This window comes from Phallusia mammillata, chromosome 1, assembly GCF_965637545.1.
Source record: "Phallusia mammillata chromosome 1, kaPhaMamm4.hap1.1, whole genome shotgun sequence".
Classification (NCBI taxonomy): Eukaryota; Metazoa; Chordata; class Ascidiacea; order Phlebobranchia; family Ascidiidae; genus Phallusia; species Phallusia mammillata.
The window spans coordinates 15,716,088-15,837,983 of NC_137252.1; the positions used below are offsets into that span (position 1 = coordinate 15,716,088).

General features: G+C 36.6%; 7 protein-coding genes and 5 long non-coding RNA genes across 18 annotated transcripts; 7 read left to right on the forward strand and 5 right to left on the reverse strand.

Annotated features, from left to right (window-relative positions):
• Nucleotides 1-1,032: 1,032 nt before the first annotated feature.
• Nucleotides 1,033-4,430, forward strand: LOC145213008 (uncharacterized). Its single transcript, XR_013856804.1, has 2 exons — nucleotides 1,033-3,235; nucleotides 3,404-4,430. It is a non-coding gene; the product is annotated as an uncharacterized LOC145213008 (long non-coding RNA).
• Nucleotides 4,431-4,974: 544 nt separating this feature from the next.
• On the reverse strand, nucleotides 4,975-13,987 carry LOC145209250 (uncharacterized). 2 transcript variants are annotated; one of them, XR_013855041.1, is made up of 7 exons: nucleotides 13,754-13,987; nucleotides 13,466-13,581; nucleotides 12,285-12,411; nucleotides 11,582-11,781; nucleotides 11,064-11,160; nucleotides 10,106-10,158; nucleotides 4,977-6,386 (listed from the first exon to the last, which is right to left on the reverse strand). It is a non-coding gene; the product is annotated as an uncharacterized LOC145209250 (long non-coding RNA). The 2 variants fall into 2 exon arrangements; XR_013855042.1 differs by lacking the exon at nucleotides 10,106-10,158 and having other exon boundaries at nucleotides 4,975-6,386.
• Nucleotides 13,988-18,823: 4,836 nt separating this feature from the next.
• Nucleotides 18,824-24,562, reverse strand: LOC145227930 (uncharacterized). Its single transcript, XM_080092893.1, has 10 exons — nucleotides 24,152-24,562; nucleotides 24,030-24,064; nucleotides 23,520-23,560; nucleotides 23,229-23,449; nucleotides 22,000-22,089; nucleotides 21,813-21,927; nucleotides 21,507-21,560; nucleotides 21,362-21,423; nucleotides 20,108-20,266; nucleotides 18,824-19,604 (listed from the first exon to the last, which is right to left on the reverse strand). Exons 1-10 carry the CDS (start codon nucleotides 24,242-24,244, stop codon nucleotides 19,374-19,376), a joined length of 1,101 nt encoding a protein of 366 aa, XP_079949019.1. The 5' UTR covers nucleotides 24,245-24,562; the 3' UTR covers nucleotides 18,824-19,373.
• Nucleotides 24,563-24,795: 233 nt separating this feature from the next.
• On the forward strand, nucleotides 24,796-27,235 carry LOC145227957 (glucose-induced degradation protein 4 homolog). Its single transcript, XM_080092921.1, has 3 exons — nucleotides 24,796-25,038; nucleotides 26,140-26,421; nucleotides 26,568-27,235. Exons 1-3 carry the CDS (start codon nucleotides 24,907-24,909, stop codon nucleotides 26,760-26,762), a joined length of 609 nt encoding a protein of 202 aa, XP_079949047.1. The 5' UTR covers nucleotides 24,796-24,906; the 3' UTR covers nucleotides 26,763-27,235.
• Nucleotides 27,236-31,424: 4,189 nt separating this feature from the next.
• LOC145227901 (alpha-actinin-1-like) lies at nucleotides 31,425-46,417 on the forward strand. 4 transcript variants are annotated; one of them, XM_080092859.1, is made up of 22 exons: nucleotides 31,425-31,629; nucleotides 34,234-34,338; nucleotides 34,653-34,782; nucleotides 35,275-35,361; nucleotides 35,795-35,882; nucleotides 36,032-36,110; nucleotides 36,224-36,305; nucleotides 36,475-36,560; nucleotides 38,082-38,174; nucleotides 38,512-38,637; nucleotides 39,084-39,265; nucleotides 39,444-39,573; nucleotides 39,750-39,841; nucleotides 40,286-40,394; nucleotides 40,693-40,833; nucleotides 41,295-41,456; nucleotides 41,998-42,156; nucleotides 42,230-42,355; nucleotides 42,667-42,867; nucleotides 43,359-43,442; nucleotides 45,002-45,160; nucleotides 45,276-46,417. In XM_080092859.1, exons 1-22 carry the CDS (start codon nucleotides 31,537-31,539, stop codon nucleotides 45,432-45,434), a joined length of 2,673 nt encoding a protein of 890 aa, XP_079948985.1. In that variant the 5' UTR covers nucleotides 31,425-31,536; the 3' UTR covers nucleotides 45,435-46,417. The 4 variants fall into 4 exon arrangements, with proteins under 4 accessions (XP_079948985.1, XP_079948979.1, XP_079948991.1 ...); XM_080092853.1 differs by lacking the exon at nucleotides 43,359-43,442 and adding an exon at nucleotides 43,991-44,074; XM_080092865.1 differs by lacking the exon at nucleotides 43,359-43,442 and adding an exon at nucleotides 44,473-44,538.
• A 40-nt stretch (nucleotides 46,418-46,457) lies between these two features.
• Nucleotides 46,458-52,551, reverse strand: LOC145227920 (splicing factor 3A subunit 1-like). The gene is made up of 18 exons (XM_080092884.1): nucleotides 52,414-52,551; nucleotides 52,074-52,272; nucleotides 51,648-51,748; nucleotides 51,410-51,514; nucleotides 51,151-51,303; nucleotides 51,014-51,088; nucleotides 50,789-50,939; nucleotides 50,256-50,443; nucleotides 49,777-49,938; nucleotides 49,524-49,686; nucleotides 49,213-49,331; nucleotides 49,002-49,145; nucleotides 48,700-48,819; nucleotides 48,223-48,337; nucleotides 47,756-47,921; nucleotides 47,416-47,518; nucleotides 47,059-47,130; nucleotides 46,458-46,837 (listed from the first exon to the last, which is right to left on the reverse strand). The coding sequence occupies exons 1-18, from the start codon at nucleotides 52,444-52,446 to the stop codon at nucleotides 46,736-46,738; spliced, it is 2,271 nt and encodes a 756-aa protein (XP_079949010.1). The 5' UTR covers nucleotides 52,447-52,551; the 3' UTR covers nucleotides 46,458-46,735.
• A 349-nt stretch (nucleotides 52,552-52,900) lies between these two features.
• LOC145227966 (uncharacterized) lies at nucleotides 52,901-54,529 on the forward strand. The gene is made up of 2 exons (XR_013860015.1): nucleotides 52,901-53,390; nucleotides 53,632-54,529. It is a non-coding gene; the product is annotated as an uncharacterized LOC145227966 (long non-coding RNA).
• A 1,635-nt stretch (nucleotides 54,530-56,164) lies between these two features.
• LOC145227962 (uncharacterized) lies at nucleotides 56,165-57,725 on the reverse strand. Its single transcript, XR_013860014.1, has 2 exons — nucleotides 57,233-57,725; nucleotides 56,165-56,990 (listed from the first exon to the last, which is right to left on the reverse strand). It is a non-coding gene; the product is annotated as an uncharacterized LOC145227962 (long non-coding RNA).
• Nucleotides 57,726-58,340: 615 nt separating this feature from the next.
• On the forward strand, nucleotides 58,341-60,148 carry LOC145227940 (membrane protein FAM174-like). 2 transcript variants are annotated; one of them, XM_080092910.1, is made up of 3 exons: nucleotides 58,341-58,701; nucleotides 58,955-59,108; nucleotides 59,373-60,148. In XM_080092910.1, the coding sequence occupies exons 1-2, from the start codon at nucleotides 58,385-58,387 to the stop codon at nucleotides 59,082-59,084; spliced, it is 447 nt and encodes a 148-aa protein (XP_079949036.1). In that variant the 5' UTR covers nucleotides 58,341-58,384; the 3' UTR covers nucleotides 59,085-59,108; nucleotides 59,373-60,148. The 2 variants fall into 2 exon arrangements, with proteins under 2 accessions (XP_079949036.1, XP_079949030.1); XM_080092904.1 differs by having other exon boundaries at nucleotides 58,955-59,097.
• A 2,794-nt stretch (nucleotides 60,149-62,942) lies between these two features.
• Nucleotides 62,943-80,187, forward strand: LOC145209218 (uncharacterized). 2 transcript variants are annotated; one of them, XM_080079490.1, is made up of 39 exons: nucleotides 62,943-63,084; nucleotides 63,151-63,303; nucleotides 63,582-63,724; nucleotides 63,783-63,880; nucleotides 64,072-64,169; nucleotides 64,385-64,501; nucleotides 64,708-64,808; nucleotides 64,880-64,954; nucleotides 65,194-65,347; nucleotides 65,479-65,573; nucleotides 65,816-65,887; nucleotides 65,950-66,101; nucleotides 66,451-66,614; nucleotides 67,021-67,171; nucleotides 67,418-67,518; nucleotides 68,121-68,263; nucleotides 68,467-68,641; nucleotides 68,873-68,978; nucleotides 69,181-69,267; nucleotides 69,370-69,461; nucleotides 69,526-69,576; nucleotides 71,583-71,708; nucleotides 72,020-72,484; nucleotides 72,780-72,989; nucleotides 73,273-73,485; nucleotides 73,825-73,926; nucleotides 74,053-74,136; nucleotides 74,435-74,566; nucleotides 74,652-74,852; nucleotides 75,074-75,196; nucleotides 75,470-75,586; nucleotides 76,127-76,189; nucleotides 76,311-76,449; nucleotides 76,926-77,072; nucleotides 77,376-77,497; nucleotides 77,895-77,978; nucleotides 78,508-78,682; nucleotides 79,197-79,294; nucleotides 79,654-80,187. In XM_080079490.1, exons 1-39 carry the CDS (start codon nucleotides 62,995-62,997, stop codon nucleotides 79,831-79,833), a joined length of 5,199 nt encoding a protein of 1,732 aa, XP_079935616.1. In that variant the 5' UTR covers nucleotides 62,943-62,994; the 3' UTR covers nucleotides 79,834-80,187. The 2 variants fall into 2 exon arrangements, with proteins under 2 accessions (XP_079935616.1, XP_079935617.1); XM_080079491.1 differs by lacking the exon at nucleotides 77,895-77,978.
• A 160-nt stretch (nucleotides 80,188-80,347) lies between these two features.
• Nucleotides 80,348-121,561, reverse strand: LOC145209217 (E3 ubiquitin-protein ligase rnf213-alpha-like). Its single transcript, XM_080079489.1, has 58 exons — nucleotides 121,428-121,561; nucleotides 121,239-121,364; nucleotides 120,639-120,783; nucleotides 120,209-120,350; nucleotides 119,939-120,080; nucleotides 118,987-119,115; nucleotides 118,731-118,881; nucleotides 118,505-118,673; nucleotides 118,342-118,443; nucleotides 118,230-118,286; nucleotides 117,660-117,752; nucleotides 117,536-117,583; nucleotides 116,264-116,354; nucleotides 116,070-116,189; nucleotides 115,893-116,007; nucleotides 114,858-115,009; nucleotides 114,410-114,678; nucleotides 114,083-114,342; nucleotides 110,659-110,862; nucleotides 110,261-110,462; nucleotides 109,943-110,016; nucleotides 109,713-109,878; nucleotides 107,513-107,617; nucleotides 105,341-105,436; nucleotides 104,537-104,665; nucleotides 104,055-104,238; nucleotides 103,765-103,949; nucleotides 103,140-103,296; nucleotides 102,630-102,823; nucleotides 101,918-102,092; nucleotides 101,458-101,726; nucleotides 101,117-101,276; nucleotides 100,641-100,858; nucleotides 100,113-100,317; nucleotides 99,634-99,838; nucleotides 98,955-99,086; nucleotides 98,400-98,647; nucleotides 98,120-98,323; nucleotides 97,647-97,822; nucleotides 97,147-97,450; nucleotides 96,806-96,975; nucleotides 96,512-96,668; nucleotides 96,181-96,371; nucleotides 95,470-95,601; nucleotides 88,090-95,300; nucleotides 87,664-87,820; nucleotides 86,998-87,173; nucleotides 86,467-86,609; nucleotides 86,151-86,250; nucleotides 85,928-86,045; nucleotides 85,382-85,587; nucleotides 84,742-84,910; nucleotides 84,488-84,532; nucleotides 83,504-83,581; nucleotides 83,129-83,245; nucleotides 82,092-82,293; nucleotides 80,970-81,090; nucleotides 80,348-80,769 (listed from the first exon to the last, which is right to left on the reverse strand). The coding sequence occupies exons 1-58, from the start codon at nucleotides 121,537-121,539 to the stop codon at nucleotides 80,604-80,606; spliced, it is 16,074 nt and encodes a 5,357-aa protein (XP_079935615.1). The 5' UTR covers nucleotides 121,540-121,561; the 3' UTR covers nucleotides 80,348-80,603.
• Nucleotides 100,268-100,797, forward strand: LOC145209219 (uncharacterized). Its single transcript, XR_013855032.1, has 3 exons — nucleotides 100,268-100,328; nucleotides 100,397-100,483; nucleotides 100,734-100,797. It is a non-coding gene; the product is annotated as an uncharacterized LOC145209219 (long non-coding RNA).
• Nucleotides 121,562-121,896: the final 335 nt, after the last annotated feature.

Genomic DNA, 121,896 nt, shown 5'->3' on the forward strand with positions numbered 1-121,896 from the left:
CGCTGCCTGCAATCTCGCGTAACTGAAACTGGATTTTGTGCCGACCGATCGGCCACACGTATCGACATGGGAACGACCCGCTGTGTTTAGGCCACTTATGTGTGTGAACGATTTAAAATTCCTACGTTTTCGGACGCAAATTTGGGCCAGGTGTTGCCGAGACTGACTCTTGAACGACTGTGAACGGGTCAAGTTTTTGTTGCTAATGAGCCTAGCACTGGACAGAGGTCAGCTTAATGGGAACTGGAGTCGACCAAAAAATTGACCTTTCGCTCAACGTGTTTCGTTCCTTTAAGGCCGATTGAGTTGATATCAAAAGTCTATTCAAGGACAAAGCCGTATAATTTTGCTGCCAACTTTAGTGAGCACAAACTGTTATCTTTTTTGCAAACCAAAGTTCTAAATTTGGCAAAAGGATTAATTAAGCCCGCGCCTATTATTTCTCCTGAAAGAACCTTCACACAAGTTTTACAATTTAAACGTATACTTACCCCTACCCACTAATAAGGCACGTGTAGGCTTTAAAACACTGAAAACGAAGTCATAAAATCTTTCAAGTGTTAACAACATGAAATGTTTAAATAAAATAATTTTCCTACAATCTACATTGAGTTATTTATGTGTCTCAGTGATTTCATTTTTTTTTCTGCGAAGATATTTGTTGATTCTACATAACACGTGGGCCTTTTGGCGCAGGGGGAAATGACACCTCACATAAAGGGAAATCGATGCTCAATTGAGTAAACGTCGCGCTTTCGATCGAGCTAAGAACAAGACAAGCGCAGCCTTTTAACAAAGCGTGTTGCTTACATCTTTTTCGCGTGCTCACTTTCACAAACCAAGCAAACGTCGCAATTTAATCCCAGCCACTCGCTTTAATGGTTACCACAAAGAAAAGTAAGTGGTGGCGGTTTGTATAGACAAGTGTTGCTTATGAAAATGTTTTTTGTACGTTTGCTGTATCACTGTCTGAGTAAATTGTACGCCCGAGTAATGGGTCACCGGACCCTATTGGATTGGACAAAGGTGATGTAAACCGATATACCCTCAGCAAATTAGATGGGTATTGACGAATCAACATGATGTAATAGATTACATGCGGTGTTAATTTGCGTTGGGGATTTTGTTGGGTAATTAGGAGAGTTGCGTTGAGTGAATGCTTAATTAAACCCAAGAGACGTGTTTTTGCCGAGTTAAATAGAAGAAAAAGTCCGTTTCTGTCTCGACTAGCTAGTGTTTATGTTACGTTCTAATAACACCATCACATAATTCATTTTAACACTAATTACTTTAACCTCAACTCAGATGAAAAACATAAAAAAATATATTTTCAAATGAATAAGCAAAGTATTAACAGAGCTAAGAAATAACGCTCACATGCAACAGGCCTAATCCTAGATTTTTTCCGAAATTATTCTGATGTTTTTAACGTTATTATTTACTGTTTCTTTTTCATGAGCATGGGGATATTTTTGCCACGGGACTTAATTATTTTTCGTTCTCGTATACGGTGACATGTTAACAAAACATTATTTATTCGAGCATTTATTGGTTCCAAATTGTTCCAAACATTTGCTATTTACGTTGTTATATTAGGGTAGTGGTGTCAATCAATTGCTGGCCGAGCGTAAGATCATGTATACGCGCGTGTTGTCAATTTTCTCTTTTCTTTCGACCGAAGGAAACTTGCTTGTTCGGCCACGGGTCAACAGTTTGTAAGCTGTGCTCACCAGATTCAGAGCGAGGTGTGACGTGTTGGCAAACAACGGCATAATGTAGGTTGTTTACTCGTGCAAACACCGTCCTTCCTATTGTCCAATTGTTCTCTTTGACCTGCCGTCGCGAGCTCTTTGATGCCTTGTTTTTTTGTCTAGCCTGATCGTGTTTTTCACCCAGTTGTGGAAGCGGATGCTGCGAAACTCTCAGTTTAATTAGGCACCACGATTTGTGTGGTGTGTTTTTTGGTATTTACTTGCACGATTCTTTAGCGGCAATTCGGTGATCATTTTCCCGCCGACTGCGGTCCGTTTTAAAGATAAAATGGCGACAAGACACAACAGTCAGATTGATTAAACGTATTTTAAATTGCAATTAATATTCTATATTTGGGTTCAAATAGAAAAATAATGTCTAATTGTGCCAGATAAAGTAGTTGCGTTGTTTAATTGGTTCTGGATCTTTGGGCGTTGCCTCTAAATGTGGTTTTAATCAACAAAACTAGAGACCGTTTGGAAGTTTTCCGATGAAGTCGGAGTGTTAACCTGGCGATAAAAGTAAAGTCTTCTCTAATTGTATAAAAGTCTAGGTAAAAAAGAAAACATCATTAAATGACCGTCTATAAACGGTCTTGCTATTTTCGTCTGCGTTTTAAAGTCATTTGCGTTTTAAATTTTCGCATTGATGAAATTGTTTAACCCACATCAGAACAATGCTTACCACAAACCAAACCAAAAGTTTTGTTTGTATGTGTATCCGAAGTTACATTTGTGTGCGATTTTAGATTATTGTTGTAATGTGAGCGTTTTCTTTTTTTATCAAAAAATCAAGATCAGACTGACTTTGCGACGTAGCATAAAAGAGCCCTCGTTTAAAAAGGCACTTGGGGCATCACTCTGATTTACCGAGGGTTGTTTCATAACACCGCAATCAATAATTTGCCCTTTCCTTATTTGGAATTTGTCACGACCCGCCCTACATGTTTTGAATAGTAAAGGTCATCGTCAAATTTCAACCACGAGAATATTGGCACATTTTGCCCGCACAGAAACAGCACGAACGCACGGTGCAGGACGCATTCCCATAACATTACAAACGCCGCAATTGGACCGATTTACCATCGTCAAGACACGATTTTACCCCTTGCTGAAAGGGAATCCAAAATCGTGAGCACCAAAGCTATGCGGATTCGGCTTCTGGTAATCTGTTGACAGTATAGTAGCCCGAAAAGCTATGTCTATTGATGCGCTCCACTTTAATAACCGTTGGTCTGACGTTGAGCGATTGTCTTCAAGGCTCTGTTGTGGACCCGTGCCGCCAGGTTAATTCAGTTGGAGTGATTCCACAAACAAATTAAAAAACAAAAAAGAGAAACTCCCCCACCTCCTTGAATAACAAACCTCTGTTTGTTTGTTTCTTTTGGTTCAGATTTGTTTACTTTTTTATTTGGAATTTGTTCATTTGCTGCAGCATGAAAATGAATTATCTGCATGGCATTTGAAAACAGCATGTTGAAACGGTGACAAGTTTTTATCGACTTTTAGTACAAACCACACATATGCTGACTTTGGATTACTGTGTGATGCCTATTACGTTTCGTTGCAAATCTGAATTTTGATTAAACATAATGAACAAAAACATATAGAAACCTAATTACTTTATTTAATTGCTCATTTTTGCACTGTAGAATGTCGCGTTCGTCGTGTCGCGTCTCTCGTCACGGGAGCAGCGAAAGTGAATCGGATCCACGATCATTCCATGCGCCTTCCATGCACCATTCGAGACGTTATTATCTGGCCCATTGCAGATGGCCCCACCACAAACCATCAAACCACTACCGTGAACATTACGCAAGATGATTTAACGGGTTCTGCTCTTGCTTTCCCGGGGGTCGAATGAGGATAATCTTTCCTTGTGGTTTTAAATCGGGCGGTGCTCACAGTTCAGCTTTTCAAGATGTCAAAACTTTTGATTCGCATTTGTTGAGGTGTTGTGGTTTTCTGAGTCTGTTTAGTATTGCTTGTCAATTGTATCTTCTGTGACATAAATTCTAAATAAGTTTGAAGGTGAACCAATGAGTTTAAAACAAGCCATTTGACAATTAAAAAGACATACTTTCACGAGAAAAAATATAGTGGTGTCGTTGAATAGAACAGTTTGTTTTGCTACTTTTATATTTTTGCAAGTTTTATGCGTGCCATTGTTGAAAAACATATGTAGTTCCATCCGCAAAAGGTTTAATGCCATTTTACATTGTTTATTTCCACACATGCAATTATAAGTTAGTTGCTTTTACATCACCATTTTGAGGATTTTGTTTTGTGAGCCGCTGTTTTGTGCTCTTTTTTGTTACTTTATTTGTGTCATTGAAAACGATTCCAATTTATTGCTTATTTCAGTGTTTTTGAATACAGTTAAGAACCATATGTTAAAAGACGATTAGGTTGAATTATTTACGATTAGGTTGAATTATTAACTACGCAAGAATAAAAAAATAGTAACTCATACCTCTTTTTACGATTTTTACCTTTTTGTAGTTACTGTTTAAGACTTTAAAAAAATGCTGTTAGGTTGATAAAACAAGGTCAAAGTCTTTTTTATGCTTTAGTTATGACCACGGTTGCAGTATTAGGTCACTTGCATATTGCGTGCTTTTGTTTTTCTGCCATTGGAAAATTCTGCTTTAGTGTTATGCAATACAAATTGTCAATTTATCAGTTGTCTCTTGTTGGTTCGTTTTGTCAGCAATACATTACCAGCATCAATTGGTTGTGTGGCATAATCAACAATTGATTTTTTGCAACTCACAAACGCTCTGCCGCCATATTGTTTTTTTGGCTTTAAACTTGAGGTTTTAAAACTTGAAAGTTTTAAATTGAAAACAAATACCGAAACGAAAACTTTGCAAGATACTTATATAGGTAAAATTGCAAACAGTTGTTAAATTTATAGGTTTAATAAAAAACATTACGTTTTCGCATTAATTTAATAGCGTTTGAAATCAGTTTGCCAAGTTTTGACCATAATAAAAGTTTTGCAAAAACTAAGGCAGTACCTATTCGCACTTTACAGATATTTCGCCGGTTTTAACGAAATGCAAAATAGTATGTGTTACTTGAATGGTTTTGACAAAGAATTAATACAGAGCAAAAACTACTACACCAGTATTTACAACACTCCTATTCACTAAACCGGACAGCAGGGCACAACCAATACCCCGGTCTGTAAATATTGTATCAACGGGTACTCGGCCCGGCAAGCAAACAGCATTGGGTCTTGTGTCTATATGCACAAAGCTTGAGCAGGCGCGCGAAGCCGCGAAAGCCGCATTGAGACCAATAGTTTCCAAGTTTGATTCATTGGAGTGGGCCTGTCTTAACCCAACAGACTATCAATGATTTGATTGTTTGCACTGCCATTAAGGTGTTGTATTAACGAGCAGGGAGCATGCCGTAAGTAAATAATCTTCCGGATTCGAAGATCAAGCACGACAACTTGGTGTGAGATGTAACTGGAGGTGATTTTGAACCAAACCGTATACCACACAAAAATTTACATTCTCTTGTCGCACACAAAAATATACATTCTCAGTTTTTTTTGTTAAAATTTAATTGTTTTGAAAAAAAAGCATAAAAAACAAGCAACAAAACTATCAACAAAATGTGCACAAAACGCAATGGTAGAAATGTGACCACATCAATGTAAGGAAAGACACCATTATTTAAAGTACTTTGTGGGAATTCTTATCATCTGTACAGTAAAAATTCAACAGTAAAAGAATAACATAAAATTGTTATTTAAAATCATGTTTTATTTCTGTTTTTAAATGTACAAAAAATATTTGATCTTTTCTATTTATTTATTGAATAAATAAGAGTAACCCAAACACAATCAAAAGTTTAAACGTTGCGACCAACATAAACAATGATTCACATTTTGGAATAATAAAAACATCCAAAACACCAACGTTTTTTCTGACGTTGAATAATTTTATTTACTGTTCCAAATACGCAATCTGCGCAGGCATCTGTCTTAATATTGCCCACCATAAATTATGGATGCCAAGTTATATTGGAGCTCGTTTATTGGCGGTTCCAGACAATATTAGCTCGAAAATGAAACTGAAAGCACACAGCGACCATTGCACTTAGCGAAGATGCTAAAAGAGAAAGCAATCACTAGAAGAGGATGAGCTGTGGGTGTCGAGAGGATGAGGAGTGGGTCGTGAATCAAGCGCTGTTCGATTGCGAATAAAGGCCAGCAGTTAGGAATGCGAGGCCTCGTTGCTCTGTCAATATTTGCTTGATCCTTTTGCGCCGTCTTCAGCTGCGATAATGACGACGAGAGGGAAAGCGGAGTAGGACGAACGAAGAGGAGAAGAGAGATTTAAGATCATTAAGTTCGCGTCGCCTGCTGTGTGAAGCAAAATATATCTGATTGCGATCGAGCGACGGCATCAGCCGGGTAGTTCGCGGGTTGGTGAGAATTCGATGACGTCTCTTCTATGAAGCGTCACTGGCATCAACGCTTTCGTCCCAGGCTTGATGACAGATAGGAGTGAATTAAATGGAAGCGGAGATTATCGTTGGTCGCCGAGGTGCGATCTCACTCAGACCGATTCGCTTTTGTATGCAAACATCCCATTTGTCAGCCAAACTCTGAGACACAACCTGTGGACGTAAATAAAGGCACGTTGTTGCTGGAGTGTTTTGGCAAATCTGCTTGGCGAATAAAATGACATACATCAGTAGACGTATAACATAGTGAAAAAAAATTAATTTATATTTTAGTTTGCTCTTTTCAGCTTCGTAACAATTCAATATCTAGAAATGTGTTTTAATGTAATACTTGCGTTAGCAGAATAAAAATAAACGGCCCGATAAAAGGTAAAACAACCAGTTTCTACACAAACTATAAGTGTTCGCATACTATCCAAAATAAACATTTAGAAATTGAGATCTGCGATTTTGAACTGCAGTTTAAAAGCATATCGGTTTTACAGAATTCGACACATTTAAAATCTACTCTTATCAGCATTTATCAACTTATACACTCTTTTATATTTCTAAAATCTATTTTAAACAAACAATAACTTAGATCTTTTTTTATATCCAATTTTCGCCTAAAAGCGATAAAACATTTGTTTTGAATTGTTTTACCGGGTAAATAAAAAATGTAATTTAAATCCAAAAACATTTAAAAGAGTAAAAAAATTATAACGACGATACATCTGATTTTCGTTAGAAGCTCTATAGGCGATATGATTTGTTTAACACTATTCGGGCTTCGAAATCAGCTCGTGCTCTGCTATCTTTTGCATTTCACTTTATCGAGACAAATTCTTTTCGATAAAAAAATATGTTTTAAATAAAGAATTTAGGCAAAAAATCAAATACTATGTAAAGTTAGAAAGGATTAAAACGATTAAATACACGGTAAAGTTTACCAACGCTTCAAAACAATATTTTTTATGTATGCTACGTTTAAAAGGTAAAGAAGTTTTTCAAACTTGTCAAAAGTGTTGTAATCCTAATAGAGATCCTTTATATTGTATCGTAAACACTGCTGTTTTATCAGGCAAAAAAACACAAGTTTGTATGCGACATGATGCGCACCACAATGCCTTCAATCAGAGGTCACCAAACTACGGCCCGCGGGCCGGATCCGGCCCGCGAGGTCATTTCATCCGGCCCGCGAACACATTTTTGGTTTGCCAAATCGTATTGGTAACTTTGTAACATTCAAAAATTAATCTACTCCTTATGAAAGTTTTCCTGTCGCTATATGTGTAATTGATATTACCTATAGTTTTATAGAATTACAACGCCCAAGATTGATCCAAACCGGTTTGTTACGGCACAAAGAAGACTACAAGTGTTAATTGTGCGCAAATAATTGCCGTATTTTGTTACTTGTGACGTAATATACAAGCATTGCTCGTAAGATGAGACCAACTGTACAATTTAACAGTCGCAGTACCATATTTTAAATAGGATTGTAGAAAGACCATCTCTTGGCCCCCTATAAAGGGGCTAAGTTTGGAAAGACGGCGTTGGGGCGTGCAAACTATGCAGCCCGCGCGAATCATTATTAACCTTATCCGGCCCGCAGTGAAAAAAGTTTGGTGACCACTGCCTTAAATTATCGAATCTCATTTGCTTTAATTTTACTGCACAAATTGTATCTTCCAGATCATCATGTTTTTAGCAGGTTGTTTTGCATGTTTTTAACGTATTACTATGCCAACCGTTGTTTTAAGTTTGTTTTTGTTGCGAGATCACTTTCACTAATTATCTCGTTAGCGCACTCCAGCGGAAAATTGCTTCTTATAATTTCATATTGCGGTTTGTCTAAATTGAGTTTTCCAAATAAAAAGCACAAGCGTTTTGAAGAAAGCACGTAAAGAATTTAAACGCCATTTTAAAATTTCTTTGGTACATGTTTTCCTTGTTTTTGATTTTTTTGGATCGCGTTTACGTGATTTATCCCGATGTAGAGGCGGTTTGTATTTTATCCAGCAGGATAACAAATTATTAGTTCGAACTTAATACATCGTCACCAATCGATAAAACTAAATTGAAAAGAAACTGTGAAGTTTAATTTTCTTCAACAAAGAAAAATTTTAATACCGAAATCCTAAAAAGGTGTAACACCCCCTGGCCTATAGAAAATTAACTAAACGCAATTTCAACATTTGTTCTTTAAATAAATGATTGCATGAAGCAATTTTTTTACTTAAAGAGCACCCGTATCGTCTATTTTTTTATAATACACATAGTTTAGTTTGATTTATCACTAAAGATTATAATGTGAAAAATCACCTGCAGTAGTTCAAAGTGTGTTCGTTTCATTTTACTATTTATAGCTCATATGTTTTACATGATACTTTATGCAAGTTTAAACGTTAATCGGTACAATTTTGCTGCGAAACTTTCAGATCGAAACGCAGTCCTATTATGCGACAACATATATAGCATCGAAAACGAAACAGTCGATTAAATTAAAAAAGAGCGCAAAAAATGGCAAATATCAGATGTTGTTTGCAACAGACGAATCTCTATCGACACTGCATCTGGACTTACGTTTACCAATGTTGTGTGCATTGCTCAGGGCCCTGGAGAGAGAAAAAATATGCTGGTGCAAGTCAATTTTTGGGCCCCTCTTTGAACACTATTTATGTGCTGAATATCAAGCGTTTAATACGTTTATTCGCCAAAAGAACAAACTAAAGCAAGCTAGCCGCACTCATTAAACAGCTTGGACAATAACGCCAAACCTCTAAAGTTTTAAAAACCTAAAATTCCTATATTTTTACTGCATGCACTATAACGTTCGTACAGCAAAGTAAACGCGACGCGTGCCAAAGGCTGAATTTTAAGACCACGGCATGATAAAAACTATAAACAAGCAGAGTAACAGGTTAAATTGTTACTTCAATATAAACACGCAAATCGGTTGGCGTGCCATAAAAAAACACCTGCGTGGCAACCTTGGCACGCGTGCCAGGGGTTGCCGACCCCTGGTATAGTTAGTCTCATCTTACGAGCAATGCTTGTACATTACGTCACAAGTGACATAGAAAGGCAATTGTCTGCGCACAATCAACAGTTGTAGTCTTCTCTGTGACGTAACAAACTATAGCTTTGAATCAATAATAGGCGTTGTAATCCTGTGAAACTAGGACTAGGTAATATCAATTTCACATATCGAGACAGAAAAACTTTCGTAGGGAGTAGTTTAATTTTTGAATGTTACGAAGTTATCAATACGATTTCGCAAACCAAAAAATATGGTCGAGGACCGGATGAAATGACCTCAAAAAAATAAAATATATATACTGGGTATACCAACAAAAATCCATACAAATCGCACAGTAAGTTCTGCTATTGTTTGGTTAAAGCCAACTGAACAGGTTATCTGGTAAAAAAATTCCTGTTTTTGTTGACATACCGAGTCAAGTCAAGTCTTTTCACAGCTGAGAAGACTCAAGTCAAGTCAAGCTTTCGAAAAATGTGACTTAAGTCGGACATGAGACCCCATTGCTGCTATACGTACAGACCAATTAAAAATGTTAATACGAAGGCGGACAGCAAAGTAAACGTCTTTCACATTTCACCCTGTAACTTTCAACTTAATAATTATGGGCCCCCCAGACTTTCATGGGCCCCAGTGCGGCGCACCGGCTGCACCCCCCTCTCGTGGGGCCTGGTATTGCTTGTCTGATTCTGAAGTGACCCCATACAAATTCTATTTTAAACAAGTGAAAGCTATAAGCGCAACAAAACTCAGGTGTAAACTTAGGCGATTTACAATAAAAAATTTAAGGAATCATTGGGAGGCCCTTAAAAACCTGACAAAAGGATTTAAGAAAATGAAACGTATTGTTTACCTTCTTCGTGGTAACGAATTGCGAAATCAAGTTCAGAAATCTTCGAGGAACAACTGCAAAGCCAACAAAGTTTTGTAACTATCATAATAACGTATCAGAACTGATTCCACCGATTCGTGTAAGTTAATAGTGATATTACGCGTTAATAACAACACATGTCAAAATAAAAGTCGTCGTAAATAAGACGACTGAGTTCGACACAAAATTACTGTTCACTGCCTGTCTAAATAGTAGTTTCAGCAAAATAATTTGATATTCATTAATAAACAAGCAATATAATTTTTTGGTGTTTTATTTAATTAGGCTATGTGTTTATATTTGGCAAAAAAATATTTTGCCAGTGAAGGTATACAGATAACCGTCAAACCCTTAATTTTTTTTTAATATTTTGTTTTTGTGATAAAATGCTTTTTTGTTCACCAGAATCGTTTCATTAAACAAATCAAATAGTTTTTGTACTCCCTTGGGTTTGTTTATAAATTCACATTTCAGAACTGAATAAAGCTACTTTATTCCGAAAAATGGACATATAACCGATTGTAAGACGTTTTACAAAGTTTAGGCTGTGGTATCAACAATACACATTTCAGGTAAACGCAAGTAGCACGCACAATATGCATTCGCCATTTTGTACATTAAACCAAAATTTTCGGAGTTGGAAAACATAAAATAGATTTTACAACAGGAAATTTTAATTACGATTTTTTGGCTTCAAATCTATTGATTGCAATTAGACGTATCCAGTGGTGGGATTCGGCCGGTTCGCACCGGTTCTATAGAACAGTCTTACGAACTTTTATGAGATCAGCGAACCGGTTAGCATTACTGGTTACTGCCAATGGACTTTTTGTAACAGAACTGGCAGAAAAATATTACTTTTGTGATAGAACGGGCTGACAAAAAATTTGAATCCCACCACTGGACGTATCGCCTCAAAAATACGCTGTATTTAGATTACCTTTGTTATAAGTTGGTTTATTGCTGTTGCCGTTTTTGTTCACTTTCAGGTTGGGTGTCGAAATCTTGCTTCAGCTCCATACGTTGAGGTGTTAAACCTGTATAGGTTGAACAAATCCAATTTTTGTTTCACAATGCCACTGCATGAAACGAATGTTGTTGTATAATAAAAATTTCAAACATAATATACTCTATGCATTAAACATTCAAGACGCTGTTTTTTAAACGGCAATAAAATTTACAGAGTTTCAAAGAAAAACATTGTGTCCGATCAAAAACATATTAGTTTTTTTAGTTACGTTTATTTTCTTGTTTAATTTTTCCGAATCATGAGATTCGAACAAGGTAAGTAAATTCAAACACTTTATATTTGTTTGTTGGTGAAAAGGTAAAATTAGTTACATAATCTTTTTAGTTTTTAAAAGGATAATCACGCCGCATCATGTATGTCACTCAACTGCAACATTAAGCCAAGTAATACACTAAAAACAGTATTCCTAATAACTTAGATTCCAATACCTGATTTTTTTGTCTCATAAAGACATGTACAATTCAGTTATTATAACATATTGGTTGCTTTATTGCAATATGTATAAATGTTTATTCTGTGCGCTGGAAACAAAATAAATTGAATTGTTGTCATTGCTGCCTGAAGTGAAATAATTCTATTTTCCGCTTTTGTGTTGGGGTAGCCTATCAGCCACAGTTCTTCCGAGTGTCTGTAAAAATACATTTAAAACTTTAATATTCCCCAGTTGCAATTCTATAATTCCTATTTGTGCAATCGAGTACTAAAATAAACAAGCAAGTTGTACATGGGCTAATTGCATAGTCCCAAATGAACAATAAAACAAACATACCTATTGCACTGTTGAAGGAGTGGTGCAAATTATTTGTATTAATAACACTTATTATTTGATGTTTCCATGTATGCCACAAACAAAAGTCACAAAAACGCCAGAACATGAAACAACGTACTAGGCATTCCATTGTGCAGACGTTTCGACTATTTATTTTCACTTGCTTAACGGAGAATATATAGCCAGAGAATGCGTATAGCATTTGATAGTGACATAGTCAATAATAATATTGCTTAAGAAGTTTAAGTTTGTGCAGTACACCAATGTATTTGAAAAAACACCTTAAAATTGCTTGCCCATATTTAGAGTTAAGCACATTGTTGTTTTTACAACATGCCAAAACAATTGAGCACCACATTTACCTTTTTCGGCGTTTCTTGTCCCTGACGATCAACACATATTTCCACCGACCTTAGCGCAACAGACCTGCTGCTGGCCTTTGGCGTTGACGCCATTTTGAGCGCATGTATGTCTTCACCGCTTTGTGTTCTGCCACCAAATATTTTCTATTGAGGCTCACATAAATAAATATCATAATGTATAAGCTAAAAATAAACAAAAATTAAATTCTAACAGACAAATAAGGTTAAATATTCATTGCAGATTCACAGTTATTTTACAGCAGCGTTCAAACCTCAAACATTAAGGCCAAGAGCCCTTTAGAAATGCAACATCAAGGCCAAGGGCCTTTCAGAACTGTCAACAAATTACTGCAAAAGGGTGAAAAAAGCATTCCCGAAACTTGATCTTATCAAAAGCAAGGGCCGGGGGAAAGACGCAGGCGCGGGCAATTTTCTTGCATTAGGCGTAAAATCCAATTGGCCCCCAGGTTTGCAAGGTAAAAATCGATCTCCCATGCTCTGTTTGCGTGACTGCCATTGTTTGCTTTAGTTACTTGATGCCCAATGGCAAACATGGGCGGGCATTGATCTCCTTGAAGCTTTCACAGGTCAGCGGCGATTTTAGGTGGCCCACTCTTATGCACTGGACAGTGAACAGTGAACTTCGCGGAAGACAAAACAGTCGTTATATGATGGGCGTGTTTTGCAGAAAAACATAAACTATAAACTATTTTGATACGTTGTTAATTTTGTTGTATTTTATATTTCACCTTCTTAAGGCTGCATTTATTATTTTATCTAAATGGTTTTAATCATATCGATGAACAATATTATGAAGTTATTGTTTGACCTAATTAAAATTAAATTTCCATGGTGATTTGCGTCACGTATAAACATTGTCTGGTTTTAAATCCGGCGTCCAGAATTCAAGTTTTAATTAATTTATGCCATAGCAAATACAACGTGGAATGTTGTTGTAAAATTATGAAAAGTTCAGGCAGTTGCTATCGAATTGACAAATGATATCTAGTCTTCACGTGTCACCCCAAGCATGACAATCCCATACATCTGGCAGGACAATATTTTGTTTCTTTGTCAGTCAAAATCAACAGTCAAGGCCCTCAATTGAATATCTTTATTCTTTTTGAATATATCCATGGGAGATCCAGCCAACATATGTGAAAATTCTCTTGTCCACTTACAAGGTTTCTTGATGACGACATTGATGCGTTTGTTGTAGAATAAAGCACGTTCGTTTTTCCCGCTCCATTGAGGTTAGAAGACATTCGATATTTTGCTGAGTGCAAGACGTTTTGGTCTGCGCGAAGATTGTTTTGTCATTAATACATGTAGTCAAGCCCTATACAACTTTACAAATACAGATTACATGCCAGGTAATAAAAACGTATTAAACGTTCATAAGAATAAATCAAAGTTTCCAAAAATCCTAAATTAGTGTCCATTTCAACGCTTAAAACTTTATAACTTACCTTTTTAGGTTACTTTTGTTGGCATGGAAGGTGAGCAAACGCCATTTACTTCAAAACTGCGTGCAACTAAATTCACTTTTTACCCAAGCATAACATCACACAGGCAGCTGGGTTGATACGACACCCATCATCGTGCGGCGTATCTAATTCCTGTATCAGGTGTCAGTTGCTTTTAGTGAGTTGGGGGCGTAAAAAATCGCCCGGCTATCCCAGCTTACGACTCTTACTGTTCAGAATTCGTAAAACGGCTGTTCCTTTACCACTCAAAGATTAAAAATTTGCCGCCAGGTGAAACACACCTGGACTCAGGCAAATCGATGATTCCAAGCAGTTTGCGTCAGTTTTGACGATAAACAAAACAGTCAAGTGAGACTTTAAATAGCTGGTTAAGAGTGAGACTATGTGTTTACTGTTGACACTTTCTTGTTGCCCGAAAATAAATGTTAGAACACAATCCTAAATTGCTTTGCAAGCATAGTAAAAACGTTTAAAAATATTTGTAGTTTTGGTGCATTTTTGAAATCAAAATGATGATGGATTTTCACTCAATGGTGCAGCACAAAGGTTAAAACTCAAATTTATCTTTTTCCAGAGAAAATTAAGACAAATACGTTTTAGCTAAATAGTGTTTTCGAGCAACATCGCTCTTAAGGTTATTACACCAACTTTAGTCCACCCGAAAACAAAATGGCGGCCGTGGTTGAACCGTTCAGCTTTCTTGCAATTAGTGCATTATTTATGGCGTCTTGAGTAAATCAACATTCAAAAAGTGGGATCCGGTTTCACCTCATCGGCGCTTGGAAAATTGAGGGTAAATCCGTTGAGTGCGATTATCAGGTCGTTGTTACATCACAATGGAGTGTGCGTTTGGATCAGTTCATCAGTCATTTCCAGCCTTTGAGCTTTTTTGTTGTAATCCATGGTATTATAACACAAAAACCAGGATCTGGACTCAAGTAGAGAAAGCTCTGATAGTGCAATTTTAGCCCAAGTGTGGTAATACATCTCCTTGGCCGCGAGTTCGCCTTGCCAAAACGTTTTAGCAGCGGTGCGGCCATCTTTCAATAGCCGCAGCTTGTCAGCAGTTATCCAGTCAAGCTGAACTTCGTAAACATAGCAACGATCGCTTAGTCATCGGTCTTGGTGTAATATCGCGCAATCATCCTGCCAGTGCCGATCGTGCTTACCAAATAAATGAAAACCACAGCGGGGTTGAAGTCAAGGCTAAAAGTTGCTCTGCCGAAACAGAGTCTTCGCCGGTGGCCAGCAAGGTCAGTGAGTTTGAATATTGAGAAAAGGCGCGTTAATTCTACTGGCAGTTTTGTAAATTGCAACAACAAACGAAGTTTGACGTAACGGTTTGTGTCGTCATTAAGCAATTGAAACGTGCAACCGATTGTTTTTTGTAGAGTAAATGTTTTGATGAGGGCATTTATCTTCCGCTTTTCGCTGTCCATTTTCAAACACCTTTTGACTCCTGCGATCCCCGGCCGTCGAGCGGCATCTTTAATGTGACGTGAGAATGTGTAAAATCCACTTGGGAGCATTTGGAACCGAACGCGACTCTTCTTCATTTTCCGGTCAGCGAGCGACACTTGAGAACAACCTTCAAAAAAACCAAAACCCAATGAGTGTCCACTACTGGACAGATGACCTTCTCGCCTTTGCAAGCTAGATCCCCGCACGCCACCCCAACAGTCAATGGTGCTGTGTTAAGACTCTGTGCCATGGTAGCTTTAGGTGGGTCAGGTGACGGGATGGGGTCAAAGGGCGGCGAATCAAAGAACCTTAGGACAAGGTCTGTTTCGACCGCGGAGCGTGTGTTGCAGCGGTTTGCATCCGGTGGTAAGATAACCTGGCGTGGATAGCGCTGTTTCGCCTGCATCTGGAGTTGTGTCAGCTCTTGAGCGTGGCAGCTTTGTTTTGTTGGCATTTTTACCGGGATTAAGATGCTGGCTAAGCGGAGTCGATGCGCTAAACGCCATTTTTACCTAGCCGGTTTGTGAGAAACGGCTGCCGCTAATAGGCTTGTAGTATCACAGCGCGGCGTTTTTAGTGCTTTTGAAGGGGCTTTTCACGTTAAATTAATTAAGGGATTACAATCATTTGCGTTAGCGCTTAGGCTCACTGCCTGCTGCGCATGTGTGCACAGTAATCGCAACGACGGCAAGGTGAATAGTTGGCTTGTCGGCAAGCAATAATTCCAAACGCTGCACGAACTTGCTTGTCACCTGCGATCCATCAGCGGTTCATCCGGGCACTTTGCTGTGCGCGAGAATACCAAAACAAACACCCAACGTTGAACTTTACCTTGCCAAAACACAGAGGAGATTCCGTAATCGTGCGCATGTTGACTTAGGGTGTTGGTGTTTTTGCCAACCATTAATACCTCGTTATAAGGGATGCGAGAATGCCCGCAACGTAATAATGCAGCATGGATAGCGTTGATAGACGTACGACCAGGGCGTCACAATATTACGCAAATTTCTGCACGATCTTCGTCTTGGAGTCAAAGGTTAGCTTCAGGGGTGTCAAGAAATTTCATTGTGTTGTCGAAAGATCTTGCGTACAAAGCCACTGGTACAAATGCACGATTCTGGCGTATCCAAAAACATAAAAAATATCAGGTTTCTTAAACAAGTAACAAGTGAAAAGTGCTGCAAAATGTAAACAGCTGAATTTTTTGTCGTTTTGAAATTATTGTTTTAGGGCCCCATTTCGAATTTTGTGTACATTTATGTTTGACACCATAATAAAAACAAAATTTGGCACTCCAATAAAACTTTTTACTAGATTCATTCAATGTGTTCCATGCTTACAAACATTTAGCATGTATTTGTCAGTAAAACGGTAAATATGAAAACCTTTTTTCCTGCTATTTGCAACACAAGAATATATACACGTGCATGCACATGTAGAGTATAAACAACACACAGCCCGACTTAATTGCGTGCTCATGATCCACTCAAAACAAGAAGAGAATTTAAGAAGCCCTTCCCAAAAACCCACATGCGCCCATTAAAATTGTTTCACGATTTGGGGCGAACGGAAGACGAACTTTTCACCCCTGTGGTCAGTAGAGAAACCGATCACCCCCATACTGACTTAAAATCCATCAAAAGATTGAACGGACCGATAAAGTCAGTCTGCTCGGGTGGCAAAGCGCCGCCCAGCACTAAACAGGTGCACCCAGGCGATCGTTAGATCTGGGCCCATCGTATCAGAAACGCCAGTGTTTTTCTGATGGACCAACTACGCGGTAGCCTGGCAAAGCGATGTGGAATGCAACGAACGCTTTGACGTGGCCGGCGCAGGGTTCGCGACCCTCTTGTGATTGACGATGCTTTTCCGCCCAGTCTTAGTCCTGAGTCAGGGCTCTTACCGTGTGTTGCTGTCTCACGCTTTCAAACTTTGAACTAGCCTGCCCAAAACTGTGCTCTCGGATAAAGTGAGGCGTTTAGCTGGTGATGATTCACACCACGTTTAACTGACGAGATTTTCAGGTGCGGGCCTAATTAACGCTTTTATGGTTAAAAACGCGGTTTCGTTCAACTGGTTAAAGACGCGTTACAAAGGAACACTATACACGGACTTAAAAGGTAATTTAATTAAACATGGTGCACTGATGATGACAACAGAGATTGTTGAAACGTCTCCATGATATATTCTATATACACCAGTACTTCGGCAGTTATATTTATGATTAAAAGGCGGTACAAATTTTTTAACGAAACAATACGTGGTTTACGCCAGTGAATCCTCACTAAGGGATTTTGGGATTTTTGTAACAATAAGTGCGTTGGAAGGATCGCGTGTGTCTCTTTGCAGTGCTTTATGTTTTTGCCGAATCTTTTTCTCCGCCAATAAACTTTTCCAAGTCATGTGGCCGAAAAACACACTAAAAGGGACCAGTCGGACAAAGACAGATGACATAACTTGTGTACCAGCCCAAACAACACAAGTAAAACGTCGCTATCGGTCAGTTCCGTTCGCGAGCGCACGGTCCCGCCCATTGTGATGCATTAACGCCGTTCACAATGGAGCCGGGAACACCAAATCGCCTTATCAGAGATGGATGGAAGGCGAACGTGCCCGCGTCATTCCTTCTTATCGACTCTTTGCTTTGTCGCCATCATTTACAAGAGTAGGATCCAGGTGTGATTTCACCTGCGTCCGAGTTTGAAGGTGTTTGAGGAGAATTGTTTTTGCGTTTGTTTGATATCAATTCATCACTTTAAAGTTTCGTTCGCGTTTGGAACTGCTTTTATGTAAGCAGGGTATGAAAATCATTTCTGTAATAGCTCTTAATAACGATAGCAGCATCAAAAAATGGACCAAAATGAAAAAAATGACTGAATTCTGTGATTTCCTTACCAAAACATTAATTTTTATTGATAGAACCGAAGCATAAAACAGATTTGTTGCCGCCATACAACACTCAAGAAATATATGCTTTTGGTGAAAACCGAAGCAATGTTTTTTTTCTTTGCGTACATTAGTGAAAAAAGTGTGTTTGAGTGTAAAATCTTGTTTAGATTTGTTTTCTTAACTTACGATTATTGATGTTCATGGTGCCTCATTTACCTCGTGTGCAGCAAAAACTCGACTTCTGTCGATTCACTTGTGGTAAAGGACTCGGCTTGAGTTAGGTGACAATAACAACGTATTTTGTCCGTCGGTAATAAAATATTTGATCATTGAGTAATCGGTACAGTACGTGTAATTTTTTTTATTTAGGTTTGATTGTTATTAAGTGTGTGTAAGCCGTAAGGCACTCTTAAATAATGCCAGGTAAGTAAACAATACGGCGGTCCTCAACTATTCCCACAATTACTCGGACTTGACTCGATTTGTGTATTTTTGAGAGTTTGGCTTTGACTCGCTTGGTAGTAAAGTTGACAAGTAGATCGGGTGTAAGTACTCAACAAAAGTATTTTCGTCAAACGGTTGGAAGTTCTTTCGGCCCAGTGGCGTTTTCTACGACTCTTTGCCGCGACCTGGCGGATTTCATAAACCCTAACATAGAAAAAACGAAAAACAACGTATACAGATCCACAACGACACACCGACTTTGTAAGAATTAGTATCAAATTCATGTTGTGATTGAATCAAAAACAACCAGGCAAATAACACACAAAATTAGGCACTCTGACGCAAAATAAAAAAAAGTCAATTATACACATAAATTGCACAAATTACAAGATTATTTAAACAATAAAACAACGCAAAACATCAGTACTAAAACTTCACGCAAAAATTGTAGTATTCCGACCAAAACGATAAAAAATGTTGGTAATTTACGTATGTTTTTGCATAGTGGTCGAATTTATTAAATGCAATAACAATTGCCAAACAACGCGTGATCATGTGTGGACTTGCCAAAATTCATTTCCTTCGAAGCAAAAGTGATAGAATTCATTCGAAACGAAAGCGATTACACAAATTGATTTGCAACGTATAACAGAAGCAAATTGATTTTAGCAACTAGAGGCACAACACGCACTTCAATAACATTCCGCAAACCTACAATACCCACTGTAGCAAAGAGTTCCAAAAGCAAATTAACCGTGAAAAAGCGCAGCAACACTTTTGTGTAGGCTTCGCTTAACCCGTAAAAGTTTTATTCTATCAGCGAATGCCTGTACTTTTCAGGTATTGCTTCCAGTAGGCCTTTACCATCGAGCCACGATTTGCTGTAGAGTCGAGTAAAGTAGCGCTGACCCGTATCACACAAACACGTCACCACTGTGTGTCCAGGTCCAAGATCACGTGCTATTTGTACCGCTGCGGCCACGTTGAGACCAGATGACGCCCCGAGGTAGAAACCCTCCTCGTGAAGCAACCGAAAAGTCTAAAAACAAAATAGTACATGTACCTCCTGTTCATAATTAGCCTCGACCTTACCCACTGGAAAATGTCGGTAAGTTTAAAATTAAACTGGGCAAAAATATCGAAAACAACTTAGCTGCAAAGACGGGTACAGCATCGCTATTGGAAGTGGCACATCGCGGCATAAAAACACTTGTTCATTTTCACTAAAATTTGCATTCTTAGTTTGGTTTGACTAGACTAGAGGCACGCCTCGGCATTAGACAAACTTAGATGCCAAACAACAAACGCCAGCACATAACTCGATGTCGGGTATGATACGCAAGACAGCAATTAAACTAGGAGACCTTGCTCAAAAATGTGCAAAAGATACAAACAAGCTTTTTGAAAAAAAAACGCAGTGTCGAAAACCTTTACATATAAGTTATACGTTACAAATGAATTGAACCAGTCTGTGTTTTGGGTGTACTACAGTGGTGTAAAAAACGTAAAGTGCATTGGATTGATACAAACAACAAATTTTACCATTTCAACGGCATCAGTATCTTGTACGCATATTGCCCCATCAATCGGCGCGCCTTGCATATTGGCTGTGACCCTTCCTTGTCCGATACCTTCCGTTATCGAAGAGCCATCAGACCGCTCTATGCGTCCATTTGTGTACCAGTGATACAGAACACTACCCTTCAAACAAAAGTGTTTTATTAAGACTTTACATAAGACAACACATCACACAATCATTAACAAACAATATTAGCCTATAACGAATTAATAAGAATCGTCCGGGTAAATAGACATGGACAATTTCGCATCACGCAGCAAGAAAAAAAAATGACAAAAGATTATCAACACTGGAGGAACCAACGTTGAATTTTTTAGTTTTGTATTTCTGTAATGTCAAAATTAACAATAGAACATAAAATTGACGAAATACCAAAATAAACAAAATATGGTCTGTGTTTGGTGAACATCTTAGAACAAACAAGGTGGTAATCCGTCGACTTCGTCAGAAAACCAAACAAACACGACTCCAGTGAGTCACCTAAGGGTCGACTGCATCTATAAACCATCACGTGTGGACAGAAATTTGTTAAACCACAAATGGACGCGGCTTTGATCTTTGCAAGTTAGCTGAGCCGTGGTGCCAAGTGGCAGTCTCGAAACAGCGTGGCAGGTGCCACTGCGGCACGCCCTGTGACTACTCGAGTACGTCTATCACGTTGTGGGTGACTTATCCGCTACTGACCACCCAGAAGCGTAAGAAAGTAAAGTTTTATGAGGTTAAGGTTCCTGACAAAGTATTTGGCGTTTTGAGTTGCTGTGTAGAGTTTTATCTACCGTCGAGCGACCAGCACAAGCCATGCATCCACGAGGCTTGTGGTTTTAATCACGATTTGAACAAGCATGCTTTCAAAGGTCACACGTTACAGTCAGGGAGTTCAATAGTGGTTTTCAGAGGTCAGATATTTCGGCATCAAACAATATAGCGTCGCAATCGACGCTTGATGGGAGTCGCAAATCATCTTTTCTCGCTACACTACTGTTCACGGTTCTAGAATCCAAATGGAACAAAAATGCAAAATACGTCGTTAAACCAAAACAATCCGTGAATCGAAATTTACGATGTTAAGCTGACACGAAAGATCGCCGTGAAAACAAGTGGTAAATCTGTTATTTAGTAAAATATTAGAAACTTAGCAAAAAATAACTTTTGGTTTTAAAATTGTAAACTATGTCAACAATATATGAACTTCTTTATTAAAACTTTCATAACCTTACCTGTGGGTCGGCGACAATCGTTTTAATATTCTGGTTTTTGGTCTTTAAGTAAGTTGCAACTCCTACAAGGTATGAGTAACTGATTAGCGTACAAAAATGCCAGTCAACACAATTAGGTAAAAAAAAATAAAACATGCACATTTACCAGACATGGTTCCTCCAGTACCAGTGCCAAAAGTTACAGCATCAACTTTACCACCTGCAAATAACATACAGCAATATTACAGGAATTTTTGTTCTGTATCTGTCACTTGCATAAAACTGTTGGTACACAGAGCACAAGTAAGAGTGGGTTTATGCTTCTTGATTTATATTGTTTTGGAAAACAAAAACTTAGTTTTATCAAAAATATTTTAAGTGAAAAACGTTGGAAGGTAAACTAGAACACTGAATATAGTCAAGAAACCATCAATGTCACAAAAATATACAGTATTTTTTGTAATGTTCCTACCTGTTTGCCTCCAAATTTCTGGTCCAGTTGTCTCTATGTGAGCTCTTCTATTTGCTGTATTGTCAAACTGATTAGTCCACACTGCATTTGTAAGGGACTCTGCATATCGGCGTGCCTAAATTGAATGGAAACAAAAATTATAAAAACACAAAAAGTTTACTGCCTTTTACATGAGCAATTGATTTACCTGATGATTGTAGTTGTCAGGATTATCAAAGGGAACAGCAGGCACAGGTCTTACATCAGCCCCAAGCACAGAAAGCAATTCAATCTTTTCCTGGAAACAGTTTAATGTTTTATCAGCGATTACAAAATTTAGAAATTCACTTGAACAAAACTTTTCTGCTGTTTTTGCAATAGCCCAACTAATTTTTTCTGCTGGGTTACAATCAAACCTCGTTAAATTATGATTTGAAAAACATATTTAGTTATTATGGACTGCTGAGCAGCACACAAATATTTTGAAGATTAGGTTTATTTTCTGCAAAATCGTTAACCTGTTTGGTTGTTTGAGTTGAAGTAAACAAAGCTTACTATGAGTAAGGTGTAGTCTAGGGCTGTTATCAAACAAATAATTATTTGATTATTTGAAATTTTTTATTTGATTATTTTTACACAATTTCAAATAATCAAATAATGTTTTTCTATGCAGTAAACCTTGATATATGTGCAAAATCAATTTACTTGAAAACATTGGTGACATTTTTATGAAATAGAGGTTACACGAAGCACTGCAACATATGTTTTCAGCTTTCTATTAATGTTCATTAACTCATTCCCCCAAAATTGTTGGACAAAAAAGCATGACAGTTTACTGTTCATTTCGGTATTAGTTACCCCCAGAATTATTAAAGTTATTCAAGCAAGTGACTAAAATGTTATAAAACATATATATATCACAATTCAATTCAGCAAGTATCCAAGAAAAAGCTGATGCAATAAAGAGAAAAAATGCACACGAAAATACATATGGTTTTGCCAAATTACGGAGAGTAACTGAAGCATGTCTCTTTCTGTAATAATTTATTATTTTAAACAGAAAAAAGATGTAGCCTGGATTTAATTACTAAGAGCTTACAAAATTCGTTTAGTAGCCTAATTTTAACTGGGATTTTTAATCCTTATTTATTAATAACTCAGGCCTTATGTATCAGGAGTTCTAAATTATTTGAATTTTTTGATTATTTGATTTGAAAGGAAAAAAAATATTTGATTATTTGAAAAATTAAAAACCTTTATTTGATAACAGCCCTAGTCAGACTACATTTTTATGATTGTTTTGTAATCAAATATATGAGTACTTTTAGTAAGCTTGTTTCATTCTGACGAAAATGAGAACCACACATATGACACCCATGTAAATTGAAAAAGACAGGCACTACCAACAAGTTGTTGGCAACAACACAAACATATTACCTTGGATTGAGTGTTTGGCATGTAAATAATGCACTTATATCCAAGTGCATTACAAATGTGAGCAAGACCAATGCCTGTGTTGCCAGCTGTGCCTTCAACAACAGTTCCACCATCTTTTATTAGATTTTTTTCTTGTGCATCCTTCAGAAGGTAAAGGGCAGCCCTATCTTTCACAGATCCTCCAGGGTTCATAAACTCTGCTTTTACCAAAATGTCACAACCTGAAATATTAAATTGTATATTTCAAACTTTTTTGGGATCTTGTAAAGAGGGCTCATTTATTATGCATACCAGTTTCTTTGCTGATTCCATTCAGTTTAATCATTGGTGTGCTAAAATATAATAGAAACATTAATTTATCTAATATTTTTCCATGTTAAATCTTAGATGAGTTACCTTTGGACTAATAAACATTATGGTAATTTAAAAAAGCAACACCAAGTTTATTGAATGGTCAAAAAGATATTTATTTTATGTTTTTGCATTCAAAGACCCCTTGCAAGTTGCAACTATCCCATAGACTCCTTGGGAATGCATTAACCTAGTCTGAAAACCACACTAATCTTGTTTAGGCCTAATGTATGTTAACCACTAAATCAGTGGCTTGATAATAATCAGTGATATTTTTGTATAAGTTACAAAATTATACACATTTCAGAAATCCAAAATGTCCTTATCAAGTGCAAAGAAGGACATGACATTCCCGTTTTTTTTTGAAAAGGTTTGAGTAGTTTTAGTCAAGCAGAATTATAAGAAAGGGTAGTGATAATTGATAAACACACTTAACTGTACTTCACTTACTTTCCAACTGTTCCATAGAATCCATCCAAAATGGACTGAAATCAAATCATGCCAGATAACTTTTTGTTAATGAAATCATTGGGTTACATCATACAGTAATTAATATCCTTTTAGCTACTTACATTTGACGTAGAGTAGCATTTTATGAACCCAACACGTGTCACACATTTCCGGCAAACTTGTTGTGGAAACTGCGCCAATGCCACACGCAACATAACTTTCAACTTTTAAACCTGTACAGTAACAAATACGTACTATACACAAGCTTGTACAAACATGTTTTACAACAAAACGTGCAATTAAGTACACAACTCGTTGCACCGCCTTCAAACTGAAAAAGTAGTATCAACCTGACAACTGAGCAAAAGTGACAATGACGTACAAACTTATTTCGAATGCGCCAGCAGTTTTTTTGCTGTGTCATCGTGTTATCAGCAATCACTAGTTTGCGTAGCAGTCAGCTACTTTACATTCGTCACAACCCACAACACATAAAGTTGTCACGGTTTTGGGTGTTTTATCAGTTTATACTTTATACCAATGCACTTCTACAATTTAGGGTAAAGCACCGTTATTACACTTTTTGTAACATGCCATTAAAACGCTTGTCAAAAATAATTTGGTGACTTTTTGTACAACTTTGAAAAGACCACAAAGTGTTTTACGGCACTGTCGACTCTACTACCAATATCTAAATGAATAAACCAAATAGATTATATGCTCTGAGGGTATACGATACGTCATTTTCGGGTATACTTCTTGTAATTAATCATCCATGAAAATCTCTATTGATGCTCATCCATGCATGCGCGGCTGATTTTTCTCTTGAAAAGTTGTTATTTTTTTAATTCTGGTAAGAGTTTATTAAAATCTTGTCATGGAAGAACACGAGATTTTTCCATTGCCACCATGCAACAGCAAACAGCCAGATATCATCAACACCTTACTATATAATGGGTCAAAATTCAAAGGGCACCAAAGAAGTAAAGGAAACTATTACGATGTAGAGGTAAGCCAACTTTGTAAAATTTTGACCATACCATCAGTTTAGATAGTTTATTGGTTAACTTCAATAAGCATTTTTCAAAAGGGGCATGGCCAAAAATAATGTAAAAAACATTTGGTATTTGTAGCAGTATTTGCACCAATATATCACTTTTGTTGTGGTGTTGGTTGATTGACAAACCACTTTGTTTTATGCTAACACAGTTTAGCATAATTTACTCTTTTTCAATACTTAGTTTAGAATAATTTATATGGTGTATTATACACATTACACTAGCAGTATTCCTTTTTTTAAAGTTATATCGTAGTGGCATCCACATGGTATTTTTTAATGCAGTATGTTGTATTTGCTTGATGTGACTGTGAAACAAAGTTTCTTTTGAACTTCTGTTTATCTCTCCCTGATGTGGAAAGGCAAGATGTGTGGGGAAATTACCTAATGTATGGACATTTTAATTCATCAGATTTTAAAAATGCACATGGTTAGGTCTAGTGGAGTAAGGATATGGGTCCCTAATTAGGAAAACAAAATAATAAGCCAGGAAATTTTGGTGTATGTGGATTTGGCTTTAATCAAGGTGTGCACAACCTTTTCATTGAAATGTCAGTCATGTTACAGGGGCTTATCTCACCAAAGGCCACCAGTGTCTTCATGACTTTCGTTTATAAATTGGTGTAGGATTTTTGTTCTATCCCAAGTAATTGTACCTAAAAGTCTACTTGATTAGTGTCCAACCATATGCATAGATTTAAAAAACTTGCCATTTCACTCTTATCTACTTATGATGAACTGAATAACTTGCCATTCACTATTATCTAGTTATGATGCTACCATCTATGGTTTGCATTGACTGTTTGTTTTGTGTTGTTTGCATACATGACTAAAAGTCCAGTGTATGTGTAATATTACAAGCCCTTTGAAGCACCACAAAAATTTATTGGGGCTTGTTTTAGAAGCCAAATATGTAGTAAAAAAGTTATAAATCAATGTCAGTACATATATTGTAATATATTATTGGATGACCTAATATTGTGCACCTCTGACATTAACTAATATCTATTCACTATTTCTTTCTTGTTTATTTAAAGTTACTTTTATCTTTAGGTAACTTTGCAACATGTTGACCTCGACAACTCATATGTTTGTGGATATCTAAAAATTAGTGGCCTTACTGAAGAGTTCCCCACAATGACAACATTTTTTGATGGTGAAATTATAAGTGAGAGATATCCATTTTTGACTAGGAAGTGGGATGCTGATGAAGAGGTTGACATAAGGCACTGGAAAAAATTCCTGTCATTTTACCAATTTTCCAAGACCTTTAATAGCAGTGGATTTGACTATGCCAATTTAAGAAACAGTGATTATGTTTTCATGAGATGGAAGGTATGTTTTTTAAATGTTAACAATGTATTTACAGTAAGGATAAAAGCTGTTAACCTTGCCTTTAAATAACAATGCGCTGCGATGGCAAACGTGCAATGTATTATCACTACCCTTTCTTATAATTATAATGTTAAGCTCTTTTTCAGGAACATTTTCTAGTGCCAAATCACAAGATTGAAAACATACATGGGGCTTCATTCGCTGGATTTTACTACATTTGTTTCCAAAAGTCGACTGCTACTATTGAAGGATACTACTACTACAGGACATCAGAAATGTTTCAATCCCTTAATCTGAGACACTCACCGGAATCAACAATATCTGTTTATCAGTTCAGATGAGCGATTTTAACAAAGTTTTTCAACTTCTCTATAGAAGAAAGCTAACTGCAGATCCTTTATATGACAGGAAAATGCTGCCCTATTGGATATGCCGAAGTTTGTTGTAACACCTCATGGTGCCTAGTTTCTCCATGGACCTTACCTTACAAGCAGTGACAATGTCCCTATGTAAACACTTTCAGTAAACATCCTTAAACACCCACTTCATTGTAAAGTACTCAAAGCTAAAGAGTGATTTTAGATTTACAGTAGTAAAATTTAAAATTTTAAACCATGTCTCAGCGACCTATTGTGCCTTTAAAGAACATACTGCATTGCCATTCACATTAATACTAAAATGTTACAGCACAGCTCAAACCATGATTATCCTGATACAAGGTTATGTTATAAACACATTGTTATTGTTGTAACTCATCTTTGTTGTCACCTGTTTGTGTTATCTCTGCTCATTAAAGTTCTATTCTGGTTGTAAACCGAGTGTGAAGTTTATGGTTGTTTGTCACAAAGCTTAGGGACAGAATGATTGTCCCCCGAACATCGAAGGTTTGTCAAATCTACTGAATTGATTAAAGTAAGTAGCTCAACTTACTTGCAAATAAGCAACTAGTTCAGAAAACATTTCTAACAACCTTTTAACATAATTGGAAGTTACAATAAATTTCATATTTTTTGCAAAGTACCATAACGTAACAAACCGAAACGGAAACTTGCGTCCGTATCCCACTGAACATAAAACGGCGAAAATTTTGCATCAAAGGGGATAAGCGTTTTCTATTGCAGATCATCCAAGCGTGAAAATAGGTAGAGCAGGAGGGCGCGGCGTTACCGGTTGATTTCGTATCCGTGTGGATAAAATCGTGCGTGGTCTACATCGGACTAATTTGATCATTTCAATACATCCTTGTGGGTTTGGGTTCGGCGTTGTGATCAGTGCGCGTCCCTGAATATTTTTTGGTGCTGTGCTTTGTTTGAATATATCGTGTTTGTTTGACATTAGCAGTTTCAAAATGTTTGAATCGTAAACTCGCGCGCACATTCAGGTAAAAGGTCAAATTGGCAACGATTTGTGTTACACAAGAAATCGATTCACAGAATTTTGATGCCAGAACAGAACGTTGTATAGGTAGGAGCTTTTGTAAAACGTATCAGGTGCTTTACTTTTACTTTAGTATGGACAATCTGGAATGTTATGTTATCGGTTTTAGTTTATGCTACTATAATTAATTAAGTTTTATGCATTTGTAATTATTGATTATTTAGGCCAAATTTTGTGTTTTTACCAAACGTGATACGTTATTTTTAAACTTTTATGTTTACGTTTTACATACACACCCAATTATTTCAGGTTCCGTTACCCTAAAAGTTATTCTTTTGTGCATTTTTGATACAGATAAATATTTTTAACCAAAATGTAGTTTTTTAGGTAAAAAACAATTATAAATACATTTGAATGAAATAATAATTAAGTGGCATTTACACTGTTATTTTTATCATAAAGTTTATTGATTTCAGTTCCACTGTGGTTAATGCTTCAGTATGATAGGCGATAGCCGCAAAATGTGGTGAGGCTTGACTTTTTAAGTCTGCAAGTCCAACAAACTGGAGTACCATAGCCTGAATATCCTAGCATGTTTGACTGATGTATACTAACCAGCAGCACCGATGAGCTATAGGTCCAGTCTAGAGAGTGTGGCAGCTGCATGCGCTATTTTTTTTTTTTTTAAATTTGCACGACAAGATTTGGGGTTTGCACGCGAAAATTTTTGCACCAAAGGCATTTAATTGGGCTGTCTTGACCTCTTTTACTTGCTTTGCGCCTGCTGAAATTGGCCTTGCACCGTGCACGCGGGACATGGGCCCTGCACGCCTGAGATCTCATCGGGAACTGCCATGTTCTGCAGACTGGCTATAGGTCGAAACAGAGTGCACTGTCTACAAATAGTTTATCTTTGTATGGGCATGTTGCCTTTACAAATCAATGCCATATATAAGAATTTTATTGCATGTGTGCTAGGCTTTGATTCATTTATGCCAAAGTGAAAGTAGTTGGCTACATTTGGATTTTTATGGCCATTAAAATGTAAGAAAGTGAAATGTGTTGGAAAATGTAACAGCATTTCAGGAAAAATGAATTAAATTGTACAACATGATAATAAAATCAAGAGAACAGTGAGATATTGAAATGGCATGTCATTTATCATTAATTCAATAGCTTGTCAATAGTATTAAGTCAATGCTATCCTTATTTCATAAAAAGGGTGTATGTTGTCAGAAATGTGTTTTTTATGTGAATAGGGTGATTGCATCACTTTGATTAACATTTATTCAATGTTTGTTTCTTTGCCAGAGAGTGCTAGTATAGTCACTGCCATAGACCATAACAGCTTTAATCACTCAGCAGGAAATGAAATTTTGATGACTATCCCTCATGTGTTTACAATTTTGTTTGGTAGCTAAAAAATAATACCATTTGTAGCTGGTGGCACTCTTTTTTGTTTTTGTTAAATCATCAAATTTATTTAATTAATCCAAGGTTTCGATTCATTGCTAACAAACAGTTATTGTTTTATCTTTATTTAATTTTAAATAGTTTTTTTTTTGAGTGAGAAAAGGTTGAAAATGTCACTTGAAATGTTTAAGTTTTCTTCTGGCAATGTTTGCCATGTGGGTGTGGTAATAGATGTACACCACATGTCTGTGGTTTGTTGGGTATCTTTTATGTATGAGACAGAACAGGTCATATTGCAATTGTCTGAATTTTTCTTTTCACTGCTGTGTTTTTTATGTGTAGAATTTAGGTTTGGTAAAAGGGAACAGCTTGAATTTGAAGTACTTTATACAATAAGTTATTATGATTGTTATCAAGTTGTCTTGTTTAATCTTACACTTGCCTTCTGAGTTGTTTTCAACCACTTTCCAAGAACCAGTGATAAATGTGCACCTCGGTTATTAATCGAAGTTCCCCACTTTGTGGAGGCACTAGGGTGCAATAAATCTCTACAGCTTCAATTACGCCGGCTACATGTGCGTTTCAAATTGCTTGGTTTGATTGCAGTCAATCATTAACAAAAAATTGTGAGCTGACACCGCATTCCACTTCAAATACCAACACTGTTAGTTGCCCATTGGGGAGGGCTTCAGTGGCACTCATAGGGATGTAATATTTTTAACCCATTTTGCTAGGATTCAGTTGCCTGGTTAATGATTTCTTTTTTAATCCCATATTGTTTACTTCCCTAGACGATTACATGTGTACTGTAGTATTCTTTATGCGCACAGTACTTGACCAGACGTTTCATAAAAATACTTTGTGTCAAAAAACAATTATTGATACTTTTGGGGGATTGTGACAATCACTGATCTTAATACAACTCAAAATAAACTGGTTAGATATATTAAGTACACAACGACAGTTACATAATTAAGGCAATGTTAGATTTACATTGGCCTTAAATGCATAAGTGTTCCATTAAAATTGCTTCAAAACTCCTTAAATGACAGACTGTCTTGGTACCTTGACAGCACAAACTGTGACTACCGACTTCCTATGTAGTTTGATGTCCCAGGGCAGTTAAGCATGGGGACAAATAGAACAAGGTCGTTATCAGCCCTGACAAGGAGTTTAAGTCGTGCCTTGGTCGCTACTTAAGTACCAGTGTGACCTGGGCTGTAGACTTCTAAATTGTGTGGATTTTCTGCAGTTCACCTATGTGTTGTTTAATGTTACCGCACATTTGTGGTCCAGTTCTCGTTGTCACGTAAACCAGGTCATGCTTGTTAGCAAATGTAACACCCCACTGAAAGTTTGCCGACAGTTGCGAGTTGGTCTACTGCACAACCTCTATCTAGTGTCAGTCAGCCTGGACTCAACACTGGTGACGTAGCATGCCAGCTGTCTTACGTGACGAACTTTTTTTGGTACGCAGCCCTATGATGCTCGCCCGTCTGTTAAATTAATTACGGCCTGCTTCGTCGCAGCATTGAAGCCGGCCGGGACGTGCAGTTGTGTCAGCACTTGCGGTAGCCGTCATCTCTTCGCCTGCAGCAAGATACATTATCAAGCCTCGCGGTTCTACAGTTCGACCAGACCGGCGCATACACATTACCGCATAGAGTTCTTTCGTCTGCAGTTGTGTCGCTTTGCGAAGTTGTGAGACCGCTATGTTTATCGTATGAACAGACAGCAGTATCGGACATGCGGATGATTAGATTGGATTTCTAGCAAAGCAACTTTCAGTACGTTTTGGACAGTTAGATTGGATTCTCTCATGGAACAGTTATAATGTTAGGTAACGTTACCACAGATACGACAACTAGCCGAACAAGAACATGTTGCCATTTTACTCTCTAACCTGCAAAAGCTCAAAGCGTTTAACCTGTACAGTTTAAAGAGTGTCACTTAAAAGGTTGACTGCCAGTATAACGTGTACACGATCAGCGTATTTTGGCAAGTTTTGTGTATTGTGTCACAATTATTTTAGCTCGTCGTAAAATCTACATTGAACTTATTTGTATGTGAACGTTTTTGATCGGTTAGACTCCCTTAAACCTTTGCCGGGGTTGACTGAACGGAGCTCCCTCGAAACTTTGTAAAGCTCTACTGAGCGACCAACGTAAACGATGCAACGGAAAATACTGTGTAAACTGAGTGTCAGACAATTTGACTATTCTGAATCTATTTTTAGGACACCAGTGTTGTAAGTAAAACAGTTCGTAAGAGTTGACACACCTGCGTTTACACCACCGTGGCCTGTTGTAAACCTGAACAAATACGATGGAACAACAAACAGAAGATTATATGCAGCAGGAAGAGGGTTGGGATAGAGAAGGACTTCTTGATCCAGCATGGGAACGACAGCAGCGAAAAGTAAGCTCACAGTTCTGTGTACTTTACGTCACAACGGCTTGGTCTTGATCAAGTCATAAATCGTGTTTTGATCATGTCCTATATTTGGCCGAGGGGGTGGACAGAGGCGGACGTTGATATACTTTGTTTATAAATTTGCCATATTCTACCCTGGTTAAGCGCCTGTGTGGTTTTCTGCCCTATGTATGTACATTGTATGAATGCGCTGAAGGCCGGTTAACCGAAAAAAAGGTTGTAACCATTTCTCCCCAATCGTCCTAAATGATGACATCGACCTTTTAAGGCGGCGCGGAATTTTTATGAGGCAATGTTACGCAGTTTAAACGTGCGTCTGTCGTTAATAACTTACCCATACTCGTTCAGCCAACAGGCAAACTCAGGGCTATCGGTATGAATAAGGGAAGATGAGTTTCGAGATCTCATAACCGCGTCTTGTCAGTGCGGTCCAAGTACCTGTAGCACACTGATTTAACTACATTCATGCGTGTCAATGCCGCGCGCGCATTTTATGCCCCACTGCCTGTGTGTACGCGTTGGGCGCGTCCTTTAGTTCTGCTCTCACTATCACTGATGATTTTGGTCAACAAATGAAACCGGCCCATTTGGAATTCGGCTCCAGAATTTAGGTCGCCAGATTATTTGGATTTTAGGTAGGTGACTGGACCGGCCGGCCCACGTTCTCTTGCCTTCATCCGCGGCGGAGAAAAGCGTGGCCGGTGTGTGCGCAGGGCGCGAAATGAATTACAACAAATTGTTTAACCTTTCGAAACACTATGTGCGCAAAATTTGTTTAAGGGCCGCTTTTGAAATTTGCAAGAGCAATGTCCAAATTTGTGTGAAATATGTAATCACTTGGTAGATCGAATTTGTCAACTTGGATTCAATTTGTTAAAAACAACAGCTTGACTGGACAAGGTTTCCTATGTCTGTTCAACAGATTACACACTTAAATATGGTGTTGTTTACGTAATCAAATCGGCCTTTATTGTCAGATTAAAACCGGTACTGTTTAACATAGCGCACTCATTTCGAACCTTGTTGTCGGTTTAAGCGTTTGGCGCGAAGCTTCTTGTTTGTCTATAAAAGGGCAGTGAATCGGCGAGCCGTATTACATGCCCTGCTCCTTCCGTCTCTTTGCTTGCTCCGCTCCGCCTTTGTGTAGCAGGCTCCGAAATGCCGTTGTGTGTTCAGTAAGCACGGGTGAAGAGATAGATCTCACCAGCGACCGAATCGCATTTTGTTGGAGTGCCCACCACCACAAAATAGGCACCTATGAATGTTATCGGGCAAATTGCATTCATGTTACTATTGTAGATGTTTCGCAGCCTTTCGCTCCAGTCTTACTGTAACGCAATTTACTTAATGTAACGTAATGTAAATGCCTGTGCCTGGGGGTTTTTTGATTGATTTTTTGTGAACAATATGTGGAAAATGCATAATTGGTCTTATTTGAAATTTGTTATTTGAACACTGGGGCGAAAATGCAATTACTGTAAGTAAGTTTAATCTGCCTAATCGCTGTGTAGACTCATTAAGCTAAACCCTGGAAAATCATATAATACACAGCAGTGGCCTATTAGCAAGATTGTTATCGTTGGTTGCGTTTGTGTGCTTACTCGCCTGGATAAGGCAAGCGATTTCTGAAATATTTCCGCAATTGGAGTAACGACGTGCAGTCCCTGCGTCATACCGTTCCGCCTGATTTCGTATGTCCACACCTCCTTTACTCGAGGTGAAACGGGTTCATGTTTTAAGTAGTTCATATTTACACGTTGATCCCGTGGGACACATTTTAACATGATAACTGCAGGGCACGAACAATTAGCTGCAAGCCTTTGGCGGTTTATTATGCCGTCTTACCTTTACAAGTTCAGTCTGTAGTCGTCATTGCCATGCCTCGCGGCAGACGTGGATGCATGCACGCTCGTAACTTGAGTTAAAGATTGCCTTCGGAAGCGTCTACGTGTACCGGTTGTTGATGTCACCAAGCAATTATATACTCGATAATTGACTGCTTCTGCAATTTTCGCATTGCGTTTTTAATCCAAAGGATATGCACATTAGCATTCAGCTTCCTTTTATAGGTCGCTGGGAAAATCCATTTTGTATTTAGCAACTTGGGGTTCCCCCTTATTACCGGTTCAAGTTATTGTAAACCCCAATTGCAAATAGGGTGGGTACTTCAAAGTTCAAAAGAATATGGAGGCCAAATACATTACCTTTCCTAAGGAAATCCTGTTAGTACTCACTACTCAGTAATCTTAAAATGCTTTACCAAGCAGTTTTATTGCCTATGTACATGCCACACACTATTATGTATATATACCCTTAGATATACATTTTCAGCATAAAATCCCTGCCTGTATGTATGATGTATTGAAACCTATGTGGGTGTAGAATTGAAAAGAGGGCTAAACAATACATAGTTTTTTTCTGTTACCCTAATTTTCAAATTCCCCTAAGATTTTGCTACCAGTTCATTTAATATTTCATTGCTGACATAAATTTGTGAAATTAAATTCATGTTGTAAAATGTAGACCAGCTGTCTTGTTATGCTTACTGCACTTTTTGTTAATCAGAATTTATTTTTCAAATGTTTACAGACTTTCACAGCTTGGTGCAATTCACATTTGAGGAAGGCGGGTACATCAATTGACACAATTGAAGATGACTTTAGAAATGGACTCAAACTTATGCTTCTGCTTGAGGTAGGAAATTTGTAAACTGATAATATCACACAATTTGTTTGTTTGTAAGTCTTGGTGACTCAATGTACAAAAGGGGTCACTATTATTTGCAGTTAGCCTTATATGAACTATTAAGCATTTTACAAACACTGCTTTCGGTTTAAACAGTTAAAATACATTTAGCTGAACTAAAGACCAGTTTCCAAAACAACTATATTAACATATACAGCACTGAAATAATAGCTGTGTTTATTGATTGTATTAGATATCTCATTTGTTGTTTTAGAATGTAAGCTTTTTTTTGGGCATTTAACGATAACTGTTTGTTTTACAAGGTCATATCTGGTGAACGTCTGCCGAAACCTGACCGTGGCAAAATGCGATTCCACAAGATTGCTAATGTCAACAAAGCCTTGGACTTCATTGCAAGCAAAGGAGTAAGGCTGGTTTCCATCGGCGCAGAAGGTTTGTAAAATCTGTGAGGTTAAAATGCTGATGGTTTATACAACTTTACTTTAAATACATGTAGAAATAGGTCAAAAAACACCCATTGTAATGTGAATGGTAACGATTTTGTAATAGTATCCACTAACCAGTGTGTTTGTTTGTGTAACCCACCTTGCAAGGTATATATTTGCTATTTTTATAACTCTGAATTGCTCGGTAAATATATGCCTTCTGGTTAAAAAATGGTTTTATTCAAACAAAGCAATACATCTTTGTATTTTTGGTTGACCTTTTATCAGCATTTTTTTACTCTGGGCAAAATATTTTTTTTGTTTTTTACTTAATGCTATTTAAATAAGGCACACACAAAAACAAAACATTAACAAACAAATGAAGGACAAATTTTCTGTACATGTTAACTTGTGTGTGTATATATATATTAGTTATTCTTTTTCAGTGGTACACTGCTTTAAATAGCTATAAAAATCACATTTTATTGTTTTTTTGTAGAAATCGTTGATGGTAATGCCAAGATGACTCTTGGTATGATCTGGACCATCATCTTGCGTTTTGCTATCCAAGACATCTCTGTTGAAGGTATGTTGACCATAATGTATACGAAATATTTTTGCTTGACTGACAACAAAGTGTTGTTCAATGTGTCCTACCTTTGATTTCAAGCAAAAAAGGAAGTCTAGTCTTTGTATTTAAGGCAGCTTCAAGATGTTTTTCTGTTGCTTATAAACTCTTGTCTGGATGTCTACAGCTGCCTTGCATAGGATGTATGGGCACCCACTCTTCCGGCATAGTATTTCCTTATACGCGCTGCATGCATTAACAGCCCATAAACACAAATATCTCATTAACATGCTGTTGCCCAAAAAGTATATATATGTGCCTAAAAAATGGTTGCCATTTTAAAACATAGTCTATAACCTAAGTGTCATTTAAATTTATTCTGCATAAATTAAAAAATAAAATTTACAAATTCATATCTGAAAGTTTAACCTATTGTTGTGTTATTTTGCAGAGTCTTCTGCCAAAGAAGGTCTACTTCTGTGGTGTCAACGTAAAACTGCACCTTACAAGAATGTTAATGTTCAGAACTTCCATATGAGGTAACATTTTTTATTTAGGTGTTTTGGTAAAATTATTGATTTTTGTGGCCCTGTATTGTTTGCTTAGTTGGGAGAATTTTAGACAATTGTAAACCTTAAATTTGTGCTATTTTCTATCACAACAAATAACCAATAATGTAACTTTGCAGTTGGAAAGATGGTCTTGCCTTCTGTGCTCTCATTCATAGACATAGGCCAGACCTTATTGATTATGACAAACTTCGCAAGGTAAGAAGTAGTTGTAAAGGAGAAACATAATTCCTATGTATATATTCTAAAAATGTAATAAGATTCAATATTTTTTCACCGCATCTTGTAACAACATATTATATTTTTACAAGGACGACCCCCTGACCAACCTTCAAACTGCATTTGAAGTGGCAGAAAAACATTTGGATATTCCTCAAATGTTGGACGCCCAGGGTAAGCTTGTAGTTCAGCTTAGAGATTTGCAGTTTAATTGCGTTAAATCTAACCAATGTTATCAGTAATGTTTTAGGACACAAAACACATTTTGTTGTCAACAATGTGTCATCACGTTGTCAGCCACAGTGATTGGCCAGAAATAAAACAATGTGTCATTTTAAAACAGAACTGGTTGATATGGCTAAGCCTGACGAGAGAGCTGTAATGACATATGTGTCATGTTACTACCATGCATTTTCTGGAGCCAAGAAGGTATTTGGCCAAAAAATGAACAAGTTTTCCTTTAAAAGCAAAACTTTCCTTCCTTCTTGGCTACCTTCTCCTGACAAACCTTTTCACTCTCTTTCTGTTCCTAATTTTATTTATCCAAACTGTCACACCTTAGATTTATCTATCCTTTAACATTATAACTGCCACAGGCAAAGCTCATTTCCCTGATATGTGATAACTGATATATGTTGCAAACTATTATATATTATAAGCCACATCACTCATAGTCCCATGTACAACTTAAAAATGCCTTTTATACAAATTTGTTGGTAAAAAAAATTCAAGTAGAATTTCAGCTATGGCAATTTTGCTCTTGCAGAAATGTCTGAAATTCCATACCCAGATGAAAAGTCTGTCATGACTTATGTTTCTTGCTTCTATCATGCCTTTGCCGATCAAAAACCGGTGCCTAAGTTTGTTTACTTGTCATTGTCGTTGGCGGGATGAACTCACTCTTCACTTACTTTTCATTTTCAAAACCATTGAATGTAAATAAATCTCTTCAAACAGACCCGCCCATCACAAACCTCTATAAATTTTTGTGGAGAATCTCTGTGAACTAAGCTCACCCTAGTTCAAAAACATGTATACAATTTACAAGCAAAAGTGGAGTTAAAATATGAAATTTTCTGAAATGAATGTATTTATCCTGTGTTTATCTAAACAATATATTTATCATGTGTAAAAATATATCCGCAATAAGTGTCATCAACTGAATTATCACATGCCTGTTGAGCATCAAACAAATGACCTTGTGGCATAAAGATGTCACAGGACACCCCTAGCAGCCTCAGAAAGCCAGCATGTTATGTTTTTGGAACATATCTGAGTGGGCATGTAATGTGCAATCAGCAGTATTGATGGGTAGACTATAAATGACATGAGGTAAACTGCACATAACCTGGAAAAAATTGACGAAATCCTAATCATTTCACTGAACGACATGACCATTTCCCAAGGCTTCATTTGCTTAAACAGCTGCCTTCTATGATAAAGCCTTGTAACATCTTTTTATTCAACTACCTGTACATAATCTTATCATGCATTAATTTATTTTTTTCCTTTTCTTTTTCTTTTTTCTGTCACCTGTCATCCTTCATTTACATCTTCGTCTCATGTCACCTTTCCTCGTCACCAGACATTTGTGACATGGCTAAACCTGACGAACGCTCAATTATGACTTATGTTGCCGCTTTTTACCATGCTTTCTCTGGTAACGATAAGGTAAAGCTTCAATCTTTGCTGTTTCTCACTTTCCTGTAAACCACTCTTGCATTCTTTTCTCATGTGCTTTTAAAGTGTGTGTTTTGTAGTGCTGCTAAACTTTTGTGTATATTTTGAAATAAAAGTGTGTTTTTTTCTCAAGTTTCTATAGAAACATATATTTTGGCTAAAATAGCAATAAATAATACTTGACGAAAATGACTAGACTTTTTATAACTGTTTGCTTTTTTGTGTTGTATGTAATAAACATTTAACTTTTATGACTTTTCATGGAATTAGGCTGAAACTGCTGCCAATCGAATCTTGAAAGTACTTGGGGTGAACCAGGACAATGAAAGACTTATGGATGAGTATGAGCGATTGGCTTCAGATGTAAGTGTGGCAACTTGTGGCAAAAAGTATTTTAAACAACAAGACTTTTATTCAAATTTTCTGGACAAACTGCAAACCTCAGTTAATCTAAAGAACCTATTTGGACCAAAAGGTTTGTCTGGATTAGGCAAAGATCCTGATTAACCGATGTTGATTAGTTCAGTCCTTACCACATTACAAATTATTTGCACCTCAAGTTTTGTCCAAATTAGCCAAAAAATAAATGAATCTGGTTAAACTGAGGTTTGCTGTACATTGCATTCATAATCGGACAGTTTACCAATAAAATCTTATGCTGCTGTGACCAGTAGTTTATGGTATTGCTTTATTTGTAAAGTTGTTGGAGTGGATTGCAAGAATGCGTCCATGGTTGGAAGATCGAACCACAGACAATACAATGGAAGGAGTGCAGAAGAAACTGGATGATTTCCGAGACTACAGACGTTACCAGAAACCACCGAAGGTAATGTACATGTTCAATCACAATACGTTTCTCCTTAAGCTGCATATGTTTAGCACTATTTCTAAACAATAAATAGCAACTTTTTTATCTTAAAATTTGTAGTATTTTATATAATTACGGGTCACCGGGGACTCAGTATGAGAGATGGGGGCAGCAGTGGCATATAATAACAGACTAAAAACTTTCATCCATTGTTTTTTCAAGATATAGAAATTTCATAATAGGCATCTTTGGTATCTAAAAACAACAAACAGCACTAAAAATCATACACAAGGTATACAGTAAACAGTAAAGTATAAACAAGAGTAGTAAAAACCTGCTGACAGCAAGTTTGAATTGGACATTCTGTTTGCACAGTGCAGCGAAAAGCTGGAAAAAATGCAGAATCTGAGATTTTACAGTTTTCCTATCTGTTTTTCAACAAACAAACAAACATTTTTGTACAGACTGATGACAAAGGAAAACTGGAATCAGCATACAATACCCTTCAGACCAAACTTCGTTTAAGCAATCGCCCAGCTTTTATGCCATCTGAAGGAAAATTGGTATCAGATATTTCAAATGCATGGAAAGGGCTGGAAGGTGCTGAAAAAGGCTACGAGGAATGGTTGATCTCAGAAATGCGAAGGTAAAAATATTTTTTAAAGTACATGCCTGTTCAATCTTTATTTATTATCTTAATTTTGATTTTGAACACATACATAGTTTATCAATAAAATATAATTATTTTAATACTTCAGAATTGAATATTTCACATTTAATTAAAACATCTTCAATCTTTCACCTGTGTTGTGTTATTCCATCAGACTTGAACGATTGGACCATCTTGCAAAGAAATTTTACCACAAAGCTGGTATCCACGAGGCATGGGCCAAAGGCAAGAATGAGATGCTTTTGAGTGATGATTACAAAGGATGTACCCTCATGGAATTAAAGGTAAGACATTTGACATGAATTAAATTGAAAAAATCACCAAATATTTTTGTACACATTTTATGCAAAGATTAATATTAAACTTTAAGTTACAAGAATTTACCACTGTAAATATGGTGTCAGGCCTAAAAGATTATTGGTTCCTGTTTGATTGTTTTTTATCTGTTAATTGTTTTTAGGCTTTGATGAAAAAACATGAAGCCTTTGAGAGTGATCTTGCAGCCCATCAAGACAGAGTTGAACAAATTGCCACCATTGCTACAGAATTAAAGTAAGTTTATTGTCTGGGTGGTTATCTAAGCATGAACAAAAGGAAATAGTTGTAAATTTTGATGCATTGATTTTTATAAGTTTATAATGTCCATGTGATGCATTTATCAAATTTCCATAATGAGTTTAAGCTTATTGTTAGAAATGCTTAATGGAATGGATCAATATGCTAATATTGTTTTAGTTTATTTTCGGTTAGTTCACGTGACTGAAACATACTTCCTTATGAGATAGCAGCTCGCATCTAATTCACCTGTAGTCTAGTAAATTAAATAGGTATTATCGGATATCATAATCAATTGAGACTGACGTTGTGTAAAATGTTGACTTACATAATACCATTTAAACATACAACAAAAAATTAAATGTGCAAAGGTAAAAAAGTACTGATATTTTTCCTTCATATTACTACATGCATGCAATAACTTAAATGTTCACCTTGCAGCCAGTTGAATTATCATGATTCAAACGTTGTTAATGCACGCTGTGAAGCTATTTGTGATCACTGGGATGTCTTGGGAACTTCCACCCATGCAAGACTAAGTGCCTTGGAGGTAAGGAAACACATTTACAATAGTATCATACTTCTTCAAAAAAGGTGTACCTTGTTATAGCTCTTGCTGAAAAACAGTTAGAATAAAAATTTGAACTGCATAATTAACTGTGTGTACTAAAAAGTATACTGTATAATCATGAGTCACCAAAAACTCAACCAATGAATACCACAAGCTTAAGTCATAAATCATGTTGTTAAAAAAGATTAAGCAATAAATAAAGGATCATGTTTTAATTTGGCCCTAACATATGGAAGGTTTAATAAAACCTTTTTTAAACACCTTTTTTCCTATGTAGAATATGGAACAAATTTTGGAATCTTTGGAACAACAACATCTTGAATTTGCCAAGCGGGCTGCTCCTTTCAACAACTGGATGGAAGGTGCAATGGAGGACTTAGAAGACATGTTTATTGTTCACACCATTGAGGAAATTAGGGTAAGTGACAGAATAGGTTGAAATATTATGACTCTTTTCCACTGAAAGATTAATTTGCCGTACTGCCTTGTTGAAAAAGGATGCTTTTCATCATAGAAATGTACTCAGTATTATCAGCAGAGATGATTTGTTTAGGGTTGGCCTGATACCCAGTTTCATCAGGCAGTTAATAAGCTTTAATAGGGTTATTTTCCTTATTGCAACTCTGTTTCTGCCTTAAGCTTTACCTTTAATTGATCTCACGGCAAAAGCAAAACTGAAGTAAAAGTATGACAACTAGCATGAAAGCTGATTTTGTACAATGTATTTGCAGTTTGTATTAATCAAAGATTTTTTTTCAACCGCAAACAAACATTATTGATCTAAAATGGCCTTGTCACTGTTGAAATGTAAAAACATTGTATCACTGTAGTGTATAAGCAAGCCGAATAAAATATTATGTGTTTCATCTTTTTGTTTAGAACCTGATAGAGTCGCACGAGAAGTTTAAGTCTACAATGCCACAAGCTCAAAAGGAGAAGGAAAGCATTCTGGCGATTGATGAAAACATCAAAAAGATACAACGCCAGTACAGCTTGAAACCAGCAACCACAGTCAACATTTACACTTCCATAACACCTGAGGTACTGTTACATTGTTTTCCCTAGACCAGTGGTTCTCAACTCGCTTCAGGCCATGGACCACCAGTTCAATAAAATAAACATCGTGGACCAGTCGATTGTTAATTTAGGATAAGCATCCACAAAAAGCATGTTGGCTTCTTTCAATACATAATTTAATTTTATAGACAGATAACAACAAGTGTCCAATAACTTGGATAAGCTTTTTTTGTACTGAATATTCAATGAATTATATGCAACTCGCCTATTTACAATATAACTAAAATATATTTAACGTCCTGTGGACCACACAAAAAGTCATCATGGACCACCAGGTAGAAATCACTGGAGCTACAAAGCATTATAGAACAATCACCAGTTTGGGTTGGCTTATACCACATATGAGTTTAGGTGGAAGATTGCATATGCAAATATTTTCCGTTGCTTAAAATATCGTCAAAAATTAGTGCATCCGATGCATCCAAGACAATCATTTTCTGCATATGCCCTTGAGTTTGGGTTTTAAGTGTCAATTGTTTGTGAACTTGTAACTGATTTCCTGCAGGAGCTCGATCAGAAATGGAACAAGATTCAGGATATGGGTCCAGTACGTGACCGTCTGCTTCAGCAGGAGTTTGCTAAGCAACAAACCCACGAACGACTTCGCCTACAATTTGGAACCCTCGCAAATGAACTTGGAGATTGGTTTACTGCGGCCAACGTTGTAAGCACAGTTTTTTGCTATTTAATTGTTCACACTACATTCTTTGTAATAATATGTTGTCTGTTGTCACCAGGACTTGACCAAAGTGGCCCTTGAAATGAAAGGATCCCTTGAACAAGTCCATGAGGAATTGTTGGGTTTCAGACGTATGGTGGAAGAACGACAGCCCAAAGTTGATGAACTTGAAGGTTATCACCAGGTGATTAGTGTTGTATGGATCAGACTGTTATCGAGTTTGCTGATATTATTTTTGCCACAAACTCAACGTTTAAGACTAAAACTTTTTTCTTTGTCTTGTTTGTGTTTGACCAAAAAGTTTTTTTAAACCAAAAAGTTTTTTTACACTTGTTGTAAAATTTAAAAAAATAAGTGGTTTAGCGACTTGGATTTACATTCTAAATAGACTTTTCTAATCCTGGGGTGCCTATGGGGTTAATAACAATGCTTTCAACCCTATATGATTCTGACGACTTTGCCTGATCTCAACATTTTTTTTTTTTTTTCCCATAGGCTTGCCAGGGAGAGTTGGTGTTTGGCAACGACCACAGCAAGTACACAATGGAACACATCAGAGTGGGCTTCGAACAGCTTAAAGCCACTATTGCTACCACAATCAATGAGGTTGAGAACCAGATTCTGATGCGAGATGCCAAGGGACTCACACAAGATCAAATGAACGAGTTCAGATCATCCTTTAACCACTTTGACCGGGTACGTAGCGTTAAGTTTGAAGCTGTTTTGAATTTGTTAAAAATTTGTGAATTGTTGGGGGGATTGTTTGTGGTCTTACACCGTTGGCGTAAAAAATTAAATCAGCCATATTTTTTACCAAGTAATGAGTTAGTTGTTTGTTCAGGCAGTGTGTATTTTTTAACTTAACTCAGTAAAACGCACTGCCTTTATTCAAATAAGTAATTTAAACATGCTGATAAAATTTGTACACGTCACAAAAATGCATGTGATAGATTTTGCTTTTATTGTCTTTAAAACAGAGTTTGTTATGTAAGATTGACTTTAAGACGAATTGGGCGTTATTGCATGCATTCGAATTTGAAATGTTACAAGAATTGTGTAAAACACATCCATGGCACTCATTTCACTTTTTCAATAACTTTGGTTAAAAAAACCTCTATATCAGTATAAGTTTGCCAACCACCCGCTCAAGTAACATATTATTTGGCACCCTGATATGCCCTACACAGGATCACAACGGTATGATGACTCCTGAAAACTTTCGAGGTTGCCTAATCATTCAAGGGTTTGATGTGACCCCTGACACACAGCAGGTAGCTCGACCTCCTAGGGGGCAACCCCTACACTCGTAACCCCTCCCTCAGCCTTGAAGCTACGTAATTAGTTGGCATGCCTCGTAATGCTGGTTACTTCACTGTCTATATCACAGCATCAGTTTCGGGTTGGTTTCGTAAACGCTGTGTTTGTTAAGTACCGAGCGTTTGTTTTGTTTAGTGTGCGCGGAAATTGAGTCGAGTCTCGCTCTATGGCATCACAAGAGGCTTCCGCATTAAAATCACTATGCAAACTTGGCTTCCGCATATGACTCTATCCTTATACAGCAAGACGCTGCTGTTGAAAGAGTGTATATCGCTTTTTAGGTTTCAAATTTACCTGATTTAAAAACTACACGCGTTTGCCCAACCAACCCGACTACATGCTTTTGCCTCAGTCCTAACACGACTTACTGCTGTGTTTGCCTGTCATGCCTTAGCCTGCCTCAGTGTGTGTGTGAATTTTGTCTATTGGCCATGACTAACTTTCGGCGTCGCCTTGCGTGTTTTTCTTGCATGCCTCCCCGCCTGCACCCCGCTGCCAACAGGACCAATCGGGTCTACTTAACGGTGATGAGTTCAACGGCTGCCTTACCTCCCTCGGTTACGAGGTCGACAGGAAAACGGAAAAGGTAACGCCCCAAAAGTGGGCACCAGCCTCCGCGCATTTCGCGAGCAACGCGCGCCGCATCAGCGTATGGAATGCCAAGAAATACACGAGTAAACATTTTTTAGGGGAGAAGGGTCCTCGAATTTCTCTTTAAAAAAAATCTGCACAACAAAAATGGATAAAAAAAATCAAAATTGTCTTTATAAAGTCCGAAACGTTTAGGGGTACAAAAAGTGCATGTGTGTGAACTTGCCCGCTGCGGTCTTATACCAACTGTAATGTTGGGCTCTTCCCTATAAGCAATCGTGGTGATTGCATTCCATTTCGTAGTTCGTTTACTCCACAATTCGCCTTGGCATTCCACACGAAACCTGTTTGCCTTTTTCTTCTCATTTCTCTTTACCTGCCTTCTTTTCTTAGAAGCGAAAGGGTTCTCTCGAACCCGATGACTTTGCAGCTGTCCTTATCTCAATGGGTTATCGCCTGGTAACTATTTTCTCTCTTTTTCTTTTTAATCTTTAAAGTTATTCTATATTATTCTAAAATATTCGGAATTTTAGCCCACATTAAAAAATCTTTAAAAGCACCTCTTTCTCATTGACCTATTTTTTCCTTTACTTCCATCTGTATCTTGTTTTACCTTGTTTGTGATAAAAGTGATGTTGTACATTAACAGGCTTAACCTAACTGTGTCTAATCTAGTGCTATTAATATTTTAATGAAACAAAACTAACAATGTCATGTAGCATTGGTTGACTTAACCTAATACTTGTTGCTTTTTACAAATAGATAATTAAATACGAATTATATCATCAGTAATTTACACATTATCTTAAAATAGCCGAAATGTTTAATAAGTGTTATTTAACGTGCGTTTGTTAGTTTTCATTAAATAATAGCTTGCTTGCGCCACCAAACGACAGTTTTAACCGTATTTTATCCGCACAAGGGCGAAGCGGAGTTCCAGCGTATTATGGCTCTTGTCGACCCGACTGGAACTGGAACCGTCACCTTCCAAAGTTTCATCGAATTCATGACACGGGAAAGTACCGATTCCGATACCGCCGAACAGGTCATCGAGTCTTTCCGGATCTTGGCTGGCGATAAAGTAAGTAATCCCATTTTGACAATATTCATCAATATAAAAACCAACATTTGTAAAATTGGATCCATGAAATCGAAAGAAAGACTTCCGTATGTTTAACCACTTGCATTTTCCGTAGCCTTACATTACCGCTGATGAGCTTCGTCGCGAGTTGCCACCCGACCAAGCTGAGTACTGCATCTCCAGAATGTCGAGTTACAACAGCGCCGACGCCCCACCCAATGCCCTCGACTATCAGAGTTTCTCTACTGCCCTCTATGGCGAATCTGATCTGTAGACATCGTCCGCATTTCGCACTCGGTCGCGTGTTTGCGAGGGGCTGTATTGTTTTGGCCTCAAAAGATATCAATAAAGACAAGTTTGGTCTGCATGAAGATATAAAATGCTGCACCCTTTGTTTCTCGTGTTTTTCTGCCGTAGATTTGTATCGCGTATGCGTTTCGATCATAGTGTTTTCAGGCACTCTCTTCCCGTTTAATGATACAGTAAAAATCGTGTTTTTTGTTTCGGTTGTAACTTACCATCAAAGTGACGTTTTCACGCATGTTTGTAACCGCTAAAATGAGAAGCATCAAGTTTTAAAGCGACATCATCAAAAAACGTGTAATTGGATGAAAAATACAAACAATAGTTGTAAGGATGAGTGTAAAACAATATTGGTGTGAAATAACATTTAAGTGTAACTCGCATCCCCGTTATAAACTACTGCCCCTGGTGATCTCCTTGCTTGCGACTTAGCCTAACTCAAAATGTGCCTTTCAGGACTTTATTCGGAATCCATCAATCATTTAAAAAGTACTAAAAATGACGTCACGCAAAAGCTCGTACGTCATAGCGAGTTAGAAATCCGCCACTCCGGCCTTGTATTATTATCTTCCTTTCAATCACAAATCCATTTGATCGTGCATTTGTGTGTGTGAATTTTGTGTGCACTTGCCTCATGCTAGCAGCAAATGTATCACAGTGCCTTCCGCAGCTTTCGATAAACACCGCTATCTCGTGTGCCCCCCTTTTCCCCGCTGCAATTAATCACCCCCTACCCCCTTTGTATTGCTTGTTGTGTCCCGGTTTCCCCCGAATTTCCATATTCAGGTTGTTTTACTTCGTTATGATCTTCATTTTAACAATTTCACTTGCGGTTATAGTGACCGTAAAAACACCTGAATTTAATGAACCGGGATTTAAAATCTTCCCACGCGATCTTGTACATAGTATAATAAGCGGGCAATTAAATGTTATCAATAAAAAAATCTCAACGAATATATGTTGGTGGTAGAGTATACGAAAACAACAAGAGAAATTTGGTTCAATCTATTTATTGACTTTAGATGGCAGTATATACAGCAGAAGCGTTTGTCCATTCATCCAAAATCGTAAGCAGCACCAAAATTAAATTGAAAGAACTTTTTGAGTCCCAATTTCTGACCCAAAAAGAGAATCTATAATTGGATCAGTTCCTTGACTTCAAAAATCAACTCCAAATGATACCAAGTTGAATACATTTTAAACGTCCACAACAGTATACCAAATTAATTGGTTTATCAGCGGGTAATATTTATCCGTAAGTGTTGAACCAGATTATTTTTTTCTTCCTCCTCTCTCTTTCACTTGCAAAGATATCATAGAACCACCCGTCATATTGTAGAAAGCAAGTGAATTGGAATCCTTGATAAAGAGGCCCTGTGCAGAAAATAGATAAATCAAGTTTTATAAATATTAGTTTTAAGCTAATGGATAAGAAAAACCAAAAACACACAAATATCCTGTGGTATTTTTTTTCAATATAACACTATTACATTGCTAATAAACAGCAAAAAACAAAAATGTATCAAAGAGCAATGAATGTGGACAAAAAACGGCCAACAATCCAGAAAAGTCAGGTAAATTTAGATGAAACTTACATCCAGTTGGAGTTTCTGTTTTCCTGCAGGCATTCCAGTGGCCTCATGGATTTTAGCTTTGATGACAGAAACCTAAAAAAGAAGAGGTTGCATATAACACACCGCAATCGACCCCAAAAGATTGATGGGATTGACTCTTATAACTTCAAATAATCGGAAAAAATATTTTAACTAATAACACACTTGCTTGGATTTAGAGTGGCATGCTTTAATAATAATCATTGCGTTTAGTGAACATTTCACCAAAACAACAAACACTTTAAGTACTGTACCTCAATCATTTTGCAAATTATGGGTTGTTGTGTTTTGCAAAAGATTAAGTTATGGTCACAAACTAAACTTGAAATGTAAATTTACCTCATCAGTAAGTGGCAATGTAAATGTAAGTGTTTGTCCTTGTAACTTCCACTCAGCTTTGTCGGGATTGTTGGGACATTGGACACGGAACATAACTGGTCCACTGCGACGAAAAAACATTTTAGTATTTGTGTCTGTGTTATTTGGTTGTACAATTGAATTGTCAAAATTCATTTAATATACTGACTCTCTATTGAGCTCAACATTCTAAGGAAAAAGCAACTTTATTGGGATATTAACAACATGTGTTTTTATTTGTTGAAAACTCTTAAACCATTCTGTAAGTTTAAGTACATGCTTGTTTTAGATTATGTTTGGTAAATGTAGTTCTTTTACTTACTTGCTCTGTTGAAGGAAGGCTGCTGCTGGTATGAGGTCAGCTTCAGTGCGAGCTCGTTTAGCTTGTGGTGGTCCACCTTCCATCATCTGGTGCATGTGCATGGGTTGCATCATACGAGTTTGAACCATTGGTGTCTGCATCATCATTTGCGGACGCTGGACTGCAACTGTACAAATGAAAAATTGGCTTTAAAAGTAGTTACTAAATAAAATGGTGGAAACAATTTATTTTTGTTTAGTTTTACAAAAAAAATAACAAACTTTATAAATTTGACTGTTTTAAACGTATTTTCCCTATTTTGACAAACATGTTTAGAGTTTGAACCATGACTTTTTTGCCAAGTTAAAGTGCCAAGTCTGAGTTGCGACTAGGGTTGGGATTTCAGTATCATATTGGATCTCAGTATAGTATATATTTAGCTCAGTATAAGTATGTTAAAACTGCAGCATGTGTTTTTGCATACTTACTCAATTGTGGCTGAGCTTGTGGGCGAACCATTGGCACTTGCTGTTGAACAACCAGGACTGGGTTTGGTTGTTGAACTGGAATAACTGGTCGCATCACTACTGGTGTTAGTTGGACCTGATCATACAGCAAGGGTTACAAGGCAATTGCAAAACATCAAGATTACAAATACGAAAAACAGCCTCTTTTTTCTTGTGGCTAAGAAAACTGGCGATAAACACACAAAACCATTTTAGTTGAAAAAAATATTTCTATTTGATCTGCTTGGAAACAAAATATAAACTGAAATCGCTTGCTAAAACTACTAAAAGAGTTAAGCAGGCTACATTTCATCCAAAATGTCTCCACAGCCTGCACAATATTTTCAACGGACATTTGGTCTACATATTGCAGGTTGCACACACTAACCTATGCCACTAAACAACCTAAAGCTAAGCACTTGTTTTTTTGTCTTACAGCCAAAGCAGTATAATACATACATGTTGCTGCACTGGTTGAACCTGGACATGTGGTCGAGTTGTTACAATAGTCACAGGTTGAGATTGGGGTGTTGAGAGTGGTGTTGACTTTGGTGCTTCCTTCGGTTTGTCATCAGTGGTCTGCATACAGAAATCAGAATAGGACAGTAAGCTAACTACCAAGTTGCCAACCAACTTTTTTCACTAGTATGCATTTTGACAAACAAATAATTCAGCCAAATCTAAATTAAAAGGCACATACTTATTCAACCGTATTCAAAACTTCAGTTTTTATTTTAAAAACATTTGAAAGTGAGTCAAACCTTTGGTCCAATCTTTTCCAGTTTTTCATCCACCAGCATGCCCTGTGTTCTTTGAATATGTTCCAACTGTTCTTCAATGGTAACATTTGACTTGGCTTTCTGCTGTGTGGCAGTTGCACTACTAGAATGTCCATCCCATGCAACCTAAAAAATTGCAGTGTTATATAGCTGATGTAAAGTATTGCAAAAAAAACACAGAAAAGTAACAAACTTTGTCGTCTGGTTGTTCTTCCTCTTCCCCGACTTTTTTTCCAATCCCTGTTTCCTCTACACCAAAGATATCTGTACGTCTCTCAGCCAGACCCTTAAGTGATGCCTCGATGTCACTTCCTAAATAGAAAAATTAAATCGTTTTTATTTGAGCTAACCACATCAATAAGAGAATTCTAAAAGGGTGTGATCAAATTAAATCACATTGATCTCCAGAAATCACCAGTTATAGACAAATGTTAGTTAACCAAATGCATTAAACAACTATAAAGGTGCTGAGGAAAAGAAACCCATAGATCAAAAAACATTCACCTGCAGCAAATACTTCCTCCTCCTGTTGTCTTTCCATTATCTGTTTTCTCTTCTGCTCCTTCCAGTTGGGATCAAGTAATCCATATCTCATATGCTCCTGCATCTTCCCTGCTGGGATTTTCTCTCCAGTGATTGGAGACACCATGTAACTGTCAGATGATGGCTACAAAAAACGATCCCAATAATTAGAAGTTTTTTTCCAGGTCTATTATCACCTTGTGGTTAACTCAAGTAAACTTTTTTATTGTCTTACCTTAACAACTTGTGGGGTTTCGTTTTTGGACTTGGGATTGTAATTTCTAATGATAACATCATTGCTTCGAATTGGAGGCATTGGTGCCTTGATGGGAGGAGCGGGCTGGATGCGACGCATGGTTGGTGCTTTTACCTCTTCTTCTTCCTCTTCTTCAGAGCTCTGAAACATATTGCATTGAAAGTCTTTTTTATGCTATTATGTTTAAAAAAACAAACATTACACAGTGTCTTCCATGTGCTCTTTTTGTGCCATTTTGTTATCTTTTTGTAGAGATAACAAACATTTCCAACACAAATTAGGGCCATGTCAATCTTAAAGAAGCTAGCACGAGTTGATACACTTAAAAGTTTGTTGAGTGCTTTTAATGCAATGTATAAAGTCTCAACTATATTTTATTACTACACATCAGAACACCACCATGTTACTGTATTTTGGCACAGTGTTTTATTAGACAATGTACAAATATACTTCTTTACCTCCTCCATATCCATGTCAACCAACTGTGGATGTTCTTCTCTTCCTTCATCATCTTTCTTCTCCACCACCTGCTCCTTGTTTTCCTCCTCAATTTGCTTCATTGCATCCTCTCCATACTTCTCAATTCGCTCTTGTTGGAGCAAACGAGTGCCCAACTCATCCACAGTAACAGGACGAGGAAAGTTACCTAGATGAGAAACAGTGAAAGTGAATAAAAAATGTCTCTAATTTATTTCAGTGTATCATCACGTAGATGTTGTACAAAAGGCCCAGCTACTGTGTTTCAGTCAAATTAGCATGACATACCATACTTAAGTTATAAAATCTTGCCAAATTCCCTCTACATATTTTATTTGTGTAAAAATAATGCATATCCTTATGTATTTACAAAAGAATATCTAAAAAAAGATGTACAACAGAGTTTGCACAAAACAAATGTATCGACCAAAAACATGCAACTATTTATTTTTAAAATATGATGACTCCCTAGTTCAAGAAAGACAATGTCAAATTTGCTTGCTATAGTTTTTACCTCTTTCTTCCATTTGAAAGTCAACTGTCTCAACAACCACAAAATCATGCCAATCAATCTGTGCATACATCAGTCTTTCCTTCTCAATCGCAGCCTGTTCACGCTGCTTAATTCTCTCCTCATGTTTGGTCCAAGCAACTCTGTACTTCACCTGTCAACAAATAACCAAGGGTTAAGTTTATTATTCTTTTCTCAATGTAGACTAGTATAATTCCACAAACTTACATCATCTAAAATAAGCTTTGGGTTTCCAAATTCTTTCTTTAGCTTCTCCATTGTACTTTTTGGTGGAATAAGAATCTGATAAGTTGGAAAACACAATTAAATGCATTACCTTGCTGCAAATCACTGTCCAACAATACCTTGCTGTACTGCTCACATAACTTGGTGAAATACTGAAACAAGGAATGTTGTGGCCGCAAAAAGTCAAATTGAAAGTTTTTGGCTTCTCGCTGCATCAGCTGTGTCAAAAATGTTCGACCATTTCTTGCAACAAACTGGGCTGTGAGCCTCACCTACAAACAAAGATTTCTCTTTTGAGCAGTCAAACAGCACAATATTATATATACATTAATTTTAAAAAATAACATTCAAAATAGATGATAAAAAGCTTTTGCTCACCACATCCAAATCATAAGCAGCAATTGAAGGTGGATCAGCAATAAACTCATATTGCGCCGGTGGGTCTTTCGGGACAAATTGTTCTTGGACAACAGCTACAGATGGCTGCAGAAAATACAACTCTTAAAAGTCAGATACATATTTGTCTTTTGATTAGATATACACACAACAATTGTTTTCAGGATCAATTTACATTTCTGGTCTTCAGGATAGGACAAATCTAAATCAAGGTACTAACCTTTACAGTGGGAAGAGCAGGTTTGGGGACACTTGGTTCTTTCGCTTTGCCTTCAATGAATTCCTTGACTTTATGACGATAATATGCATGATATGGGTCATCTGAAACAAAATTACTAGTTACTGACTAAAACAATATACATGTCTATAGCATTAAACAACACAAGTTTCAGTTAATGTTCTCATAACAGTTTTTATGTTACACTGACTTTCCTTATTTTCAAACAAATAATGTTTAGGAGCAAAATATACAATTCTTTTCAGTATATATTATTTAATGATAAGACTGGTCTATATTGCACTAAAAAGCAACCTGCTTTCACAGATAAACATTTAGGGCTTATATTTAATATTTTCACATGTGGCAGTAAACAAACTTCATTTAATAATACTTTCATTTAACACAGGTCTTTTTTGTTTTACTTACTATTGTTCAAAAAATTAAACTTGGAATTGTTAATTTCATTCTGGCGAATTCTCGCTTCAAACTCTGGTCCATTTCGTCCAACAAAACTCGCAGTTTTGTCGACAATGTTTCTTACTTCTGGTGGGGGATAAATTATCCCAATAATTGGCTTTGAAGATTGTGTTTCATCTGCTTCTGGTTCTGGAGCATCACCAGTAACCTTAAAAAACAGCAAACATGCGTTAAATACAACAGTCAACTGCAGTTACTGTCAGAACTCTAATCAGCATATATTTTCAATTTTCAATTTTCATACACAAACACAATAACTTTTTTATAAACCAAACGAAAGTAGTGTTACCCGAATATCATCTTTTTCAGTAATCGGTGGCATAGCCGTCCTTCCAAAACAAACAGGATCTTTAGTTAAATCTACTCGCCTAAAGCCACAAAAAAAACGTGTATGCAGTTCAGACTGACGTTAGGCGACGAAGGTACTTTTTGTGAAATCAATCATGCGTACCAAAGAGTATAGAAACACTCTTTGGTATTTCTATTTTTAATACTCTTTGTGCGTACACAACTCGAAAGCAGGCTTCAAAAGTAGTAAAAAATAAAAACAAGTTTAGTTTGACTGAAAACATAGATTTTACATAGCACCAGTACGCAAAATCTAGGCTAAAATACGTTTTATTTAGGATAAAGTTTTAAGTTGCATTATTTGTGTTTGGGCAAAATTTACTACTAATTTTTGCTAAACATATAAATAATGTACTCGTTATTTTGGGGGGCCTAAACCGAAATAGTTTTTTATTATTTCAATGTGAAAAATGCTGTACCATCTGTGAGCACCCGATTCGTCAACAAGTGCTCGATTAGAAGCGCTTGTGTTATGAAAAAATCCCCGTTTCTTATCGGGCGGTGTTATAATTTTAGAACATGTGTTATAACACAGCCCGATTTTATCGGCAATGGTAGTGAAGCATTAAATTTATTTTTTATTGAAAAATATTATATTTTCTGTGGAAATAATCGCCGGTGAAATGGGTTTTACATGAAATTGGCAGTTAAATGTGAACTGTTATGACAAAAGCAAACGCATTTTAAGCAGCGAAATAGCAGCAGTCCCAGATTCTCCTCGATTGTAAACTGTAAAATACAAAATGGGCAAAGGTTGTTGTATCTAATAGGCATCCATGTTCTGATAACAAATGGAGTAATAAAAAGTGACAGTTCAGGTGGGGGAAGCATTTCCAGTGCTTCATGAAGCAAACTAAGGCCCAGCACACTATCAAATGAAGGACTTGGGACATTGGATTTGAAAAGCAATGATACATGGTAAGTGGTTGTCAATTGTCATGATATGCTTGTCATTCTCAACTGTTTCTATTATTTTAGCAGATGGTCATTTGTTATTTTTTAGGCATGTTAAAAAATATGGTAGCTCATCTCTAGTGTGATCCTGGTTTTGTAAAACATTGGCTTTCATTTCTACTGGCCTAACTCAAGCATTTTTGTGTAAACTCCTACTTGTCAAATTAAATGTTGCCTACACTTTTTCTTTTATTTTTTGTTGCAGTTCAACATCTGGAAAACTGAATAGAAGCAGAAAAAAGCAGCACAATCATTCCAAAGGTAATTCAAGATTGCCTTGGACAACATGGAAGAAAGTAATTGATTGTGGAAGAATGGTGTGGGTGAAATGAGCTCACTGAAGTGTCAGCTAAATCATTGATGCATACAAAATGCTTCTTGCCTCGCTTGCATGGGAACATTTTATTTTAAGATATTCACCACACACTTCAGTTTTACATGAATCGAAATATGTGTGTTTTTTGCCGCTGTACTACCCGAAGGCAGGTTTATTTAACAATTCTTGTGCCCAATTTAAAGCAAACTTGTTATGTTAGATGTGTTCAATGATTTGTTGGTGTTATTTTAATCTCGTACCCAAATTAAGGCAAACTTGTTGTGTTGGTTAGATGTGTTTAAACATTTGTTGGTATTAACGCTGTCTTACCTACATGACATAATCATGGCGTCGTTAAAAAAGCATCTTTTGGGTAAATATTTATACATTTTCACTTTGATGTAGACTCTTTCAGTAAAAGTGATTCATCAGACAGGAATGAAAAACCTTTATTTTCAACCAGTAATCTCTATGATACAACCTCATCTTTCACATGGTAGCTGGTTTAATTTTATTTCAGTAACTCGCAACACATTGCATTTTCAGCTGAACAATGTTGTTTCACCTTTTTTGTTTCTCAGTCTGTTCACTTGATGACCCCTTTTTAGTGTACTCATTGTAAATGCAGGTTTTTGCTTGATAAATCAATCTTCTAATTATTTATCCTCTTCACATTTATTTCTTCTTTCATATAACTGTGGCACCCAATATGAGTATGTTATTGTGTGGAAATTGGGTTTATGAGGTGCTTTATTTTTTCATTAATAAAATGTTGCCCTTAACTGTGCATTTGTTATTTCATCATTTTAAGTACTAGTATTAACTGGTTTAAAATCACAAAGGGCTTGATGTAAACAAAAACGGTTTCACAGGTCAACTCTAAACTACATCTAGTAAACGCATAAAAAATATCTTTAGAATCTAACCACCACATGATAAATGAGAGGCGTACATCATAAGCGAACGAAGGGCATGACCGCTTTAAAATGATTTTTCGCGCTGACGACCTTTGTAGCATATACAGGCTCCAGATCACAAACGGATTAAGATAAATGAAAACGGTTTTCACAGGTCAACTCTAAAATACATCTAGTAAACACATACCAAATATCTTCAGAATCTAACCACCACATGATAAATGAGAGACGTACATCATAAGCGAACGAAGGGCATGACCGCTTTAAAATAATCTTATGCGCTGACGACCTTTGTAGCATATACAGGCTCCAGATCACAAACGGATTAAGATAAATGAAAACGGTTTTCACAGGTCAACTCTAAAATACATCTAGTAAACGCATAAAAAATATCTTTAGAATCTAACCACCACATGATAAATGAGAGGCGTACATCATAAGCGAACGAAGGGCATGACCGCTTTAAAATGATTTTTTGCGCTGACGACCCTTGTAGCATATACAGGCTCCAGATCACAAACGGTTTAAGGTAAACAAAAACGGTTTTCACTGGTCAACTCTAAAATACATTGAGTAAACACATACCAAATATCTTTATCTTCTAAGAAGAACATCAAAAACAAGAGGCGTACATCATAAGCGAGCGCAGGACACGACCGCTAGTGCTGTCGATTTCATGTGGGCCTATAGCATGTAAATTTCTTGTAGCGTGTAGAATACAATCTCAACGTATAGTGATGATGAGCGCCTCTTGATTTTAGGGTAATGATAGGAATTGATTGATATTTTGCATGCGTTCACTCGACGTAGGTCTAGTTTAAAGTTAACCTGTGAAAACCGTTTTCAATACTTTATGTCGTTTGTGTTCTGGAGCCTGTACATGCTACTGGGTCGACAGCGCATAAAATTATTTTGAAGCGGTCATCCCCTTCGTTCGCTTGTACGCCTCTCATTTATGATGTAGTGGTTAGATTCTAAAGATATTTGGTATGTGTTTACTAGATGTATTTTAGAGTTGACCTGTGAAAAACATTTTCATTTATCTTAAACCGTTTGTGATCTGGAGCCTGTATATGCTACAAGGGTCGTCAGCGCAAAAAATCATTTTAAAGCGGTCATGTCCTTCGTTTACTTATGATATACGCTTCTCATTTATGATGTGGTGGTTAGATTCTTAAGATATTTTTTATGCGTTTACTAGATGTATTTTAGAGTTGACCTGTAAAAAACCGTTTTTGTTTCCCTTAAACCGTTTGTGATCTGGAGCCTGTATATGCTACAAAGGTCGTCAGCGTATAAGATTATTTTAAAGCGGTCATGCCCTTCGTTCGCTTATGATGTACGCCTCTCATTTATCATGTGGTGGTTAGATTCTAAAGATATTTTGTATGCGTTTACTAGATGTAGTTTAGAGTTGACCTGTGAAAACCGTTTTTGTTTACATCAAGCCCTTTGTGATTTTAAACCAGTTAATACTAGTACTTAAAATGATGAAATAACAAATGCACAGTTAAGGGCAACATTTTATTAATGAAAAAATAAAGCACCTCATAAACCCAATTTCCACACAATAACATACTCATATTGGGTGCCACAGTTATATGAAAGAAGAAATAAATGTGAAGAGGATAAATAATTAGAAGATTGATTTATCAAGCAAAAACCTGCATTTACAATGAGTACACTAAAAAGGGGTCATCAAGTGAACAGACTGAGAAACAAAAAAGGTGAAACAACATTGTTCAGCTGAAAATGCAATGTGTTGCGAGTTACTGAAATAAAATTAAACCAGCTACCATGTGAAAGATGAGGTTGTATCATAGAGATTACTGGTTGAAAATAAAGGTTTTTCATTCCTGTCTGATGAATCACTTTTACTGAAAGAGTCTACATCAAAGTGAAAATGTATAAATATTTACCCAAAAGATGCTTTTTTAACGACGCCATGATTATGTCATGTAGGTAAGACAGCGTTAATACCAACAAATCATTGAACACATCTAACATAACAAGTTTGCTTTAAATTGGGCACAAGAATTGTTAAATAAACCTGCCTTCGGGTAGTACAGCGGCAAAAAACACACATATTTCGATTCATGTAAAACTGAAGTGTGTGGTGAATATCTTAAAATAAAATGTTCCCCTGCAAGTGAGGAAAGAAGCATTTTGTATCCATCAATGATTTAGCTGACACTTCAGTGAGCTCATTTCACCCACACCATTCTTCCACAATCAATTACTTTCTTCCATGTTGTCCAAGGCAATCTTGAATTACCTTTGGAATGATTGTGCTGCTTTTTTCTGCTTCTATTCAGTTTTCCAGATGTTGAACTGCAACAAAAAATAAAAGAAAAAGTGTAGGCAACATTTAATTTGACAAGTAGGAGTTTACACAAAAATGCTTGAGTTAGGCCAGTAGAAATGAAAGCCAATGTTTTACAAAACCAGGATCACACTAGAGATGAGCTACCATATTTTTAAACATGCCTAAAAAAATAACAAATGACCATCTGCTAAAATAATAGAAACAGTTGAGAATGACAAGCATATCATGACAATTGACAACCACTTACCATGTATCATTGCTTTTCAAATCCAATGTCCCAAGTCCTTTATTTGATAGTGTGCTAGGCCTTAGTTTGCTTCACGAAGCACTAGAAATGCTTCCCCCACCCTGAACTGTCACTTTTCATTACTCCATTTGTTATCAGAACATGGATGCCTATTAGATACAACAACCTTGGCCCATTTTGTATTTTACAGTTTACAATCGAGGAGAATCTGGTACTGCTGCTATTTCGCTGCTTAAAATGCGTTTGCTTTTGTCATAACAGTTCACATTTAACTGCCAATTTCATGTAAAACTCATTTCACCTGCGATTATTTCCACAGAAAATATGATATTTTTCAATAAAAAATAAATTTAATGCTTCACTACCATTGCCGATAAAATCGGGCTGTGTTATAACACATGTTCTAAAATTATAACACCGCCCGATAAGAAACGGGGATTTTTTCATAACACAAGCGCTTCTAATCGAGCACTTGTTGACGAATCGGGTGCTGTGAGCCGTCATTCAATTGAAAAGAGAAAACACTACGTCACAAAGGGCTGACAAGTGACTGACATGGATGTAATTGCGTACATACTTTCAGTCATGCGACGCGGTGCCGTCATGTACAAATTTTATTTTCTAAATGTATGTACATCAGTTTCAGAAGGATACACATTGTGGGCATGAAAAAGGTAGATTATAGAGTGGAGTGAGTGACAAGTTACAATTACAATTTACAACTATTTCCGTGTAATAATGACTGACCATAGAATTGAAAATACCTAAAATGGTTTATTTTGATTGGTATTTACACAGGTTACATTTTTATATGATGGTGGCGGTCCTTAGTTGCGGACTTGCTATTCTTTGAAAGTTTACAGCTGTAACTGTATTGCTGGCTGTAAACAAAATGTAAATTTTGCGTTTTAGTGAATTCTTACGAGGTCGGATTCTGCACTTTCACATAATAATTTCAAACCAATAGCTTTCCCAATGACAATGACTATCACTGTTTGTTGGCTGTGGCCAGTATCTCTTGACTTCCACACAATTTGGGATATTGCCTTATTTTTTGTTACTGTATCCAGCTATATGTTGAAAAACATATTATATATAAACATCCTAACATTTAATTTATTACTGTACCAGGTGTTGTATCAATTAAAAACCATGCATCGTTTTGCATTCACAATTGTTGGTTGTATAATATTGCTGCAATTAGTGTCTTGCCTCAATGCTGCTGCAGTGTCTCAGAAAACTCCTATAAACTCACCTGAGTCGAACAAGAAAAACATCACAAGTCCACATGAGGTTATTAGTGATGAAACAAAAGTCCAAAACAATGCCACAACTGAAAATGATCAAAAAGTGCCACACACGGTAGTGTCATGGACTAAAGAAAATATGGGAATGCTGAAACGGGGATTTTATGTCCTGCTTGTTCTCACTGCTATAATTGCACTGTATTTCGGTGTTCGGATTTACAGGTTGGTAAAATAAATATATTGAGATTGATTTCTGTCTACCCTTGTGTTTAAATCTAATTTAAGACGTTATTGTAACATTTCTGTTTTGCTCTATGTTGAACAATCAAATTGATAGTCTTGACAGTTTTTTGTTGTAATGTTTTTGACTTGTACCAGCAATTTGCGAGAATGGCATACAAAACTTTATTATTAAATCTAATATAAGACATATGTGCTCTTTTGCTATAATTTTAAGTTTTTTTGATGCTTTTAGAACAAGAAACAGGAAAGTTAAAAAGTATGGACTTCTAAGTTCTGGTGGTGGTGAAAGAATTGGCTTAAATCCTATTGACTCTGATTCAGAAGATGACTACACTGTGTTTGAAACAAAAACTTTACACTGAAATATCTTGTGAGGTGTGTTGCTTGTAAGTTTTCATCCCTTTTGACTTGTGTGTCACTTTAACAAATTTATAAAATGAACAAGCTTCAAGGCAAAACCATATTCACACAAAATGTGTTGATGTCATTTTTATTCCTTGCATAATTGCATTGTATTCTAGCTTTTTAGATAGTATGTACTGGATTCTGTTTAAAGCATGTGATTTTTCTCAATGATCCATTTTTTAAAATTATATTCCAGATATTTTAAAACTCATTCATGTCTCACTTCAATTTGTGCTTTATTGCAGGAAAACACACAACGCTGGCCAAATGTAGTTTATCGTGTGTTGTCAGTGTTGTGTTTGCTGATAGTTCAAACTTCAAACACCTGCAATCTCTTTTTCCAAGTCAAACAGTTGTATGTTTGCTTTATTATTATTCTCTCAGGTCATGAAAGCAACCCCAAGCTAGCTTGAAGCATTACCTTGTCAGTTGTGTTTAAAATGTTACTCAAACGCAAGGGTAAACACAAAATTGTTTTTGATTGTTTGTTTGTCTATGTCCATTGGCAAAATTAAAGTGGTTAAAAATCAGGTTTGTGCAACCAGCATTTATTTTACTAAAATGTATCTACACAAGCAATCGTTAGTTTGTTGTTTAGATATTTAAGTAGAGTTCCATGCAAAACACAGATTATAAATCTATGCTGTATCATTCATGTAGTTGTTTTATTGTCTGAATTTTCTTTTGGATTGTCTATACTTTTTAAAAAAAAATTGTCTTTATATTTGTTTTGTTTTTCTGTGTCACAATAATTTAAACAAACAGTAAAATAAAAGTATGTTTTGTGCCATTAAATTTACATGGAACTATAGCATTTGGGCCTTCAGTTGCCTTTGCCAAAGGCTTTAAAACGACACATAATGCAGACAGTTGTTAAATGTTGTATTTTTAACTTGCAGCAACTAATGTACTGACAATTAAGTTCTCTTTTCTACTTTGTAGGTCTGTTTTAGTTCTTGTATGTGTTTATTTGTTTGTTTGACTGTGCAATTTGTATCATAAAAGAAAACAAAACGTTGTAGTCTGTAATTGTAAACATATATACATCTGGTATAGCAGGTCTTTCTGAGTGACATTAACATAGCATTCCGTTTGAATTTATTGCTGCTATTTATAGGAAAACACATCAATGTTTCGGTAATGTGCTGCTGAGTGTCTTGGACTGCGTTTTGTGCAAAAATATCGATTGACAAAATATATTGTTAAGATTCCAATGAAAGCAGTATGCAGGCCGTATTTTTTCCGTCATGATTTTGATCTGGAGTTCAGGGCCAAACCATATTTCAACCAGAGTGCCCAGTATTCAAACAAAGCACAGATCACATGCTTATGTACTACAAGACACTTCTTTTGTCACCTAGCTATACTCAGATATTATAAAATTACAAAAAATTTGCATGCAAAACTTTTTTGTCGTGTGCTGCTACACGCGCGAGTATTCCAAAGGGTAACATAAGATTGAGATTCATTAAAATATGAGGATGAAATGCCATTACAAATCAATATAATATAGAAGCCCCATGACACATCTGTCGCGTATTATCGCTCTGACGCGTTTGCGATAAACATGCGGAGGAGATGAATAATATATGAGTGGCTCCCAAATACAATCTGCTGTGCATGCCATGCGCGTAATTCGCCCGATATGTTGCCCAGGAACGACACTAACAATAACTGACAGAAGTTCTTAACCTCCCTTAATCCCCCAGTAAGTAGTTATTTTATCACCGTAACGATCACCAAACTGGTATTACCGATACAACGTTAAAAACGATATGATGTGCGAAAAAGTGGGGATATGACAAAAACAAGGGCATTTGAAACTAATCATCAAAAGTAACTCTGCCGAAGGAGTTTCACAAAGGCTAATTTGGCACATTTTTGGGGTGATCCGGTCCTTTTAATGGGGTTTTGTCAGCGTTCACGGCGAAAAAAATCTCCAAATAGCCTTCAATAGAACGTAATATCGAGTCCCCCTGAAAAGAATTGTGAGAACTACGGTAGGTTAGGCCAGTGGTTCTCAAACTTTGTTTGCTGCGACGCCTTTGGAAAAGTTTTCTGGACTTGCGACGCACCAGCAAATAAAAGTAAAAGAAGAATAATAATTTAAAACCAAGTTTAATGCCTGCCAAGTGTCGCCCCAGACACCCCCGATAATAGGCCTACCATACGTCCTCTTTTTGGAGGACATGTCCTCCTTTTTAACAAAAACCAAGTTGTCCTCCGAGGACAACAAAAAGTGCCCAAATGTCCTCCTTTTTAAAGAATTTCCGATCTACCAAATACATAAATGACAATTATGCCTCTGAAAACAGCCAAATATACATGTTCAGCTAATGTTTTTTAAATACAGGTTTTACCTTTTTTACAAATACCAGCTTATTTTAGTGTTGTGATGTGATGAACGTTAAACTTTATCCAAACTATAGTATACCGTCCAATTTCTAAAGCTTTTATTTTTCATGTTCTTTTCAAAAATGTGTCATCCTTTTGGAGGATGGAAATATGGTAGGCCTAACCGATAACACATTTGTTGCATAGGTTGTTTAGTCTCGAAGTAATTAACGAGCAGCCCCATTTTTGATCAAAAACTTTTCACGTTAATTTACGTCAATTTGCACTCTACGCAAAACGTCTTTGGACGTAGATATACGTCAACCGCATTGAAAGTGCTACTGAGTTTAACCACAAAACGGAGCTATTCTGTGACGCCCTTGGAAAATTGAAACGACGCACCAGGGCGCCAGACGCACAGTTTGAGAACTACTGGGTCAGGCTAATAGACGCTAAAATTCCGGACATATTGAGTGTTTTTTTTTTAAATTAAACCCGGAAACATAATTACGTGGTAGTCCTAATCCAGCGGTTCTCAACCTTTTTTACTACGGCACTATGCGAACCCCTTTAGAGATTTTCTAACACAACGCGACCCCTTTACAAACGCACGCAAGTAGTTTCACTACCAGAATACGATCGTGTGAGTCACTTGTCGCATGAAAAGTTTTTATGATACGGATAAAATCTTTCACGTTGGATTGCGTCTTCGCGACACCTCAGAAGTGCTTGGCGACCTCTTTGGCTCTTTGGGCGTAATTATAATTGATTTCTATGTTGAAAAAGTTGTACCTGTCATGCATGGACGACTCCCGCGTCTAATTTAAAATGCTTTGTGTTTGCCATTTTTTGCAGGAAATGTACTATATGTTGTTATTACTTTTACCATCATGTTTGCTCAACTTAAATAAATTTATATAAGGTCGGCGTCATCATTGTTGAACAAAACTGAAACTTGTGAAACTTGTTTTTTTGCTTATATTGTAGCGATTTTATCAAACAATCAAAAAATATTTAAAATTACATAGCGTGTTTCAACTTGAGTCAAAGTCTTAAAAGGGTCTTTGAAGTGTTGAAACTATATATAGGTTTATTTTGTTTTAAAAAGACAATGTTTTCAACTACTTTGGCAAAAGCCCATTTTCTGCACAGTATACTTTTTTGCATCTTATGTGGTTTTTAGTCCAGTCTGTCAGCTGCACGCGCGATTTTTTTTTAAAAGCAATTTTTGCACGCCAAGTTTTTGGGTTTGCACGCGAAAATTTTGCACCAAAGGCATTTAATTGGGCCGCCTTGACCTCTTTTACTTGCTTTGCGCCTGCTGAAATTGGTCTTGCATGCAAACTTACGGGTCATGCACGCGCGCACATGGGACATGTAGGTCCTGCTCGCGCGAGATCTCGTCGGGAACTGCCATGTTCTGCAGACTGGTTTTAAGTCAAATCTTTTAGGATGGGTTTGGTCATTGGTGCATCACTAGATCTGTCAAAAATTTATTGTTTTGTTGATGCAGACATATTTTATGTAAAAGTTATGACAGCTGTTCCCATTCCTCGAACAGCTCCTTTTTGTCAAGGTGATGATGATGATGAAGACTTGTTTTCTGTCAAAGACATAACCAAGGTAACTTTTATCTTCAAAACTGGCTAAAGGTGTTATATTTTTACTTTAATGCTTTTTCATTGACAGAACTTGGAAAAGGAATTTGCTACTCCTCAAGTAATTGTGCGACATTTAAGTCGACTGAGCAGCCAAGCATATGTTGCAGGTTCAAGTTTTATGAAGGTCTATTTAAGGGTACGGCCATTTACTGATATAGAAATTCAACAAAAAGAAAATCAGGTAACAGTTTATGTTATTTGGACCAGGTTTTGTTTGGTAACTTTAGCACAAATCAACGATTGTAGTCTATAGGCTTGTTTGATAGGGGTCAGATAGCCCCTGACAGAGCCTGAATTTGTTTAATAATATAAATGAAACACTTTTTTTTGTAATGTGTGTATTAGTTATGTTTTAATTTGACATCTTAATGTCTGTCAAATCTCCTACAGCTATGTTCTTGAATCTCCTATGTCAATAAATTTGTTTGAATTCTCTTCTCTATCATTGATATTTGGCAGAAATGTATGGATATATCAGCTGATCATCATGAAATTACACTTCGAGCTCCAAAGTCTTCCAACATGTTTAAGAACAGTGCACATGGTGTCGGTGAAACATGTCATTCATTTTCTTTCACAAATATATTTAACCCAGAGACTGGGTAAGTTATTGTGATTTTTTTTGATTGAGACTTGATTTAATTTTTGTCAAATTTTTAGACAAAAAGACTTTTTTGATTCCACTGCTTTGCCTGTTGTCCAAGATTTCATATCAGGGCAGAATTCATTGATTTTTACATATGGTGTCACCAGTTCAGGTGAATTTTTGAATGGAAAATAAAAACTTTTTGTGTAGGTAGAACTGTGTTACATAACTGTGCATAAACTAAGTTTTGCCCATTTTATACAAAACTTTATATTTTAGCTTTTACGATGGTTAATCTTCGACCTTTACAAAAGCATTTATGACTTACCTATCTGATTTGTAACTTTTCTTTTTTTTATCCAGGTAAAACCCATACAATTCAGGGTAGCCCGGGCAATGAGGGAATTATGCCCAGGTCTGTTGATGTCATATTTAACAGCATTGGAAATGAAATCATTCAGGTACATAATCACATTCTACTAAACACTGCTGCAATGTTAAAAAAAGAATAAGACAATAATTGCTTTTGAATATATTCTGACAAGTGTTCCATTTTAACTATGTAAATTGGGTACATTGACTGTAAAAAAGCTCAAAATAACTCTAAAGTTTTTGGATAGGAGTATCCTTTTAGCCACAGAAGTAGTTTCTGTTGTTGAGTTTACATTGCATTTAGGATTCAGACATCAACCTGGAACACAACAATAAAGTTGTTTTGGTTAATGAGGAACAAAAGCAAAGACTATTAGAAGAGAAGCTTAATCTTTTGCTTATGGCAGATCAGATTAAGGAGGTATAATTGTGTATGTGTAACCCCTTATGTTCATGTTGTTGTTAGTTTATTGCTAAATATTTCAATAACAAGCAATAAACAAAAAAAAAAAACGAAATAAATTCAATCTACTGTTAACTACTGTTATCCATCTTCATAAAGATTTGGTCCAAGTTTTTGGTTTGTGACAAATTTAGGCTTTACCTTGGTTCTGTTTTGTACAACAGAATGAAAGCATTGCAAAAGACAGCCTCGAACCATCAACAGATGCATCAGTTGATGTGCCTAGTTCTGCTGAAACTTCTGCAAATGAAAGCAAGTCATCTAGGTATGAGTGACCTTTTTTCCATGTTTTGTAAATGTGCTTAAGAACCTTTTGGTGACAAAAAACATTTTTAGACTTTCATTTTTGGATTTCACAAAGACGGTTACTGATGACAGTTTTGTGGATCTTTCTGACCAAGGACCAGTCAAGTAAACTTTTTGTTATTTCCCTTCACTAGTTTTTCAGGAGTTTTTTATGTCTCCAATCATGGGTAATGTAGTATAAGCTTGAAACTACAATATGCAAGTACAGAGCAGGCGTTTTAGAGCAAACATAATGCAGCAAAAGTGGCAAATGTGATTTTAAACCACTTGTCTTTTTTACAGTTTGGCTGGACAGATTTGTAGTATTGTAAGTGCTACATAGATCAGATCAAATTTCTTTTTAGGTTTGCTGTCTTCGTTTCATTCATTGAAATTTACAAGGATTACATTTATGACTTACTTCAACCCTTGCCAAAGGGCAAGAACAAAAAACGACCAGCTCTTCGACTGGCTGAAGATAAATCTGTTCCTTTCGTAAAAGGCCTGCACCAAATACAAGTACTAAATAGTGCCTAGTTTAGATTATAGCATTTGAATCTTTGTGTGTACCATGGAGTTTTTGGTGTGTTGCAACATTTATAACAATCTATTGTTATTATTTATGACACCACAACAAACTGTGTTTTAAGGTAACAACTCGTGATGAAGTTTTCAAACTTCTCACTGTCGCAAGAAACCATCTACACATGGCTGAGACCAAGCTTAATCATAACTCCAGTAGAAGGTACAAGAGAATTAAATGTGACTTGGTGTTGCTTTGAGAAGTGCCTAAAAATATTGTTGTCTTAAATTATTCTTTACATGACAAAAGTTCAAATGTAATCCAAATGTGATGTTGTTTGCTGTGAAAAGTTTAAATTTATTGAGCATTCTTTTACAGAAATAATTAAAACACTTAGAAATAACAAAAAGAATCAATTTTCTTAAAATTCCTACTTACATTTTTTTATCATTTTTGCCTGACAGCCACTGTATTTTCACCATCAAAACTGTTTGCACAACGGACTTCCAGCGAAGTATTTCTGCCCGAGTGTCACAGTAAGTTTCACTGTTTTTCTCTTGTGGTTCAATTGATGTGACATAATAAACTGTTTAAATAGAATCTCATTTTGTGATCTTGCTGGTTCTGAAAGATGGGGGAAAACTGACAGTTTTGGGGAAAGGCTTAAGGAGGCTGGAAAAATTAACTCTTCCTTAATGACTCTTGGAAAATGTATAGAAACTCTCAGACATAATCAACAACATGGCAAAGGTAATATATAAGTTTCAGGCTTCGATGTTTGTATGTTGATGTGGATTATTGATTTAAAATATTCTTGGTGTTTTCAATTTTGCCGTATTTTAGTATATTGCATGATCTTTGACTGTGACTTTTTATGAGTGGAATTAATCATATCATATGATTAGGCCGTTTTAGCACAAATATATTTTGGAACAAAATAGCAATACTGTTGTTTTGCAAATGTTTTTTTTCTTTTACTTATATATTAATACACATTCTCTTGTTAGAAAACAATGCATATTTAAATTAACCTTAGCACAATAACTAGACCCTTAAGTTTATGTTAAACATTCACTACTAGTTGTATTGCATGTTTTAGGTCAGCAGCGGGTCGTCCCATACAGGGAATCTCGACTCACCCGACTCTTCCAGGGTTTCCTGATGGGTAATGGTCGTGCTTGTATGATTGTCAACGCCAATCAATGTGCTTCTATGTTCGATGAAACCTACCATGTTCTAAAATTTTCTGCCATTGCCTCTGAAGTAAGATTTGACTTATTATTATCCTGTCATTTGTAGATATGTTTAGCAATCAATGCCAGCTAAAACAAATTTAACATGTCTATAAGAAACTTTTCAGTTTAGGAAGATGTATTCTTTTGAGCACTGACTCTTGATATTTCCAGCACCTGGTGTTGCTCATTGGCTTGTTTTGTTTGCAGAAAACTTACAGCACATATTTTTACAATAACAATTTATATGAGTACAGACATACCTTTAAAGTTTATTTTTGTATTTTAAATGTTTACCAATTATTGCTGTAATAGATGATTCTTGTAAAACTAAAATAGTTGTAAAAAACGACATAGTTTTGGTTCGAATATTTCAGCACCTACACAAGTAACACAATGAGTAAAAACCTTTCAGAATTTTATTGTTATTTTGAAAGGTTAAAATGGACAAAAATCCGATTCGCAAGTCACAAAGAATTTCCAGAAGAAGTTCTTGTGACAATCTTTCGGTCTCTCTGAACAATGCACTAACTCGCAAAGCTTCTAGAACCACCATGGGTTGGCAACCACAGGAAAACACAATAACAGGTTCTTTATGCTGTGATCTAAATTAGCACAAGAGGTAGTGCTTATTTGTAGAAGGCTTCTATGAACAATGATTTGGAATAATATTTTGAGAAAATTTGATTTTCAAAGTCAACCTACAGTACATTTTAGTGAAACTGTACAAAGTTGAATATTACGTCAAACAGTTAAAAACTTGCTACTATATCATATATTCACACAATGACAAGGGGATATCATGTAGTTATTAAATAACTTGTGTACTTGCAGAAGAGGGAAGCGGTCAGCAGCAAGAAGAGGAGGAGACAGAAGATGATGAGAGTGAAGAGGAATCAGATGATGAAGTTACAGCTTTCTGGAGGGAGAGAGAGGTGACCACAACTTGTTTAATTATATTGTACTTAATTTTTATGTTTTAGTCACCTTTAAAAAATTTGAGAAAATACAAATTAATTGCAACAGTCCTAAAAATTTTAAAGTGTGATGCTAAAAATCATTAGGTCACCAACTGCTTCCCAAGCATTTTGAGTTGGCCACAGAGCTATTTCAACATTCACTGATTTATAATATTAACGGTTAAAAGTGGTTTTGACCATATAGAAGCAAATAATCAAAAAGTTTTAGTGACAAACAAATTTTGCACTGCTTAAGCAATGATTACTTTGATAAATTTGCAATGGTTTGTTATAATTGGCTCTCATACTTGTGAACTCAATTCATACATCGCCATAGGATTAAGAAAGGCCACTAAGTTAGTTTTGTGTGAAAATTCTGCTTAACTATGTATATCTTTTAAATCAAGTGTTTCCGTGTGATTAACCTAAACGTGGGATAAACCAAATTATTTATATTACAACAGATCAGCAGTTTGGGATTTAGTATGCAATGAAATGTTATTTACTGGAAACACTTGAACATATCGCCAAAATAGCTAATTTTATATACCCTTGCTCTTTTTGCATACGTTATACAGGAAAAACTTTTGTGGTGTGTGACCAAGCTGAAAGATGCACTGCAGCAAGAAAAGGAAAATGTTTACATTCGTGAAGCTGAAGTGAGGAAAGAAGTTGTGGATGAAATGACAAAATATTACACTGAAATTGAACAAAGATGGGAGTAAGTTGTTTTTGCCAGGCCGGGAAAACTTAACACCCATTGCTTGCAGGAAAATAAACTATTGTGCTGCCAAGTGCAAAATTTCAAACAAAACAAACTTAAATTATAAAAATCTTTTATTTCAGTTCTGTACTTCCAAGCGCTTGATTTTTTTCTGCAATTTTGATATTTTTCAGTTAATGGTCTTGTTGTTTAACTAACAGAGACAGATTGGAGGAAAGAGTTCAAATAGCTGAAAATTATGGTGAAAAGAAGTATAATCGTGCTGTTGATCAAGCGAATGATAAAATTCGAGATCTTGTGAAGAAGCGTGATGAAGCAATGCAACAAGCAGAAGAACTTGACGAGGAATGTCAGGAACTCGACCAAAAAGCAGATGTAAGCAAAATGTTTACCAATTAACAAAGAAAAAATGTCCTTCAGAAAAGTTTTATAGAAACCATATTTTTTTGATGAGGTTTACAATTACTGTAAAAAGCCTAAAGTTGTTGGGCTTTAGTAACACTTCACTCAACAGAAATGTCTAAAAGTATGTATATTTATTTGGATGACATATTAAGTGTAATACTTTTCAATTACGAAACAAATATTTTTGTGGTATTAAAACAGGCTTTGGCAGAAGAACTGGAAAAGTTAAAATCAGATTCAAGTGAAAAGATTTTAAAGCTTGAGACAGAGTTGGCTGAGTTGCATGAAAAGACCAAAACAGATCAAGGTAAAGGTTTCTTTGGTGAATTTGCAAAACCTAATAAGATACATTGTACAAAAAAAAGGTTTGTGTTTCATTGCTACCAAAATTTTCAATTGTATGTTGCTGATAATAACATGTCTCAGTGGTTCCACAAAGTAATGTTACATTTATTGGGAATGCTGTTTTGAATAATGCATTGTTTTACAACAGTTTTGTGTCCAATTAGGTGGTGGGGATGGTCTTGAATCAAGGCAGTCTTCAGTTGGTGGAAGGGAATCAATGATTGAAAACTTACAGCAGGAAAATGCAGATGGTAACTGATGTTATGGTTTCTGATAAGAAATATGCCCTGATTGTGAAGACCAACACCCCAGAATGAGACTGCATTGTATTAACATGCATTTTTGTTTGCTAGGTCGTGAAATTATACAAGAACAATTAAGGGAAATGGAGGATATGCGAGGAATAATTGAAAGATTGGAAACTGAAAATGATAAACTTAATAAGGTGATGTCTGGGAAATGAATAGGTAAACATATAAAAGTTTACTAATAAAACTTGTATTTGGCAGAACTATGAAGAGGTTACCAATAAAATGAAGTCAATGGAAAGTAACACAGAGGTATACAACACTAAGTTTAAGTTTGTATTACCAAGTGTTGCAAGTTTGTTTTTGTCACAGTTTTTGAGGTGTTTTCCGAACCCCAATTTTGAATCTTCTAAACATAAAATTATATTTTGATTTATGACTTTGGTATTTTAGGCATAGTTGATAATTGGTGAAAGAAGTCACAGTTATTCTTTGTAGTGGCGAATGCCAAGTCTGGTGCTCATAATAAAATCTATGATCAAAATTATATTGTTATCAATAAGCTGCTCCTGACAGTCACACTGCATTAACAATTGTTGCACTTCCAGCATATTTATGGGTCCCCTTCCCTGAAGGGGACACATCTTGATTTTACTCGATTTTTTTTTTCTTTCCTCCCTGAAGTTTGTCCACCCTCTTTTGCCATGAAATGTTTGATGGATTTGGATGAAACTTTCACAGATGGTAGATATAGTTATGTAGATGTGCCATCTGCTTCGTTTGTCATGACAACCCCAGTATTTACCCTGCTAGCCCCCAAAATGTAAAATGTTGTTGGTGCGCACCACAAACGTTAGTTTTGTGTGATGGTATAAAGGCAACCAGACATATGTTACTTGTGTTTGTGGGTTGTTTGGTGGATGTTTTTGCAGTAGACAGTTGGAGGGGTGTTAACAGCCTTATGACGTCAGAAGCATTGAAGAATGTTGCCAATAACACCTCTAGTGGTCAAAATTTTAAAGAATTGGATAAAATTTTACATGACTGTTAATTGGGTCATTGTGATTTCATATTTTATACTTTTGGGTGTTGAACCCCATCAGTTACCCCACTAACCCCTAAAATGGGTGAGTTTTTTAAACGGTGTCGGAATTAGAAGAAATTTGGACAGATTGTAGAATTTGTCATTTATAGGTGTCAATCATTGTGTTTAACCCTGTAGCCCCAATATTTACCCCTCTAGCCCCCTAAAAAGGGTGAATTTTTTAAACATTGTCCGAATTGGATGAAATTTGGACAGCTTATAGAGTGTGCTACTTATAGTAGTTGTTTGTTATCTTCAACTTTGTCACCCCAACATTTACCCCACTAGCCCCCCGAAATGGGTCAATTGTTTAACAATGTCAGAATTGAATGAAATTTGGACAGCTTGTAGAGTGTGCATTTATAGGTGTAGAATGTTGTGTTTTACCCTGTTGCCCCAACATTTACCCCACTAGACCCCAAAATGGTTCAATTTTTCAAACTATGTCTGAATTAAATGAAATTTTGACAGCTTGTACAGTGCACCATTTATAGGTGTTGATTCTTGTGTTCAACCCTGTAGCTGTTACATGACCCTGTATTATTGTGTTATAGGAGCTGATTGTTGTGTTTTAGCTTTTTTTCTCACTATTTAACACCTTTTTTCTCAGATAGACCATAAAATAGAAAACCTTCAAAAATGTATAAATTGACTGAATTTAAATAGTTTGTACTCCATAAAGCATATTTATTTATGCACAGTACCGATCACTGTGTTTTACCTTACAACACCCGACTTTCTCATGGTTATCTCTTGAAATGTATTATTTACAACTTTGCATGTGTGGGGACCCATGAGTTTTTGCTTGCAGAAACAACCAAGGTTATATAAAAGACAATGGATGATATGGGACCCAATATAAAATAAGTGTAGAAAATATGTGTTATAGTGTATATGCAAGGGCAGTATGTGCTAAGCCACCCTTCTAGTTTTAATATAAAATAAATAACGTTTCAATGTCGTTTTTTCTTACTTTATGAGAGAAACCAAACTCTCAGCGTATGGGCATGTGAATTGTAAAATAGATTGCAAACTTACTTTTTAGGACCATTGCATTATCATTATTTCAGTTAAGTCTAGTGTTTTTCCAATTGCACTTTATTTAGGTTACTGAAATAAAGTTACTTTTTGCTGGCTGTAAAATGTGCAAGGGCATTAGGTATTAAACACATTTGCGAAAATAATTTGAGAAACATAAAACAATAAAATCTTTATTGCTAATGGATTGTTTTAGGACATGGATGAAAGAAATACATTAACCAAAAACTTGGAGGCAGAATTGCAGGAAACAAAAGAAAAATTGAAGCAGCTTCACCATGAGGCAGAAACTAATAAGAATACTCAGGAAGAAATTATAAAGGTGAAATTGTTATCCACCACCACAATAAAACATTTTAATTTTACCAACAAAATTAATTGTACAATTATGTTTGTTGGCAAACATAGTTTCTGTTTGTATCTGACTAAATACTTGGAGTATTGCTTTTTTAATGAAAAGTAGATCTATATTACATTTGCAAAATTTTATAATTTTAAACTTACCACAAGTTACCAAAAGGATTTTTCATTAAATTTTCACTTCTTGTTTTTAAATAAAAATTGTAGAACATGTCTGTTTAATTTGGTGCAAACAATTATTTGCTGCTAATAAAAAAATGTTTGTACTTTTAGAAAAATGAAGTTCTAGAAACTGAAAACCAAAAACTCCTTTCAAATATCAAAGATCTTACTCAAGAACTAAGCAAGGCTCAAAATGACCTTGAAACAGCTTCGAATAACCTTAAAGCTACCACTAACGACCTTGAAAAGCAACACAGTGAATTGGATTCAAATAAGCAACAGCTAGCAACTGAAGATTTGAAGCTTCAGAAGATACAGGAAGATCTTGCTACTCTGGCCAAAGAAAAAGACTCCCTACTTTGTGATTTGAAGAAAGAACAAATGGAGAAATCAACTGTTCTTTTAAAGCTGAACAATTTGGAAGTTGACTTATCATCTACAAAAGCCAAGTTAGAAAAATCTGTAAAAGATTGTGGAGAGGCAAATGATAAAGCCACAAAACTTGAGCTGATAGCTGAGGAAAACAAAGAAGTTGTTGTGGTGGAAATGTCGGAACTGAAAATTGAGGTTGAACAGGTTAGTGGCCAAAATCAAGTGCTCTGCTGTAAGTTTTAATTAACTGTTCTCTGGGAACATTTTAGCTTTTATGACTCACTTACCACGTGGAGTAATTACAATACTGATCAAATAATATTTTGGGAAACATAAAGAGGCATTGTCCAAAAACTTTGCATTAGTTTAATTTTGCTTTTTTATAAATTTGATAGACAGTTGCACTTTATTACATATCCTGCTGATGACAAAAACAATAAATTTTGCACCATTTAAAAAATACATACATGTTTTAACTACTGTTTTACATTTTCTTCAGCTCACCTCAAAAAATAGTGAGTTAACATCAACACTTGAAGAGGCCATCGCATGTGCTGAGATCAAAAACTCTGAACTGCTGGAACTCAACAAGCGCCTGGAAGAAGAAGAAAAGAAACACAAGGAAAAGGAAGATCGACTGGAGGTAGATTTGGCAAGGATGGAGAGGGAAAATGTAAAAAATCTCAAGAACGCTGAAAAGGATCACCAGGTTCATATTATGATGATTTTTTTGTTCATACAGTATTTACAAAATATTAAATAGAGATCAGGCTTTTGTGCCTCTATTTTAGACATTTAACACCTTTTTGTCCCAATATTAAATAAGAAAAAAGAGTGACTTGAAACTGTTCAATAGGTTAAAGGACCTTAATTCCATAATGAAATAATTTGTTTTTATTTTTATGATACACATGATTAACCATTACACACATTTCACCACTTTCCTTAAAAAGTTCTGTAAAATGCTAATTAGCCTTCTGTTCTTCTTTTAGAAAGAGCTACTTAAAGTTGAGGCCAAACTTGCAACAGAGAGAGAGGAACTAATGCTGGTCAGAAAGGATTTGGATTCAGCCAATCATTTGGAGTCACAACTAATAGCTGAAGTTGATCGTTTGCAAGCGAGTTTGAAGCAAGCAACACTTGAAAAAGCTGATGTGACAAAGAAAGAAGAGAAAAGAACATCAATCAATGTGGAGTTGGAACGGGTACAAAATTTAACTGTATTACATTGTATCTTGCGGAAAATTCTGGCAAAGATGTTTTATATACAGCTTTGTGTTCTCTCCAGTGAACTCCTATTTTATGATGTGTTTCTCGTATAAATTAGCATGTGGCTCCAAGTTCACAATATATAACTCTTACACTTAAATTAAATTTATTTAATTTGTTATGCACTAGACTCCAGAGCAAACCTTATATCAGTCATTGTATTTCTGTGCTTAACAAGATATATGTATTTCACTTACAGCAAGCAGCATTCTGAAAAACAGAAGTGTTTTAGCAGCATAAAACATGAATAGAATTATTTTACTATTCATTTGCAGGACATTCACATTCTAACAAGTGAGCGAGATGACCTGCTTAAGAAAACTGAAGAACTTAACAAAGAAATATCCCAAATGAAATCCAAATTGGAGCGGTTAGAGGTAATTCTAAAATCAACAATAAAGTTTAACATAGCCTGGAAAATGATTTTTGTGTTTGTTAACATAACACTGCATACCTTCTCTGTTTTATCACTACAGCAAGTTTACCATTGGTTTACTTTTCAGCAAAACCAACCAAATCTGACAGTTGCTGAAGCTTCTGAACTGGAAACGCTGAGAACCAAATTAACAGAAATGAACCAACTTCAGGTAATTTGTATGCTTATTTGCTTTTTTTGCCCCTCTTGACCTTTGAACCTGAATGATTATGGAAAGTAACAAATACCTAGATTTCATAGTGTAAATACAAATGCCGATTTAGTGTCATGTTAACTGAAAAAACTGCCATGATGGCATTTCTTTTCTTTAAATTCATTGTGATATGTTTTTTATTTAACTTGTACATTGTTTGATCAGGTTTTTCAAAAGATAAAAAATATTGAAGTGTAGATGTACCAGCTTATTTTGGATATCTAATCCAAATACCTGTTACTCACTTACTTGCCAGATTGAACAACAAACACTGACAGATAGTTATGAAAAAGAAAAGGTTGAACAACAGCAAAAAATGGCCGAGTTACAAACAAAGGTTGATGAAGTAATGGATGAAAAACAAGATTTACAAAACTGTATCAACGAGGTAATCTCACAGGCTACTGTTACATATAGCAAGCCTGTAATATTGCATGATACTTTACCACCAAATATTTGTTTCTCACTTGCAGATAGAAAAAGAGAGGAACGAATTTTCATCCCAAAGATCAGAATTGGTCCGGAACATAAAAGAGATAGAGCGAGATGAGGTCCAACTTAAAAACACCGTCCAGGAGCTCGAGGAAAAACTTCAGGACAAATCCACCAGCGATCGTGAGCATTCAACGTTGTTAAATGACAAAGATCGTCTGATTGAAGAACTGCGAGATGAGGTTGGTTAAGTAAATTAAACACAAGGAATAGGTGATTTCTCAACACTTTGCTTAAAAAAATGTACCTTCGTGAGTCTCACTGCGTAAACTTGTACATTTGGCGTCGTGTGCCAGCGCCAAAGACGTAGTTCTGAAACTAAATTCCCAATACCCACAAGTCTTGCTCACAACTTGTGCATTTCTTTATTCTTATTTTTAGAAACATTCTTTTCATTACTCAGGTCGCAAAAGCACACAAATCAAAAGAAGACGATCTTCAGAAGTTTCGGGAAGGCAGGGATCGAATCGCAGCAGCACTGGATGCGAAAATCAGCAGCCAAAATGCCACCAATGAAATGCTTAAGGTAAAAATCACAGTTAGTATGCAAAGATAATATGTATATGGGATACAGCTTTCTGAATTCAAAGGTGATAGCTTGTTATTCCGACCAACATATTTCATGTTTGCAGGTATTTCCCGATAATGGTATATACTTTTAAAAAATGATAAAATTAACATGAAGTAGATTTAATGTTATGGCAATCTTGGCAGTTTTGATAGTTCTGTTTACTTGACGTAACAACTTAAAAATCCTTGCGAGAAGATGTGTGTATCACAAAAAAATGCACTTCAACAGGATAAATTGGATGATCAAATCTCGACTAATGTGCAACTGAAAAGCGAAAATTCGCGCCTCAAGGCTGAGCTGCAACACGAAAAAAAGAATAAATCTGCAGAAAAAGCAAAAACACAGGTGAAGTCAAATGTTTGTTTTTTAGAAATGTCCAGATATGGTGCTCTTTGAAAATTGTTCTCATACTTAATCTGTTTCATGGGGCTAGCGATATAAACAGTGGGACCATTAATTTAAAATTAGCAAACCATAAACTGGAAACTGTCTCAATTACATCCAACTCAGTCAATCTAAAGTAATTGTAAGTCTTGACTTTGGAATGGGAACTCATGAGTATTAGCCTTAAACTAATGTTCTTGACATGTTGACCCAAAGTTTACCCTGGCATTTCTGCCACCTGCACATTAAAACATGTTGTTATAGTTGTTAAAAGTTTTTGACTAAAATGCAACAAAAAAATATGCCAAAAATTTGTTGGTCTCATATTTATACTGTACTAATTTTGCTTTTGTACGAAGTGTTAAACATTTCACATTGCAGGTGGTGTTTTTTTTATGGTAAGCTACCTCATACACTAGGTTAATAAGCTAACTGGAAAATGTTTGCCAAATTCAAAGGTAGAGTAACACTTTCATTAGTTTAGTTGGCTTTTTTTTGCAGATTGAAAACCGTGCAGCTGCTGCTCCGTTGCCTATTGTGAAATTGGAACCACTTTCACCTAAGGTAAACCTAATCTAAGATTTAAATTAAATCTGCTATGCTTGAATTTCGGAGGTTGATTTATTTTCCCCCCATACAACACTGTTTCAAAGTTTTTTTTCGACTGTAGTTTGGTGCATTGCAGGCAATCCCAGACTCTGCTTTGGTCAACAAGAACTTGAATGAGGTGGAGGTGTCGGTACAAGACATGAGCACAGGAATGGCTGGAACACCGTTGAGAAGTCCAGATCAAATTAAACCTGAACCTGTAGAAGAAGTCGAAGGTAAGAGATCACGCTTAGGTATCGTTTTTCTGTTAAACTTACAAGTTGATTTTAGTAATTTTGTGCAATATCTTGTTTCAGTGTTTCATAACAATTGTTTAAATTCGGCACAAGATTCTGAACATGCTATATATTTTTACCCAGTATTTTAGGCATTTTTTAAATTTTTTAACTATGTTATGATGGAGGATAGCTTTTGAGAACGTTGTGACTTGATTGTGCAGCTGTCTTTGATTTTCTGATACAATTACGAGCATCTTAATGTCCGCATCAGAAATCTTATTGAACGTTTCTGAGAAACAATGCGACAGAAAACTGAATCAGTCATTTTCCAAAGTCATATTACAAGTTGCAAGCATAAACTTCCACACATTTAGTTCTGGGGGTTCAGGGGTCGTCCACCGAGGAGGAGCTTTATATTCGAAATTCGTTGCTTCAAAAGAATGGCAACCACCGACGTAATTTGTTTTTTGTAGATTTGAACGAGCCGCCACAAGCGAAGCGTACGACACGCGGAGCACGCAGAACCACTAGTCGTACTGCGGTTGTAAAGAAAACCTCAAGTCGTCGCAAAAAAGTAGCAGACCGACCTAGCACACCCATCCCTACCGATGTATTTGACGGTAAAACTTGTTCCTACTTTCTATGTGCAATTTCTTTCATTAAGAGTACGCCTTAAAATGGGTGAAAGTAATAGGACACGAATAGAGTATTTGGTAGGACAAGGGGTAAAGTTGTAACTGTTTGTTTTGCCAAGCGATTAATGTTATTGTTTGCACGTAACAATACATTGATTCCCGTTTTAATGCTTCACACCCAAGAGAATATAAAGTTCTTGAACATTACACGCACTGGACAGCTAACTCTAGGCCCGTAACGTTGGGAGTCCATTTATCCAGTGATCTAAGGATTTTCCATTGTTGCAGATTCACGCCAGAGCCGGGGATTTCCCCAACCAGAGATGGAAATGGACGTCACACCAGTGCTAAAGAAATCCACGAGAGGTCGCAAGAGGCCAAAGACGAGCAAGGAAGAACCAAGCAAACTGGTAAGATTGCGAATAAGCTCATAAGCACCCACTGCTATGTTTTTAAACTTGAATAATATATATATATCTATATATATATACCTCCACTCGTATATAATAAAACACTTACTGCCAAGATAAAAATATTGCCAGGAAGAAATTTTTTATGTTTGTTTGATAAAGATCTGTGTGTTTTGGAAACTATGGCATGCTTTTTTTGATTTTATTTTCGCGTGGAAAATGTGCATATTTTTATGTATTTTATTTTGACCACAATCACCAATGTGCGTTTTGCTTTATTTGGCAAAATGTTTGTGTCTGCATTACCAAACAATTTATATTTTGTTTGATTTCAATTATTTGACGGCATGTCAAGAGTTTTTTGTGTGTGTTTTCTAACACATTTGAACTTTTCAAGGATATGTTGACCAGAAGTCCAGCACAACTTCGGTCACGTCTGACCAAGCGTTTCAAGACAGTGGATCGCGTGTTTGTCAACAATGTATGACGTCATAGTGCACGTAGCCGTGTTTAGAATTTCGTTTTTTTAATTCACAAATGTTGATTTTCTTTTACTAACGCAAAACGGATCTTTCATTTACTTTTCAAGTTAACTCAATTGTGCAATAACATGCTTTATGTATTCATGTGGTGTAAATTACCATATGGTACTAATGTGAGCGGGGCTATAATTTGCATGCAATTTCATTTCATTCTACTAACCAATTTACTTTTCATTAATTATGGCTTCCAAAGGTTGTTTTTGGCTGATTTTATTCGTTGACTAACAATTAGCCTTAGGTTTTCGGTTTAACTACGGACATGTTTTAGAAACTTATTTATTTGTGTAGTTCAATTCTAAGAACACGATCATCGCCTAACTGAAAAGTGAAAAAATATTTCCTTGACAAAACCTAAATCTTTAATCAAACGCAATTAACTTTAACCCGTTGGTATTTATTTTCAATTTTTAAAACTATATTTTTTACAAACAAAATTTGTTTAGCCTTATTGTGTTTTTATTCTCAAAGGACAAAGATACAGAAAGTCTTGCCGACGAAAGTGAATTGGGAAGACAAAGTCGCCCACGAAGAAGAGGAAAGGCTGCGTCTGAGACTAATGATGACGGCGATACAACGTCACTAAATAAATTTAAAAACATCAGCAAAATGGGCGACATGCTAAAAAATTCACCTGTTGGACAAGGTTAGACATAAACGTAAACTTCATCACATGCCTTTTGGAAAAAGCCTTGTATTGTTAAAATCAGGTTTGACACGATTTCTAATGTCTGCGGCGGCGTTACATGGATAAGTGTAAACTACAAACCCCAAAATCAATTTTACGGTAGAACAGGTTCAACGTAGTTTTACTCGTGTAACAAATCGTAATTGGGTAGTCAGCACTTTATGAACATCAGCATGCATCCTAACAGGACGTCTTTATTTGGGTTGATTCAGGACATCGTGTTACAGACATTTCGAGAACAGAAATCTGTGTGCTTTAGATTTTTGCTAGACAACTCTCACTCTCCCGTTTTGATTGTAAACCCTAACGTTTTTTTTTTGAACAAACATAGTTGTTGCAATCGTTAAAACTTCACCAATTTTGTTCGGCCTTGTTGCAAGAATAAAATGTGTCTTATCTGCTGATGACATAATGCAAGAGTTTTGTGCGACACCTTAAAAGAGTTTTATGTTATTAACTATTTTATGAACAGCTCTCAAGAAACGATTTGAAGCGGCAATATCACCCAGCCGATCCCCGTCTGTCATCAGTAGTCCCACCCATGCCACAAATTTCTCCATTCAAGACCAGGTACAACGACTGCCTTTAAAACCACTTTATCTCAATGCGGTGCATTCACACCCTCAGCTTTTCAAAAATTACTGTTCGCTATTATTCTATTCACGTTTTTTTGTAAACTAATTTCTATTGACAATTGTTGCTCTTCCAGCAGTTTGACTATGAAGCGAATGACGTTTCGAATTCCCATATGAGATGCTTTTACGATAATAACACACTAAAATACGCAAGGTTCTTACATAGTATACTTTATTGGAGCTTACGCGGCTAATTTGTTTGTTCTTATTTCAGTATTGGAGGTGAAAACATTTGCGTGTGCCTACATTGGTACTCATTGCAGTTTTTACCGTATTAATTTTATCTGTACACAGAATCGACAATCGACTCGCCGAGTTCGTAAACTCCATGCGGATGACATTTCGCTGCCACTGGAGAGCACCCCGACCGAGAGCGATGCCATCGGTGCAATGGGACGTGGTGTTGGAGTGTTGGCTCAGACACAGAACGCCCAGGAGCCGGGAACAAGGCGTCTTCGACGCAGAAAGCAATAAACTGATGATAAAAAATGGTTGGAGTTGGAAAGTGTTATTACGTGCCAAGAAAAAAATCTCGTTTCTTTTGGTTGCTTGTTTTACTTGCCGCGTCTGACACAAAAATCCTATAGTCTATTTTCCTGCCAAGGGTATGTACTTATGTTGCTGCCATTGTGTGTATGTGTTTCACCTATATTCAGCTGACATCTGGCTTTTTGTCAATGCTCTGACGTCTTTTCACTTTCGTTTTCACTCTGTATGCCTGCACACGATAATTGTAAATTTCTCATTGTCCTTGTTGAGGGTGCTTGTTTCTTTTCCCCAATTTCTGGAGCCTTAAAGTTGTAAGCCTAATAAAACATTTGACATGTATTCCCCCATGCTTTGTACGTGTACATTTTTTTGCGTTTGTTGGATAAAGCCAACACCAATTTGGCATTGTGGTAGGTAGGTTTTCGATCAGTGTAGTCGGCAGGTAGACTCTGAAGCAAAGGTTTTCACTGTTCTAGGACAGGGTTTAAAAGCACACACATAAATTCCACGATTTATAATCAGGAAATTACACACAGATTGAAGAAGCGAATAATGTACAAGCGCCGTCAAGAATTTCTACGAAACCAGAATTAGTTACATAAGCGCAGTAAACTAAGATGTGGTAAATAGCAAACGAAACTAACAGAATTTTTATACAAACCATGATGAAACAAAACAGAATTTACAGAAGAGTTCCTAAAAGCAGTTGCTGTAGATGTAAAAACCAGTGCAATTTGGTCCGCTGAACAACAAGGTTAAAAAGCGGAATGCTGAATTGGATTCGCCATGAACTTCATGGATATTTTGAAGAATTGAAGGATATGATTTACTAAAACTTCACTGGGGATTTGGTAGCACCAGGTGCTGTCAGTGCTGTCTTCATATTTGCCATCCACATACTCGTACAAAGAATCAGCAAGACTGCATACACAGGACATAAAATAATTTTTCGCAGCACAAGCACCACAAGAAATTTATTTAATCAACAGTAATCACCCACTCGGAAGTTTATTTATTTTTAATTACAAACGGGTTTCAAACGTTTACCAAGGAAACATAAAAAGATCCAATCTCCTTACAATAAGAGTTTATAACTTAGAATTTAACTAACAGGTTCATACCTCCAATCCTCCTGCAAATCTGGTCCAACCATCATCAATGAGTTGAGTTCAAACTGAAGTTTTTCAATGTTCATTGGTTGCAATGCTTGGTTCACCTTTTCTTCTAGTTCTTCGTCCATTTCTAACAACATAGACTAAAGTTACAACATGTACGTTAATTGATTGCTTGCTCAGGCCTTCAAGATTCCAGTCAAAAGCATGATTCATATTTCAATTTAGGTTCAATTTAGTTCCTCTTTTGTCTTTAATTTAGTTGTTGAATGGTGCAGTTAACTTTTTGGGTCATGTAACACATTTACCTTCCAACCAACACATTTATTTTTTAAACATTGTGCTATTATTACGAAAGTTCGGCGTCGATTGACCACATCTAATCTAACACCTAAAGCTGCAACAGGCTAATATATATTGTCACAGCGAGAATTAATTGTTTCGCTTGGTTGATTTCTCCTTTAATCTTGACGTATGAATTTATTCATCCGCGAGGTAGCATGTGCATTGAACGTCATGTTTTTGTTAGCTTCTTTAGTTTTTAGGTTTTGCAGTAAATATACGTGAAATTAGCCTAATTTCTTTCTGACGTTTATGTTTGCAGTGAAATTATATAATGCTAACACTAACAGCAATTGTTAATGTTTAAGTTGATAGTTGTGGAACCTCGTTCAGCCCTGGTTCAACAGTTGGTCTGTTTATGTTCTTATTTGATTTGTGTTTAACTTGCATTAATGTGTGCTCAAACCGTAACTGGAATTAATTGGAAGTCATTTAAAAGTAAAATGTAATTGGTTAATGTAGATTTAATTCGAAACCTTTGTGTACTGCTCAAACTGCTTGATGTATAATTGTCGCTATGACGTCATAATTGGATACGTATGGCTTATGTATGTTGTTTTATGGTTTACTGAAAAACCGTTGCCGTCGCCATTGACCTTGTCATCGTTGCCTTTCTGTTGTTCAACACGAACATTCTTTACATGCGCGTTTTCAAAAAGGGTAATCTGGTGTGACGAACTGCGCAAGGCCAGGCTGTGCACCTAGCGGTCGTTATGTATACATTACACTAATGTTTTGGCTATATTCTGAGATCAACCATTTAGTCAAAAAATGTTCAACTTAACTCACCATCCTCAGATGTTTGAACCAGCTCAAACGGATTTTGTCCAATTCGAATAGAAATCAAGGATCGGTGCCACGATAAGCGCTCGTACAAGGAGAAGCAGTGGCTGACTTTGGCAGAGCGAGGAATCATTCCCGTCTCGTCGGCTGGAAGTGTAAGTTCCCTTTCGGCGTATTCGCAGATCGTCTGCTCTTCGCTGCCACCAAGCTGTTAAATAATGGTAAAGGTCACGACTTTCGAGTGGCAGTTTTTTTCAGCAGCCCATGTCTTTGTCCACTTGAATCAACAACTACACGTGTTCAGTGTACACATATTATGGGCTGTAAAGGCAACCACCAAGCCAATCAGGATAAAATTTTAAAAACAAAAAAGCGACCCACTACAAGCAATTGTTTCAGCACAATAGGACTATTATGTCTGACCTAAATGACCGGTAAACCTAAAAAACGAATACTTTGCGTTTAAGGGGTGACAAATGAGTGAATTGGCCGAATGGCCTGGCGCGCCTGACCCATATACAAAACCTGATCGGGATTCGTCCCTGGGAGTATCCTGCGGGTTCGAACCCCGTGAACGACAAAGGGCAATTTTCAGTTCTCGGACTGCCGCCTGATTGTCGAAAAATACAATAAAAAAAAATGAGTGAATCCAACTGAAATTTTCAAAATCATTTAAAATGGTGACAAAAATAATGCAAGTGTAAAACTACTGGATCATGTACTTTAGTAAGTACAGTCGTTTAAAAAAAATCACGTTTTATGAGCCTGCGGGTAAACTGCTAGGTCCTCCGGGTTAATTGTGGGAGGATCAACTTTGAATAGCTAACAAAAAAACACGGACAAAAACCATTCAGGAAGGAGAGCCATAATTAGCATATACAGTACCGAAGAAAATAATCAAACTGCAGTGAAAACATGACCAACAACTTAAAAAACACGAATTCTTAGCTCATTTTTGGCTTAAAAAAGGGCTCTTAAACAAATACTAAAAGATATTGCTGTTTTAATTTGCAACCATGTACTTTGTGACGCAAATGGTTTACCTTTGCAAGAAACTGTATGATGAGAGTAACATATCTGACGGCCTCGCAGATGTCCGCCTTCCTTGCGTTAAGTGCAGCATTGTCTATTGCTTGAGTCAGACGAACAGGTAGTGGAATCTGGAAAGCACACATATTACATCACGACTGATTGGTAGGATACTTGATACAAGTCTGTTCACATGTGGCGGATGCGTTGCAACCACTATTTATATCTGGACCTGTTTATTAAAATCAAACTACTTGTTTCTGCTACGGTGTTGATCGAACCCTTTGTGCAAGTTCAGTAACTTGAATCAAGGAATCAGAATTAGCACAAGTTAAAGTGTCCATGCATTTAAAATTGCAAACGGTTAGTTTCCAAAACTGCACGCTTGCCTGTTTAAATCTCTCTTGCATCACGTCACAGTCTTTTCCGAGTCCAACATCTTGTGGATAAGTCATGCGAGAAATTGTCTAGCGGCAAAAACATACTAGATGGTAAATCAAATTTTCAGATATACATAAGCTGTTGCTGCCAGGCATAACATCAAATTTCCAGATGTGTATAAAAAGTTAATTGTCATCATAAGACGCTCGTAACGAAACAAATCTAGAAATAACTAGAAGGGTGGCTTAGCACATTTTGTCGTTGCGTTTACACTATTACCTATTTTAAAACATTAACATATTTCCTATGCTTATTTTGTATTGTATCCCATATTAGCCATCGTCTTTTATAAACTTAACTGTTTCTGCAGGCAGAAACTCATGGGTCCCAACACATGCCATGTTGAAAATATTTCAAGACATACATTTCAAGGGATAACCATGAGAAAGTCGGGTGTTGTAAGGTAAAACACAGTGATCGGCACTGGGCTTAAATAATAATACTATGTAGAGTACAAACTATACAAATCAGATTCACCCCAGATATTGTTTTAAGTATGCCCTATTTAATGTTCTCTCTTTATAAGAAAAGGAGTAAATAGTGGTATAATGGGGTAAAACAACAAACAGACACCTGTGAATAGCAAATTCTACACGATGTCCAAGGAAAATAGAAATACTCATTTTAGGTGGCTAGCGGGAAAAATACCCATTTTAGGGGGCTAACGGGGTAACTACTGGGGTTTTCAACATAAACAAAGTGGGATGGACATCTACATAACTCTATCTACCATCTGTGTAAATTTCATCCAAATCCATCAAACATTTGATGGAAAAACGAGTCGGACAAACTTTGGGAAGAAAAAAAAACAGAAAAAACAAAACAAAAACAATTCGAGTAAAATCAATACGTGTCTTCTTCAGGGAAGGGGACCCATGATAAATATATGATGCATTTCATGCATATAAGCTACCAAAACAATAGCCTATTACCTCTCTCCGGATGATACATTTTCGTAAGATGAAGTTTTCCTCGACCTAAAGGGATCAAAAAGTATTGCACGTAAAAGCATGATACGTTTATACGATAGGTGGGTAAAATACGCTACTGTTTCGGTGGTAGACGTACAAGTTTAATACGAATTTCTGACTAACGTATAGCTGCACATAGCTACTTACAGCGATGTCAATAGCATTTTATTTTATACTGTAAAAAAACACCAAAAAAGGCTAATTAGGTGATCCACCTTTCTTTGCAGCAGGGGCAGATTGTATGTAATAGTGCGATTAGTTCTTCCAGAGACCACCGTCGCTTCGTATTGGGCGTTTGCAAGAATCAATGGAAGTAAATCTCGATGCTGATCAATAGACACAAGATGTTTGCTGGTCACATCAGCTGCGTCGATTTGTTGAAACCTGGATCAGCAAAAAAGTAAGTATTGTTAATTATTTTACTAAAAAGGTCGTCATGTTGAGAAATAACGGTGAAAAGCTTTAAAGTGGGTTAGCCTTGCAATTTCCAGTCTGTAAAAAGTTTAAACATAATAACATACAATCGATTATAGAGTCGATGAAATCAGTGAACATGTGTTATGGATTTGATTTCCATTAAAGAGTTTTGTTAAGTATAATAATCAGACTATACATGCCTATAATGGCTTATGTCTTGCCCCACCACCTACACTGATGAGACCTTGCATGCTTTTATATTTCAATCATTTATGCACAAAAGGTAAACCAACTCCTTAATTAAATATTTGCAGTCGAATTGATCTGGCTTGATTAGCCAAATCGTGAGCAGATTTTGAAAAAAAAACAGCTAATTATTTCTATACCCGTGCAAACAAAACTTCAACGTAAACATATCCATAAATCCGTCATACTCACTCTGGTGTTGGGATAACAAGTTCTCTACACTTATTGAGAAGTTCGTTCTGCAACTCGATCAAATACTCGATGAGAACCAATGCACAACATCCTTTGCCTCTGTCACTGGGAAGGCACATCGAAATGGAGCTTTCCATGTCCATTTCCTCGTCGTAGTATCGTCTCAGGGTGTTGTATCTGTCTGCCTTTACCAGGCGCTGTCTAACCTGATGTAAGGCAGGGTTAAACAAATGCATGCAATTAAGTAAAAACGTTTGCTTTTAGTGTTTTGTTTCTTATACCTTGCTATTATAGGGGATGGCCTAAAACAGCAACTCTTTAATCTTTTTGTTGTCGATACCCCCTTTTCACTTAGAAACTACTATTCCATATCCACGATGATTCAGCAACTTTACACCCCAGGTTAACAACCCTTGACCTCCCGAAAGGCGCGCAAACACACCCTTTTCCTAATAGTTCGAAGAGGTGTGAACGCAAAACCAAATAATAATCTTGTAACAAATAATAATCTTGTTGGCTCATTAAATTGAAATGGTTTTGACTTACTGTGTTCCAAATTTCCATGTACATCTTCAGTTCGTCGATGAAGAATTGATCTGATTCGCCAAGATAATCCTCAAGCGTCAACTTGTCAGCTTCATTTATGTCAACTTTGTGTCTATATCTGTCACAAAAAAGGTGCAAAAAGTTTTTAAATTTGCAGTTTTAGACACGCATTGGTGATGATCGCTGAGTTAATGGTTTTGGTAATCCAAATGCACAGTCTTACTTTCTGATAAATGCTGACTGTACTTGAAGAACCAAACCGATATGTTGAAGAAGTCCTAAGTCCTCCATATTCAGCATCACTTTCAACAGCACTCCACCTCCTGGGTGAATGTGAACAAAAGTTGTAAGACAAGCTTGACAAATATGTTTAAAAAATGCAAATTTAGCGAAGAGTTACAATAGCTCAACAACAAAGATTAAAAGTATATTTTTCCATATACAGCATTATGCTGCTTCCCTTTTTATATTGCTAGGAACATTGCGCTTCAAATAAGCAATAAAAGAGACTTAGTTTATTCAAACAAAACAGTTTTCACCTCCGGCAGTTTCGTCAACTGCTTCCAGCCTCAACTTGAGATGCTGCAGATCAATATGATTTCTGTATTTCCACAATGCCGGGTTTTTCCACTCAACCAAACCTTCGTCCAAATCCTGGGGGTGGTTGATCTCGAAAACCAAACTTAAGAAAAATAAGACGCACATGAAACGTGTCCTCGCTTTAACTAAATGTGATGGTGTAATAACAACCAAAAACTCGACAAAAATAGGTCCGGCACATCTGTGCAGATTTCAATAAATTCAATTTCCTATGGATGGATAAAAATACATAAAACTAAAGCCAATTAAACATCAACTAAAACTTCACATGCCTTTTCTGACATCAACAGCCTTGAATGAAAGCCGACAAACCACAACTTGTGAAGTAAAACAATCAACGTAAACAAAAATAGAGACACAAGTGGATTAAATAAACCAACAGACCAAAAAACCACACCCTTACTGAAGTTTTATGTGATAATTCCAAATATTTTAATACAATTTTCCTATCGACATAGACAAGCACTTACCGGTGAAGAGGTTTCTCGGCAAACTTCCCTGCATCTAAGATGACCTGGCGAGCTTCATTAAGGACAGCATCCGTGTCCATGAAAATGAGAGAAAGAAATCTTCTCTGAAAACCATCCTCCCATTTCTCCCTTCCAGTCATTGACAGAAAGTTGCACTGACCGTCGTTCATCTGAGTCTGAGCAAAACGGTATTATGCTTATCTTTTTTCACAAATATTTCAGCCAATGCAAAATCAGCACTTCTACAATTAAAACGCACGGCCAAAGTTTGGTATTGTTATTGTTCTATTTCTTATCACGGAATTTGTCTTGCAAAAAAACAACACAGTTTCATATTATTGAAAAACGGGGTACTGGACATTTGTGTTAAACTTGTGAGTATGATACGAGTATTAAAGGTCCATCTACTATTCTGCCACTTTACCAACTGGTAACCACAGTCTGTCCAAAACGTAAATACTGCAAGTACTGTGACGATTTTTTCTAGTTTTTTACTCCATGTCCAGTGTTCTTAAGAAGATTACAAATGTTTCATTTCTACTCTGGTGACCTTCTATGTATGTGTTGTTCAGTCACTTCACCTCACTTTCAAGGCTGTCTTGTTCGTTGACAAGATTGTGGTTTGCACGTGACAGTCTACGCATGATTTACATGACCTAAACCTACGTTGGTCTTTCGCATTTCATGAAGGATCCGGTGCATGACGATAATTGCATCATCCAAGCTCTTTCCAAGACAGTCAGCCAGTTGTTTAAGATCTGTCACGATTTGTCCCATCAGGAATGCAACAAGTTGGTCGTGCCCTCCCTGAACTTTGACAAGCCTGCGAAGTGCGAACCAAACACATTTTTTTGCATTGGGGATATAACTTAGTTAAACAAGCAAAGGACATTAAAACTTTTTGGCGCTGCTAGCAGCAGGATTGTGAGTAAAAACATACGGAAACGGGGTAGAACAAAAAATACTAAACTTACTCGCTACTTGCTATTTGGCTAAAAGGTCCAAAAAAGTTTACACACATTAAGGTACCAGTTACCTATATTCAAAGCTTTAAGTCTTTTAAGCCTAAGCCATGTTTATTATTCAACTTACCCTCGAACCACAGCTTCTTTTCCTCTTGATCCCAGCAACAAAGCTGCGTGAAGGCATGCCCTGGTTGCACAAACTGACAATTTTGTCATAGCTCGTTCAGGAGTGGGTTTACCACGTTGTCCAGGTGGTTTTAGCAAGTAACCAGCTTGTGACTGCTCTGTTATCTCGCCAGCTGTGTTGCCTTGGTGAAGGAGACCATGCCTTTGACCACCGATGTTTGATCCACAGTCAGGGCATCTCCCAGCCTGGTTCGGGTTTGTACATTCCCCAATAAAATACACATGGCCATTTGGACATTTGTAGGCCTTTGGTGGTTGGTTGTGGTATGTGCGATCTTGTTGCATCACGGCCTTCACCAGAAAGAAGTTGGATGCAGGCATAGTGGGTAGAAACTGGTTGGCAACATTTTCTGGGTTCGTAACCACGCTTTGTAGATGCTTTACCAAACCATCAGCACTTGCTTGAAGAGTCAACTGGGTCATAGTGAGGAAGTCAGAAATTTTGTATTGCATCTGTTGGGAGACGTTCGGTGCCACGAACGCATCCATAGCTCTGTTACATACACCAGTGTAGAGCTGTTGGCTGTTACTACCGGTCAAGTGCATGTGCAGTTGTCTGCAGACAAACGCATAGGCATCGTTTCGTAGCTGTTCGCTGGCAATGCCTCTTGCCGTCCATGTCGATAGAGCAAGCATGATCTGAAACACGCTGTCTTGGGCTTGTTGGATTTCGTTGATCAGATTCTGTAGCAATGGTGGAAAGTTGGAAGCCTCAACGATGTCAAAAAGCAAGTCCTTGGTCCGTACATATGTTGGGCCTGCGAGCACAAAGTTATCGTATTGCAAATATAGATTGGGGTCTTCATCCTCTTGTTGTGGTATCAGATTTTGTGGGAGCAGATTTGCTCTGTACATTTTGTCGCGCAACAACAGGTCAATGCTATCCATGCCAAAGCGACGACAGATATACTTGACAATGTACTGTTTCATGACCAATTTGTCCCGACAAAAGTCGCACACTATATCGACCAGCATCTGTAAGTCCCTCTGTTCTTTCAAGTTGTTGATCTTGCCGCTGATAAGTAGATGGATGCTTTCGGCAGCCACTCGTGAAACAAAGAGAAGTGTAGAGCAGGTGTCAAGCTGCTCCACTTGAGTATCAATTGACCTTGAGATTACTCGCTTTACTGTGACAAGTAAGGTGTGAGCAAACTCAGTGTTAAGTCGATCGTCGAGTTGAGATATACGGGATCGGTTGACGAGCATGTCCTGTGAACACTGAATGTAGATGTCCATGAGTACTCCCCGATCTTCCATTACCTGTGTCATGCTCATAAAGTGCTGGTTAAGCTGGTCTTTAACAACATCCTTATCACATCTCATCAAAAGCTGGAGAATGTAGGAGCGTGCAGTCGGGTTGGTGTCAAACGTGCTGAGATGTGGTGATATCTTTTGTGTCCTCTTGTCGCAGATTACAAGTTTTTCCAAGGCAAGAAGAATTTTATCATCTGGAGGAGGTAGGTTTCGATTTCGAGAAGCGGTGTTTGGATCAGGAAAACAGAAAGTCGAGAGATATTCCAGAAAAAAACTCGTACAAGCACTTTTGAACATAGCCAATTCCTTTTTCTGGTGTTTACTGAGCTCTACTGGGGCGAGTGCCTGCACATTCGGAATGCTTCGTCTACATCCGGGACAATTTTTTCCCTCTTCGTCCAAGGTAACACACCTGTAACAGATAAGATGGCCACATGGCAGTTGAACAGGTTGAACCAACTTATCAACTTTGCATTTCTTGCACTTGGTTTCAAGCCACGAACACAGCATCTTCAGCTCAACTTCCTTACTGCAACCGTGTAAGGCTTTGGTGATGATGTTTAAAAACTTGACGTCGGCAAGGCTGTTGATGGTACTTGCGCCCTTCCAGAGCCTACGAGCAAGAGGAGCCAAAGTCTTCAGGTACTCCTTGGTGTGTGAGGTTGTGGAGGGCACCAGTTGTTCCAAAAAGAGCTCAACAAAGCGAATGAGACTCCATGTCACGGAGAGCTCGGCCTCGGCATGCGTTAGAACAGAATCTGCGACCTTTTTTAGCCTGCACACAAGTTCTTTCCATTTCCGGCAGTTTTCCACTTTGTCGATTCCGTTTGCTTCGTCGCGTAGGTGTTGAATGATGGAACGAAAGGCGGCCACATGCAAACAGAAACTTCGCTTTTGTCTCTGTGTATCAATCCACGTTTGCGAACAACGTAAGACATTGCTGTTCGATGCGACAACTTCACTAAACAGCTCAAGATCTTTTCGATGCTTCATCATTAGCATAAACAATTCCAGTAAAGGAATTTCATATTCCCGTTGTTTTATTTCTCTTTGCTTCTCAAACAAAATAACAATAGTCTCCCTCACAGCAGCCAACTCTCTATCCGGTTTGTCTGATCCTGCCTTGTAGAGCAGGTAAGTTATGTCGTGGATGAAGCGAGTGATAATATCCACTGAGTGGGACTCTGTGGCGAAAGCAAGAAGCTGTTTGAAAGGAGATGATTTTACTTTTTGCAGGAATGCTGCCTCTGGTTTATCGCGCTTCAATTGATGCACCACAGTCCAAGTGGTTCTCAGCTCATCGACAAGAATGCGGCTAAACGGAAATTGACAGAAAAAGTTAAGCTGCGAACTCACCGCGAAATAACTTCCAGTGAGAGAATTGCTCCATTGAGGGCGGCACAAACAGGAACTGAAGAAGTTAAACCACAAATCTACAACGTGCCTAGTTTGCGGTGTTACGTTATGCAAGATATCCAAGTTTTTGTCGCAATCTGCAAGACTGACGATCCTCGCCAAAGCAACGCCGACAAGTTGTTTCAGGCGCAACCAAAGTGTGTTACGGAACGATCCGCCTTCTTGAAGAGCAGTGCGGGAGCAAGCTTCCTTGACGATCCAAGATTCAGTAATCGATTGTTCCCTTTGTCGCATCAGACCGACAACAAGTTCTAAAAGAGCTTTCACAAACTCTTTGCTCCAATTCCAATCAAAACAGAGTCGGTTAAGAATCTTTACACGGTTGCGGCTCAGTTCCTTTTCATGTTGGTTGGTGAGGCAAGCCATGGCATCCGGGATGGATACCCTGAGCAAATGAAGAAGATCAACAGGCAAGACACTGTGAGGATCTGCATTGAAACAAGCCTCCAAGCTGGTCTGTAGCGTTTCAGACACGCTTAACTTCCACAGAACACTCACCCGAGCAATGTGTGCCTTTCCAGGGCGCAGTTGGTCAACATAGACTGATTCACACTCGCTGCTGTGGTAGGTCGTAAAGGAGAGGCTCTTCACAGCGGTGCTACGTTCCAAAGAAAAGAGGAAAGCAACTATGACTTGTGCACGGCACTCTTGGAACTTAAACTCTTTTACCTTGTTCATGGCACTGTATTTGGCGCATGCAATGAGGTTAGCATGAAGTTGTGCCTGAGGACACTGAATAAGCAAGATGACTGGTTCCTGATTGTCGCGCTTTTCCGAGCCAGCGAAAGTAAAGAACTCATCTAAAATCCCGATGTACTCCTCCTCTGTTTGAAGCTGTTGAAGGGTGATGAGCATGATTCGATTTTTCTTGAGTTCCAACTTGGTTTCCAGTCGTGCCCGATCTTGCTCGTTGAGGCACATGGAAAATGACACTATCTCGAACACTTTAACGCATCTCGTTCGTTCCATGTCGTATTGGAGCTCAACTCCCAGCATTTGATCCAGAGTTTCGTGCGCCTGACCGGCGGTGTACAACTGCTGAACTTCATCGATATCTTCGAGATTTGACTTCGACAGGCGCACAACGGAGTCGAGACATGCTGTTTTGAGAAGCACTGATTTCGCTTCTTTAACGACGTTATCGTCCGATCTACCAGAGACTGTCAGTGCAATAGTCGACGCAGTGTCTTCTTGGAATCCAACAAAAGCATCAGAAACCGAAAATCTAGTGAAGTTCTGCTGGACATGCGCAAACGAATTTGCCCAGTCATTTAGACGCTGCGCTGCACTTTCTTGTTCCTCACTCAAAACGCTCCCAATCTCAAAGACTTGTTTTTCCAATCGGTTGATCAGTGGAATTGGAAACTCCTGATAGACGACCTCTTTTTCTTCGATCACTATCAGTCGAAAGTTGTCCGCGATCCTGCATTTTACTCTGTGACCCCCGAGGCCAAGATCCACATATCTCTGATCTGAAAAGGTAACGTACTGCTGGTTAAGTGCATCATAAAGTGACTCGTACAGATCGCGGAGGTTGAGTAACACCACTGTTTTGCCCGACTCCATGCAGACTTTTATCCGGTTTATGTTGCGACAAATTTCGGTGTAATCATGGTCACGTGGAAAGCTGGATCCGAATATCACCTGAAAATTCCGGTCAATCACTTTACCAAGCAAGCTGACAGCCGAGTACTGCTTTGTCAGAAGTAGAAGGAATCGGCTCTCGTAGTCAGAGTTTAGATTTTGATGCACAAGGTCGACGACACGCACGTCAGGCCGATAAGTACGAGCAAAGCTCTTGTCTAAAGAGGCTTGAAAGATTGGAAAGACGTCTGTGGAGTAGCCGCCGAAGTTCCGGAGCACACTTATTGCCAATTTAGGATACAAATCCTCGTTTTCTTCTGAAGAGAGCTTGAAAAGCATTTTAAGGAGACCGTAGTAATCGCGCAATCCAAAGAACTCTTTTTTCTCAACCTGCTGCTGACACACTTTCAAATAGGCTTCCGTAAGTCCCATTACAATCCTTGAGCACTGGCTGTACTTTACTTTATCCGATTTAAAAAACGCTTCGGCCGTTTTCTTCAGGTCAGTTTTTGTTGGTTCTCCTCTTGTTACAAAGATTCCTCTATTCATCTTTGCAGGGTCCAGTGCCCAGTTTGAGATTCCTACAAATCCAACCTTGTTGTGTTCAGGTACATCAAATCCAGTATGTTTGGTCGATCCAACTTCCAGCAGTGGGTGTAACACTTTTAAAGGCATTTTTGGTGAATCTTCGGCAAGACCAATTTCATCAAGAACGACGACAGCTACAAACTTTTTCAGGTCCTGATTGCTTTGAATCTGTGCACACTGATTGAAGACGGTTTCAATACCAACAGCATCTGATACGGCACTGCACTGGAACGAAGATACGTGAATCTGCTTGAGATCACGGAAAAACGGGTTGGTTGAGTTTTTACCCTGCATGGCGCTGGTTACAATGGTCTTTGCCAGTGATTTTGAGCTTCCAGGTTTTCCGACAAGGAACAGCGGAATACGCATTTCAGCGCATACAATCATCATGAAGACGTTTTCACGCAGTGCCTCATTACAAGCAATGTCATTCTCAACTTCGATTGAATTCATAAATACACTCTGGCAAGCGACAATTTCCTGCCGAATATCTTCCTCAGTCATTCTGAAATGACCAGCAAAAAGTGTGGCAATTTTCTTTCTGTAGTCTTTTCGGTCATTCAAAGTTGTGTGATAGCACATGCCCAAAGCTTGAACAAACGCTCGTAACGCTGAACCGATGTGGAAAACATTTCGACTAATTTTGTCTCTCTCATCCTCAATAAGGGGATTTAAGACTCGCATTCTTTGATAAAACCACATAAAGCACTTAATTGATCGTTCAACGTCTCGCAAGCTGACAAACCTACATACATTTCTCGTATTTCGCATGTACCTCTGAGATGCGGCAAGTGTCCTCGTCATCAAGGTCAACATCTCCTCATCAATCTTGTCTGCACGAGGTAGACTGTCGTTAAGTTTTAGCACCATCTGGTTAATGTAGATTTCTTCAGTTTCGTTGTTCAGCTGTCCAAAGTCCCATACCATGGGTTGCATGCTGGGAGGTAGGGGTATGACCCTGTACACAAGGTGGCGCATTGGTATTCCAGCGAACTTTTCTTGAGTGTGTGATGTTTTTACGTTAAAACCAAGGCCGCAGTTTTCCATAGACTGGATCTCCTCTTCTGAATGCTTGCGGTAGGGATTGCATGCAGCCACCACCTTTAAGCCGGAGTCGTGGAAAGGAGTTCCATGGACCGTTTTGTCGCAAATCACTTCCTTAATGGCGTAAATTGCCTCAGTGGTGTTAGCTTCATCCAGAAACAAAACCGTTTCCACATTACCATTTTTCCTTGCTAGCTCTGCGGCCTGTCCTACTCGCCTTTGTATCATACTTACGGTGATTCCACCGTGAACTTTCACCGTCAGCATGTTTCGAATCTCAGTTCCGGGTCCAGCTTTAAGCTTACTCATAAACTCTACCATCCTTGTCTTTCCGCAACCGGTCTCTCCCATGATCACAACGGGAATATCGCATCTAAATCTCATGTGGATTGCGAGCATCTTCAGGACGTTGTCGGTTGTCAGCTCGTACGTAGGGTCAGGATCAAAGACGCTGTTCATTCCAAAGACACTGCACAGAGTTGTAAGCTTCTGAACGCGTGTTAAACCGTCAAAATTTTGCTGGAGCGATACACCCTGCATTTCCAGACCCTCATAGAGTAGGTCACTCATAATTCCTGCTTCCACTACTTTGTTTGTGACTGGATGGCACAAATTGCTATCTCCTTTGTTCTTGGTGCGGAGGATATTAAAGTGAACAAATGACATAGTGGTCCGAAATCCGCTTCCAGAATCGTCGTTAAAGAAGAGATATGGATGCAAACGGCTTTCCCATTTCCTTCTAAGCTGATGTAGCTCGTATAAACCCTCACCTTCAATCCCAGGTTGTGTACGATCTGGACCACCAAGAGACGAGGTTGCGAAATCCTGAGACATTCGGATCATAAAGCGCACGACGAAGACCTTAAATCCAATGAGCTGGGAGTCCACGCCGACTAGTTCAACGTTGGTGAAGATTGAGTTCTCGCAGTCGCGAAGCTGCACGTTGAGAAAGCTGGCGAAGTGATGAAGTTCAGCCCAGGAGGGTTCAGCAATGCTGCAAAACTGCAGAAGAGTGTTGAGACATTCCAGTTGTGTACCCGACGGTCGGGAGAAGGTAAATCCATCTAAGACTTCTCCGTGTCTGTAACGGTGAAGGTACTGGTATGGGCGTTGGTAGATCTCGCTTTGGAACTTGCCGTCGTCCATCAGCACTCGTTGAGAGCTATCGTCCATGAGTGTTCCATTAATGGCTTCGACCACAGCGCGAGGAGAGAGACATGTAACCGAGGGCATGAGACCGAGAAGGTGCATGAAACTGGGAATGCCCTGTAAAATCAGATATGCAACAAACTCATACTAAAGCAAACATTTACTTGTATGAAAGACATATTAGTTTTCGAATTGCAACTGAAAGCTTTTATGTCTGGATCTAAACAAACACGTAATTCATTTTTGTCTTTGCACACAAAATGTGAATCTTGGGGTTTGGCATTACCTCCATTTGTGGTTGGGTATACTCTACTGCATAAAAGTGATTAGGAGAAGTTCTCCACATGACGCCATGGCTGTTCTGGATTGAACCAAGAAACAACAAGTCGAACAGGAACTTGTTAGCGTCGTTTCCAACCTAATCAAAATATGTGCAGTTTGTCACTCTTTGCTTACTTTATTTATTTGTGATCACTATTACATTGAGTTTCATATTTTATGTGGGTCCTCACCTCTTGGGTCATTTAGCAAAAGAGAGTACTGGGTTTTGCAATAGTCAAACACTAGATATAACCCCAACGATCTAGAAGATTTATCTGTAATGTCTTATGTCGACTCACACAAGCAGTTCACAACCAGTCTAATAGTTTATCTTAACCCAAAAGCTAGCACATGCCCAAAACTTTTCTGATGGTTGCGCTGCCGTATAACAAACGATTTGCGATTTTGGGCTAGGGTTACTACTGAAGCTAACATATTGCACAACTAACTATATCTACCAGCAATATAAGTTGCCCCCAATCCTATATCTACCAGCAATATAAGTTGCCCCCCAAAGTAGTTTTTGGTAAAATTGTACGGGGAAGCTACTGATAACGAAAAAAACAAAATATTCATAGTAGAGTGGAAATCAAATTGTTCCCCCCAAAAAAACAATAACCTTTTTTGCACAGGAGGGAAACAATTAACAACAACATACAATTCAGACTTGCTTTACCGATGGAGTAATATCGATGTGTATGAAGTGTGGCTCAGTGTTGGAGGCGTTTTCCGCATACAGAGATTCAGTGACGTCGTGAATGTCAATAGTTTTGTCCAGAAATCGTAGAACTGTGTTGTGCCAGAAAACCTGGTCTTCGAAAGCCTCTTGCATAGATTCACGACATCGAGCAATGAACAAAGATTTGCCTGTGACAGTTGAACAAATGAGTAGAATTGCGCCCTTAAGCGGTTTAATTGCTTTCAAAAAGGCCAGAATTGAAGAAGATTATAATTTGGGGCTTTTGTGTGGTTATTTTTTCATAGTAACAGTAATATATGTATTTTACCGTTTCCAGCTGTTTCAGAATAGACGAGACGAACAGAGCTTCGTTCCTTATCGGCAATCGCTGCACTTTCTTCCTTGGCTCTATCCACCGTCAAATGATGTTTTACGTAACTTTTCAGTTCGTTTTCCTCAACCAAGTATCCTTTTGCAACCTGATGCTAAAACACAATTCAAAACTTTGTAGTCGATTTTGATTCGTTCCATAAATTACCCATATCAGAATGCTCGATAATATCAACGGCAATTCAGGTAGGGTGGATTACGAAAACTATATTGTATTTTACACTGCTTTTACCTCATCAAAGCAGGTTGTGATGTAATGCTGACTGTTACTGCTTACAACCACCAGGCGATAGGAATTTTCCTTGTCAGGTCTTTGAGTAAAATTTTGGAATATTTGTTCCACTTCTCTGGCAACAGTGAAGCTTAAGTTGTCGGCACAAGCAAGGCAGTAAATTCTTTTGCCTGTAGAAAAGTTATGTAAACGGCATGTTTCAAGATACCATACCTTTTATAATAGTTATATTTTGGTTCACTGCTGTTTTTTTCCTTAGCTTTCAAATTTGGAAAATGACATTATATCTATCGTTTTCCTTTCCGAATCTATCAAAGTGTTCTGCCTATTGATATACATACCATCGTCTGTGTTGATGCTAATAGCTCGTCTCAGCAATAACTCGACCTCCTCTGCCGTTGTAGTCTCGGAACAGATGAGAACCTCCGAAGCTGATGGCAGGGGCTGGTCAGGACATTTAGCGAAGATTGAAAGCACATTTTGCCACACACTGTCTGGTGTGCAAACAATCAAGTTGGGTTTTCCGCATTCAAACTGATCCGCCCAATCCCTTCGAGGCAAAGCCCGGCCTCTGTGCATGGTGCTAAGTTGTGAGAGAAATATGCCGAGATGCTCCAAACTTACGCAGTCGCTAAGCGACGTGACCTAAAATGATTGGTAGGTTTAACAACTGCACCCAAGAAGGATGGAAAACAGATATAATTGGACAATTAAATCTACTTTTTGAGACTTTAATTTTCAGTAAAACGTACAAAACTTATCAAATAGCACAAGAAATCATTTGCACAGGACCTAAAGACTAAAAGGTTGGATACCACTTGATACAGTTCATTACACTTACAGAAGTTCCCTTGAGATATCTTTCACATATTGTGTTTACGAACGTCCCAATGTCACTCTTGTCGCCAACCTCCAGGTTTTCCTGGATGTGTTCGATTACTTCCTTCAGTGTGAGATCGGTGTGATCTTTCAGAACATCTTTTACCACACCAATCTTACTCCAATTCTCCTTAAAACCTACAATTTATAGTACATAGTCCGTAAACTTGTCGCGCTTTATAACGTTCCAACGTTGCGCAGCTATCTCCGGCTTGGTGAATATTTTAGCGCAATTGTGCTGCGACGATTTGTATCACCGGCGAAATAAACTCAACTCACACTAAAATATGTTATCTACCATTTTGGAATATCCCCCAGAGCACTTTATTCAAACTGTGTTTTAGCAAAACAACTAACCATCTAAAGTTATGGTATAAGTTACTGACAACCCTTGTATAATTAAACATAGTGTACAACTAAATTACGAGCAGTTACCCATTTCTTCATCAAACTCTTTTTGTAATTTGGCAACTCTTGGTTCATCAAATTCGTTTTCTAATGCCCATAGGTAACAGTCGTCAGAGTCGAGGCTTTTCACGGCCTGAACCGCCGCCTTTGCCACATTTTCCGACAGTTCGCCTTGAACAAGCTGCCTAACAATTTTTGCTTTACGTTCCAGCACCGACGCGGGTTCAGTATCTGAAAGATTATGGTCCATGTTTAAGCCAAAGACAAGAAAAAGATCCACATATAGGTCACGACGTATTAAAACTACCTTCTTCAATGTCATGTTGTTCCATTTCAACATCATCCTTAATGCGAGTCGCATCGTCAAGTGTATCAATGATGTCTTCATACTTGGCTGACGGAAGGACACTTGCCAGTAGACAATAGACCTGGTCAGGAAAATCGTCCAAGTCGTCAGCGTTTGCCAGGTTCTTACAAAGGTAAGTTAGTTGGTGAATGTTGAAGTTGTTCAGATGGTAATGTCTTGATCTCTTGTCGCCTAGGTAAGCTAGCCACCTGTTAAACAATTGCAGTTAAAACCTGAAGACTTTTTTGAGTAATTTGGATTGGAAGAAGTCGTAAAAAGTTACTCGGGTATACAAGATTTTTTACCTTTTTCTTTACAAAATAAGGTCATATTTCATTTTAGGAACTTTTGCAAACATAAACATAAGAATGTGATTAGAGATGGGATAGTGTGGATAGTAGAACTTTAATTAAAGATTACATGTTGCATCTTTATATCGAAACACGGAGCTAAAATGAGTCTCTCTGCGCTAAGTTAGGCTTAAAAACTTAAAGCTGGTTTATGGTCAAAACTTACTGCATATTAGCATCTTCCAGAACTGTGGTGAGTTTGTGAACTTCGGAAATAACTTTTTCCTTGCTGGTAATTGCTGGTGACTTCTCGTCAAAGAACATGGACAGAGTTACATTTCCTTCGGAGTCGTTACACCTAAACCAACGATGAAACTTTGTAATGGACAAATGTATTCGTTTATTCTCATAATAACAGTTGGTCACAAACAACCTGAGTAGACTAAGTACGCCATTTCCGCACCTTTAATGGCACATTTTTTGGAACTTCTTGTTTGAGACTACAAGTATTTATCTTTATGGATCTACTTTTAAAACTTGCAATGAAACCAATTTCTCGAAACAAAGACAAGTAAGCCGCAGACAGTGCACACTGTTTCAACCCATCAGTTATCATTATTGCAGCAGGTGACAAGACATTAGCGGCAATGTAAAAACACATTTATACTTAAATATAAACCTTTCTATACAATAAACTGAAACTTTTATGTCTCAAGTCATCCACCGTCTTTTTAAAAATATATATTTATTTCACCTAAGTGACATGCATCATCAGTATCTTATTCAAATAGAAACAATATCACTTTTAAGGCTGAAAAAAATTTCTACCGGTTATTTACCGATTGGCAACAAACAATTATTTACTTATCTATTTAAAGAAGCAAATAAAGCAGGTTGTCACAAACCTGATGATTGTTCTCCAATTGCTAAACAGAAGACATCCGGAATTTCTCAGTTTAACATAGGCTTTTGTCAGTTTCTCAATCACCGAAAGAACGGCAATAAATCGGTTCACGTCGTGTTTTCCCTTTTCTGCCTCACCGGCAATCAGCATCAACCTTGACTGAAGATCTCTCAATTCGCTGAGGCTCATCACAACATCTTCGGCGACTGACAAAAAAACTTGTCAACATTTATATCAACCAAGTCAACATTTATATCTAGGTGACTACAAAATGTGACAACATTCACAATACAACACATTTTCCTTAAAAAATTACTCTTAACGTTTGTAGAACTTTAATTTCAACACGTTTTTTAAATTTATTTTGTTGGACTAGATTTAAGTTTAAGATACCTTTTAACTGTTGTAAATACCTTAACGTAACTTGGTTTCACGCACACACAAAAAAAACGTTTAAGAAGTTGCAATAAAATCACTTACTTGTAAGTTGAGCTGCCCTCGCTTGGTGTTTGGAGATTTTCATCTGCAAACAATCCTCGACGCTCGGGACTTTTTTGTTCTCCCCGCCAACAATGTAATTACCACACTGATTGATCAACTGTGCACGCTTCAACGATGATTTCTCAACAGATCCATGAAGATCTTTGGTTGTTTTTAACCACTCAAGCTCTCTGGCTGTTGATTTCTGAGTAGGAGGTAGAGTTATGTAACCATATTTAAGCTTTTTAATTTTAATGTTGTTGTTATTAAATCTATTCAACCAGAAAAAAACAGCTGTTTGTTGTAAAGGATTAAGTAAATTCCGATATTGGATCAGGCTACAATGAATTGAGGTTAATTTTAATTAGAAGGTATGTGCACATTTGGTCAAGTATATGCAGCAGGTAAAATTAGTCAACTGATTTTGTATGAGTATTGTGACATTGAAAAAATAAAATTCGATGAGTTGGTGTATAAATACTGAATACAATTATACAAATCATCAAAAATTCAATATAAAAAATGTACCCATTTAGTCAAAAGTTTTTTGTCTCTGCGTGCATTTTCTCCAACTTCCTCACATGCTCTAATAAATTCATTCCATCCAGCTGTTTTTGGTAGGTCAAAAATAAGGGGGGCAAATCCCATGACAGCACTGAGAAAACATGAAACACGATCCACCTCCATTGGTGTCTCACCAGCAGAGATCATTGCAAGGTCACTCATAACTTTTACTTCGTTGATGTCTGTAAAAAATATTGAATGTTTCTTTATCTTTGTTATGGGGTCCAACTTTAACAAGGAACAAACTGTAATGCCAATGTAAACTAAGATAATTTATTTTTTGTCAAAATAAATATTTCACACTTTTTTTTCTGCAACTTTTACTAATTTTACAAAATAACAGATGTTCTGTATTGTTTTATTGTCAAATGAATATTGCTTTCACAAAATACATGATTCCATTCATTGCGTTTTTTGTTAAATATAATTTACAAACATACTTTTCATGTTGTCTTTCAACCATTTAATAAGATTGATGTGTTTTACACAGGCAGAGATCACTTGTTCATGCTTTGCAACACTTTCCAGCTCTTTTATTGTTGATATTACACCCTTTGTCATGAATGACAGTTTCTGCTCATTAACATTTTGGACAGCTCCCTGCAAAAAAGTGGTGTTCACTTTTTAAATAAAATTGAATGATATGATATGTTCAATTTTGAATTTTGGACAACAATAAAAAAAATGAATTAGATGTCTGGGAGTGGGCAATCAGTTGCATAATATATTTCAATCTTTGTAGAAAAAAAGTTAAAAATGGGTGCACATTATGGAAACTCACAATTGATCGTTCAAGGTTGTCAAATTTTCCTTCAAACTTCAAATGTTTGCGCAAATCATTAATCTGTAGAGCTTGCTTCTTATTCTGTTGCAATAGAAAGCAATTGTGCATTAAATATACACTATGTCCATAATTGGTCAGTTTCGGAAGATCCATTTTTTCTTGTGAATGGCCATAAAGGTTGTGAAGAGCACGCAAACTTGATCGGACACTTTCATTGTCTTTTAGGACACCAAATAATTCAGCCACTTCTGTTACAAGGATTGATCCTGAATCACAAAAATAGTTTGGTAAATATACCTCTTGACAAAAACATCCTAATACTCCTTTCGGGATTTTTGTTTCAAAACCATTGATAAATTTATTTATATGTCAAACAAAACTTATTTTCATCCAATCATACTATAGTGGTAATATGCCTGTCAGTTTTCTATGATCACTAACATAGTTTAATATTTACCATCATCAATTCGTTGCAACACATCAAAAAGCTCCTGTCTAACTGGTGTCCAGACATTAAGCAGGAAGTCTGATATAGGCACAAGGTGAGCATGGGCATCTTCAACAGCAGCTTGGTCAACAACACTTTTCCAAGCTTTAATGAGCTTGTTTTGTACAGGTTTATTAAACAATGCCTAAATATAATATTGCAGCAATTCAGGTTTCATGAAAGGCTTTGAAATAACTAAATATATTGGACAGTAGATCTCCCATTTAGATATGTACCACTGGTGCAAAAAAAATAAAATAAGTTCCTATGTACACATTGGGAAATATCCTATTTTTTGTACTTGGTGCCCAGCCAGATCAGGTATGAAAATACTGGATATATTTTTTTGTAAATATTAGTTTAACCCAGGTCAAAGAAGTGCAACCTTCATTACTGAATACAACCCATGCACAACTAAGCAGCAAAATTTCTGAAAAACCATTTTGACAAAGTAATGCATCACAGATAAACTTCTATTTGATTGCAAAAAAACCACATGGTAACAAAAGGTTAAGATGAACATAAACATAAATGCTTGGTGACCGGCTGATTCGGTATAGCGCCTTCAATGGGCCTGGCGTACTGTGATGGTAACAAAAGGGTATGAATTCTTTTGTATCTAGGCTATTATAATTCACCAACCTCATACCTATTGTATTTAAACATTTAAACACCATCAAACCTTTGACTCCTGCAAGTTTGTAATCTCTTCCAAGACATCATGTGACAATGGAAAAAAGATAACTCTTGACTTGGGAAAAGGTAGACGATCTCTGGTTCCAATTTTTTTGCAATCCATTACTTGATTAAGAAACAACACTGATGTGTCTGAATTCAACTGTTCTGCAAGAATGGCAGTGTCAGTAAAGACGTTTCCTGTAAAACATAATCAATCAGTTTATGATTACTTTATTGGCTGTGCTTACCGTAAATATTTCAAGTTCATAGCCGTATTTTAGCAAGATGTAAAGAACTTTTTAGGTAGCAAATTGGGAAAACCAGTGTAATTGGAGTGGTACAAAAAAAATATTTTTCATTCAGGCCACTAATTGTTATGACTCATGAACTAATCTAAATTTTTAATACACAGCTTTAACACCACACCACAATATTGCAGCCTAATATTTGGTACACTAACTAAATTTTAACCAAGTACATTTTGAAGCTTGATGTTGAATGAGTTGAATCATACCTTGAAAAATTTGAGCAATTATTGTAAGAAAGTTGTCTACAGCATTTTGTGTGTCCAGAAAACATTGAAGCTCTGTCTGACGATGTTTGATTAGATCTTTCACCTGTTTTCCACTTGGCAGTGGATCCACTGATGTTCCTTTGGAAACTCTTTTTGCCTGCAAATTTTTTGTACCAGTCGCAATAAATGGTTTTGCAATGTAAAGCCGAAAAGTAACTAATTTTTAGTGCAATACTACACCATGGGGACATAAATGTAAGTTTGCTGAATTAATCATTTGTTGCACTGATGAATCATGCATTTTTACATTGTAACTTGTGTATACTTGAACACAGTACATAGGAAAAGAGATTTATTAGATAAATTACACTAAGCATTTTGATCTAAGTAGCTCATAAGTAGTTAAAAGCTTATTACTTGGTCATAAATTAAATAAACTGTTTTTAACTTTTACACAGTTGTTAAAGTCTAAAGATTTAGGTGTTGAAAATAGACAAATATTAAGTATAACAGAGTTTATGTCTTAGTTGTTTGTTGAATGAAAATATTCAGTTTTAACATTAAGGGATTGGCCCTTAAGGGGTTGAAAAAGAAGAATTGTACTTAAATCGGTGGATTGTTGTACCTTCTCTATGCACTCATAACAGTTTATGTACTGTGTCTCAACATTTGAGATTTGTTTTAAAGTAGCCATAGAAATTCCACCAGATTGCAATGATTTAAGCAAGTCATCAATTGACATTTTCATTGTTTTTACTGCCTCCTTGCAGCCTGATGATGCTGAAACACGAGCCTTTAAATCCTTTGAATCTGAAAATTATAACTGTAGTCAACACAACCAAACACAACAATGTTTTTTTGACAAAAACTTTCAAATTTTTTTGCAATATAAACAAAAACTATAGAAAAACTTACACAACAATTTAAAAAAGGCAGCTGCTGGAGACCATTTTAACATGAAATCTAGTGCCACATTTACATAAGCTCCTTGATTCATTTGAGTTCGGTTCCAGAATTTCATAAATATTTCAACACAAACTTTGACTACTTCAGGTTTAAAAAATACTCGTTTTATGGATTCCAAAACTCCAGTATTTCCCTAAATAATATGAAGCATGTAATGGTTTAGGTCTGTAAAGTTGGACCCCAGTGACTTTTTATGAAAGTTTTAAGTTTTTTAAAAATAAACTGAAGGGTAGCAATAAATGTAACATCAAACACATTTTCTTTTTTGGTTATCATATGCATGTACTTAACTACTTTATTTGGTACTGATATAGTAAAAGAATATTTGTGATTTAAGGTACAGCATTTAAACACTTTTATTCAGCTTACCTTAAAATTTTAAAGCATTTGTACATAAACTAAAAAATAATCACTTATTTTTGAATACTTGCCTGCAAGTTGTTTTCAACTTGCTGTATAATCACTTCCATGAAACAAGTTTTGACAAACTCATTTGGCCTTAAAGCATCAAAATCTTCTGCATAGAATCCCAACATTTTTTGAAGATTGTTTGAAAATCGCTGAAAACCAATCATATTCCAACACTTTTATACATTAATGCAGTGGTTCTCAAACTTTTTTTTTTGTTGCAACGCCCCTGGAAAAGTTTTCTGGACTTGCGACGCACCAGCAAATAAAAGTTAATGAGGAAACTTCTTATTAAAGCTGTGTTTATTGATGCCACGAAAGGGAACTATTCTGCGACACCCTTGGAAGATTGAAACGATGCACCAGGGGGTCGTGATGCACAGTTTGAGAACTACTGCATTAATGTATACATAAAAAATAATATTCAACATTGGTATATTTAAACCAATTACAAAGCAAATTATCTCGCTCAAAAATGCAACTATAATGTGGCATTTTTAGTGAGTGATTGGGAAGGTAACCTTTTATTTAACCAAGCAATGGTTAAATTCGTTTAATAGCTTCAAAATCAGATGCCCTTTTAACAAAACAGTTTGTTGACAATACACTACTTGGATGAGCATTTATATGATATAACGTGACACTTGCCCTGAGTAGCAGCAGGACTAAGAAGTCCTAAACTTGGCAACCCACCAAGGTACACAGAGTGAAACACTTACCTATAATCATAATGTCATGTTTAATCATTGCATTTTGTTCTTGTTATTTTAAAGTAAATACTGTATGAAACTTTAACAAGAGTGCAAAAGTGATATAATAAACCTTACTTTTGGAATGGAGGTAATTAAAATCTCCTTGGCCTTGTCTTTCAAAACTCTAGTAAAAGTTTCATTCCATTCTTGCTGTGTCAATATGTTCCAAATCTAGGCAACAAACAAAACATGATGTTTTTTTTTCTGAACAAAGTGACATAACTATAGACTTTATTTGCAATATATTGGGACAGAGAAAAAAACAATTGGCAAAAACAGTTGTTCAATTTATACAAAATGACAACTTTAGTAACAGATCAAAACCATCAACAGCATGTCTTAAACTGACGATCACTGTTTGCCTTTTTAACTTTAATACACTAAAACCAATAGACTGTAAAATCCTTGGTTAAACAGAATCAGTCGGTTTTAAATGAAGGAATATATATATTTCGCCTATGTGGCATCATCAGTTCCTGTAACCGAAATACAATATGATATAAAATTGATTGGTAAAAGTTACCAAGTATGATGGAAAGTATTACAAACAAACCGAGGGAATAATAACAGGAGACAACCATTCGGTATCTTTAGCGAATGTAGCCCTTCACTACATTATAAAGAGCGCAAAAGGCATATTACAGCAAGCACTAATTTTTAAAAGATTCATTGATGATATTATTTGGGTTGCAAGCGGACCTGCTTCAAATAGACAGATACAGGCGGCACTGACTACGGGACTGGAGATATACAATCTTAAACTGACGTTTCGCAGCCTCTGCACTGCAAACGAAGATGATCAGGTGGAATTCCTGGACGTGCTGCATGTATGTTTTTCCCAAAATCCTTTCGGTTTCATTTTGACTGATTTTGTTAAGCCAACTGCAATTAATCGCCTTTTTTTACACGGAACATCACACCACCCACTCAGCATATTTAAGTCCATTGTTGTTGGGGAGGCAAGGCGATTGCGGAGACTTAACGAAAATGATGAGCTCTACAATACCAGCCTTGAAAGACTGCAGCAGAAATGTTTGCGATCGCATTTTCCGAAAAATCTAGTAACGCACAACCTTAAAGTTGCCAAAACCTGGACCTGGGACAGCACAACGGCAACAGAGTCAAAAAAGTCAAAAAAGAACAGCACCACAAGACTTGTCTGGCCAACGGCTTTTCCTAAGTCGCTGCAGATTTCAGGAAAAGAAAGGAACCTGCAACCCAATGTTTGCGTGGTTTACAAACGGCCAGCTACACTTGGAGGATTACTAACAAACTACAGGCGCATTGCGTGTGAAGAGTGTAACTCAAGCACAGCAGGAAGATCCCATCCATGTCAACACTGTGGCCTTTGTGGGCATTACGGCAACTATAAATCAATGGTGCCCAATACTACCACAATTAATACACCCGCTGGAGAAATGCGTCTCAAACAAACCCTTTGTTGCCGCGACTACGGTATTTATGTGGCTAAATGCATAAAATGCAATGCATGTTATGTTGGCCAAACAAAGAACCCATTTGCTGTACGGTGGCGCGGACACAGAGTGGTGTGGAAAACTTTCAATTTCAGAGAAAAAAATGACAAAGCAGCTTTATGACGACATTACGCCAGCAATCACACTGATATTTTAAAACATGAACCTGACATCGCTACATGTTTCTGCATTACCTTTGTTGAAAGACCTAATAAAGAAAATTTAGACTTGTGCGAGGCCAAATGGCAAAAAATATTGGACGCCAAAATAAACATTCAAGAAATGGTCCTGCCTCGAATACGTTAGGAACTCCATCGGCACCCACCACCGTTGGTTTATCTCTGCATGCGCGTGCCTGCCCTACTTTTCTTATCTGTATTTTCATTTTTTTCTCCCTTGATTCATTGCCCGGAGTCTTCGCTTGTTTTGTTTGTGTTTGAGGTTGGTTCAGACAGCGTTGACAGTTTGAAACAGTAAAATCTTGTTTTAGTGTTTTACTGCTTTTATTTATTTTAGCGTGTTTGTTTTAGCAATCAATTTTATATCGTATTGTATTTCGGTTACAGGAACTGATGATGCCACACGGCGAAATATATATTCCTTCATTTAAAACCGACTGATTCTGTTTAACCAAGGATTTTACAGTCTATTGGTTTTAGTGTATTCAATTTATACAGTAGCTTTTATTTATTTTAACACTTGCAATACAATACAAACACACCACAATCACTGGTCTAAATTATTGTGCCCTTTTCAATGTATGTAATATTACCTCAATGGTCTTGGAAGTAGGGGGTATGTGTTGGTGTTTGGTGATTTGATCAGTAAGGGCACCCAAGATTTCCTTTTTGACATCATTTGTCAAATTTTCTGGAACCTATAAAATATTTTCATTGGTTGCAAAAAAAGTAATCAATACAGAAGATCTAATTAACCACATACTGATGTACACAACCTGTTTAATTACAAAAAGGTGTAATTCAAATTACAGTTTAATTACAAAAGATGTAATTCGAAAACAAAAAGACGTAAATTACAAAAAGATGTAATTCCCAACTGTAGCTTTTTATGTAAAAATCTTAATCGCACATTTCGAATAATTGCATAAAAAAAACTTAATAGTTATCAGACATGGCGTCGAATACACGCATCATGTATTCGAACACTTTACGAATACCTCTATGACTGTATTCGAATCCATGAATACTTTGGTAATCTTTGAGTGACAGCCATGTGAATAGTAGTCGAATAAAACGAGTCAAGTATTTGCATTCACAAATTGTTTTGGAATGTTTTAGTGCCAGCAATTCAAATTGTATTCGAATAAAACGTGTCAAGTATTTGTATTCAATAAATAGTTGACCAAAAAACAACAACAGGTAATTCGAATATATACTATTCGAATAAACCCAAGCATGTATTCGTATTCTTGAATACTTACATGCTTTTTGAAATGTAGCTATTCGAAATAATAGTTTCAGTTATTTGTATTCACGAATTGTTCGGAAGCAAACAGTTCGAATGCACCGATTTGGGTATTTGTAGTTTATGCGTAATAAAACCGCCCCGAAACTAAAACAGTATTCAAACAAAAAGTAACGTTTGGGCTTATGAATTGCAAATTAATTTGAAAAATTTTAACCCAACAAGCTTTGTTTTGCCACATTAGCTTGACTGATTTAAATCTCCATCATATATATTTCCCCGAATTTACATATGTTTGCTTCCAAAACATGCTTCACCTGTTATCTGCTGCGAACAACCTAATGTTGCAAACTTTGTAACACAATTGCATTTATGTAACAACACAATCAAAGTTCTATGTGTCATTGTTTCGTAACATAAACAAAAACTTGCCAAATCAGGTCACATTCACTGCCAAATCAAAGGCTGGCAACAATTCGAATTGTATTCGTAAAAAAATATGGTGTATTTGATTTTGCAAATTCTTAGGTTGGCAAGGACCTACAACAATTCAAATTGTATTCGAATGAATTTACTCAAGCTTTTGTATTCGTGAATTGTTTATTCAAAAGTTAACATCAACAATTCGAATTGTATTCATGCACTGTTGAACGAAAACCAAAATCATTCGAATACAGCATGACATCAGCAAAACCTGTATTCGAATACGAATGACGAATTGCCCCATGTCTGATAGTTATACAATTCACCAAATTCATTTGTATTAAGTTTACTTGGAAATACTTGCTGTATGGCACCAAAAACATTGCTGTGCAAACATAAACAAAACATCTTTAAAATCATGAACTAAACATTAGTTTAAAGTTGGAACTGAGGCAGTTACAATCAAAGCTACTTCAAATTACCTGGATTGATTGCACATATATCCATAAATTTTGTTGTGGAACGCAACCGCGCTATTCCCGAGCACGCGGCTCGAGGCATTCTTGTGTTATTTTAATTGCTATGCGTTGTGTGTGTGTACGCACTTGATTTGTGCCTACTGCAGGAATGTAATTGGTGCGTTTGCAATTACTTCGTTAATCATAAAAGGCTGTTCACTTACTACATTACTATTCTATTTTACTGATTTCGAATGAATACAACCTAAGTTACAACCAGTAAACTGTGCTTATTTGGACTCTGTAAAGAAGCAAGGCGCAAACGTGATTGAAAACACAACAAATTTAGTTAAGATTATGTTTGTACTCTAGTTATTTCTTAAAATAATGCAGAAGTGTATAAAGGTTTAAGTCAGTGGTTCTCAAACTTTTTTTGTCGGGTCCAAATGGTGGTTTTGTAAGTGTGCAGGAAGCCGCAAAAAACGAAACCTTGAGAAAATCACTAAAGATTGTTACCTTGAAAGCTAAAATAGCAAACTTTGGTGGTGAGGTTTGGTGGGAGCTGCAAAATAAGTAGTTGGAAGCCGCATGTGGCCCTGAGAGCCGCGTTTGAGAACCACTGGTTTAAGTCAGGTTCTGAACAAATAGCAGCATTTGTTTTGTCACCTTAACATTTTGTGCATAGTCAAGTAGCCTCGAAATCATGTCAAAGGCCCTGCCAATGCATATAGGAGAAACAAAACGTAAATCCGATTTTTGCACAAGGTCTAGAAGTTTTTTGACTGGTGTTAACAGTTCTGTAAGAATCTTCAACGGTTTTTCATTTGAGGAACTGAAATCACATTGACAGTAATTTTATTTGTAAAAACACAGACACATTTACTTGCATTAACTACCTTGTTTCAGCTAATGCCTCGAGATTTTCTAAGATTAGATTGCAGTGGACTGAAGTAATTCCTTCTTCTAAGTACTAAAACATATGACTGGATTAAAACGTTTTTTAATCAATATTATATGTATGCCCTGACATAAAGTTAAAATGATTTAGTAAATGCAAACATATGATGTAAATCGAACAGTAAAAAAATTCAAAGAGTTAATAAATCAAATTTAACAAAACTGCTAATTTTATAAAATCAAATTGACGTTGAAACAACACATACAATAAAGAAAATAGTTTCACCATATCTTATCATAAAACAAGAAAAAAGAACCTGTCTCTTGAGAAGCATTTTTTTCCAATAGAAAACAAGTTTTTGAAAAATCCCTCGGATGTCAAATAACTGCTTATTGGCCTTGTCAATGTGAATAAGCTCACATACAGTTTTGGGGCTCAGTACATCTTGATAAACTTCCCTTATTCTTGGAAATTCAGTAGCAGCAAGTGCAATTTTTTCTGCAATTTCTTTGAGAGACCTTCAAAGTGTTGCTAAGCATTAAAACTACTTTAAACAACCTAAATGAAGGCACAAACCACAAATATTTCATTCAAAATATACATTGCAAGAAAAATCAACTATATTTAACCTGTTATTGCATTAACATGTAAATAGACAAAGAATACCAGAATAACTTTTTTGGTAAAAATCAAAATATACAAAACAGGGCACACCTTTGGTTCATTTCTTGCCTTAGTTTACTTTTTAGATCTGCTAGTTTTAGGGTCAAAGGAATCTTTAATCCACTTGTTTGTTTCTCATTAGATGCAGCATTCATAACAACTGTGTAGATTGGCAAAAATAGCAAACACTCTGGTTCACCAGACAAATCAACAAAAATCTCTTCAAGTACTTCCTTTACTTTGGGTTTAAATTCCCTAAAAAAAGAATTATTCATGTAAATTTCAAAACAGTATATTTAAAACCAGGTCATTTTCCACCTATCCTACTTGTGTAATAGGGTTTCTCTGAAACGATAAAAAATTTAGAGCTCAGCTCTTCTGTCAGGAATGAAAAATTTCGATTTAGGACCAAAACATAAGGAATGTTGATGGAGGCAGCACATATGCACCAAGTCGCTGGGAAATGGGAACACCTTGATGGTGATTACAAAGTAGAAAAGATTGAAACCTACTCAAACTACAATTTGTTTGTGATAAAATGTAATCTGATAACTTGATAAAAAAACATACATAACTAGAAGGGTGGCTTAGCACATATTGCCCTTGCATTTACACTATAACCTATTTTAAAACATAAATATATTTCCTATGCTTATTTTGTATTGGGTCCCATATTAGCCATTGTCTTTTATAACTTTAGTCGTTTCTGCAGGCAAAAACTCATGGGTCCCCACACATGCAAAGTTGAAAATAATGCAATTCAAGAGATAACCATGAGAAAGTCAGGTGTTGTGAGGTAAAACACAGTGATCGGCACTGGGCTTAAATAATAATACTATGTAGAATACAAACTATAAAATTAGATTCACCCCAGATATTGTTTGAAGTATGTCCTATTTAACGTTTCAAAAAACTGACCCATTTTAGGGGGCTAGTAGGGCAACTAATTGGGTTCGACACACAAACTAAAAAATATATAAAAACCGCAATGACTCAATCAATAGTACTGCAAAATTTCAACCAATCCGCCAATGTTTAAAATTTTGACCACTAGATGTGTTTTGAGCAACAACCCTTAATGTTTCTGACGTCATAGGGCTGTTAACAAGCCCCTAACTGCCATGGCGCAAAAACGACCACCAAGCAACCCACCAACGAGCAACATACAACTGGTTGCCCTTGTAACACTATTGCTCCAAAGAAATCTTTCGTTTGTGGTGCCCAGTAACATACAAATACGTTTTACACTTTAGGGCAGTGGTTCTTAACCGGTGGGTAATTACCCACTAGTGGGGAATTTGAGGATTTCAAGTGGGTAATTTGAAGTTGGGTTTGTTGTTCCATGTGTACTCCACTGGTTCTTAACCGCTGGGAAATTTCCCACCAATGGGAAATTTAATGTTTTCGGTGGGAAATTATCTAAGTCAGGTAACCAAACTCGGGCCCGCGGGTCGAACCCGGCTTTGAATTAATCGTTGAAAGTTACTTTAATAATATTTTTCAGCAAAAACATGTAAGATTAATTTCAGCAAGGCTTACAAGACACATATAAATCCAAAGGCCGTTTGTTACATCACAGACAAGACTAAAGTATCAATGACTTTGCTATTGTGCGCGAATAAAAGCCTTTCCTTTGTTCATTGTGATGCAATAAATGCCTATTGCAAGTAGAGGAGACTCTTCAATATTCCAAAAACTTTAATCTCTCACAGAAGCACTATTTAAACTAAATAAGATTGTAGTATACCTTTGGAGTTCCAGACCAAATCGTTTCACGAAATTATTTCATTAAAAGAAATTTTTTTTACGTTAACGTAGGGCACAAAACATCAGTATAAAAATAACAGAGTGGGAAATTCGAAGTTGGTGGTTGACTTTAGTGGGAAACCACACCAAAAAGGTTAAGAACCACTGCTTTAGGGGCTTGTGGGGTAAATGTTAGGACTACAGGGTTGAACACAACAATCAACACCTATAAATGGCATACTATACAAGAAATCCAAATTTCAGCCAATTCTGACACTGTTTAAAAACTCACCCATTTTAGGGGGCTAGTGGGGTAAATACTGGGGTTATCAACAAAAACAAAGTGGGATGCACATCTACATGAATATATCTACCATCTGTGTAAATTTCAGCCAAATCCATCAAACATTTGATGGAAAAACGAGTCAGACAAACTTTGGGTAAAAACACCCATTTTAGGGGGCTAGCGGGGTAAATACTGGGGTTATCAACAAAAACAAAGTGGGATGCACATCTACATAACTATATCTACCATCTGTGTAGATTTCAGCCAAATCCATCAAACATTTGATGGAAAAACGAGTCGGACAAACTTTGGGAAGAAAAAAAACAGAAAAAAACAAACAATTCAAGTAAAATCAATATGTGTCCCCTTCAGGGAAGGGGACCCATAATAAAACCATGTAGCTGCCTTCGTAAACCAGTAAATTGCTCCCTTGGGTTTTCCAGTGAATACATATTATGGGCTGTAATGGTAACCATTTGGCACTTGAGCCAAAATTTTGAACACTAAATGAGTAACCCACTGCAACCTTTTTTTTCTTAAAATTTTACATTTTAGTACATATGACGAGCTTGCATTTCTGGCCTAAGAAACTGGAAAAACTAAAACCGATTATTTTGGGGTTAAATGGGTGCAAAATGAGTACATCCAATAAAAAATTAGAAAATTATTTAGAATATCAGAACAGCCCTTAAAATTTTACGCTTTGGGGGCCTGTGAGTGAATCCTTGGGTCAATTGGGGGCAAACTTTAAGAGGATCAAATATGGATAAATAACTAATATCTGTCCAAATTTGGATACATTTAAAGCCTTCTTTCTTGACCAAACACGTATAACAAACCAGCATTAGACAGGAAAAAGAAGAAAAATACGGACAAAAACAATATGTATTCCCTTCATGGAAGGGGACCCATAATTAAGCTGAACATATTAGTTTAATTTTTAAGCAGAAGAAAATATAATCAGTGTTTCCATCAGAAGAAAATTGAAATATAACCCATAACAACATGGAGAGTCAACAGGGCTATAACAACAACATAAGAGGCTTTAGGTTAAACATACAGTGTTAATGAGAGGGAAAACCATGCCGTCGAGCACTTGCAAGGTTTATTAATCTGACAATGCAGTTCTCATCAAATACTTCACAAAACAGATAAAAACTGTCCCGGAAGAAACAGATAATTTGATTAAGAGTCAGGCACCGAACCGTTATTAATTTTAAGAACATTTACCACTAGCCAAGATCGAATGCTAACTTCAAAAAGCTTGCCCAGTTTATAAAAAAATGCTTTGTATTCTAATGAACCAGATATACTAAAATTAAAAAGTACAATGAAGTTGTATTTACTTTACCAACATTTTTCTTGTTATAAATACAAAGAAACAAGAATAAACAAGAACCTTATTATCATTTTTTAATTTAGATCAAAGTAAAATAGTTATACCTGTTGCCCTTTTCAATAACTTCATAACAGTTGGTCAGCTGAAAAAAAATCTCTGTTCTTTGCTTATCATCAACATCGTGTAAAGTTAATCCATGACAAATATTCTGTTTTAGTTGCAGTTTTGTACTAGAAACACCATTCAGTTTCATGGCTATTATGAGGCCTAAAGTGCCCAAAACCCTTTTAGCTTCGCAAAATGTTTCCTCTTTCTCAGCTAGCATGTTGATTTGATTTGCCAGAAAGTTAGTCAATGTGTCCACCTGCGTAGAAGCCTTTTTTGAAAAATACATGAAGTATTGTATAATATATACTGTGCAGTACAACTACCTGAAATTGGCCATTCACCACTGTACACCGTAGTGTAAAATCTTCTAAAATAGTCACCCCATGCTGAATAGAGGCAAACCAATCACTAAACATTTTAACAAACACATGCAATGGTAAACCATTATGTCCATCTTGTACAGTGATGGCATTGAAGGTGGGCCACAAGTGTGGAGCATTGGCACAATATATATTTTGGTAATGGTTTTTATCCACAGTCATTTTCAACATGATGACATCAAAAGAAATCATATGCCTTTGTTGCAATCCATCTGGATATAGTAAGCCAACTTAATTTGGTGCACAACATTAGCAAAAAATTAAATGCATATTGATAGGGCATAAATTCAAACCTAACAAATAACTAAAAAGCTTGAAAATGTAATACATGAATTTATAACTACAGTAAAACACAGTGATAACATTAGAACAAGTGTCAGACAGTGCTCACCCTTTTCAAAAACTATGTTTCTGTTACGTATCTGACCAATTTCATAATTTACAGGCAGAAACTCCCATATTTTCCCCTTGTCTCGGAACACCACATATTTGTAAGGGTGGTATGTTTTGTCAACTTCCACAACTAGTGAGTAAACATTTTTCCTGAAGTAAAAATAAATCAACATTATAAGAATCAAAAAGTACAAAAGGTATACATATTTTTAATACTGTCTATGTGTAGCTTTATACAGGGAGTCAACCAGAACTAAACCCGAACCCCCGAACCGGTTTGAGTGGTTTATTTCATAAAATCTGAACTGAACCCGAACCCGAACCGCTAATTATGATTTCCTAAAAACCTGGACCGGAGTTGAACCATATATTTTGTTTGTCATTGGACCTGAACCGGAACCGAACTAGTAAAACTGCATAATATTTTGTGATTTTTTTGTAAACAGCGCACTAAAGAATTATTCGAGATAACAGCTATACGACATTTCAAAAGCAACAAATTTGAAGATGTCACACAGTGCAAGGTCAAAATTGTGTTGGACGCTAATAAAGTCAATGATTTGAAAACAGCAAAGGGGTTCGAACCAGGTAATTTGCCCGAACCGAAACAAAATCCGAACCAGAAAATATACTTGTTTTGAAACTTGAACCGAACCCCTAAACACAAAACAAAGTGAACCCGATCAGAACATGAACCTATATGTCAAGCAGTTCGACTCCCTCGCTTTACATACCATCATTTTTTCATCCTATAATGTTAGGTGCAGCTAAAGTTGGTGTTTAACATATGAATTTGGTAGTATTAAATGCTTTCATGCAAGGTTTGTTCAACAAGGTTTAAATAAAAGTACAAAATTGTAGACTGGAAAAGCAAAACAACTTTCTGTGTCAGAGTTATTTGGCTTTGAGGTATATTTTTATTTGCCGACTAAAAAGTGTTTGCCGACTAAAAGGTTACCATTACAGCCCATAAGTTTTTGAAGACATGCGGAATGTGGCCTGTCTTTAATTACTTACATGCATTGTTACTTACGATTGGTTAAAATACATTGGCATGAAGCTTTCTTCCTGAATCAGATAAACATAGAGCTCATCTTGTTCTTCCAATCCATCAACCACAACTGCTTGAAACTCCAATGCATACTTGCCTGCAACATGCAATAAAAACAGGAGAAAAAATGACAAAAACGTAAAAAAACTCTTGTGTTACTTTTTTCTATAAGATTTACTGTGTTAAAATAGTGATCAAATCCACTGATTTTGGGGCTTTTTTGGAGCAAGGCAGATTCATCTTCCGGCTGAAAACCTCCTTGACCTGAAGATGTCAATTCTGTACAAAACAGATAACAGTTGAATATCTAACATTGTCCATACGTCATTACACTTAAATACAAATTGTACCACCTGAATTCCTGACCACATCCGCATAAGAAGCACCAGGATGCTGCATTTGTGAACTTAGATCGACTTCCATAGGTTCGTTTTTAACAACAGTCTGAAAGCAATGCCGTTTCAAGTTAGGTTCCTGTAAGTTAATTTTTAGTTTACTAAAAGTCTATTTTATTAACAGTTGTCAAAAGGGGACAAACATCGCAACACCTTGTACCAACAAGGTCATAGATTCCAAGCCGACACTTTCTTTTACCTTTACCAGACTTATTTGGTATATTTGAAAAAAATTAAAAAAACAGCATGTAAATAGACTGCAATCGTAAAGTCATTTTGAAAGAGAATTTGTTGCACGTATATTAAACTTTCTGCCCACCAGGGATTTTCAAGGATAAAACAGTCAACTAAACAAAGGTATAACATTTCAGACATGCTTTCAAATGGATAATACAAACTCAGATATGCTTTCAAATGTGTTTATTTTTGTGGACACTTCTCTTCAGATCATGTTTTGTTTAAAGCCATTTGACCTTGGAATTTGCACTTCTGATGTTTATGAGCACATATGACTAGAAACAAATGGTAAAAAAACAGAAGAGTGGCTTATCACATTTTGCTACTGCATATACACTATTACCTATTTTGAACTGTTAATACATTTCCTACAAACTGTCCAAATGTCTTCCACTTTGGACATTGTTTAAAAAGTTTAACGTTTTGTTTGGAGGCTAGTGGGGTAACCAAACAAATAAATAATTAAACCCCAATGATAGAAACTAAGACTTTATCCGATTTGGCTAATGTTTAAAATGTTGACTACTAGAGGTGTTTTGAACAGAAAAGGCTTTTTATCAACCCTTAACTGCCATCTGCAAAACATCCACCAAGCAATGCACAAACATAAGTAACATATGTTTGGTTGCATTTATAGCACTGTTACACAGCAACTTTTTGTTTGTAGTGCCCAACAATATACAAAAATGTTTTACACTTTGGGGGCTAGTGGGGTAAATACTGGGGTTATTAAGAAAAATGAAGCAGATCGCACATCTACGCAACTATATCTACCATCTGTAAAAAGTTATTTCAAATCTCTTAAACATTTCATAGCAAAAGAGGGTGGACAAACTGCAGGGTAGAAGAAAAGAAATCAAGAAAAATTACAATGTGTCCCCTTTAGGGAAGGGGACCCATAAAAATTAGTCTACATTTGATAAATTCAATTGGCAAAGAAGAAGGTTGCACCAACTAGTCTCAAGGATTTACAGTTTTGGTCAAATCAGTTACCTCATTGTCATGTTGACTGTCAAGCTTTTCGCTTACATCCATGTCTTCCTAAAATAAAAACAACTCACAATTTATAGGTTGGCAGCTACACATCAGAAATCCTGGTCTAATTTAACTTATTTACCTGAACACTTGATCGCTTTCGGCTACTCTTCCCTCTTGGTAGAGGTGGTGCATCAGTTTGAGACAACTCTGGTTTAAGGATTTCCACTATTTCCTACATAAAAATATTGCATAAAGAATAAGAATGCAAGACATAGATTTTTAAAGGTCTCCACAATCACTGTTCTTATTATTAAGAAGTTTTTAGAAAGGTTTGCAACCACTATTTAAGTAGGGACCCCAAAAGTGATATTTGGCAGCAATTACTACATAAATTTGGCCAACAGGATCATTTCTGACATCACACAACTAATTAAGCTTAAAAAAGGATGTGGTGTAAAATTTGTATCCTACACACAAACATCGCTTTCAGTAAATAATATACAAATATAAATTGTAAAAACTGGCAATTGAGCAAAAAGATTGTTTATGGCTTTTATCAATGGCAATTACAAATTTGGCCCAAACACTATAAATGTTATTTTTGTGTGGGCAAAAGGTTTCGGTTTCATATAAATTCGAAGTCACTAATTTAGTTATTTGTCAAAATCACTGATAAAAAAATAAAATAAATAAACCTAATCCCACAAACCTTTTTAATTGCAGGTGTTTTTGTTGTTGTTGAAACATGAAGCTTTTCCTGGTTTGCCTATAAATATAAAAGTTTTAAGATCATAAACTGTATTTTATAAACATGAACTTACCTCAATTTGTTCACCGACCTCCTCTCCAAAGCTGGAGACAGAAAATGTTATTGAAGGTTGATCGTCGTCAGAATCAGATATAGGAAGAGGTGCTGACAAACTCTGTTAGGTTACAAAACATGTTGCAGGCTGAAAGTACTTACAATCCTAACCCAAAACGTACAGTTTTGTCAAGTGGTTTCAAACTTTCTGTGTTTTTGTCACTTGAAGGAATTCCATACGATTTTTCTGTAGAAATGAGCTTAAAATGAGACTTAAATTTTGTGGCATCAGCAACTGATGTAGATAAAATGGTAATGCCTTCCAAAACACAATCAGGAAATGTTGAATCCCTTAACAACATGAGCAAGTCAATTCACAGAAGTACACATTTAATAAAAAAATCTTACAAAGTTTTGTATACAGTTGCTTTAATGGCACTTTTGAAAACGTCCACATGTGTTTTATAGTCCAGCCAGTTTTTCACTAAAAAGCACATGTCTTTTTCTCCCAATTCTTCAAACATGTATGAATGAACAACACAAGCTAACTTCTCCGAACCTGCAGATTAAACCCATATAAACGTTTAGATTTTGGTTTGTTGTATTGAGTAGAAATGGATCCATTTGTGGTCCAAACTGATATTTTAACCTCTTAAACACTTACAGGTTTGCTGCAGAATTTTAATGAGATCTTTTTTCCATTGATCTTTCGCATTGATCATTAAAGAATTAACCATCTTTTCAATGTTATCCAAACGCTTCTCACTTTTGGTTTTTAAGTTTTTCGCTTGACCTTATTTGCAAAAGAAATTTTTAAAAGCATAAAAACACCTCATAAACATTTCTTTTTACAAAAATTTGAGTAGGGGTTTACCATATCAAAATATGCAAAATAAAAGTGTTGACCATTTACAAAACCCAACATCAGTTTTTATTCCGACCAATCCAAAAGACTATTTCTCATAAACAGCATAACTAAGAAAACAGCCTGAAATATATTTTAATATGCTACTAGAGTAAGATACATGACTAATTTTATTTTTAAACCACTCTTAAAAGTGTTTAACAAAATATGTGTCTCAATCAGTAACAGGGACTAAAAACAACTTTACTACCATAATACTTTTGTAATTGGGTAATGTGCTTTGAAATTGCATATATATATTACGATTTAGGGCTGGGGAGTCGGTAGGTAGTTATTCTTTTACTCTGACTGCTGCTTGATCATAATAATGAAAAATATTTATATTTAAACTCACTTGATTTAATGCATTTTTTGGCAAACTAATGGGCAAAACTATTTAAATAGGTTATAAATCTGAAACAACTAAAATAAGATTCACTGTTCACTTCATTACTTTTTTTATTTCCAATACCAATAATCTAATTAAATCAAGAAATCTGAAAAGGCCAATTATTACAGACTCTGATGTCAAAAATATGTCACTTACTCTACGATTTCAACTCCCCAGCACTACAATAATCGTAAAATGATATGCAATGTCAGGTTCTCATTATTTTTGACACCCAGTCCATGTCAATGTTATTTCTGCTCATTATTATTCACAAACACTTTTTTGTCCAAAAGTATTAAGCACTTTTCAGCATTTACTCACCTTCTGAGAGGTGTCCTTTGTTCTTAAGGTTGGTAACTGTAAGTTTAAACTGCCTCGTATTAATGCAATCATTCATCAGTGGAATTAAGGGAACAAGACAAGATTCCACATCTTCTTTATGGTGTGAAGATGAGGATTGAAACTAAATCACAAAATCTGTTAGACTCACATTTTAAAATCTTTAACAATGACCATTCTAAAAAATACTCTTTAACATGAGAAACAAACCTGAGCCTTATTTTAGTCATATTAACTTTCTGATAAACCTACCATGGAGCTGCTGTGACTTGAAGTCAAACTTGATTGAGATAGTTTGTCTGTTAACATCTCTACGAGTCTGGTGCACTGGTCAGTGTCAGAGATGGCAACAAAATAAAAAAACTGTAACAGCCATTTTGACTTCTGCAACTTTCTAAAATGCATAGATATGTGATAAAACGCAGTTGCTAATTATTGTTATCATAAATAATTTTTTCAATGAAAATAGGAAATTCCATGATATTTGCATGAAATTGACTTTGCCTTCTATTTTTTTAATTTTAGAAAATCAAAGAAAAAAAATGTGCTATCACATTTGGACAAACAAGAACTAAGAACAATACAAATAAAATTGTTTGAACAGAAGCAAACAAAAGTTAAAATTAATTGAAGGTTCAAACTTTTTTATGTTACCAACCATATGCATAAAATCAATATTTACTCTTTTGTTATCATCCAAAGAAGATTTTGCACTTCATTTTCCTCATTAATGAGATCATCGATTAAATCCAACAGACATATTATGTTTTTATCCTTTTTTTGGATGGCATAAAGAATAGTCAGAAGCTGTTCCTTTCCTGTTTTTCCTGTGGCATTATAGTGTGAAAAAGAAGACAGTGCTAGTTAAAAGTTATTAGAAAAGGGCAGAGAAAGATATGGAATTAGTTACAGATATATAACTAGGCCTACCGTATTTCCATCCCCCAAAAGGAGGACACATTGTTGAAAAGAACATAAAAAAATACTTTAACAAAAAAATACCTAATGGCAATTTCACACACAACCACAGCATAGACTACGCACTATCAAAACAGTGATTCTACTGTGGACAAGGCATGCATAAATTGTTTCACAAAAACCTGGAAATTTGTGGTTGTGTTACTTTATTTTTTTTTTAAATCGCTAATAAATTTCAAAAAATTTTGATTTATATGCAACTATGTGGGACAATTATGCAAACATGTGTTTCGATGCTCCAATAAAATACCTTCTCATATTTAGAACCAACCTTATAAATTACTTTTAGGCAATTTTGACTTACCAAATACAATGCGAACAGTAGTTACAAATGAACCAAACCATATTTCTTGATGCCATAAAGCAGATTCAATTAAACATGATACTTTCTCAGGTTTGTTGCTTTTCTTTTTTATGGATTTGACAACATCTGAGTAAATACAATTTGTCGAAAAATTGTGAATATTAAACAAAAATATTAGGAACCAATTACCTTCAGACAATAAATTGCCTATGGAAAGATGTTCAGAAAGTTTTCCAATTTCCTTTACTGTAAATGATGTACAAAACAGAGGCAAACATTTTAGTACAACATCTTTGTCCATTTTAAATTGGTTTAATCCTGACGTGTCTGTTAGAAGAGATTTCATTGAAAATTATGTAGTGTTTATGAATTTGCCACTCTATGGTATTTATGATGTTACATTGAATATTATATTCGACTTAACGGATACTAATAACTGTATAATATAGTTGTTTTCTTCATTGCAGAGCATACCTAACTAAAAAACAAAAAAGAAAACAAACCCTGCAAAAAAGCGGAACCACCATCACAGTCACACAGCATTTTAGCCTTTTTCTGATCGAAGTGCAATAGGAAAACAATACATTTGCCATAGGGAATTCCCCTTTCGTACATATAAACCGCGGTCCATATAGATCAGGGGTGTGCAACATTTTTC

Excerpts from the sequence above, each read along its gene's own strand:
- LOC145209217 (XM_080079489.1), bottom strand. The coding sequence starts at position 121,539 with ATGGACAAAGATGTTGTACTAAAATGTTTGCCTCTGTTTTGTACATCA. Across the intron at positions 116,190-116,263 it reads GGATGTGGTCAGGAATTCAG|AATTGACATCTTCAGGTCAA; the intron begins GTGGTACAATTT and ends TGTTTTGTACAG. Across the intron at positions 80,770-80,969 it reads GATTTGCAGGAGGATTGGAG|TCTTGCTGATTCTTTGTACG; the intron begins GTATGAACCTGT and ends CTGTGTATGCAG.
- LOC145227940 (XM_080092910.1), top strand. The coding sequence starts at position 58,385 with ATGCATCGTTTTGCATTCACAATTGTTGGTTGTATAATATTGCTGCAA. Across the intron at positions 58,702-58,954 it reads TTCGGTGTTCGGATTTACAG|AACAAGAAACAGGAAAGTTA; the intron begins GTTGGTAAAATA and ends TGATGCTTTTAG.
- LOC145227957 (XM_080092921.1), top strand. The coding sequence starts at position 24,907 with ATGGAAGAACACGAGATTTTTCCATTGCCACCATGCAACAGCAAACAG. Across the intron at positions 25,039-26,139 it reads GAAACTATTACGATGTAGAG|GTAACTTTGCAACATGTTGA; the intron begins GTAAGCCAACTT and ends TTTTATCTTTAG. Across the intron at positions 26,422-26,567 it reads ATGTTTTCATGAGATGGAAG|GAACATTTTCTAGTGCCAAA; the intron begins GTATGTTTTTTA and ends GCTCTTTTTCAG.
- LOC145209218 (XM_080079490.1), top strand. The coding sequence starts at position 62,995 with ATGACAGCTGTTCCCATTCCTCGAACAGCTCCTTTTTGTCAAGGTGAT. Across the intron at positions 69,462-69,525 it reads AAAATGATAAACTTAATAAG|AACTATGAAGAGGTTACCAA; the intron begins GTGATGTCTGGG and ends TGTATTTGGCAG. Across the intron at positions 75,587-76,126 it reads CAGAAAAAGCAAAAACACAG|ATTGAAAACCGTGCAGCTGC; the intron begins GTGAAGTCAAAT and ends TTTTTTTTGCAG.
- LOC145227920 (XM_080092884.1), bottom strand. The coding sequence starts at position 52,446 with ATGCCACCGATTACTGAAAAAGATGATATTCGG. Across the intron at positions 51,749-52,073 it reads GTTTAATTTTTTGAACAATA|ATGACCCATATCATGCATAT; the intron begins GTAAGTAAAACA and ends ATTTTGTTTCAG. Across the intron at positions 51,304-51,409 it reads CTGCTTATGATTTGGATGTG|GTGAGGCTCACAGCCCAGTT; the intron begins GTGAGCAAAAGC and ends CTTTGTTTGTAG.
- LOC145227930 (XM_080092893.1), bottom strand. The coding sequence starts at position 24,244 with ATGTTGCGTGTGGCATTGGCGCAGTTTCCACAACAAGTTTGCCGGAAA. Across the intron at positions 24,065-24,151 it reads AATGCTACTCTACGTCAAAT|TCCATTTTGGATGGATTCTA; the intron begins GTAAGTAGCTAA and ends ATTTGATTTCAG. Across the intron at positions 23,450-23,519 it reads TGGAATCAGCAAAGAAACTG|GTTGTGACATTTTGGTAAAA; the intron begins GTATGCATAATA and ends TTAATATTTCAG.
- LOC145227901 (XM_080092859.1), top strand. The coding sequence starts at position 31,537 with ATGGAACAACAAACAGAAGATTATATGCAGCAGGAAGAGGGTTGGGAT. Across the intron at positions 36,306-36,474 it reads TCAAATGTTGGACGCCCAGG|AACTGGTTGATATGGCTAAG; the intron begins GTAAGCTTGTAG and ends ATTTTAAAACAG. Across the intron at positions 40,395-40,692 it reads CAAGACTAAGTGCCTTGGAG|AATATGGAACAAATTTTGGA; the intron begins GTAAGGAAACAC and ends TTTCCTATGTAG.